General features: G+C 45.8%; 20 protein-coding genes across 20 annotated transcripts; 13 read left to right on the top strand and 7 right to left on the bottom strand.

Annotated features, from left to right (window-relative positions):
- Positions 1-17392: 17392 nt before the first annotated feature.
- On the top strand, positions 17393-17787 carry PtA15_4A221 (uncharacterized protein; the record flags this gene model as incomplete). Its single annotated transcript, XM_053168083.1, has 2 exons — positions 17393-17429; positions 17558-17787. 2 exons carry the CDS (start codon positions 17393-17395, stop codon positions 17785-17787), a joined length of 267 nt encoding a protein of 88 aa, XP_053019327.1.
- Positions 17788-45751: 27964 nt separating this feature from the next.
- PtA15_4A219 (uncharacterized protein) lies at positions 45752-47760 on the top strand (the record flags this gene model as incomplete). The annotated part of the gene is made up of 4 exons (XM_053168081.1): positions 45752-45911; positions 47233-47363; positions 47472-47497; positions 47577-47760. 4 exons carry the CDS (start codon positions 45752-45754, stop codon positions 47758-47760), a joined length of 501 nt encoding a protein of 166 aa, XP_053019326.1.
- Positions 47761-48623: 863 nt separating this feature from the next.
- Positions 48624-49719, top strand: PtA15_4A218 (uncharacterized protein; the record flags this gene model as incomplete). Its single annotated transcript, XM_053168080.1, has 2 exons — positions 48624-48905; positions 48988-49719. 2 exons carry the CDS (start codon positions 48624-48626, stop codon positions 49717-49719), a joined length of 1014 nt encoding a protein of 337 aa, XP_053019325.1.
- Positions 49720-50583: 864 nt separating this feature from the next.
- Positions 50584-55128, top strand: PtA15_4A217 (uncharacterized protein; the record flags this gene model as incomplete). The annotated part of the gene is made up of 8 exons (XM_053168079.1): positions 50584-50596; positions 50691-50788; positions 50859-51011; positions 51108-51214; positions 51284-53990; positions 54098-54234; positions 54338-54511; positions 54597-55128. 8 exons carry the CDS (start codon positions 50584-50586, stop codon positions 55126-55128), a joined length of 3921 nt encoding a protein of 1306 aa, XP_053019324.1.
- Positions 55129-59246: 4118 nt separating this feature from the next.
- Positions 59247-61488, top strand: PtA15_4A216 (uncharacterized protein; the record flags this gene model as incomplete). Its single annotated transcript, XM_053168078.1, has 8 exons — positions 59247-59631; positions 59712-59842; positions 59920-60051; positions 60180-60231; positions 60328-60699; positions 60790-60847; positions 60934-61024; positions 61120-61488. The coding sequence occupies 8 exons, from the start codon at positions 59247-59249 to the stop codon at positions 61486-61488; spliced, it is 1590 nt and encodes a 529-aa protein (XP_053019323.1).
- A 1044-nt stretch (positions 61489-62532) lies between these two features.
- On the bottom strand, positions 62533-64586 carry PtA15_4A215 (uncharacterized protein; the record flags this gene model as incomplete). Its single annotated transcript, XM_053168077.1, has 10 exons — positions 62533-62586; positions 62667-62773; positions 62878-63015; positions 63077-63158; positions 63249-63558; positions 63634-63831; positions 63897-64015; positions 64100-64132; positions 64245-64328; positions 64422-64586. 10 exons carry the CDS (start codon positions 64584-64586, stop codon positions 62533-62535), a joined length of 1290 nt encoding a protein of 429 aa, XP_053019322.1.
- A 3193-nt stretch (positions 64587-67779) lies between these two features.
- On the top strand, positions 67780-69066 carry PtA15_4A214 (uncharacterized protein; the record flags this gene model as incomplete). The annotated part of the gene is made up of 3 exons (XM_053168076.1): positions 67780-67832; positions 68168-68343; positions 68753-69066. The coding sequence occupies 3 exons, from the start codon at positions 67780-67782 to the stop codon at positions 69064-69066; spliced, it is 543 nt and encodes a 180-aa protein (XP_053019321.1).
- Positions 69067-75327: 6261 nt separating this feature from the next.
- Positions 75328-76278, bottom strand: PtA15_4A213 (uncharacterized protein; the record flags this gene model as incomplete). Its single annotated transcript, XM_053168075.1, has 3 exons — positions 75328-75651; positions 75741-76110; positions 76226-76278. 3 exons carry the CDS (start codon positions 76276-76278, stop codon positions 75328-75330), a joined length of 747 nt encoding a protein of 248 aa, XP_053019320.1.
- A 1634-nt stretch (positions 76279-77912) lies between these two features.
- Positions 77913-79463, bottom strand: PtA15_4A212 (uncharacterized protein; the record flags this gene model as incomplete). The annotated part of the gene is made up of 6 exons (XM_053168074.1): positions 77913-78042; positions 78134-78399; positions 78484-78770; positions 78842-78932; positions 79049-79172; positions 79429-79463. 6 exons carry the CDS (start codon positions 79461-79463, stop codon positions 77913-77915), a joined length of 933 nt encoding a protein of 310 aa, XP_053019319.1.
- A 287-nt stretch (positions 79464-79750) lies between these two features.
- Positions 79751-82976, top strand: PtA15_4A211 (uncharacterized protein; the record flags this gene model as incomplete). Its single annotated transcript, XM_053168073.1, has 19 exons — positions 79751-79870; positions 79934-80165; positions 80239-80333; positions 80415-80431; positions 80494-80593; positions 80680-80766; positions 80838-80868; positions 80943-81027; positions 81090-81199; positions 81262-81286; positions 81358-81368; positions 81452-81563; positions 81633-81708; positions 82018-82030; positions 82092-82165; positions 82228-82349; positions 82429-82599; positions 82660-82794; positions 82898-82976. The coding sequence occupies 19 exons, from the start codon at positions 79751-79753 to the stop codon at positions 82974-82976; spliced, it is 1695 nt and encodes a 564-aa protein (XP_053019318.1).
- Positions 82977-98769: 15793 nt separating this feature from the next.
- PtA15_4A210 (uncharacterized protein) lies at positions 98770-99698 on the top strand (the record flags this gene model as incomplete). Its single annotated transcript, XM_053168072.1, has 5 exons — positions 98770-98790; positions 98874-98997; positions 99092-99246; positions 99320-99334; positions 99654-99698. The coding sequence occupies 5 exons, from the start codon at positions 98770-98772 to the stop codon at positions 99696-99698; spliced, it is 360 nt and encodes a 119-aa protein (XP_053019317.1).
- A 641-nt stretch (positions 99699-100339) lies between these two features.
- Positions 100340-100738, bottom strand: PtA15_4A209 (uncharacterized protein; the record flags this gene model as incomplete). Its single annotated transcript, XM_053168070.1, has 1 exon — positions 100340-100738. The coding sequence occupies one exon, from the start codon at positions 100736-100738 to the stop codon at positions 100340-100342; it is 399 nt and encodes a 132-aa protein (XP_053019316.1).
- A 9800-nt stretch (positions 100739-110538) lies between these two features.
- PtA15_4A208 (uncharacterized protein) lies at positions 110539-111409 on the top strand (the record flags this gene model as incomplete). Its single annotated transcript, XM_053168069.1, has 3 exons — positions 110539-110558; positions 110645-110718; positions 111342-111409. 3 exons carry the CDS (start codon positions 110539-110541, stop codon positions 111407-111409), a joined length of 162 nt encoding a protein of 53 aa, XP_053019315.1.
- Positions 111410-111821: 412 nt separating this feature from the next.
- PtA15_4A207 (uncharacterized protein) lies at positions 111822-112836 on the top strand (the record flags this gene model as incomplete). The annotated part of the gene is made up of 6 exons (XM_053168068.1): positions 111822-111896; positions 112001-112070; positions 112149-112230; positions 112316-112360; positions 112429-112696; positions 112759-112836. 6 exons carry the CDS (start codon positions 111822-111824, stop codon positions 112834-112836), a joined length of 618 nt encoding a protein of 205 aa, XP_053019314.1.
- Positions 112837-114792: 1956 nt separating this feature from the next.
- Positions 114793-115674, top strand: PtA15_4A206 (uncharacterized protein; the record flags this gene model as incomplete). Its single annotated transcript, XM_053168067.1, has 1 exon — positions 114793-115674. One exon carries the CDS (start codon positions 114793-114795, stop codon positions 115672-115674), a length of 882 nt encoding a protein of 293 aa, XP_053019313.1.
- Positions 115675-116367: 693 nt separating this feature from the next.
- On the bottom strand, positions 116368-118296 carry PtA15_4A205 (uncharacterized protein; the record flags this gene model as incomplete). Its single annotated transcript, XM_053168066.1, has 4 exons — positions 116368-116516; positions 116598-116778; positions 116854-118119; positions 118204-118296. 4 exons carry the CDS (start codon positions 118294-118296, stop codon positions 116368-116370), a joined length of 1689 nt encoding a protein of 562 aa, XP_053019312.1.
- Positions 118297-119436: 1140 nt separating this feature from the next.
- On the bottom strand, positions 119437-121124 carry PtA15_4A204 (uncharacterized protein; the record flags this gene model as incomplete). Its single annotated transcript, XM_053168065.1, has 6 exons — positions 119437-120069; positions 120150-120175; positions 120277-120389; positions 120510-120674; positions 120777-120909; positions 120992-121124. The coding sequence occupies 6 exons, from the start codon at positions 121122-121124 to the stop codon at positions 119437-119439; spliced, it is 1203 nt and encodes a 400-aa protein (XP_053019311.1).
- A 1683-nt stretch (positions 121125-122807) lies between these two features.
- On the bottom strand, positions 122808-124110 carry PtA15_4A203 (uncharacterized protein; the record flags this gene model as incomplete). The annotated part of the gene is made up of 3 exons (XM_053168064.1): positions 122808-122887; positions 122966-123994; positions 124080-124110. The coding sequence occupies 3 exons, from the start codon at positions 124108-124110 to the stop codon at positions 122808-122810; spliced, it is 1140 nt and encodes a 379-aa protein (XP_053019310.1).
- A 1461-nt stretch (positions 124111-125571) lies between these two features.
- PtA15_4A202 (uncharacterized protein) lies at positions 125572-130033 on the top strand (the record flags this gene model as incomplete). Its single annotated transcript, XM_053168063.1, has 7 exons — positions 125572-126469; positions 126543-126746; positions 128734-128906; positions 128972-129115; positions 129193-129240; positions 129309-129624; positions 129690-130033. 7 exons carry the CDS (start codon positions 125572-125574, stop codon positions 130031-130033), a joined length of 2127 nt encoding a protein of 708 aa, XP_053019309.1.
- A 3107-nt stretch (positions 130034-133140) lies between these two features.
- PtA15_4A201 (uncharacterized protein) lies at positions 133141-133926 on the top strand (the record flags this gene model as incomplete). The annotated part of the gene is made up of 2 exons (XM_053168062.1): positions 133141-133422; positions 133531-133926. 2 exons carry the CDS (start codon positions 133141-133143, stop codon positions 133924-133926), a joined length of 678 nt encoding a protein of 225 aa, XP_053019308.1.
- Between the last annotated feature and the right edge of the window lie 7235 nt (positions 133927-141161).

Genomic DNA, 141161 nt, shown 5'->3' with positions numbered 1-141161 from the left:
AGGGTCCCGGATGAGTCGTATAATTGTTCTCGGATTTCTGCCAAGAACAAGCCGGGCTCCAATCGAACGAGTTCAACAATGAACTCACACTCGTCGTTGGTGAGTGTGCTCGGTCGGCCCCGGGCCTCGTACTCGTCCGGATCCTTTACGACGCAGCGACTTTCTTCGAATAGGTGTAGCCAGCGAGAGAACGACTGCCGAGAGACTGAAAGACTCAGCATCCGACAGATCTCCGCCAAACTGATACCCTGGAGAGCCATCCGGACCACGGCAATCTTGGTTGCCGGTGCATACGGTTGGAAAGCCATTGGATTGGTCGTGGAGGCTGCGTTGTTGAGTCGAAAACGTGAGGCGGAAGCCGGAACGGTAGGGGGGGGGGATCAGGCTGCTGACCATGGATATCACCATCCACACAGCTTAGTATTGATGACGTCACGATCCCCATGCTGTGGGTGGCACGGGCAGATTGCTTCAGCTTAAACTTGAGCTGTGCCCGATAACCACATAACTTTACCGCTGGAACTTCTTCACGAAGTCCAAGCAATAAGCAAAAGACAATATGTACAAGAAACTGGTTCCTGTGGTACACCAATTTAGGTGAACCTGTTTCTCAGAAGTCAAAAAAAAAAATAGCAAAGTGCTTTTTTGATTCGCGCGGGAATCCATTCCAAAAAAACCCGAAACGTATGGTACGCACCCTTATGATTCTTCTGGTCAGAGGGGTCAATTTCATATAAAACTAGCCGGCCATAATCAATGAGTGTGAATTTTGCTGGATCTAGAAGAACACTCTCTGCAGCTTGGAACTCGGCTCTAGTTGGATGAGTGGCTTGGATTGCTTTGGTACTATTATTAACAGCTGTTCTTATTGGATAAAAATTGTAAGGTTTGTAAGGCCTTTTCATGATCTTTGTGTCTGGATGAAGAGAAGAAGTGAAAGACTGGGCTTTTTTGGCATCTCAAAATTTCTGATGATCATAATTATCCTTTTGTTTCTTACTCTTCTTATATAACTCCCTCGCACTTTATTATTATTTAATTGAAGTAGTCATCACCCGGATGACAAGCAGCATTCAAACAATAATCCCATATTTGGGAAGTGGAGGGGAATAAATAGATGGCAATGATGTGTCCAATATGTAGGGATTGTATTAGAGGGATGAGTGAAATGAAAAGGGAAAAGAGAGCATAATTTTAGCTAATTTTATGCAAAAGAAATCCTCCTACTAATCTTACGTTGGGGGAGCCTTTTTATCCTTGGGAGTATCCATTATCAAACCAAAATTTTGTTCTGTTGAGTTCGGTTGAGGGAGCAGACCACAACGGTACACTAACAAGGTTATTACAACAACTACAAGGATCCTGGGAAGACAAAGAGGGGGTTAAAAATCATTCAGAGGGTCTTAGTTCAAGTAAGATTACAAACAGCAACTAGGGTTGATGATATTAATAATGAGGAGGGCAGGCGCTAGAGTTGGCAACAAGAGTAATGAAAAGATGTAGAGGCAAATAAAAGGGTCTGGGAGATTGACAGCTCTGTTTGTGAAGCTTAGGGCAAAAAACCCGTTAAAATAAGGGTTTATGGGCCCTAGCACTATAACTGTGCTGATATAAACACTGGTAATTTAAATTACCAAGCTTGTTACGTGGCAAATATGGCCACTACAAGGGTTTTTACACTCTGTAACAGAGGAGGAATTAATTATGTAATTAATAATATGTAATTATTAATTACAGGGAATTAATTTGGCGGAAAAGTAGGTGGTAAGCGCTTAAACTGATTGGCTGCTTGACAGAGGCGGTGGTCTTACGGCAACTACTTATAAGGATAAAGCTTTAAATATGCTAATAAGGGATTTTTGATGATTTAAAGGGTTTAATCCAGTGGATTTTACGTGCTGGGGATGGTTTATAAGGAAAAGTGGCTACTTCTGTAGCAGAGGAGAATATTCACGGCAACTTACAGTTTATGGGCGGTGAATCGTCTGGGGGATCTTTTCCTGAGGGCCAAATAGACCTCTATTTATAGAGGGGACTTCAGTGGGCGTAAACACTGAGTCCTTTTCTCCCTATGGGAGTATCCTGGGTTGTAGCCGTGAAAAGGGCTTGGCTGTGGGTATTTTAATTGTATTAAAATAGACTAATTTCCCTGACTCTGTCACATGACATATTTATAACCAATTGTCATGTGAAAGAGCTTCTGTAGAAGTCTACATAATACTTTCACAGGGTATTTTTACACGAGTAATATTACTCATTAATGTATAACAGTTTAATTTTATGTACACTGTTTGTTTACTAAGTTTATGTATGTAATACTAATTTTGGGCGCTTTCTGTGGCCAATTCTTATTTATACAATTAGTACATGAAGGAATAGGAATAAGGGGGTACTTTGAGTGGGTGACCCCCCTTAATTTATGATGAGGAATCTGAATCTGCAATAATAATTTAATAATTATTATTATTTATTAAGTTATTGCAGTCTTTTGGATACTTGTTGTATCTCTAAGGCTGACACTCGCCCCCTCTAAAAAAGGTTAAATTCTGAAATAATTTAATCTTTGTGTTTAGAGTTCTTGAATCTTCTTAGATATTTATCCGCATCTTTAATGTCATTTTCTGGTAGCCACTCATCTTCATGAATTGGGTTCCTGTATCTGACAAGGTATAACTTATCTTTCTCTCCTCTGATCTTTTTGTCTTTCAAGATCTTATGAATTTTCTTCTCCTCTGACTCTTCAAGTGGAGGTACTTCTGCTTCAGGTATTTCCTTGCTTAAGGGGAATAATTCAGCATCTGATTCATTATAGTGTTTTAGTAAGCTTACTGGGAATGTAGGATGTTTCTTTTCTAATTCTCCATATAGTTCTACTTCTACTGCATTTGGTCCGTGTAATGCTTTGACTACAAATGGTCCTACAAATGCATTCCTCAGTTTCTTAGGTCCTTTAATATTAGTAAAGTTTGTGGTTGATATTAATACTAAATCTCCTATTTTGAAACTGGGTACTTTATGCTTTTTGTCCCATTTTTCTTTGCTGTATTCAAATGCATTGTCCATGCTTTATTGAGCGTGTTTTCTGGCTTTGTCCAGCATATTTTTAAAGCTTGCTGCTGTGGGATGTACTTCTACCAAGTCCTTTTTCAGGCTGTCTTGTGGTAGTCTGGGGTTCCATCCTTTTTCTAGAATAGCTGGTGTTTTCCCTGTTGATGCATGGGTTGATGTCCTGTAGGCTAGTTCCAAGGCTGGTAATAGTGTGACCCAGTCATGGGTAAATCCGTCAGAGTCTTTAAACTCTAATCCATAGGCACAGAATCTCCTTAGCATGTCTTCTAAAGTCTGAATCATTCTTTCTGCTAGCCCATCTGTTTGTGGATGGTATGCTGTTGAGAAGGAGAGTTTAGTACCAAATAGGCGGTACAGTCCTCTCCATAGATCTGATGTGAACTTGGGGTCTCTGTCACTGATGATGTTTTTGAACAGTCCTGTCCATGAAATCACTTGCTGCCAAATCATTATGGCTGTGTCCATAGCTGTATCATCTTTGTGGCATGGTAGGAATATGGGTGTTTTACTAAATCTGTCTACAATAACTAGACATGCATTATAGTTTTTCTTTCCTCCAGGTGGTAATCCTGTGACCCAGTCCATGTTAACTGTTTCCCATGGTCTGGTGGGTTCTTCTATTTTTATCATGTGTCCAAACCTCTTGCCTGTTGCTTTGTTTGCTCTCTGGCATCTTTCACATGTAGTACAGTATGTTTCTACATCTTGTTGCCATGTTGGCCACCATGCTAGATTCCTTACCCTGTCTTCTGTTCTGTCTGAAGATAGGTGGCCTGATGATGTACTGTCATGGCATTCATGTAGTAGTGTATTGATCAATACTCTGTCCATTACAGTTAGTACACATGTATGTTTGGATCTGTGATAGATGATTCCGTCAAACATGTGGAATCTTCCCTCTTGGTATGATTTTTTCCATGCTGTGTCTAATGCTGCAATCAGGTCATCATCCTTTGAATCTGTTTTGGACAATATTTGTACTAGTAATGTACAGTTCTTGTCTTGTTTATAACTATTTCTGATTTCTTCAAAGAATTCATCTTCTAGTTCAGTGATGCTAATTCCCATGATTGGCAGTTCATCTGGGTCTTCAGGCGCCCAGGCTGGATTGTCTGGTGTGTTTGGTAGAGACCATCTAGAAAGTCCATCTGCATTTTTGTGCAATCTCCCTTCTTTGTGAATTATTGTCATGTTACCTCTGTACACTTGAATGGATATCTGCCATCTAAGCATATTCCTGTTAGAGGTTTTCATATTGATGAGTGATTTTAGTGCAATGCAGTCTGTAATTACATCAAACACACTTCCATCTAGATAGTAGTGGAGTTTCTCTAGTGCCCAAACTAGGCATAGGCATTCCAGTTGACTTGCTCCATAGCGTGCCTCAGTCTTCTTAAGTTGTCTGGATATGAAACAAATGGGACCCTCTACTGGTTTATCATTGATAATTTGTAGTTGGTGGAGGGCTGCTCCTAGTCCTTCCATTGAGGCATCCACATATAACACAAATGGTTTCTCAAAGTCTGGCATTAGTAATAGTGGTGCTCTGGTCAGATGTTCTCTTATTCTATTAAATGCCATGTGTCTTTCTGTGGTCATTTCAAAGGCTGTATCATTGGATGCTATTTCATACAAGCTTCTGGCCATAGCTGCATAGCCTTCTAGGTGTTGTCTGTAGTAGCTGGCAAACCCAAGAAAGCTTTGCATTTCTTTTTTATTTGTAGGTGCTGGTTTCTGTAACACTGCTGCTACTTTATTCTGGTCTATGCATAATGCTAGTCCTGAAACCACGTGTCCTAGTGCTTTAATTTCTGCAAATCCAAATGCACATTTCTTTAGGGAGATTTTCATATTTACATTAATTATCTTTGTCAGAACTAATTCTATCCTGCTCATATGGTCTCCCCAAGTCTCAGAGCATATGATTATGTCATCTATGTATATAATTAGCCATCCCAGTCCAAGTTCTTCACAGAAGATGGTATTCATCATTCTTTGGAAATGTGATGGGGCATTTTTGATTCCAAAAGGCATTCTAAGGTACTCATAAACTCCTTTATGTGTTATGATTCTCAGGTATTTTCTTGCACGTTCTGTCACTACATTCTGATGAAATCCTTTCAAAGCATCCATACTTGTAATGTATTTAGCTTTAGCTAGGTTAGTCAGAGTCTCCTGTATTCTTGGTATAGGATATCTTTCTGGGACTGTGTAGGTGTTCAGTGCACGGAAATCTCCTACCATGCGTGATTTACCATTATGGTAGGTTATAATTACTGGTGTGGTTATTTCCACTTCTTCATTATGCCCTACTTTCCTGAGTACATTGAGCCTTACTAGTTCATCCAGGTGTTTGGCAAGCTCTTCCCTTGCTCTGGGACTTGCTGGATAAGCTGGTCTTCTTAGTAAAGGTGGGTAGGGGCGCTCAATGTTTAATGTTATGTCCACTTCATGGCCTATGACTGCTCCTAGTGGTTCTTTATCTGATGCAAATGCAGTCTTGTTCCTGTACAGCATGTTGCGTAACTGTAGTAGTTGATCTACACTCAGTTTATCATTAAAATTAGCTTCTGCTAGTTGTTCTCTTCCAAATCTCTCCTTCTCTTCATCATGTATTTCTACTTGTTCTACAGGTAAAGGCTCTTTGGATTTAAATATGAATTTCTTCTTTTTATTGTCATTCCCAATAGTGAAGTATCTTTCTCTGCTATTGGTTATGTCAAAGCCATAGATATTTAAGTAATCATTTCCTAGGATGAAGTGTTTACTTACTGCATCCTCTATTACAATGAACTCCACTGTCATTCTGACTGATCCTGTTGGGTGAGGAATTATTATGGGGCATTCAAATACTCCTATTGGTTTCATGGTACTACTGGCACTGTTTATCTTTACTTTTCCTAGTGGTAGAAGAATGTCTTTGTATTCTGGGCATAATTTTCTCAAGTATGTCTCAGGTACTACTGAGCAATATGCACCACTGTCAAGTAACATTTCAGCTTCTCTACCATTAAACAGTATATGTGTAATGTTGGTTTTACCAGCTGTGTAGCCTTTTCCTCTTGTAGGTTTAGTTTTCATCAGTCTAGCTTCCTGTATATTTCCTATAGGTTGTCCAGGATGCCATGCTTGTGGTAAGTTGTACTCTGTTTCAGCTTCAGCCATTTCTATGTCTATGTTGATCATATTACAAGACCCTGATGAGACTGATGACCCATCATCATGTGTTTCTTCTGTGTCTGATTGAGTCTTCTCTTCAGCTGTTTCTTCTGCCTCTATTTCAACATTGTTAATGTTTTTCTTTGGTTGAGGGCAATTGGGTGAGGTGTGGCCCATTTTTCCACAGTTGTAGCACTTCTTATCCTTTTGATAACTCTGGTCTTTTGAAGTAGAAGTTTTCTTCTCTTCTGTTTTCTCAGTTTTATCTCCTTGATATTTAGGCTTGTACCTTCTGCCAATGCGTGTACGTGTAGTTATGTCTTCTAATGTGTTAACAATATCTTCTGTACTTGCATTGTAGGGTAGTCTGCTTTTAATGGCATGCTCTAGATCTCCTCCACATTTTTTGAGGATTCTCAGGTGGACTTCATTGTCTGTTAAATTGGGCCAAATGGCTTTCAATCTGTCTTTCTGAGAGATGACCCATTTAAGTGGATTGTCCTTTTCAATATCAAAGGTGCTCTCATCAAATTTATTTTCAATTTTGAAGCGCCATGCTGGGCTTCCCCATTTACTATTGATTTGGTCTTTCCACCATTCCCAAGATTGTTTGCCATGGGTTGAGCGTAAGTCTGTGAACCAGCGCTTGGCGCAACCTTTGAAGAGGCTGTTGAGTCTTCCAGTAATTGAGGAATCACTAAGCTCAAAATCTTCTTGGTACAAATCAATTGTTTTAATGAAGTCCAGGTGGTCATATTCTCCTTCACCTCTAAATGATGGCCAGTCTTTAATTCTGGGTACATCTTTAGAGTTATCCCTCATAGTTTGGATACTTGGATTATATGATTGTTCTTTAAAGAATGGTGTTGGTGGTACTGTGTACTCCTTTCTCAAGGGTGTTTCCTCTTCTGCCATTCTTCTGAAAGGATTACTGGGTTGATGTGGTGGTACATCTTTTATTCCTTGTTTGTATGGTGTCTGGATTTGGGGTTGCACTTGTATATTGTTGCCAATTTTCTGTGCTATGTTATCCATGCTGGCCATAAGCTTACTCTGCATTTCATCAAACTTATTGTTAATTTTGATGATTTCATCTGCCATACTGTCACTATTGTGTATAATAAGTTGTTCAAGTTTATCAACTTTGTCCATTATCTCAATTATGTTTTCATCTTGAGTTTCACGGTTTTCTGACTCATGCTCACTATCTATTTTTAATTGGTCCAATTTACTGGTAATATCCAATCTGTTAATATCAGTGTGTATTGCATTTAATTTGGCCATTACTGTAGTTTCTTTAGCATTTTTCTGAATTTCTGTTGTAACTTTTTGTAGTTTATTATTATAATCTACAAGTCCCAATTTAATATTGCTAATTTGTTGTATGATTCCTGTAGTTTTCTTGACCTCTGGTACAATATTTTTAATATCTTTAGCGCTTTCTACCGCATTTTCTGCTAAGTTTTTCATGTTAAAAGCGCTATCATGTACATTCTGGTGGATTGAATTGATTTTACTATCAATGTGCTCAATATTTTTAATCAAAATTTGATTAAAGAAATCTTCCACTCGTGCTAGAGGTTCATTAGGATCAATAAGCTCTTCTAGATTTTCTGTCTTATCTTTTTTGTTGATTTCTTTACTCTCTTTTGTACTAGTTTGTCCTTGCTTATTTAAGCGTTGGACTTCTTGGCGCACACTTTTTGTTTTTTGCTTAGGAGCATTGTTCATTTCTTGGGATATAGTATGAGATTCTTGATTACTAACATCGGTACTATATTTCTCACGAACATGTGGATAAGAATCAGTACGAGGTTCTTTAGTAGAAATTGGGACTGGTTCTTTAGCATTTGAAACATTTCGATCTTTAGTAGAAAACAATGTAGAGGATGAAGCGACGGGGTTGATAATGGAAATATTATGAGATTGATCGCGCATACTATCGGGTTTACTGTTCTCCGATTTGGAGGCTACCGCTATATGAGTATTAGGGAGTTCGTTACCTATTCCTCGATCGCGTCCTTGACTTCCATGAGGACTCGGGCCATGCGGAAGGTTTCCTTCCATTTGTTCTTGCCTTTCTTCGGCTTCCGTTCGTAAGGTTTTGGCTTTGATCCCAATGCTTCCGATTTGGATCGGTCGATTTTTGGAATCTTGTATGGTTTCTTCGGATCGCGCTCTTTGCTTTCCTTTGCCGGTTGCTTGTTCTTCTCGAGGACCTTGATATGTTTGCGCTCCGTGTACGGGTTCCAGCCGTCCGAGTGCTTCGTCAAGATTTCCTTCCACGGGAGGAACTTCTGAACCACTCGAAACAATGAGATCACCTGCTCGAGGTACGACTTGAGTAGGTCCATTTCGTCGTAATTCTTCGCGTTCAGATAAGCGGCCTTCGTCGCTTTGAAGATCGCTATCGCGTCCTCCTGCGCTTTGTTCAGGACTTGGGCCGAGCGATGTCAGTATAGATTCGTCGGCTTGTGTTTGTTTGGATGGTGTGTCTACTGACCTCGAGGGGGTTCCTCGGTGACTACCTCGAGCTCTTCCTCCTCGGCTTCCCCTTCCTCGACCTCTTTTGGTGGGGGGAGGGTTCGCTGCGTGGTCCTTTCCTGATCTGGTTCCAACCATGGTCAAGGATAGTTAGAAGTCTTGTTTTTTCGGTCGTTTGTCGGTATTTTGTGGTTTTACTAACCTTCTAGGAGCTTGAGTGCCGCGGCCTTCGGGTCAAACTGTCGTTCTATGATCCTTGCTGGTAGCGTAGCCGGGTGCGGTCGTTTCTTCTCTTGGTATGGGCTAAGGAAGAAGCCGGGCGGGAGGGACTCGGTGCACTTGGCTTGTTTCTTCTCGGCCGCGGTTTTCGGATCGGCGGATTTGGTAGTATCCGGGTAGTTGTCGACGAGTTTAGCGGCTGGCACGGGAGCAGACACTAAAGTCGAAATATAGGGATAAAACGGCAGAAATATGTTTTTTGATAGTTTAGTTTATGTACTTTTTATGTGTATTTTACTGGTTTTATCTCTATTGCGCAATAAGTCAAAAAACAAGGAAAAATTTGTACTTGTTTAGTGGATTTAATTAGTTTTTTATGTAAAAACTGGAGTTCTGACGGCAAAATTATGGGGATAATTGCTAAAAATAAGGAAAAAACTCAGCAAAAAGTCAGTTTTATCCTTGACAGGTACTCTGGGTAAAAAAACACGATGAGGCCCCCAAATGACAGCTCTGTTTATGAAGCTTAGGGCAAAAAACCCGTTAAAATAAGGGTTTATGGGCCCTAGCACTATAACTGTGCTGATATAAACACTGGTAATTTAAATTACCAAGCTTGTTACGTGGCAAATATGGCCACTACAAGGGTTTTTACACTCTGTAACAGAGGAGGAATTAATTATGTAATTAATAATATGTAATTATTAATTACAGGGAATTAATTTGGCGGAAAAGTAGGTGGTAAGCGCTTAAACTGATTGGCTGCTTGACAGAGGCGGTGGTCTTACGGCAACTACTTATAAGGATAAAGCTTTAAATATGCTAATAAGGGATTTTTGATGATTTAAAGGGTTTAATCCAGTGGATTTTACGTGCTGGGGATGGTTTATAAGGAAAAGTGGCTACTTCTGTAGCAGAGGAGAATATTCACGGCAACTTACAGTTTATGGGTGGTGAATCGTCTGGGGGATCTTTTCCTGAGGGCCAAATAGACCTCTATTTATAGAGGGGACTTCAGTGGGCGTAAACACTGAGTCCTTTTCTCCCTATGGGAGTATCCTGGGTTGTAGCCGTGAAAAGGGCTTGGCTGTGGGTATTTTAATTGTATTAAAATAGACTAATTTCCCTGACTCTGTCACATGACATATTTATAACCAATTGTCATGTGAAAGAGCTTCTGTAGAAGTCTACATAATACTTTCACAGGGTATTTTTACACGAGTAATATTACTCATTAATGTATAACAGTTTAATTTTATGTACACTGTTTGTTTACTAAGTTTATGTATGTAATACTAATTTTGGGCGCTTTCTGTGGCCAATTCTTATTTATACAATTAGTACATGAAGGAATAGGAATAAGGGGGTACTTTGAGTGGGTGACCCCCCTTAATTTATGATGAGGAATCTGAATCTGCAATAATAATTTAGGGTCTTGGAAAAACGACTCCCAAGTTTTGGGAAAACGACTCCCATACGTCCGCGCGACTATTTTTCGACCAGCGCTGGACGTCGACCTAGACCCTTTTTTTGGGTACGGCTTTTTTGGGAGTCGTCGACCCAAAAAAATTATTTTTTGGGAGTCGTCCCCACTAATTTTTCGTATTATTTTTTATTATTTTTAATATGTATAGCTTTTTTGTTCCAAGTACTAGAGCCATAAAAATTTGATAGCACAGAGAAACATACACAAAAAGACAATACTGAAAGTTTCAGCAGTATTGTCCCATCAGAAAATGAGATATAAGGGATGTGCGCCAAAATTAGTAGGAAAATAACTGCTGACTGTGTAACTTTTGTGTTACACACCCAAAATGTCCACAAATTTCAGGGATATCTTAAGACTGCATAAACTCTGTGATATAAAATTTCTGGCATTATTTTTCCATCAGAACATGACACATAAGGGGCGTGCCAAATGCTCAGTAGGAAATGACTGCTAACTGTTTAACTTTTGTGTTACACAACCAAACAGTCTAAAATTTTCAGGGATATTTCAAGACTGTAACTCCTCTGCGCTATAAGGTTTGTGGCATTAGTATGCCATCAGAACATGAGATATGAGGGGTGCAGCTCCACAATAGACATGCTCCCTACCAGCGCACAATTTGTACCTCATGTTTGATGACACAAACTCTCAGAGCTGCCAGAAATAATGAGGAAAAGAAAATATAAAAAGTGTTTATTCAAAAAATACTAGAGAGGAATAATAACAATATTTATTCAAAAAAGACTAGAACAACCACCAATACATGAAAACTACAAATGGAAATACTAGTAAAATTTACCACTCTTATCAGGAAAGAGGAGCTTTCTTCCACCTGTTTGAGCAAAACAATCAGAGTATCTTGCCTCCCAACCTCGTGCCTCTGGGTTGGCATTTAGCTTCCAGCTCTTTTGTAGGGAAGGGGCAGGGAAGACGTCAGGGGAGGATAGTTCTAGAGCCACAAAGTGATCAAGTCGCCGGATGAAAGCCAAGAAGATTGGGGGGTTTTGGTTAGGAGGGCAGAAGGAGGGAAGGAAAGTTTGAGACCACTCTTCAGTGAAATAAAAAACTGGCTGTTGGAAAGTGTTGGCCAGTGCTTCGCCGGAGGAGGGCATCGCCATCCAATGAGCCATACCGCAACCTTTGGTACCGGAAAAGTTTATTCTGGCCAGAGTCGACTTGATGTTGTGAAAATGTCCCAACTTCACGTACCACTCGCCTTGTTTGCTGATTTCGTCGGCTAGAGCTTCTCGGACTGCACTCCAAGCGCCCTGACCATTCCCCAAGCACCATGCCACCGCGCGGAATCCACAATGGCCATCTGACTTGACATCAAGTATCCGCTTGACCGAGGATCTGATGATGACTGGGAGTTGATTGAGCCAATTCGGTCGGTCAACTGGTTCTTCGGATGGGGGTGGGGGAACAGGTGCTGTTGGTGGTGGAGGGACTGGAGCTGTTGGCGGTGGAGGGACTCGCGTGGCTCGCGCGGCTCGCGGCGGAGGTACCCGGCTAGATTTTGGCGGAGGGGCGGGGGCAGACGAGGTTGATTGAGCAGGAGCGGAAGGTGGGGCTGGCTTCTTAGCGGTGGCGCGGGTCGGACGTTGCGGCGGAGGCGCGGGGGCAGAAGAGGTTGATTGCAAAGGAGGGGAAGGGGAAGGCGGAGCTCGCATCTTCCCAGCGGCGCAGGACGTACGTTGCTGCGGAGGGGCGGCGGCAGACGAGGCGGAGTTCACAGGAGGGGAAGGGGAAGCTGGCTTCTTAGGTGCGACGCGGACCGGTTTGAAGCGCTTTGTTGGGACTTGGGCTTTCGGCGGCGGAGGAGGAGGAAGCGCAGGTGAGGAGGGTGGTGGTGATGGAGACGGCGACGGAGAAGGAGTTGGAGAAGGAGACTGAGCGACTTTCTTGGCGGTCTTTGACTTTCGTGCCGGGAGTTTCCTCTTCTTGGGCGCTGGTTCGTTCTTCTTCTCTTCTTGCTTCTTCTTCTTCTCCTCTTCTTTCTTCCTTTTTTGTTGCTCCTTCTCTTCTTTCTTCATTTGTTTCATTTCTTCCTTCTCCGCTTTTCTGGTTTCCGCTAGCCTCTGTTTCTTGGACTTCATCATTGCTCCTTCTTCATTCTTCCTTTTATTTTCAACGTGTTCGAAGGCGGAGGGGTCCCTTTTCGTAGTTTTCGGTTTGTTTGGCGCGCCTTTTGGACGTCCACGGGTGGTCTGAGCTTGTGTTGGTTCCTGGATCGTCACGACGGTTCCAGAGCCTTCCAATAGGCTGTTGATAGCTTGTAACTGGGCCGCCATCTGTGCGGGATTCATCTGCAGGAGCCTTTCGCGGATCCGGTCGACTTGCTCGATTTGGGCGAGATCAGCGTTGGTGCCAAGAGCATGTAGATCCTGGGGGGAATGAAAAGACTCAAATTAGTAAGGGAATGGCGCAGGGGAGGTTAAAAATTGGAGGGAGGGGTGGCAGAGGGGCGGTGGCAATGGCCGGACGAATGGGAGTCGGCGGGAGTCGTTCTTCCAATCGAGGCTCCGCGGCTGGGGGATTTGGGAGTCGTTGGGAGTCGTTATCCCAATTGGCAAGCCGCACGGACGGAAAATGGGAGTCGTTCCTGTCCCTGGTGCGCGCAGGGGTAAAAGGGAGTCGTCCGCCGAGAAATGGGAGTCGTCCGCTGAGAAACGGGAGTCGTCACAGGAAAAATGGGAGTCGTCCACAAATCCCGGCCATCCAAGGCCCCCCCACATGACAAAAAGATAAAAAAAGACCCAGATCTTACCTTCATGTGCCACTGGACATGAAAATCCTTGGGAAGTATCTTCTCGCCATCCATTGCGCGCTGCCGGAGTGTATGCTTACAAGGAATTCCCATCCGGTTTTCGTAACACCCGTTGCACCTGTGCCAATTCTCCAGGTCAACACTTGCTCTGAGATTATCCTGCGCCTTCCGGAGAGCAAAGTGGGTGATCCGGCCGTGACAGAGCAAGAAAATCTTCCCTATTGATCGAAGGCTTCTAATCTTCTCCTTGTGATGCGCCGCGGAGATTTTGTGGGATTGAGCTTCAAGCGCATTCGTGATTAACTTGATGACGGCGGAAAAAGAATTGTTGGGGCCCAGGAGATAAGATTTGATAAAAGCATGCGATGATTCAATTCGAGATGTCGTCCGATGGTCGAAATGAGGTATATCCTTTGTCCAAGCGTTAGCATACTTTTCACACACCGGAAGCCATGTCTCAATCATATAATCTCCAAAAGCTTCGCCGTATTTTGCGCAAAACCGACTGAAGCTTGAACGGAAATCGCCAGGACTAGTCATCTTGATTAAGTTGCTCCAGTGTTGAAGCATTTCGAACTCCTTCGCCTTGTTCTTGATGTGTTTCGCGCCATTGGAGACCAAGTTCTTCTGTATGTGCCAAGTGCAAAGCATGTGGGTCGAATTGGGAAAATTGGACTGGAGAGAGGAGATGAGAGCTTCTTCTCGGTCGGTCAGAACAACAGCAGGAAGGGGAATCTTGTTTGAGGTGAAAACAGTCAGGAGGGATTCGAGCGCCCAGTCGTAATAATGTTGTGTCTCTTTGGCAAGAAAGCAGAATGCCAAACTGAAAGACTTGTTGGCTCCAGTGACACCGGTGATGTGGAGGAGAGGCAACCGATACTTATTTGTCTTGTACGTACAGTCGAGGAAAAGGATCGAATGGTACTGATGGAGAAGCTTCACAGAGAGGGAATGGCAGAAAAAAAGGCCCTTGAGCTCGCCAGATTCGTCTACCTTCGTCAGAGTCGTGAAATTGGTTCCAGCCAAAATTTCATTCAGGTGAATGATGGGACTGATTCCTTGCAACATCTCTTGCGCAGCCCGCTTTTGTGCTGAGTAAATCGTATCAATTGTGGCCAGGATAGTCTCGTCAGGGTGCAGCTTCTTGAGGCATTCAAGTATTTGTGCCGGTCGCAATCCGGCCTCGCCAAGTCTTTTCATTTCTTCGTAGAGAGTGTCGCTGAGCTTACGGTGAACAGTGTGGGCAACGGCGGCGGTGGGGCGGTGATTATGAGTCGAGTTGGAGACTGTGAATTTCCAGTGGCCCTTCTTCTTCTGGTTGTATATGGCAGCGGCGAACGGACAGCCAATCAATCGAGATGATATATTTTCACGAGTATCACCTTTACGTTTGTTTTTCGCAGGATCACCTCCTCTGTATCATTTCAATGTGGATTTAATGTCAGTCAATACTAACAGAAGAATGAAAAAGAAGTGGGAAATAACAGACCTGAAACATTTAAAATGGACACTCTTTCCAGGAACAGAGCGTTTGACCGATATCCCATAGCCATGCGCACAAGCAAATTCTTGGATGGCCTCCTTAACCGATTCAACGTCGTCATAATTTCCAGCTGGCGGCGCAGGAATGTTGCCGTAGATCGTCCTTTCTCCTTCTTCATTAACTGAGTCTTCATCATCCGGTTGATTCTTGTTCTCCAGCTCCATTTCTTTGAGCTCCTTCTCAGTTCTCTCTTCAGCAATTTTCTCGAGTATTTTCTCAATTTCTTCTGGGTTTTTTTCAGGTGGAACAGTCCCAGAGTTTGGATCATTGTTAGTAGTATTATCTTCATCTAATTCTAACATTACAATACAATCTTCAATAGTTTTCTCTTCTCTAGCTAGCTCTACATATTCCTCGAGTGTCTTCTTCTCTTCTGGATTATCTAAGCTATAATCTTCATCTTCTTCCTCAATTTCTTTGTGGATTTGATCTTCTAGTTTTTTTTTGGCGATTTCTTGAGTAAGTTGAAGGAGGAGGGGGTCTAGGGTGACGTCTTGAAGGGCTTCAGTGGTCTGAATGCAGGCTTCGACAGCGGCAATGGCCTGGGAGTCGGCGGCTGCGGTTTGGGAGTCGGCGGCGAAATGGGAGTCGGCGGCTCCCTTTTGGGAGTCGGCGGCTGCGGGAGGCTGAGAGTCGGCGGCTGCGGGACGTTGGGTGTCGACGTGGTCACGGGAGTCGGCAGCGTAGGCGGGCGCTAGACCTTGAGCACCGGCTGCGGTTTGGGAGTCGGCGGCTCCCTTTTGGGAGTCGGCGGCTGCGGGAGGCTGGGAGTTGGCGGCTGCGGGAAGTTGAGTGTCGACGGGGTCACGGGAGTCGGCAGCGTAGGCGGGCGCTAGACCTTGAGCCCCGCTGGCTAGGACGGCTCCTTGGCGCTCTAGAGTGGCCAGGGTGGCTGCGTGGTCCTGGGCCGCAAGGCCTTCGGCGGCGTCTTGATTCGCACCTGGATCAGGGGCAGGAACAGGGTGTTGGGGGCTCAATGCCTCCAGTTTGGATGGGAGGGAGTCGGCAGGGGAGAGGGGGCTTACCTGGCCCTGCGGCTTGGGTTTCCTCGGCGTGCTCCTCGTGCTCGCCAGCCACTGGGGGCTTGGTGTGCTCGCCAGGCAATGAGGCCTTCGCGTACTTGATGGCGGCGACAGGGGGCTCGGCGTGGTCGACGGCGGCCATTGGGGGCTCAGCGTGCTCCATGGCGGCGACAGGGGCCTGGGATTCCTGGTCGTGGTCGACGGCGGCCATTGGGGGCTCGGCGTGCTCCATGGCGGCAACAGGGGCCTGGGATTCCTGGTCCTGGACGGCGGCGGGGGCGGCAGGGTTAAACATCTTCTCTGTTCGTTTGATCGATCGGGCGGTTGGGGTGGACGGGTGGGGGTGATCGGGCGGTTGGTGTGGCGGTTGTGGTGTCTGACTTGTGTGATGGGTGGGGGGCTCGAAGGGGAGTCGTCACGACTCCCTGGGGGCTTCCGTGGCCCCCGCGGCCGACTCCCAAAATAACGCGGGGGGCACTCCTTTTGGGTGAACGACTCCCAAACCCCCCGGCAAGAAAATATTAAAAATATTCTGAAAAATTGGTGGGGACGACTCCCAAAAAATAATTTTTTTGGGACGACGACTCCCAAAACAGCCGTACCCAAAAAAAGGGTCTAGGTCGACGTCCAGCGCGGGTCGAAAAATAGTCGCGCGGACGTATGGGAGTCGTTTTCCCAAAACTTGGGAGTCGTTTTTCCAAGACCCATAATTTAATAATTATTATTATTTATTAAGTTATTGCAGTCTTTTGGATACTTGTTGTATCTCTAAGGCTGACAGAGATGCCAAGGGGCTAGAGACAAAGAGAATGAGCCTAAGGGAATCATCAGGTTGGGGGGATATAAAAACTTACTGGCTACACCATGAAAAAAATGATGTGAATAGGTGTCAGGTGACATTCAGTAAAATATGCTGGAATTCCAGTGGTACTCCAGCATTACTCCCCTTGAATAACAATGGCCCCTTTGTCATCATCAGGGGGTTCTACCACTTTTCCATAAGTGTATGGTTGGAGTTAAGGCTGGAGTTAGCTTCACGTCACCTACCACCTAGTCCCCTCAGGTCTTTCATGGTGCTAGCAATTGTTTTTACTGGGACCAGCGAATTGTGATTAGGTGTGATGAGGAGGGAAACTGGGTCTGGGCGATGCCAAGGGGCTAGAGACAAAGAGAATGAGCCTAAGGGAATCATCAGGTTGGGGGGATAAATCAACTTACATGGAAAGCGCTTGTTTTTGGTGTGACCAGCAAGTTGTGAGGAGGATAACTTTGGGATTGAACAAGAAGCTCGTTTGCAATTTCTCCTGTTTCTTGATGAAAAAAAACTGCGGGCCCGCAGCATGTGTTTCACATAATTTATGTACTACACATGAAACTTGTGTTTCAGCTGCAACTGAAACAAGAAACTAGCACCACCACCCACAACCGCACTCCTGCCACAATTCCTTGTTGTGAGAATTTGGGTGCGGGTCCCTTGCAACATGACATGTGCCTTGCCCAGCCAGCAACAAGCCTAGCCCTTGGCTCTTCTGTTGAAGACCATGAAACAGCCCTTAGCCTCACCATCAAGGCCAACCCTTCCCTTGGGCTTTGTCCTATGGAAGACTGCCAAGCTTTGGTCTCACCCGACCTGGCCTTCAATGGCACTTGCTCTGAACATCTTTGAGTCTGTCATTGGTGTGGCTACTCTTTCTGTCTCATGTGCAAGAAAACTTGTCAAGTCCTCCTATCTGTCATTTCCCATCTATTCGTCTTGGGGAGATGGTGATCATCAAACATTGGGATTGTGTGTTATGTATCAAAAGGGCATGGACCGACAAACCAATTCTTGATCTCGTATCTGGCTTGGATCATCAAAGAGTATCTGGGCGAAATCTTGCCGCCCAAGGTGCTTGAAATCGAGCGGCGGGTGGGAGGACAGGCCAAGCTACAGAAGCTTGTCAAGGAGCGTGCCAACCAAGAATGGAAGGCCAGTCATACAAACGCTTGTGTCACTTGTTTCATTCCTGTCAAGAAAATCGACAGCTGTAGTTGAGTACGTTCCTTTCATGTCTTGACTCTTCTTGCCATGCGCGAATGGAGAGAGAGGACCAGTAAATACCTTCTTCAGCTTTTTGTTGAGTGGGGGCATCTTCTGATGCTTTCTGAACATAAGGGTCTGCCTCCATAGTGTGAACTGATCTGGTTGACTGAATCTCAGAAACAGATGACTGTTTGTCTTAGCTTCTGGCTCAAAGCAAGCAAATCAAATAGATGTCTTGACTGGGGACAAACAGATACTCAGCTGGGGAAGATGTAGAGGGAAACAGTGTTTTGGTAAACAGTCAACGGGAGGGAGATGTGAGTTTTTGTGCAGCTTCAGAGAGAAGCAATTTTTCAATTGCAGAAGTGCTATCTACTGGGAGTCTCCCATCTCTTTGATTTATCCACTACCGATGGACTATCTTTTTCCAAAAACACTACATGGCCTCAGACTATCAACGGACTTGTCCCTGTGTTTCTTTTTGTGGGTGTTCCCAAGTATCTCAAGCAGTCTCTTGGCATGTGGTGGTAAGCTCTTGGTGGGCTTCAGGCTGAGACTGACAACATGACTGAAAATTAGATTTTGGCTTGGCTAAGACCAAGGGCACACAAACAAAAAAATGAGATATTTGATTATGGATAATGATGAGCAGAGAGAGAAATGATGAAGAATTTTTATGTAAATAAAGTTAACTTGTATAGCTTTTCAATCAGTTCATTCTCTAAGGATGAGGATCTATAGTTTCTATTTTCTGAATGAAATTCATCTGAGGAGTCTGTGGGTGGAACATAGTGGGCCTGAACAAGCGGGAGCATTTCACAGAAAATATCCCATACATTTCCTGTATCTATGTGGCTAAAATCAAAACCCATACTTGCCATGACCTCAGAGGCCACTTGATGGAAGTCGTGAGGTGTATGATTCATAAATTCTAGGTCTGGGTAATTGTTATGCAAAATTGAGTTGATTTCGACCAAAGGTATCTTGAGGAGTGGATTGGTGGTGTGAAAGAACTCGGGGGTGGTGTATGAGAACTCAGAGCTTAAACCAGTGGGAAGTGTAGTTTGGTTATCACACCGCTTTTGGTAATTGTTGTATGTATCGACCCAGCTGTTTACACTCTTTTGGAGTACCGGAACCCAGAGGAACAGAAACAAAAGCCTACAAAGAGCAGAGAATTTAGTGATGATAAAGATAAACAATAGAAGTGTATTACTCACTTTTGAACATAGTCATCAGGGCCGTAAGCACCACACTCCATATGATGTAGAATATCATGCTTGATTGATCTGTTATGTTGCTTCATCATTTGAGACCAAAGCGATTCAATTTTTTGATTGTGTGTTGACTTGGTGAAATGCATCCGTGCAATTGCTTCTTCTCCAGAGATGTGACCGTAATTATAGGACAGTTCCATCTGGTATGTGCCCATTTTGACAGTTCCGGTACCAGAGTCAGTTGTAAGCTTGAGTGGGATTCCACCAGCCTTAGATGCAAGTTGAAGGAAGTAAACAGCAATGTGTTGAGGGTCGTTATTAGTGATGTGGACAAACATTCCCAATATTTTTCTTGACCAGGCATCAACAAAACCATAAATCGTAAGTCCATAGGGCTTCAACTTATTGTGTCCATTGGCAGACCAGATGTGGTTAGGACCATGAGTTTGATATATCCAAAGTTTGCATACACCTCGTAGACGCCGTGCCATGCCTTCTGGATCAATTTCTCTGAGAACTTTGTAAGCTAGCCTCCTGTGATTGAAGAACAATCAGTCTTTGTTTCATTTGCGTACATATTTGATAATGATACTAACTGTGGTATTTGAATATCATACTCCCTCATGAGAATTATTCTCATTCTTCAATAACCAGCATCCTCTTGTAGCCTGCTATCTTGAGCATCCCAAACAGCCAAAAATACTTTGTCCATGGTAACTCTACCATCAGAAACGTCATTTCGGAGAATTTTCAGGTTGAGCTGTCGTAAGTAGCGCTTGATTGTACGGACAACTACATCAACACCGGTTTCATTAACTAGTCTAGCTCAAATCTTGACTAGATTCATTCCTTTTCAATGCAACGAAATTAGTGAAGCTTGGACTTTGGGTGGTAGTGGGGCTGGAGGTGGTTGCTGTTTAAGATCACAGAGCTGTAGTCCCCATTCTTTTTGCTTTTGAGTGAGATCTCGGGGTGACATTTTGATTCCATTTTTGTCAAGAAGAATATTCAAAATTTTCGGACCTCTGTGGACAGTCAATATCAGTTTCTCAATGAGTTCTCTTTGATGATTATTGATTGCAAAGGAAGGGTCTGTTTCAGATGAGTCGGAGTTGGTATCAGAGGGAGATGTGTACGATGGGTTGTCAGAACCAGAGGTTTCAGAATAATCAGAGGTCAAGATCTCATCTTTATTGGAAGCTGAGAATTCTTCATCAGAAGAAGAATCTGAAGTTGTTCTGTTGGAGGTATCTGATTCAGAGCTTTGATAAGTTTGCACATTAGAATCGTTTGGATCAATTAAGGACGCTCTTGAGTTGAGAGGATTGTGGCTACAACTATCATCATCAAAAGAGGTTTCATGATGAGAGTCGGAATTGGATTCTGAGGCATAGAAATCATGATCACTATCATTATCAGAAGAGGTTTTGTGATGAGAGTCAAAATTAGATTCTGAGTTGTAGGAATCTTGATCATTCTCAGTTCCAGAGGTGCTTGAGTTGTCACTCATCTTGCTAAGAAAATCAGGATCTAGGTGGTACGACTTCAGTATGTAAGAAAAAGTCGCTCAAAAAGTCTGGTGAAAGCGAAAGGGTCTCTCTTTTTGCAAACAGGAACCACATTTTGGAAAAGAGATACACATGCAGTCTTGACATGGGGAGGGAGTTTAATTGCAGCATCTACATATTGGGAGACACTGGAGTCAACTATGTACATGTGTGATCATTTGAAAAAAAAGAAACCTTGGACAAGAGGTCAAGGGGACCTTTTTGGAAGTATGTACATATAGAAGTTACTCATGGGTGTTATAATAGCATTTTAAGAAGTGAATTCATACTAAGTAAGCTGGGATATAGGGTTATCTTTGTGGAATTCTGAGATTGAATTTGTTCGGTGACCATCATTTACTTTGGTTGAGGTGTGGATTTGGTGGGATGGTGGTGTGATTGTATTTAGAGATGGCCAAACAGGTCCAGGTACCCGCAACGGGTGCGGGTACTTGCTGCAAATTTCTCCAGTTTTGGACACCCGGACCTGGACACGGCACCCGCCAACGGGTACCGGCGGTACTTGAGGCGGGTACCGCCACTGCATTTTGCAAGTGGCCTATTTAATGGGGTATGTACGCACCCCTCTTGATGGCTGATCATCAAGCAGAGTACACACCCCGCTCAGTGGCCGGCCATTGTGATCACCCCGTTCAATGCCCGATCATTGCATGGGATGTGGGGGTATGTAATCTGCTCAACAATGGCTGGTCATTGAGGGTGTGTACCCCTCTCGATGACCGTTCATTGAGGGTGTGCACCCCTCTCAATGACCGTTCATCGAGAGTGTGTACCCCTCTCAATGACCGTTCATCAAGGGTGTGTACCCCTCTTGATGACCGTTCATTGAGGGTGTGTACCCCTCTCGATGACCATTCATCAAGGGTGTGCACCCCTCTCAATGACCGTTCATCGAGGGTGTGTACCCCTCTTGATGACCGTTCATCGAGGGTGTGTACCCCTCTTGATGACCGTTCATTGAGGGTGTGTACCCCTCTTGATGACCGTTCATCGAGGGTGTGTACCCCTCTCGATGACCGTTCATCAAGGGTGTGTACCCCTCTTGATGACCGTTCATCGAGGGTGTGTACCCCTCTTGATGACCGTTCATCGAGGGTGTGTACCCCTCTCAATGACCGTTCATCTCATCAAGTGCACATCCCACTCAATGGCTGGTCATCGAGGGCACCGGCCATCGAGTGGGACGTGTATCCCGCTTGTTGTCCGGTCATCAAGCGGGGTGTGTACTCCGCTTGATTTCTGGTCATCAAGAAGGGTGTGTACTCTGCTTGATGTCCGGTCATCAAGCGGGGTGTGTACTCATCATCCCACTCGATGGCTGGCCATCGAGTGGGATGATGTTGATGGCCCAGGCCGGCCATCAAGCTCACTTGGAGTGCACAACTGCGGCTGACAACGACGGGTACCTGTTTGGTACCCGGGTACCCAGCGATTTTCCAGCCCAAATCGTATACCCGGACCCGTACCCGGCACCTGCGGACGGGTACTCAAAGGGCAGTGGCGGGTACCCGCCAACGGGTGCCGGGTACCGCCAAACAGGTACCCACTGGCGATCTCTAATTGTATTGAGGAGCATAAAATGGTGTTGCATGGAGGTGGTGGGAACTTGGTAGATGGGAGTTGAGTTTTTTTTGGGGGGGTGATGGGTCAATTGGCGCGATTTGGCGCTGGCGCAATTTGTGTCCCCTGTGAGCTTCTGTACCAAGCAGCTCCCTGAGTCAAAACTTGGAGTGTGATTTCATAGAAAGGCTGAAGGAAATCAGCAAGGTTGCCAGCTAAGTCCAGATTGTGCTTGCATATATGGAATTTATGTGCCGTTACGTGTTGCTTGTCTTTCTGCCAATCCAGACTTGAGCATACATGATGTTAGGAATTGAATGGAATTTTCCATGTTGAGTGTGACAAAAAAAACTCACATGGCTGCCAAACATTGGATGACACTTTTCAATTGCCCTGAAGTGGAGTTCCAGCAAGTCCTCACATCTCGCTCAATGTTATGCGGCTTTGCCCAATTGTGCTCTTCACAGTATTCCCTGAAAAGGGCCTTTGAGTTTGGTGATTTGGTTAACTTTTGAGCAATGGGTTGGAACTGTGGTTTTTCAGTAAGTGACAGTTGTATTTCAGTGGTAGGTTAGTAAAAAGAAGGGAGGATCAGCAGCTCACCTTGGCCAGTGCCTGTTTGGATGAATCAGAAGTGTATTGGTCCGATTCATCCTCATTGCTCAACTCGTTAACATCCTTGGCCTCCAATTCAATCTCATCACTATCAATCAGGTCTTTAGCCAGCATTCCCTCTTTGTCTTCACAATTGGACTCCCCAGACTATTGATGGAAAATATGGGAGAATGTCAGTCATTGGCCCATTTTAGTCCTATCAAGGGATGAGACCAAAAGACCTACCTTCCAATCTGCTGATCCAAGTCCAATTCCTTGCCATCAGATTCGGGTCCTTCCATGTTAGACAAGTTGTTAGTTCAATCTTTCTTGTGGCTTCCAAACGGTTGCAAGATAACCTGAGTGATGAGGTTCAGGATATGGGCAAGACAACAAATCCAATGTGCTGCTGTAAGAGTCCAACTGGACTCTTCACTAAAGGGCTCGAATGGGGCACAGAGGCTTGTCTCTAGAGTTCAGGGCCCAAGTATCTTGTATTTCTAAGAGAGGCAAACTAGCGTGGAGAGAATGATCTTGTTGAGTTGTCTGTTAGTCTGCTACCATGATGTATCATCACAGTATGGAGGGCTGTCGGATTGACCCATGAGCACTACCAACCAACCACCCAGCTGGCAGCCACAAGTGTCTGTAGCCTAGTTGGTAAAGGCAGCACTCTAGTATGTGTCTCAGCATAGCTGAGGTTGTGAGTTCGACTCTCACCAGACACATCTTCATTTTACAGTCTCTACAGATCTCTCTTAGTATCTACAACCTGTGGATGAAGAGAGAGAAGAAGGAGAAGAAGAAAGGAAGGAGACTTACCTAGCGTGGAGAGAATAATCTCTGCCAGGCTAGGTAGGAGGTGGAGGAGCCAGGACCATATGGGTCCCGCTCTGTGCCTTGTGACATTTGTGTGACACCCTAGCAGGGGGGCTCACAGCCGCGCCTTTGAATTTCTGAATCTCCTTGATCATTGTTTTGTTGTTTGAATCATTTTCAGTTACAATGTGTAAGAAAAGAATATCAGTTCAAGTTGCGGGCAAAAGATTGGAGGAGAAAACATGGGAAAATCACCCTGTCCTGAACACCAAACCTTTCCACCACACACCGGACTGTTTCAGCTAAATAAACCCCGGGGTGTTGTTCTTTTAAAACAATGAAATCAAGAGGCATCACCTCTAATTCAAAACCACCACTGTTTTCTTCAACCAAGCAATAGACAACTGTTCCTAAAACAAAAATCCCATTTGGCAACTGCCAAGCGTCAAGACCTGGTATAGAGCACCCTTGTTTTTCTAAAGTTCAAGCAATAGGGATTGTTAAGGTGATTGAGAAAACTGTTCAAAAAAAACAGTTTGATAACAAAAAGAAAACTCACTTGGAGTGATTGCTTGAGGGTTTCCAGCACTGCAGTGTACAACCTACCTATCTCACTGGAGACCATCTTTGAAGTGGGTAGGTTTTTGACCACCATTGGGTGCATTATCTCAAGGTGTGCAGGTTTGCCAAGAACCAAAACGGTTGGGCAGCTTTGGCACACCAAATAGAACAAAGCTGAGGAACCTATTGAATGGTCCAGGTCAGTCTTGGCTAGGGATGTAAAAGAGAGAGGAAACAATCACAGGTCTTACCTCTTGTGGATCAACATTGCTGGTTCCAGACACTCCCATTGAGCCTAGTTTTTAATTTTTCTTGGTGTCTTGCTGCTTTTTCAGGCATGCTGCCACATGCTTTGAACCATTTGAGGGAGAGGTATTGTACGTTGGGTGGTGTGGTAACCCTGTTCCTGTTCATACCATTACTTCCATATCTCATAAACCCTTCCAAAATATCCCTTTATCACTTCATATTCAGATTCTACACCCCATTTTACCCCTAGTCACCCACTCATTTCACCTAGGATTTTCAAATGGATCAGCAGTTGTTGGCATTCACAGTTTTGGCAGGTATTTTCTTCATACATATCCTTAGCATTATTAAATCCATCATTCATTAGTATCATAGCTACATAGGACTCCAGATTATACATAGTTTCATTACAAATTCTTCCCTTCATATGATATCAGCAGTACATTCCTTCATAGTTCCTGTAGCTATTACCAAATTCTCATCTTCATTATGTACAGTTCTTGGACCTCATATCTGTTACTTCTGTTCATCATTATTTCACGTTTCATATACACTCCTTGGTCATTGTACCTTCATCATTACTGCACATCTTCAGATACTGTTACTATGTGCTCATCATGTATTACCCTCTTGTAGTACTTCTCACATATGTAAACACCCCTCTAGATGTTGTATCCCCACGGAGATGCACTTTCACCCACTGCACTCTGTATGCACCTTTCCCCCCATACACTCTGTAGCACCTTTTCACATCACACTTAGCTAACTCTTTCACCCCCTGCTTTTCCCCCCATCTCACTTCTCATCTCTCACTCAGTAGGATTGATACAACTCAAACTCATAAGTGTTAAAGTCATCTAAGTCAAAGAAAATCATCAGCCACACCCTTTTTCTTTTTCTTAGTTTAACCCTCTCTCCATCAGCATTAGTCAAGAGGGAAGCCTCACCAGCACCTGTAGCCTCTTCTACATTATTAGTAGTGCAGTTGACTATTTCCCCTCACAGCTCTTTCCTGATCTTTTAGGAGTTCCACAGCGGCTAATGAGACTGTTAATGGAAGATTGAAAGAGGGAAAGACTCAATGAGTTTGTATTTCTGGATCCACAAACTCAGGCCATAGTGAAAGCAATATGCTACAAAACAGTTAAAAACAATATAAAGCTATTCTAATTTAGACTGATGGAAAAAACTGAGAGCTAGAATACATGAATACTAACACCCCCCCTAGCAAACTGTTTTTTAGAAAAGATACATATAGATATAAATTTAAGGCTTTGTTTGGAGCCAATATAAATATAGGTGATATAATCATTGGTTAATTCAATGAAAACTACAAAATTCAACATAAAGCCTCCAAATATTTTTTCTAGGCAACCTACAATACTGGTCTCTTCAATTATGAAGTCAGATTCAACTGATTCAGCCATATTCAGTACTGTAGTACCATTATATTGCTTTTGACCAAAACAAAGCAATATAATGGTATTATGGTGCTGAAGATGGCTGAATCAGTTAAATCTGACTTCATAGTTGATGAGACCAGTACTGTAGGTTTCCTACAAAAAAAAATGGAGGCTTTATGTTGAGTTTTGTATTTTTTATTGAATTTACAAATGATTATGTCACCTATATTTATATTGGCTCCAAACGGGGCCTAAGATATGAAGAGGTAGATAAATGTCTTCAATAATAATATGAAAGTCAACAATGCTGATAGTTTTGAGTTCAAGATGTGATATAGGGTTGTTTGAGTGGATGGATTCAGGAGATCCAGCTAAGTTGTTTCAGGAATGAAAGGGATCCAATGTAGCATGTCAGGAATTGCGTCCACATAGATGATATCAATTCTCCGCCAGATTGAGCTGAGCTGGGGAAAGGAATTTGAAACCAGGAGGCCATTGGAGAAAAAGATGAGGCTTGAAAGGCGGCGCAAGGGCTGTTCCAATGACAAGAGATTAAGATGATGAAACAGATCATGTACATGGAGGCCTTCAAAGGAGGCAAGGAGATGCAAGAATAATTCAAAAATGGTGATGGAGCCAATCTGGCAACAAGTAGGCACTTAGTGTGCTGTATCTTAACTGGAGGATGATCCAGGCAAGCATGTAGAAGTACCGGTGTGGTAGACGGAAAAGTGGAAAAATAAAAAGTTTTTTTCTATGCCACATAATTACTCATACTAGGCCTCAATATACCATCAAATGGACCCCAGAAATGGATTCTAAGGCTAATTTCACCCCTAGTCACCACTGGAAGTACCCCTGGACCCCCTCTAGTGTGGAAGTTACCCCTCATGGACACCTATCACACGGCCAGCCCCAGTAACCCAGCTGTCACCGGCCTCAACCCAAGTTTCACAGTAGTACACTTATACACATCACAGGATACAAACATACATCTCCCTGTCAGGCTACACTCATTACATATTAACTACATACACTCCTTTATATACATAGTATGACATCATTTACACTGTTTCTGCAGCCTCAGACTTTGTGTATACACTAATTCCCCCTGTATGACAGCTCATGCAGTCTACTGTCACCTCATGCATGCGTTAGAAGGTTCTTTTGTATATTCTGACACCATCCATGCACCCCTGAGGGGTTATGACATCATTTGTATCCACTCCCACAAGCTAAAATCCCTCACCCTGTTGTCTAGATTAGCTGAAACCCTAACCCAAAAGCCCCTTTGGGGCTCCACTTTTGTCTATAAAAGGAGCTCTCTCCACCCCCAGTGGCCTGCTCCCCAGTTTCTCACCCAGAACTCACAAGTCACCCAACACTCATCCACACTCAAATCCTAAAACCCTTATAACAATAAATCAACCCTTATAACAACAATTCAACCCTTATAACAAAGTAATTAAAACACTTACACGTTGCCGGTCAAACAGATTTCATCTGGAACAGACCAGACCTATCACTTAATAAAACTTGCCAAGCTGAGCTTGGTGGGTCTTGTTGACTGATAACAGAAGGGCAGAGCTTGCAACTCCATCATACCCTTCACCATTCAGCAAAAGGGTTTCATTACCACTTTTGAGTCTTACAAGGGAGTCCCCAACGTGATACGATAATCCTGTTTGATCAACCACGCGTAACAAACTTCAATTCAACTCAAAGTAATTGCCAAGGAATCTAAATCTTGCCGGTGACAAAAGGATCAAGCCATCAATAACTCTAGTACGGACAGTGGCATATTCATTTATTCCGTTGGACAACTAGTCAACTTTTTGAACCATCCCAGGAACCAATTTCAACTCAAACCAGAAGGACTTGTCAAAGGATCTGAGCTTCTAGCGGCAAAAAGAATCAAATTTATCAACAAATCTAGAACAATCAACGGCATATTCAGTTATTCTGTTGGACAACTAGTTGGCTATTAGGAACCATCTAAGGAACCAATTACAAACCTCTGAAAGGAACACTTAACTACCAAACCTGAAAGGAGTGTTTTGAAGGAAGCAGCTAATCATATACTGGAAGACAGTGTGTAGTACCCAAGGATCCGGATAATTAGATACTGTTAGAAGAAAACTCTGGAGCCCACTCGAAGGAAACAGCCAATTATATACTGAAAGACGGTGTGTAGTACCTAAGGATTCAGATAATTAGGATACTGTTTGAAGAACCCTCCCAGCACGGTAAAGTTATTTATATCAATATTAAACCCCCCCCCCCCCAATTTGCCCTGGTAAAGAGACCAGAGACCAGATTGTAGAGACTGTAAAATGAAGATGTGTCTGGTGAGAGTCGAACTCACGACCTCAGCTATGCTGAGACACATACTAGAGTGCTGCCTTTACCAACTAGGCTACAGACGCTTGTGGCTGCCAGCTGGGTGGTTGGTTGGTAGTGCTCATGGGTCGATCCGACAGCCCTCCATACTGTGGTGATACATCATGGTAGCAGACTAACAGACAACTCAACACAGATATTATTGTTTCTTTTTCAGAGCACAGTAACAGTTACCAAGGATTGAACGTATAATGAAACTACGGAATCAACAAGAATCATCATGAATTTATTGTTTGGCGTACCAGATTTTGAAGATACAATTCTTCCAGAAACCACTTCAAGGAAAAGGCCTTTTACGGGAACTCCAGCTATGATTAGGAATATGGAAAATACAATGTCAACTTGGCCAAGGAAAGACAAAGGGAAAGGACAAGAGAATCAATTCAGAGATCCTGCTGAAGAACACTTACGTGACTCAGATGAAACTCAACAAAACCAGAATATTCCACTCAGAGGCACTGTGTCACATCAACAATCATCTGCTTATGGAATCAACAAGAATGAAGCCATTCAAGAACCTACACATCAACACCAAATTCAACAAAGACAACATTCAGAACATCATCAATATCAACAAACAACATATTACCAACATCAACCAATACCTTATCAACAACCAAATCTATCATACCAAGAATCTGATTATCCACCAGGAATGATTGATGACAATGAATTATTCTACGATGGAAATTGATTCTTTGAATTCCTACGGAGATACGAAAGGGCAGCAGATTGGTTTGGTTCAACAAAATTCCAAAGAGCTCTTCAGATTGGACGATTCATACGGACTGAGGAACTGAAGTGCCAAATCGAGGATATGGACGGTTACGAAGAATGTGACTGGGATACCCTGCGTACAGAAATGATTGACACCTGGGGAGAATTTGATGCTTCAGTTTTGTACACCAAGAAGGATCTATTAAAGGTAGCAGAACAACAGGCCCAACAAGGAATCTTGAACTACCAGACTTACAGAAGATATCTTGGAAAATTCAACACAATACTTGATTACATGATGGAATCCTACCAGGTTTGGGAGAAAGAAGAAGCCAGTGTTTTATTCTTAAGTTCCTTTTCAAGAGAAAGTCAGGAAAACATCAAACAAACCTTATTCAATAACGGCCAGCTTCAAAAAGGGAAAAGTGGGAAATATGAAGTTACTGAATGGAATCACCTGGTTGCTGCTGCGGAAATGGAAGTTATACAGATAGAGGAATACTTCTTGAGAAAAATTGAAACTCTGCAGCAAGAACTTTTGGAACTCCAAAAACAAGCAAAGGCACTAGACTTACCTCCGGATTACAACCAGCAACTCAAATTCACAGAAGAACCAAGTGAACATGAACCGGCCATGGAAATCACACAACCTGTTATGGATGTTTTGGAACCAATAACAGATAATTCAGAACCTATTAAGGAAGCGGAAAATTACTCTCAGGATTTGGTTTTTGAACAAGCGGCCTCAACAATTCACCTACAGGATATGGTGGTAAACCAGAAAACAGTTTCAAACTTAATGGATACGCCAATGGAGCTTAAACACTTTGTTATTGACATACCAGAATTTGGCTCCAATGATGTGGATATGGCAATCAGCATGGATCAGGAAGGAATTTTGGATCAATCTATTCAACAAAACCAAACTGTGGATCCTCAGACACATCAACTTAACACCCATGACTCACAAATTGAAGATTCTATCCTTACAGAAACAACAGTTCAGGATCCTCAATTTTCTCACTTCCCGGCTATAGTTTTGATTGAAGATATCAACAAACCAGGAAGCAAGATTTTCAACAAGCACCTCTTTAAACCTCACTTGGATCAACAAGAAGAAATTTTCAACAAATTTAACCTTCAAGCCCCAGGGCCCACAGATACAGACCCTGGTGAAACTGAAGGCAAGACTATCAGTATATGCAACCCAAGTATTATTACTACTACAGATCTCAGCCCAACAGACTCACAAATTCCAATTGGTCCAAATCCAATCCGTACACCCTCTGAAGACATGTTTATCTTGCCGCCTGCACCGGTACCACCAGATATTAACTCAACAAAAACAAATTCAAGTGGCAAACTCAATGAAGACCATTCAGAACCTAAACAAGAGCTGGAAAGATCAATTAACAATTTATATCAACTTGGACAACAAAAGAATCAAATTATTTACTTATTTTACTCAATTAGAAAGCTCCTTTTTCAAGCATCACTAAAGATTCCGCCCGACCGCTTTGGACAACTTCAGACACACTTCAACCTCCCAAGGCTCCTTGTTGGAATTGGTTAAACATTTACCATTTTTCTATTTTCTGAATCATCAAAACAGATATCAGCTCTAAATTTGGAAACTATTGAGGCTTAAATCTTTCAATTTGGGGGAGGAACTCACATTCTTTCACAAATTCACTCTTTTATCACCGTCCTCCCACCATCAATCTCATCAGTACACAATTCAGAATATCTCAAAATTCTATGGAAACCTCCAACTAAATCTACCTCCTTAGCAAGAGTTTAAACTGCTTATCAACACTTGTTTTGAAGCACACTGCTTTGGAAATACCCGCAACCTCCTTAGCAAGAGGTTAAACTCCCTAAATCAACACGTTTTTTTTTAAAAAAACCATACTCTTTTTACTTTTTTTTTCTTTCTTACAAATAACTCACTTTCTTTGAGGTTGAGGAAAACCTTCTAAGTTGGGGGAGGGGGATTTCAACTTAATTCTGGGATTCCAAATTTTCAAGTTTCATGGTAAAAAGGATCAGCAAAAACAACGGGATCAACACTTTTGTTACATGGCTATTGTTACATTTAATGAGTCTTGGAAACAATGGGTGGCAGCTTCAGATATGACAGTGTTGCAGCCCTTCAATAGACAAGATAACCTCACAGACGTTTTCGAACGGTTGGAAGCAAACTCGCATCAGCTCTATGCTTTCTTGGCGTAAGCGAAAAGCTCACAGAAGGACAACTTGCCTTCTTCTGGGTTGATCCCAAGACATTACTTGGATCAAACGGCAGGCGAGGTTTGCAACAGTTCAATAGCTTAATATCAGGAAAAGCATGACGTTTGGACAAGCGGGGAAAGAAAACTTGTCAGGTCTACATCAAACAAAAGTGATCATCAAGGGCAAACTGACAACAAGCATTGTGATGGTGTGATTATCAGAATAACGAGCTATGTAACCTATACACAACAGTATTGTTCGGACGGTATGGTAGCAGAATAACTAGTCAAAATCAGGAGACCAATGTGGTAGGAGTGAGGAGGACAAGAGGTCGAGAACAAGGCGGACCTTTTATACCCTTGCAAAACCCTCGGTAGACAGACCGGGGGGAGGCACTTGAACCCGACCTCCTGAGGCGATGAAGTCGATGGAGGAGGGCTCGGCTCATGTCGAATACATATGCACATCTGCAGGGCGTAAGGAACCTTTGTTTGATCTCGTTTAACCAGCAGCAGTGATGCGCATCGGAAACTGTTGGAAGATTTAGATGAAAAAAGAGACAAACAGACGGTCGTCATTGTCGCCGTCTTAGCACCAGTTGAAAAGAAAAACAAATATCGCGAAATAGGCAACTCTGCAGCAGGTTTACATAGTATAAATACTCACCAGCAGGGTCAAGACAATACGAGGAGGTGGATGGTCTTGAGCAGCAATCGTTTGACTGTCCGCGACGGTGTTACGAGTCGGGCTGTTGAAAACAAGATCTGGCTGTCAGCTGTCAGATTTTGGATCCACAAATGAAGCTTTTGGTTTTTTTCCTTCTTCTTGACGGAAACCAAGAAGAACGGTCAGAATAAGAAAAGAGAAACACCCACCTCAAATGACGAAAGTGGTCCAAGGCTTAAGGAGCAGACTTGAGGAAACTGAGTCGGCCAGCGGCGCCAGTGACGTAGTCGAAGGAGCCGGAAGATTGGCGAAGTTGAATCGAGGTGGTTGCTGGTAGAGGCCGAGGTATAGAGGACATATTGATACCCCCCCCCCCCCCTATGGGGTAAGGTCAATATACATACACATACCCCGTGGCGGGGTAGGGAGCAAACACTTGAGACCAAATGAGAGCTTGGACGGGCGGGTACAATCAGCACTGTGTACCCGGGCCCCAAGCCCGACCAGTCAATCATCAGAGGCGGGGTCGAGTCCCCAATCACTACTCGTACACCGAGGCTTGCGGCTTCAATAGTGCGCACCCTAAGGCGCTAGAGCAACAGCTGCGGCCGCCACCACAGCACAAGCAGCACCACTGCGCAACTGCGGACTGCGGACTGCGCGCAGCACTTTGACCCCCAGAACCAACAAAAATTTCTTGTTAAGAAAAACCCCAAAATTGACAAAAATCAAAATTTTGGCCAATTTTCACCCTGCGCAGCCTCTCAAGCCACGTGGCCCAGAAGACGTCAAAATGGCCAATTCTCCAAGGATCCTGCAAATCACCACGTAAAATTCACCATGTCACAGGTTCAAAGCTGAAAAATAGCACTTTTCACGTCAAAATTGTCTGGGGACAGACAATAAGTTGGGGGAGGATGTGGTAGACAGAAAAGTGGAAAAATAAAAAGTTTTTTTCTATGCCACATAATTACTCATACTAGGCCTCAAGATACCATCAAATGGACCCCAGAAATGGATTCTACGGCTAATTTCACCCCTAGTCACCACTGGAAGTACCCCTGGACCCCCTCTAGTGTGGAAGTTACCCCTCATGGACACCTATCACACGGCCAGCCCCAGTAACCCAGCTGTCACCGGCCTCAACCCAAGTTTCACAGTAGTACACTTATACACATCACAGGATACAAACATACATCTCCCTGTCAGGCTACACTCATTACATATTAACTACATACACTCCTTTATATACATAGTATGACATCATTTACACTGTTTCTGCAGCCTCAGACTTTGTGTATACACTAATTCCCCCTGTATGACAGCTCATGCAGTCTACTGTCACCTCATGCATGCGTTAGAAGGTTCTTTTGTATATTCTGACACCATCCATGCACCCCTGAGGGGTTATGACATCATTTGTATCCACTCCCACAAGCTAAAATCCCTCACCCTGTTGTCTAGATTAGCTGAAACCCTAACCCACAAGCCCCTTTGGGGCTCCACTTTTGTCTATAAAAGGAGCTCTCTCCACCCCCAGTGGCCTGCTCCCCAGTTTCTCACCCAGAACTCACAAGTCACCCAACACTCATCCACACTCAAATCCTAAAACCCTTATAACAATAAATCAACCCTTATAACAACAATTCAACCCTTATAACAAAGTAATTAAAACACTTACACGTTGCCGGTCAAACAGATTTCATCTGGAACAGACCAGACCTATCACTTAATAAAACTTGCCAAGCTGAGCTTGGTGGGTCTTGTTGACTGATAACAGAAGGGCAGAGCTTGCAACTCCATCATACCCTTCACCATTCAGCAAAAGGGTTTCATTACCACTTTTGAGTCTTACACCGGCAATATAGTGGTTGAATCCAACAACAAAAGAAAGATAAAAACGATCAAGCCTGTACAGGTTGGTGGGCAAGTGAGTGAATTTGATTGTAGTTGTAAGAGGCTCAGCCCAGGTGATAAGACTGAAACCAGAGGTGATGTTTGAGAGAAATTTAAGAGATTGACATTGAATGCAGTAGAGTTGAGGAGGGCATGGTCATGGACCACAGACAACAAGTTCTCAAACCAAGCAGGTCAAGGTCAAGAGGAGATGACACAGTCCATTAAAACAAAGAGGCTCCACTTTGATGATGAAGAGTTCAATAATTTATTTCAATCCAACAACAACGAGTTCAATTCTTCAACAACAAGTCCAATCCAACAACAACAAGTCCAATACAACAACAACAAGTACAAATTTGGAAGGCCAACAAGGGGGTTGAGAGGTCAAGACAGGTGGCGATGAGGATGATTTTATCTTACACCCATAGAAAACCAAGAGGGTTGATAGAATGTTGGGGTTTGGGTGGGAGTTAAGGAGTAGGGTGGATGATCCAAGTCAGTGGATGTTCCAAATGAGGTGATGATTTGGTGGATGTTCCAAATGAGGTTAGAATGGTGGGATTTTCCAATAACGATGCAGTGTGCAATCAAGTGAAGAAGTTTGTGGTCAATATGTAGCCGTAATTATAAATGGTGGATGTTCTGCTTGAGGTTGCAAATAAGAAAATTGAATGATATAACCCATTGATATTGGTAAAGTAATCTAAATACTACACTGCCAGCATATTTGACTGGGATGAAGACATCCCAGTTTAGCTGGGATGCACTCAACCAATGTAAAATGGGTTGATCTCATCCAATCCCACTTTCTTAAATCCACAGAATTCTAGATCTGTAGATCTAAGTTTTGGGGTGTTTTTTTTCTCACAAAAAGGGGCAAAACTTGCCCCTTAATCTCACTTGGCATGTTGAATATCCCCAAAGACCCGAAGGCCCTATGGATGACCCTCCAGCTGTGCCGGAGCAACGAGCAAAAGTGGGCCAGTTGGTAAGCTGTCCAGGGAGGGCCTAACCAAGCAGCTAGGGGGCTCCCAGGGAGGGGGCGGTCAAAACTGAATCCCCTGCGGATCAATGGTCCCACTTCCCTCCCCTTATATACCCACCAGCACCACCGCACCACACCTCTCGCCAACCCGTAACTGCCACGGGGACGCTACTGATACCACGCCCGCCCATTGCCCTGGCAAAACACCACCCAAGACCGCCCCACGCCACACCTTGCTCGGTGCCCGGCGCGAGGGCCAAGCCCTACCTCCGCCCGGGCTCGTCCACTCCCTTCGCCGGACACACCTCGCGCGAGTTCTTCCGGCACAAGCCTGCCCAGTTTCCGGCAGGGGGGTATGAGCAGATCGACTGGTCTGCGGGAGGAGGGGCAGTCTCCCTGCAGAAATCAGCAGGCGCGTATGGCGGGGGGACGGTGCATGGCTCGGCGTATGGCGGGAGCGCGACGCTGGACTGCCAGCCGCTGGTCTATCCGCCCAGCCACTCGTCCTTCAACCCCTACCACAGCTTCGCCAGTCTGGTGGAACCGACCCCTGCGTACCCGCTGCTGGCCGAGCAGCAGCCCGCCCTGGGCGAGTTCCGGAGCTTCTCGATGCCGCCGGCCGAGCAGCAAGCCTACCAGCATGCGACCAACTTTGCGCCCTCCGCCGCGGGTGCCAGCCGAGCGGCCAGCCAGCAGCAGTACACCGAGACGGACGGCTATGGCCAGCCGGCCTGGCAGACCGGCCTCCACGCGTCCGCTTCCGAGCCCAGCGTGCTCTTCCCCGCTTCTTCCGACGCCGACGGCGCGGGCCCGCTCGGCTGGCCCAGCAGCACCAGATGGCAGCCCAGTTAGCAAACAAAGCGCTACTGCTTGCCCCCCGCCGAGCTCGCCCGGGAGCCCTCCGGCGTCCGTCGCCGCAAGTCCATGTGCAGGGTTGGCCAGGCCCGCCGCGCCGCCAAGCCCCAAGCAATCGTCTCAAATAATAACGCAGAAATACTCTAAGGCTGTATGGTCTTGCAAGACTTACTATTTTCCAAGTGATAAAGATACTTTGATATGGTCTCTGACATTTTGTGTTGATCTGTCTCTGAAGTTTTGTGTGGATTTCTGTAATCCAAAACATGAATTCAATTGGGATGAGAAGTGTGGTTTAAATTATCTTAAAAGAATCATACTTTGCAATTAATGAAAGTTCAGAAATCCAGTATTGTTGGCTGAGGCAACACTCTTGACATAAAAATTGAAAGTGTGATTTTGGAGGCTGAAATTGTTTGGGATGAATCCTTGAACTGAAGGCATGTAATTTTCTCAGGGTACCAGCCTTTTGTCGAGGAAACTGTTTGGGGTAGGTTTTCATGTGAAGTTGTTTCCCCTGCAGCGGCGTAGCCGCCTTGGCCTCTAGTGAAATATGAACCCAAGGGGGGTACCTTGGATTTGTATTTCATCAGTTGAGATCAACCAAGTTTAAATTGGTTGAGGTCATCCCAGTTTAACTGGGATAAAATCAACCTAGCCAATTATGCTGGCAGTGCTAATGACAACAATGAATGAGTCAATGAGTGAAGTAACTAGTGTGTTAAGCAATCATGAAGGTTTGTGGTCAAGCATGTAAGGGACCATAAGGAAGATATGAGGTAAAAAAAGGACCATGAACTATGTAAGAGGGTCAACAAAGGACCATTAACATATGAAGATGAATGTATGGTGTTGCAAGCCCGTCTGGGCACTCACCAAAGTTTGGCCAAAAAAAGGCCAAGCGCGCGTGGCCAACCCTAAAGCCTGCTTGGCCAATCCTCAAGCCCACCTGGCACACTCCCAACCCCCGCTTGGCATATCACAAAGTGGGTGGGGTTTGGCACAAAGCCCTGCTGGGCCAATTTCAAGCAAGGGTGCCACACATGCCAAACGCTGTGCCGGCCATCAAGAGAAGTTTCCCTCCTTGATGGTTGGTCTACAAACCAGTCATCAAGAAGGGAAGACTCCCTTCTTGATGATCAATACAAGTATCACCCACCGCAAAGGGAGTCTTTCCTCCCCAATGACCAGCCTACAGACTGGCCATTAAGAAGGAAAAGCTCCCTTGTCAATGTCCAATGTGTGATGTCAAGAAGGGAAAAAGTTTCCCCTCCTTGAGGGTCTGTTGTTCTTGCCTTTTGTGGCAGAGACCAGGGCCGGCGTCTGATGACCGGCATGTTGCATGCCAAGTCACAGATCCCATCAGCCTAGAGCTTGATCTTGGCCAAGCGGGACTTGGCTGTGTGCCAAGCTCTGCCCCCCGCGCAAGCTGCCCAATCAAGCCTGCTGGGCACATACCCAACTCCTGGAGACACTCGGCCAAGCAGGAGTTGGGTATGTGCCCAGACATGCTTGCAACATCATATGAGGTTGACAAAGGACGATGAACTATCTAAGAAGGATGATATGCGGCCAACAAAGGGCCTTCAGCTAAAATGAAGAAGAACGATATCCGGCCAACAAAGGACCATCATCTAAAAAATAGCTTCTGTTGGAGAAGCAAGACTGTAAATCTGTTGATGGAAGATTGAAAGAGGGAAAGACTCAATGAGTTTGTATTTCTGGATATAAATAGTGAAAACAATATGCTACAAAACTGGTAAAAACAATATGAAGCTATTCTAATCTAGACTGGTGAAAAAAACTGAGAGCTAGAATACATGAATAGTAACAGAGACCTCCACACCTGATAATCATTGGATCATTTGGCTCAATGGCTCAGACGTTCAGGAGTTTTGCGCTTTGAAGCACAGATCCGTGGACTTCTTTCTGCAAGCAGGCCGGCTCATGAAGCGCAGCATCCCTTTGCCGCACATTGTTGTAACCATCCAAGCAAAGCAAGACTTGATCCTGTGTAAGCTTCACAAGAATTTGGGCCACTGTGGTACCACAGAGACCTATTGACGCGTCTCTGAGCGCTTCTGTTGGCCGTCTCTCAAGCAATCCGTGGCGTGTTGGTGTCAGAGCTGCGAGGCCTGTAAAAAAAAGACCTCAGGTGCCCTCAAGAGCTGCGCTACCCAACTGGAGAATCAACGGTTTTTGGGTGTGTGTCAATGGACGCTGTGAGAATAAAGGCTGGTTGCACCATGGGAGTTTGCTCGGCACTTGCATGCAAGTGCCAATATTGCACAATATTGTTTAAGAACCCTGTTAGATATATCATGGAACTTGAGCCTCAATGTGTTCTGAGTTCATGATGAATTTATGTTTAACTTATGCTCAATTGAGCTGAAGGCACTTAAAGGAGTTGAATTCAATTGAAAACCAGCTCCAACTTGACTCTAGTTATTACTGGAACTATTTTAGAACACATTTTCAACTACCTTGCAAAGGTGCAGATGTACAGTCTGGGTCCAAATTCAGGCAGGTACCTGCGCACAAATCACCATTTTGCACAGCTCTGCTTGCCCCTAGTTACCATTGACGTGTACTAGGTACCTGTGGGTGGGTACCCATGGAAGTACGCAGGTAACAGCCAGCAGGTGCGGGTGTCCATTCTGGGTCAAAATTCAGGAAGGTACCTGGACCCGCTGCAGGTACCCGGGTGCAAAGTGCCAGCTCTATATATTTCATTCTATCATGTGTTTATCATAAATCCCAAAAAGCTTGAGATATTTTAGTGGTACACAAGAAGATACATGTGTAAGTTTGTGTGACACATTCTTTAGTTGCTGAATTTTTTCACAAAATATTGGAAGTTCTGGGCAAATTCCAGCAGAAAAAACCTCATATTAATCAGGAGTTGTGTATGACTTCAGAAAATATCCCCAAAATCATTTGTGTACATATGGCTGAATGTTATAAACAATCTTTGAAGGGTCCACCTAAGCCCCTGGCTCTGCATGAGCACTCAGGTTGGCATCACTTGGCTCAGTGATGAAAAATGTGACACACCAGCGCACATGTGTAAATTTGTGTGACACATTCTTCAGCTGCTAAATTTTGTCCCAAGGGAGTTAGCATTCTGGGACAAGTCCAGGGGAGCCTCAGATTACCCAGGGTTTGTGAATGAATTCAGAAAATCTCCTCAACAGGATTTCTGTACTGATGGATGGAAATCAGATACAATTATTGGGGGATTCAGGTAATTTGCCCCTGGGATTGTGGGGTACTCATCTTGGCATGATATGGCTGGGTGATGGTCTGCGTGTCACACAAACGCGCGCGCGTACGTTTGTGTGACACAATGTGTCACAGAAACCCACACAGGTTACATGGTTGTGAGACAGTTGGCCCCACAGATCCAAAGTCAAACCGTAGTAGCAAAATCAGACCTCCCACTAGAGCTGACACTTTGCACATGGTTACCCGCGGCGGGTGTGGTTACCTGCCTGAATTTTGACCCAGAATGGAAACCCGCACCCGCTGGCAGTTACCTGCGTACTTCCATGGGTACCCGTTCACAGGTAACTAGTACCCGCCAATGGGCACTAGGGGCAAGCAGAGCTATGCAGAATGGTGATTTGTCCGTGGGTACCTGCCTAAATTTGGACCCAGACTGGACACCCGCACCTGCACCCGGAAGATACCTGCGCACTTCCACGGGTACCCGCCTGTGTACCCACCAACGGGTACTAGGGAACAGCTCTACCTCCCACAGTATCACTACACTCCATCCAAAGTTTTAACCATGTGTAATAGAAACAACTTAAAAATAACTGGCAGCTTTTTTGTGTGTGCCCTGAAAATAAATAAATAAAACTGTTTCAGAGAACCTACTGGGTATGGGTTTCCAAAGAGGTCAAAAATTATGATAACTGAAATATGAGGAACTTTGGTCAAGCTTGAGGATCAAGTAAACCTTATCATTAAATTGGCCTGGTTTTCAGCATAGGTATGGCATAAATTTTACACAGACATTGCACAACACATTTGGTATGATTCCAGTTCTTATAAACTTACTTTGCGGCAGACATGAAATTGCCTTCCAACCAGCATCTAACTGAAATCCAACCAAATCTATGACTGGGTTCAGTGATGGCACTTGCACACAAGTGCCGAGGAAACTCCCATGGTGTTGGTGAGTATAAAAGTCCACTAACCGCCTTCTTCAAGAATATATGTGTCCGGGCTGAGTGATTATTGCTGTCTTGGCTCCGCACTGCTACTTTCCACTATCCTTCAGCGCTCCTCAACAAGCCTGATCTATAGTGTAATAATCCGCAAGTGAATAAAGCTCTGCACTCTGCAAGTGATCTCCGTAAGCAAAAGTTAAGGTCACGTAAAACTCTTCCAATACTCTCATACATCCGTAAGTGTAAGTACAATTATGAGTAGTAACTAAGATGATGGAAAAGAAAAGAGAAGAGAAACCGTGAACATCCACCCCCTTCCTTCCCTCCACACAATTCTCCGTTCCCACCCAATCCCGCAGATCCAACACTTGCCCGCACTAGTCCGTCAGCTCTGCCCGCTTTCCAGCACGTCATTGTCCCAGACTCTGCTCCTCTCCAACGCTTGACCTCCCACACCCTCTGTCTAGCCCCCGTCAGTCAGTCTCTCGCCACCGCCTCCGCCCCAGTTCCACCTGCTTTGGCTGCCTTGGCTCACCTGCTGACGCGCCGCTGCTACCAATCCACCAGTGTAGTCCACCGCAGTCCAGTATAAGACAAAAAGTCTTTGAGGATGATATGTGTGTTAGGACACAAGCAAGCAGCGGTGACAGAACAAGCAGATGGAGCAAACCTTTGAGGATGATATGCGCGTTAGGACACAAGCGAGCAGCAGTGACAGAACAAGCAGATGGAGCAAACCTAAAGACAAAAGAAGATGAGACAAGAAATTTTGAGAGACATGAAAAGCTGGGAAACGGACCTGAGAACAGTTGAGGTGATCATAGTTTGAAGTGAACAAGATTATTGTTAAGGAAACAGAGACTAGACAACTAGACGGCTACTTAACGACAAAACTTCGGTTACACTGAAAACTATGTGGACTGTGAAATGTAACTATCACTAAATACATGTAGCATAACTAAAAACCGTTCAATAGCCAGCCCTGTCTTTCTGTTCTGGTACAACAATCTGAAATCTGCAATCCGCAACCCGTGCATTCCATCCGCGTGTGACTTTCCATAAGCTTTCTTAGTGTGCTTTCTGACATCATCCTCAGTGCTTATGTCACCGGAATTCACTCTGCACTCAGCCGCTCTGTGCATTTCCGCCCGTGCTATCTCCAAGTGGACATTCTAACACGCCTGCCTATATGAATCACCACAACGCTGTTCATCTCAAGGCTAGCAGCACTAAGTATTTGATTTTGGCTTGCGACCACTTCTCATGATAAGTGAGACAAGAGCTGAAGACAGCAGACACAATGCGGGTGAGTGGATGATGGTGTGGAAGGATGGATTGCATACATCAGAAGATGAAAAGAAAGGAAAACAACAAGAAGAGAAAGGAAAGAGAATGACTAACCTGAAGACAGCAGATACAATGCGGGTGAGTGGATGATGGTGTGGAAGGATGAGGAAAGGGAAGTCATTCCAAGTCTGCTTCCTCCAGTACACTAGATGACAATGTGAAACTGTAGTGAAATGTGAGAAGTGGATGTGACATGTATGTAGCACACAACTAGAGATGAAACAGAAATAACAACAGCTCTATAACTCAACATCTCAGGGTGGTTTGAAGCAAAGATCCTGAACAATCTCACCTTGGAAGCATTTGCGGCTTTCCTTCAAGAAAATTGGACAATGCGCTACGCATTAGCGCAATCTTACTCAACAGATGGTAGATCAGAGTTTAGCGGCACATTTACTGAGATGTTACGCAAGCTCCCGGGCCAGCACTGTATCTCTACACCTTATTATCCTGAAGGGCAGGGAATGATTGAGCGTGGTCACGGACCCCTCAAGTCGGCCTTGGTAAAGCTAGCCGGAGAAATGAGTAACGGAATGGTTTATTTCATGAACATGAGATGAGAAGAAAATGAAATGAAATAACAATGAACCTTTGCAAAGACCAGCAAGGGAGTTAGCACACAACACAAGACTGAGTTGAGACAACAGCAAGCACACCTGATGTGCAAGTGAAAAAAGAGAAATAGGAAGTGGTACACAATTACTATTTAGACTAACATTCAAGTAGGTTTCATTTAGGTTTACAACTCTATTTATCACTACATGACCGGTTGACAAGTATGCTACTGCTGAGAACTCAATTCTTCTCTCTGACCAGATCTCCACCAAGAGGACAACAGGCTACTCCCCGTATGAGCTTGTTTTTGGCCAGCACGCAGTGCTTCCTCTGGATCTTGAAATCAAATCTTATCTTGGCGTTGACTGGGAAGCGGTGAAGGACATGTCTGACCTCCTCGTCGCGCACTCCCGGCAACTGGAGCGCAGCGAAGAGACTCGTAGTATTTCTTACAAGGAGCTGATGGATGCGCGGGGCGACGCTTGCGCTATTGGGAAGAAAATAATGCAGCACGGATTCGAGAGCCCCTCAAGCCTGGCAATCAATTTCTTGCCTTTACCGGTCCTTGGAGACGCAGTGGGGGCAGTTGTTTGCCCACCGATGGAACGGCCCCTACCGCGTTGTGTAGCAGGTTCCCGACGGCTCCTACGTGCTTGCAGAGCTCTACGGCACGGAGTTGAAGAGGCGTTTCGCCGCGGATCAGGTGAAAAGTTTTTACTCCCGCGAGGACTCTCCTAACCAGAAGATCCTTTCCCCCTTCTTTCCCTTTTCTTTTCTTTTCGTAGTGCACGGATGGAAGACAAGAAGTCTAGGGACAGACTGCAAGTGTGGTGGAGATGTGGTGATCATTTTTGTGGCGCCCGGGGCGAGAGGGATTTCTTCAAGTTTTTGTCATCAAGACATCAAGATCAATCAGCACGCGGTGCGCACGGCAGAATACTCAAGATGTATCAGGACTACTTTTACTTCTTTCTGTTTTATGTTGTGTTCCTTGTTCTCATTTTTTCTTTTTCTTCCAACTTTGTTGATTCTTTTTTGATTCTTTTCTTTATATGCGCATGTTGGAGAGGGTTTTGTTATGTGGAGGGTTGGTTTTGTTCCAATTCCGTCTCAGGTTGTTTTGTCTGTTTTGTTTCCTTTCTTTTCTTCTTGTTGTTGCGGGCGCAGAGATGCGCAGGCGTATGATGACCTGTCCCGCAGCTTGTCACAACCCCGGAGTCTGAGTTCAGTTTGAACTCAGATGATGGGGTGGCATGGGACTTTGTCTGAACCTTCTCAGATCATTCTCATCAGAATCTTAAGGCATATTGATCCTGATATTTCTCCACAGTCTTCTGAGTTTCAACTCACAGCCGCTTTGAGTCCCAATCTTCCAAATCCCCTTTTTTAGATCACATTCCCCAGTCTCTTTGCTGGAATTCTCTCTCAAATCCTCAACAACAAAATACCGCCAACGAGAATCCACATCTTGTTGTCTCTCAACAAATCCCCCCCTCCAACTTCCGCTACCACTTGATTCCCCAGACTCTTAAGCCTGTGAGCCATGGTTCACAAGGGGCGGATTACATCAGCCAACCCGCGAGGTTATAGTCTTTTCCCCAGACCCCGCCTAGTCCAGCAGAGAGAAGCTGACCTTCTCTCCTGGGCTAGGTAAGCTCATTTCTTTCTTTCCTCTCTTTTCATCTCAACCCTCAAGACCCCTTGTGAATACAGAGAGAAGCTGACCTTCTCTCCTGGGCTAGACTAAGGTGGTTCCTAGAACCTTTTGTTGAGGCTTTGTGCCTGTGCCACACGCCTCTCTAAGCTCAGTGAAGAGTCTCAAAGGAGACTCTTACAAAACCTCAGGACCACCGCGAAGGCAGCGCTAAGGTGCAATATCCCTTCCAGTAACTGCCGACGGCCCAGCACCGGTCGGAGTTCCACATTGTTGTCTTGGTGTTGTAACTAGGCAATGTTGGTCATGAGATAGGCCCGCCAGTGGATGAACATTGAATTGTGAGAATTGAACTTGTAGCTTCTCTTTGTTGACTTCTCCAAATGGTGCCCATTGGACACGGTTGCTTCCGTTCATAATGAAAAACACTTAGCGCTTGTTCTTGAAGTTTCTTCCCATCTCCCACGGGCGGCATCTTAGTAAAGAGACACTCATTGTGAGCTGTGGGCAAGAGAATTGCCCAGTTTTTTGACTGACAAATGGTCCCTGATTTGGGAGCATGCCCGCCGCCAACGGTGGACTCCACTTTGCCGGCATCAGATGAGAGAGATATAATCCGACTTCATGGCTGAAGGCAAGATTCATTTCCACGCCAAACACAAGCAGCCATTTGTTGTTTTTAGAAATTATCAATCACTGCTTTCTTGGCAAGAAAGTGAAAGGGCTATGCCTGACTTGTTCAGTCACTTGGAATGACAATGTCAAGTCCCCAAATTTTCATCTAAATAGTGCATTTGTGTAGAATTTGTAGTCCAACTCCACCAGAGGCTTTTGACATTGGATTTGGTTTTTTGCCATGGTGTTTCAAATTTGGTATGAATTCAAAACTGCCGGTTGAATTTCCCTAAAGGACTGAGCACAAGACTGTAGATTGGTATGGATTCCCCATGTCGGGCCCGGAGGAGACTGGCCACATCAGTACATCTTTTTCTGTTAGACAGGTTTGACTGTGACACATACCACAATGATTAAAGGCCTAGAATTGTGAGTTCATAGTTTTTTTGGGCAGCAGTTACCCAGAACCATTCAAACCAGAATAAACCCAACCAGATGACACTTGCTGGAGATAAGATAATTGCTTTAAAACCCAGTGATTTAAGTAATTTTGGTTAACTCCACTTTTAGATACAGCAATTGAGCTCTGGCTCAAGTGTGGACCCAATGAACAACTTGTAAAAAAATGTAGAAGTTTTTCTGATTTCCAAGGAGCACCCAAATGTAGATAGTTTTTTTTTTTTTTTAAAAAAAAAAAGTTGTGAATAAAGACCTTAAAAGAGGCTCTGAAGTTTTTCTAAACTTCTATTGTGATGAAATACTTCACAGAAAGGAGAATAAAAAGAAAATCACACATTTTGGATTAAAAAAGTGGCCTGATGAATGCATAAGACAGGAAAAGAGGCACCAATTCAATGTTCTATTTGCGTGAAGTTTTTTACAAGATTTTGCTTGTGCCAACAACTGTAGCCAAAACAAAAGTCTCAATATCAGTGCAGCAGTTTTAAATTGAGCAAATCAAGGGTTTTGTTGCCGGATATTTCTTATGAATGAAAATGCAAACAAGATAAAAACTAGAAATGAAGTGGGTTGTCTTGTGGAGAATTGAGTGGAAAACTTGCCCTTGGTATTGGTGACTGAGGATGATAGTTGATGAATTTGTTAGATTTCTAGTCTCTCTCAGCCTCTACTTTTATTTCACCACCAATCAAAAATGCTGTTATCATAAAATTATCATTATATTGAGACATGAAGTAGTTCTTAATTTTATTCATTCTAGACATGTAGTTCTAGAATTTATATCTTCTTTATTTTAGACCTGTAGATTCTGAAATAATTGTGTCCTGTAGAGTTGAGACTTCTAGTTCTCTTCTCAAGTTGTTGTATTCATCTGTCACAAGTGTGACCTTGAACTTGGTTTATAGTCTTCTCTAATATCATTGGTAATAAATCATTGAGTCGGAGTATTTATTTTATGAACCACCTCTTTTGGTTCAAAGTCCCCACATAAGAAATAGTTTCTATCAGCTCCTCGGTCAAAATCCTTCGGAAGGCAACAACGGGTCTAAAACTTTAACAGGATTTCCATGGAAAATTTAATGAAGTCCATTTTAGAACCAAGCAACCGAAGCAAGAATCTTGATCTCAGTCCGGTGAAACTACCTCATTAACCATTTAATCATTAGAGAGCATGTCTGGTGCGACTTGGCAACGGTTATACTCTGCATAGCGCGAAGAGCTCCCATTTTAATTTTTTGCCTTTGAGAGATGAAAAGTTGGCCCCGTTGGGGAGTAATCTTCTTTCTCTCCACCACAAAATAAAGCAAAACTATCACAGCATTTTTTGGACTATACCATCAGAATTGCATTTCAAAATATCATTGGAGGATTTTATTGCAAGCGTCAACCACATTGAGATACCAAGCTTGAACTATTTTAATGATCTCCTCTTACCCCCTTACCATCATGTTGCTAGCGACCTTCGTAATAATTGGCCTGCCTTCCGCAAACTCCCTAAGCAAAAGGAGGGACAACGGCAGCGGCACCGGCGGGCCTGGCGGGAACGACGGGGGCGGCGGGAGCGGTGGGAGCGGTGGGAGCGGAGGGGGAGGCAGGGGCGCACCTAGTAAGACAGTTGCAGTATAATATTTGGATATGTATTTTCAGAAGATAAGATAATTGATGTAATTCCCCAAAAATTTCAGGACGTCGCCCAGTATGTTATCGGAGGGGTTGCTGATATTATGACACCAGTTGCAAGATCAATTTTTGATTCAATTCAAAAGGAATTAGGAGGACTGCAAACATTTTATCAGGGATTTTATTCTTACACTAACTTCCTATATGAAGAATATATAACCAAAAGGTGCTCTAGTGTTCTAATGTTGGCTTTCATGAAAATCCAACCATTTTTTAATTCCAATTCAGGCAAAGATTTTTCAAGAATGATATCAGAGTCTTGGCTTGATTGAGTGTGGTACATTAGAATCAGCACATGTTGGGACAGAAAACTTTTAAAAGTGCTTTTTACGGGGTGCAAAGGCCCTTAGAGTGAGCTAATTTCAAGAAATTGTGCATTTGTGGGGGCTATTTCCCGCAAATTTTGCTATAGCTCCGTATAAATATCCACATATTTCCACTAAAGTTTTTGGATAATCAGGAAGCCCTACTTACTAGCTAACCTGTGATGCAATAAAATAACTGTAGGTCTTCCTTCCCGGTTCATTTAAACAGCTTGAAGATGGTTGATTACAACAGCCAACCTGAAGGACCCTAAATCAGTGTTTTTAGTGCCACTCCACACACTTTCCCCGAGGGAAAAACATTCTCAGACAGTTGATAAGCTGCAGGATGCTTGGGGGCACAGTCATTTGCGCTTTTTCACTCCAAATCCCAAGTGTGCAAGATAAAAAAACAGTGATGCACTGATTGTTTTGGCCAACATGGAGTTTTTTTTTTTTTTGGTTTGGGAAGGATTAAAAGACGCAAGAAAGTGGCAGGATTTTTTGGGTTTGGGAAGGAGTAAAAGACACAATAGGCAGGATACAATCAGACTTCTTATTGGTACAAGCTCAAATGCAAAGGAGGATCACACGAAGATGGCAGTCTACCGTGACCTTAGCATGAAATTGTAAGGAAAATTAGTAGCTCTTTTGAGAGAGAGAGAGTGATTTAAGTTGGTGCACTGCAGGTGCCTCGGGCTTCCTGTTCGGTACAGGACTTGGGTGTGTGACATCTGTCAGGGACAGGTGGTGTTACATGCTCGTCCCGGCGCAGGAGGGAAGCGGGACGACCATCCACTCGATCCAGGCTCCAGGCGCAGAACAACCAGGTCAGTCATACACAAGAAGAAAGCTGATTGAAAGGAAGGAAGCAGCTCACGTATCCCTCATTTATTCCGAAACCCTTTCATACAGTCGATCCCCCCCCCTAAAAAAAACATCAAGCCCGAAGCAGACCGCTCGTCGTATTTTCCGTTACCTCGGCTCAAGTCTTCGACTATACGGTCGGTAAAATGGGTGCCCCTAATGAGACGATCTATCGGGATCCCTGGGCGAAGAGGGAAGCCTGGCGTCGAGTTGAGTTGCACCGTTTTTTTTCATATCTTTGCGCCTGAGTCGCGGGAATGGTTTTCGATAATTGTTCTGATTGTTTGATTTTTTTTGCCGTTTGTTCGGTGACACAGCATCCAGTATTTTCAAGAAGAACCCAGTGGGCCAACTTGAACCATGATAAACTGACATACATGTTACTAACACCCTGGGTTGTTGTTGTTGTTCTTTTGTTGCAGGATCAAGAACATGTTCCCGGGATTCGGGCTAGCTCTGATCGCATTCTCGGGATACGTGGCATGGGACAACCTGTCCTCGCCGAACTCGAAGACGATCCAGGAGCTCCGGAAGCAGTCGGAGGAGCAGATCAAGCACAAGGACAGCTTGCTCGGCTGGGTCACTGGCCAGGGCGACAAGAAATAACCGAGCTGCCCACACACCCCATCCTTCACTCCCTGTTCGATCACCTTGTACGATTCTTTCCTTCTCCGTTTATCTCACTCTGAGGTCACTTGATCACATTCGAAAAGCCTATCTCTATTCGCTCTCAGCAGAGAAGTGCAGTTCGTTTTTTTTTGGGGGGGGATGCTTGATCTTGTGAGGTTGCGACAAGTCAGGCTGGTCTCGCCCATAGCTTGGCCTGGGATTGCAGCAGAGTGCAGGCCATCTGAGAAGCTGGGGGTTTTCCCAGTCGGGATGTGTAGGGCAGGATGAGATGGGATGAGTCTGGGAAGATGTGGCCTGGCTGGCTCGGCGCTCATCGGGCTAGTCACCGAGCATCCCTCCGCCCCAGCCGACGCTGATCGGTAGCCGGCTCGGCACGCGCGACCCGCGGAGCCGTCCAGGCGTCTCCACCGAGCATCCCTGCCTCGCGACCACTCGCCAGGCCATGGCGACGATGCTATAAAACCAGCACCGACTTGCTGGGCATCGGCTACCCCAGCAGAATACACATCTTCCGTCACCGCCCTCCGCCTTCTCTTGGCATCCAGCTACTTGTCACCATACCCGTCCGCTGCCCAGCCTGCGTGCTTCTTGTGCCCGTCTCCCTGTCTTATAAACAACGCGCCCTGTCAGCAACACCCGATCGAACTCTCACCCACAGTCTTGTCAGCTCAACAGGGAAAAGTGTCTCGAGATTGACGTAAACAAACAAATACATATACATACATATTCACATCTTCTCCATCCTCCACCTTCAGCAGCTCAGGCCTCACCGGAGAACAAGAACCTCCACTGGAACTTCCCAGAACCATCCCTCCAAAAGAGAAAGCCAGCACTCCACCATGCCCCACCCCATCGTCATTGCCGCCGGAATGGCCATCATCGTCGGCGCAGGATACGTGATCTACACCGAGCTGAATCGCAAGTCGGACGAGGAGGAGGCCTACCACACCTACTGCGCAACCATCCGCGCCGAAAAGGAATCGCGCATCCGGAGACTCCAGGGCTTGCGGGATGCTGAACTCCACTCGGCCCAGCACTCCAGCTCCGCCTCGACCTCCAAAAATATCCACCACACCAGCCTCAGACACCGCTCCACCAATCAATCCGCCCAGGGCCAGCTCGTAAGTCCCTCTCTTCTCCCAAATCGCCCCGCATCCCATTCGAGATCATACTAAAACTTCCATCCCTCTTGACCGTTCCAAGGACTACCCGCTTATCGATCTTGGCCAGCAGTTCTATCCGCCCATCCCACGTTCCCACCGCTCGAGCAGCCCGACGCCCTCGGCCAGCTCGTCGAAGTCGGACCTCAAGCGGCTGTGCGCGTTCAGCCCGATCCTGGACATCCCGATCCCCGACCCGGTGATCTTCATCGCGCCGAGTCTGGGGGAGTCTGTGGAGGCCGACGAGCGCTGCTCGCCCGCCCCGCAGCATGAGCTGTCCCCAGCGCGGGACGGCGAGCTGCAGTCGACGACGGACATCGCCGACGTGCAGCCGCTGATCGACTGGGAGCCCAGCCAGGCCGACAACGCCTTCGGAAGCCTGCTCGCCCTCCAGCTTGGCTCTCACTCACAGCCGTCCGACCCAGCCAGCCTGCACCGCGTCCAACAGGCCGAACACTTCGAGGCCTCCCCGCGCTCCGAAACCGAGCGCGATGAGGACGCCCAGGAGGAGGAGGAGGAGGAGGAGCAGGAGCAGGACGGCCGCCTCTCCGTCCCCGATGCCCATCATCCCCTGTCCACCGAACTCTCCGTCCCCGCATCGCCCAAGTCTCTCTCCGAGCTATCCCCCACATCGATCCCCGCAGACACGCCCCCGGAGAGCGACTCGGATGACTGGGCCGTCGCGGACGAGCCCGTGATCCCATCCTCTGCTCACTCGCCTTCTCTCGACGGGAACTGGTCGGACCTCGGCTCAGACTCCTTCGAACCCATCTGACGAGCCCCTCTTCCTCTGCCCTCCTCCCTCCATTGCTCCATAGACACTCTCCTCCGCCTCTTCAAAACATAACCCTTTCCACATCTCCCTCTTTTTATCCAACCTCCCCCCAAAAAAACACCCGATCATCATATATATCCCGATGTTCTGTGCTTCCACCCCTCTCCTTCTTCCTGGAAACCCTGCTGCTCACCTGTCGTTTTTCCCTTTTTTGCATTCTCCTTGATCTTGGCCCCCCAGCCGCATTTTCTGATTTGTCACATGTGTCGTTATTATCCCCTTTCTTGTGTGTTGATATTTTTTTCATTCCATTTTTCCACTCCCCCTTGATATATGTATATATATATGTAGATCCAACTGTATTTCTCTTGTTTGTGATTGATTGTCTTCCTCTTTTACTGTGACTTGGTGTGGTGTGGTGTAAATCTGCTGATCAAAATAATATCACTTATACCAATCGTATCTTTCCAACCCGTCTGTTTGCTGTTCCTTCGTTGTTGGGATTGTCTTGAAAGGGATCAATGTATCATCTGATTCATTTCTGTATGTGAGTTAAGCACGTCGGTATTGTATTTCTCTGTGAAATAGATCATGTTTACATAAATACATAGTGGTTTTGTGAATGGGGTTATGGCAAAGACAACAAACATCCTTTGCTATCCTTTGTTTGCGGTTGGAACGCATGTATCCGGGAATGGAGTGGTACTAAGTACACGAGCAAGAATCGGGTAGTTTGCCCTGGCAGGTCAACATGAGCGCGCCTGGACTTCTCCCAGCAATCACCTCCGACGGGGAGCTGTACATATTTACACTCACACTCTCCTCCAAATCAACTCGGGTTCTCCTCGTCAAGCGTAGGCCAGGATGGGTGTTCAGGGTATGTATGTAATACGATTCTCCTCTTAGTCCACCCTTCAGGATCCCAGTGAAGCTCACCGAAACCTTTGCTTGCTTGCTGTTCAACACTACAGGATTATGGACCCTCATTTCGCCCGTCGCCCGTCCAGTCAATCTCGAGACAATGGGCAGCAAGAGATTGGCCATAGATTCATCCATCTGGCTCTATCAGGTAACGTCTGAGAATCTGATCCTCAAGCTTTTACGCGGATCCATACTCAACGCGATTTCTGTCAACTCAGTTTCAAAAAGCGATGAGAGACCGTGAAGGAAAAGGAATCGTCAATGCTCACATCTTGGGTTTCCTCCGAAGGATTTCTAAATTGTTGTACTACGGTATCAAGCCTGTGTTCGTATTCGACGGTGGTGTCCCGATACTCAAAAAACAAACCATTGTGCGTGTTCAATCCTTCTTTTCAACGCACAACAAGAGCACTGTCATTTGGAGAGTCTTATTGTAATGATCTATCCAATCTCCTTTTTTCTCTCAGAACGAAAGAAAGAAACGGAAACGAGGCGTGCAGGACAATCTGGCAAAGACAGCTGAGAAACTACTCGCAGCTCAACTCAGACAAGCAGCTGTAATGGAAGCTCAAAAGTCAGTTAGTTTCCTTGGACTCTAAGCTGCATTCCCAATTTGATCCGGTTTTTGTCAACGTGATCTCAGGCGTTCCCAAGTCAAGCCAACGGGTGAGCTGATCACACCAGATACCGTATACTTCGATCATCCCATTGCCCAAGACTTCTCGGAGAAGAACAGTGTTCGGAGGAAACGCCAGTCGGATCCCACCGAACAAAACACCACCCCGATTCCGTCACCCACAAAGAAGTCAAGATTTGTCCCTAAGGATCAGTACCAGCTTCCGCCGATCGATAAGATTCCTTCGGTTACCCAGAACGATACGGATCACCGACTGGCTACTGAGATGGAATTAAAACAATTCATCCACGAGTTTACTCCCGAAGATCTAGACATTAACTCTCCTCATTTCCAGTCCCTATCGACTGAATTGAAGTACGAAATCATTGGCGATCTTCGGGTCAAGTCCCGTCAACCCAATAGGACGAGAGTAGAGGCGATGCGCAAGACGAATGATCATGAATTCAGTCAAACGCAGATCTTGAACCTTAAAAAGCGTAACGATCTCACCCAGAAGCTTCTAACTGTCACCGATATGGTCGCCAAGGCCAATCTCACGATCCCTGTCAAAATAGCTGCTCAACGAAACAAGGAATACGTTCTCGTAAAAGCCTCAGAGGGTTGGATCTTGGGAATCGAGAATGAAAGTCAGCAAGAGACTGGAAGCAGCAAGAATCCAGTCAAGGTCGACGTAGAATCTGATGAAGAGGATGTAGAGTTTGAGGAAGTCAAAATCGCCGAGCCCACAGGATCTTTGAGACAAAATAAGGACTTACCGGCGGACTCAGACGACGATCTGGAATTCGAGGAAGTCCCTCTGCCAGCACCCGTCAGCAAGCCCAAGCCAAACCGGCAACAGCAAGAGGATGACTGGAGGAATGCCATCCGGTTTCACTATGGGACGAAGGACCCTCATTCAGTAGTTGAGGTGGAGGAGACCTCCGCCTCCAAGCCCCAGGATGACGTTAACCTATTCCGAATTTCAGATGAAGAAGATGAAGTGATGAGAGACATCATATCTGAGCTAGCAGCGCATGATGCTTCCAACCAATCTGGCCCTAGTCGTGATTTAGGTGAAGGGACGAGCAAGGGAACTAGAACAACGGGTCCACAGAGTAAGCCGCACGAGGTAGCCAAACAACAGTTCAGCACGTCTGCTACTGCTACTTCTTCTACACAGTCCCCAGCACGCATCGCCTCCAAGGAAACGATCAATGATATCTTGGAATCAGTCGAATTGGAAGTAGACGACGAATTTCTGATACCGGCAACTGCCGCACCCATTCAAGAAACCCAAACAGCCATGAAGGCGAGCTCAATCCAAGGCATTCCATCCAACCCAGAAGAACCAGCGATCTCTGAAAACGAAAATTATGGTCGACAAAATAAGGAAATTGGCCTAGAAACGGTTCCCCAATCGAAGGCAACTGTGCCTGATAAGACGCCTCAAGTTAAAATAATTCCGAGTGTTTCAAAGTCAACACCAGATGGAGCGGAGCACATAGCTATTAATGATAAGCAGAGCAGGATGTCTTTCTTAGATTCAAACGAAAACCAAACCACATCTCCTGCTAGCACAGCTCCAGCAAATGAAAGTAATGATCAAGTAGAAAAACTCCCGGCATTGAATGAACCAATCAATCCATCAAATCTCCGCAATATTCCATCATCGTCATCGCCTGAAACACTCGTGCCCCCCTCGTCATCTATTGATCGTATTCCAATTACTCCCGCCAAGCTCTCTACTACTGAGAAAAATTCAAATCAGTTACTCACCTCGATTGATTCCGATTCCAAAGACCTACCGAGCCATGACCGAGCCGTGCAGTCTACTTCGAATATCAGCGAAATAACTAAGCCTTCTCCAGATAATGATTCACGTTTGCAAGACGCCGAGTCCCCTCGACAAGGTGGGGCGAGTGGGTTAGACTTAGGAAACAAAGACGCGCGCTCAGAGTCACCCGAAATCAGCATTCCTTGGTCTCGTACACCAACACCCGAGTTATCAATTGAGAAGGATGCTCAGAATATTGGCTCAGATGAAGAGGAATTTAATAGAGTGATCGAGGCCGAAGAGCAAGCGATTGACACCAATCTCGTCCTGGAGGCAAACGAATGGGAAAGCTTTTTGGCAGGCTTAGAGGACCAAGAAAAACTGGGAGGAATCCGACAAGAAGCCGACTCGGAGGTCCAACGATTGAAAGCACAAAAAGCAAAAGATAGACGAGATGCAGATGATGTCAACGTCCAAATGTCTCAAGATATCCAAGGCTTACTGAAGCTGTTCGGAATCCCCTTCGTTGTCTCTCCGATGGAAGCAGAGGCCCAATGTGCAGAACTCTTGAAGCTGGGATTGGTGGATGGAATCATCACCGATGATTCGGATGTCTTCCTGTTTGGTGGTCATCGGGTTTATAAGAACTTATTCAACCAGAACAAGTTTGTCGAATGTTATCTGATGAATGATTTGGACCAAGAGTTAGGCCTCGACCAACAGAAACTCATCCAGCTAGCCTTCTTACTAGGTTCGGATTACACCGACGGGTTAAATGGTGTCGGGCCAGTGACCGCCATGGAGATCTTGTCCGAATTCGATCCCGCCTTTTCGACTAATAAAGTCACCCATCAGAATCCTAATCTGTCCGGTCTGTTGAACTTCAAAAATTGGTGGGAGAAGGTTCAGGTGGGTAAGGATACCGAACTGGAGTCGGGGACATCCTTCAGGAAGAAATTTGTGAGTGAGCATATACTATATTTTTGATTTCAAGAATGACAAACAACAACTCCACCCTAATCTGATTAACTAAACTATCTTTTTGTAAAAAAAAACTGATTATATAGCGCAAGAAAAAGGATAAAATCTGGATAGATGATAATTGGCCGAACCCCGCTGTGGCCGAGGCTTATCTTCGCCCAACCGTTGATCATTCGACTGAGAAGTTCGTCTGGGGATTACCTGATCTGGATGGGATTCGAGAGTTTGTCATATTTTTACTCGGGAAGGCAGTTGAGAGGTCAAAAGAAAGAAAGAAAAAAAAATGGTCACTGAGATCCATTCTTTTGAATGTAATGTCTACATAGGTTTTTATATGATCATCTAAGCTGGTCCTCTATCAAAACCGACGAAGTGATCGTCCCTCTAATCAAAAGACAAACTCAAAGGTTGAATGGTACCGTTCAAACCCAGGGTGTTTTGGACGACTTCTTCGATTATTCTGTCCAGAGTAATAAGGTTAAGCGACTTGCTCCACCACGGTAAGCAGAATAATTTATAAGAGGGCTACACAAGAGAGCTGATGATCGGTCTTGTTTCATGATTTTGGGTGGATGGCGAATGCAGAATTGACAGCGGCATCTCAAGCCAAAGATTACAAAAGATTGTCCAAAACTGGAGGCAGAAGAAGAAGCAAGCCAATCAGAATGTTGCAGAAGAAGAGGGAACTGGAGACCAGCAGCAGCACCAAGGATCGTCGTCAGACGAGGTCGTAGTGCGTCCTCCTAAGGGCCGAAAACGCGCCAACCCGAAGCCCACTAAACCCCCGGCAAAAGCACGCAAAATCAAGCCGAAGGAGGCCGTGCAAGTCCAGCAAACCAGCGCACCATCCACGGGTACATCAGCCCCCAAATCGAAGGATGCAGCTACTCCGGCCATCAAAACACGGTCGAGTAAGAGGACCCAATCCTCCAATCTCTCAAAGACTGCCACAACCGGTAAAAGTTCTTACGCAGAAATCAGCGATCTTCTCGGGTCTTCTGGCCACGAAGGGTCGGACTCAGACTTGAGCTTCCACTCTTCCTCCTTCTCGGCCGCTGATCCGGACGAAGACGGAGACTTCGAGGTGGTCAAAAAGAACCCGAAGAAGAAGGCCTGACCATATCTTATTACTGTATCATCATCTTTCCCCTTGACTTTCACCAGTATCCATCAGAGCCATTCTGTTGCAGCCTAGACCTAACTGATAAATAGAACTCAAGACTTGGGGGCGCCTACGCCGCTGGCGCTCTTGGAACGCGTATCAACACCGTCCGCCAGGAGTGCACCTCGGGCTGCTTGTGTGCAACCGTGCCGCCAGCAGTCTCCTGTTGGGAGAGGCCAAAATACCTGCATGATGTTTATCAACTTCAAGTGTGCCTTTGTGTTGATTGGGCCAACAATGTACAGTGGGTTATCCCAAGTTTTTACCTCCACAATTTTCAGTACAGATGTTCAGGCCACAGACTTTAATTCATGGGAGTGGAAAAGAAGTTCCCAAGAATGATTATGAAATAAAAAAAGTAAAAAGTAAAAAAGTAAAAAGTGAAAATTATCTAGTTTCTGGCAAATTTCTCAGAATTATGGTGTTCAAAGTTGGTTTGCATAATTTTATGCATGCATAAATCATAAAATCATAAAAAAAATTCTTGCAGGGGATATGCCTGTCTGATTATGTAATACAAAATTTCCTCACCAAAATATTCTTATGATTTTATGATTTATGCATGGATAAAATTATGCAAACCAACTTTGAACACCATAAATGTTCATTACATACTGTTCAAACCAAGGAGGGAAAATTAGAGAGCACAGTATGGCATGCAACAGGAATGATAAAAAATGAAACAAAAAAAATGAAACCTTTGCCAATGATTTTTATTGGATCAAATAAATTGAGTCAAATTGGTGATGATTTGGGCTGCAGTCCTTGAATTTGATTTAAAATTGGTGGATAACCCATCCACCCAGAACATCATTGGCATTTTTTTTTTTCATTTTTTATCATTCCTGTTGCATGCCAATGCCACACTGTGCTCTCTAATTTTCCCTTTGCCAGATTCATAATCTAACATCCTCCTGGGATCTGGATGGCTAAGGCTCTCCTAGACCCACTGGTGGACTCACTCCTCTGCAGGTACGCTGGCTCATTGAGACTGAGACCAACACTGCAAGAGCTATGCTTCACTACAAAAAGTGGTGCTTTTGCATAGCAAAGAAAACCCCTGCTACTCTAGATCCAGAGTAGTGTTAGCACTATCAAAAAATCACTATTTAGAGCAGTAGCAAAGCACCAGCACTGCACTTCAAATTTGAACCGTGTGTAGCAAAGCCGTATTTTTTCAAATTTTGCTAAATTTTAGTGTAGTGGCCAAATTTGCGCTTTTTGGCGCTATGTAGAGCAAGAAGCGTAGCAAATGGGCTTGCTTTTGTGCCAAAAGTGTAGCGGGCAAGTCCGCTTTTCTGTGGAAAATGCCACAAATCTAATTAATCATCAACCCTCCATCACTTTATGATGTTGAGGATTGAAATTTGAATGACGCTACAGTAGCGCAGCAAGATTGCTAAAGTAGTGATTTTTCTGCTACTGTAGCAAGAAGAGTAGTGGAATGCTGCTACTTTGCATTGAAAATAGCTTGCTATTTTTCTGTGTTTTTTTCCCTTTAGAAAAGTAGCAAAATGTGTACCGCCTAGCCTGCTACTAAAAGTGTAGTGAAGCAAGGTCAAAATTGCTACACTTGCTGCTACACGCAGTGTAGCTCTTGCGGTGCTGCTGAGACTGTAAATCTGTCTTTTGGAATTCTGGTGCACTCTAAGCCCCTCAAATTCCTGCACGCTCCTTCTATTGACTTCTTTGCCTAATGATTTTCCACTCCAGTCCTTTACCTACTTGATGACATCATTCAGTCATTCAATGATTTTCAGCTGTAAATACCGGGATTCCCTTCTTTCCTTCTCCCCGCTCTTCCCTTCCTTTGTCATGAATCTACAATACTTCTCTCCAAAAACTCTATCAATCTCATAGACTTGAATGTCATCCTCAAGTCTGTGGTGCTAAACTTAATACATCATCTATCCTTCCAATCAAACATTGCTGTTGTCTCATCTCCAACAAGATTCCTCATTCAGTTGTCACTTTCTCTCCTGTTTGTATTTTCTTCTTCTCTAATCTTCCCAACATCACCAATCTCTGCTCTTCTCATTTTTTTCAACACCTTCTTATTCTCCTTCAAGTCAATAATTTCACTGCCAGCATAATTGGCTGGGCTGAGGTTATCCCAGTTAAACTGGGATGACTTTATCTTAGCCAAATATGCTGGTAGTGAGCTGGCACACTTCTCTTGTCAATTTATCAATAGTGTCTTGGAGTGGAGTCAGGTGGGAAAGGAGGCCAAAAATTGTCAAGGGGAGGAAGGTGGAGAGACAGGACAGTTTTCCCTTTCTCTTCTTCTCATCATCTAACTTAGGCTTTGGAAAATCAAAGCGTCATATTGTATATTTTTGGTGGGACATGGGAAATGACACTATCCCATGTAGAGTTTGCACTTTGCACCCAGGTACCCATGGCAGGCGCGGGTATCTGCCCAAATTTCAAGAAATTCAGACACCCACACCTGCACCCAGCACCCGCCTACACGCACCAGGTCTGCCAACCAGTACCAAGAGCCATCCCTACCCTGTAGGGACAGCACTTTGAACCCAGGTACCCGCTTCAAATCTCACTGAGATTGGACACCTGCACATGCACCTGGCACCCGCCAACAGGTATGTACCCAAGTGCCAACTCTAATCTAATGTCCATCCCACTGAGCGTCATAAACTTGATGACTTGAGTTGACACTCAATTATCTCCCCAGCCATTGGGGATATCTTGGTCCAACCTAAAATTTCCCCTTGATTTCTGAGTCCCACCTGCCTCAAACCACAGCTTCTGCACTAGATGATGGTGGCTGTGCCAAACAGCCCTGTAATCACCACCTCAAAAAGGATGGCAATTTGCACACATTGCCATGGTCAATATATTGCTATTACATAAGTCTTACCTGGTCTTACCGCCAAGCCTTGTGATACAATTATGGTGTTCAAAGTTGGTTTGCATAATTTTATGCATGCATAAATTATAAAATCATAAAAAAATTCTTGCAGGGGATATGACTGTTTGATTATGTAATACAAAATTTCCTCACCAAAATATTTTTACGATTTTATGATTTATGCTTAAACTTGTTGTTACTTGGTTAACTGATCCCATCCCTCCATACTCATTGCACATACATCCTGGAAGTGATTTTGGACAAATCACGCCAAACACGGCCTTACATGTTGTGTCCTTTGCTTGCAGAGTGCAGAGCTTACCACTTGTGGACTATTAGGGGGGTTCACGTTGCAAAAAAAGCAATGCTGATTCCGTCTGCTCATGCACCTGTGAGTAAGGTTTATGCCTTGCAGATTGCTTCCAAAGGGGAGCTGCCCAGCCAAACCTTTTTGCTTTCTCAGGATTTTCAAAAGCTGCATCTGCTGGTTTTGGTGGCTGATTTGCGAAATCAGCCTTACGTGAACCCCCCCCCTATTAGGGGGTTTCAAAGTAGATAACCCAGTTTTTCAGGGAGACTGCAAGTTGACGTTCAACATTTGAGTTGAACGCCGGCTTGCCTTGCCTTGCAAGTGGCATGCGTGGGTCTGCTTTGAATCCCGCTTACACCACAGATCAGGTTTGTTGCGGAGCTCAAGATTAGCGGGGCATAAAGGTACGGAGCAGACTTCATTGCTGACAACTCAGCCCGGTATACCCTTGAAGAAAGGCGGACTTGGTCATCTTTTACCAGGACCATCCTTTATTTCTACACCGGATGGAGAGTGCCCAATGAATGATGGGTTTTTTGATGTCCAAATGACGGTTTTGAGCATGGACACTTCCGAAAGTGTCGGAGTGATGTTCAGCACACCTATGTAGCATCCGCTGGATGGTCCCTGGGCATCCTGTGGACGCTTTTCAGTTCAAAGCGTCCCCGGGATGCAGCCCGATGCCGGAAGCTTCTCGGATTAAGCCAATACAGTTCGTCACAATCTGCTTGTAGAAATGACACCCTCTTATTGGGGCCATCATGGGGGCAATTGGCGGTTGTAGTGCCGAGTTCGTGGTTGTTTGGATTTGTTGAGGAGGGGCACTTCCGGGTGGCTGAGCTTGTCGATGATGGCAAGGAAGTCGAGCAGAACAACCTCGTCTTTACCAGCCCGATGACTCAGCCAGCAAGCTCAGTCCCAGAGTCAGCCCCACACGAATCGAGCCATCTACTCGAACGAGAACAGGAGAACGACGATGATGAAATCAGCAACCTGGAAGCCCAGAGGCCGGCAGCCGTCCGATTCTTCACGCCCAGCCAGCCACACTCGACCATCACCAGCTTCATCCTCAACTACTCGCACTCCCCCGTCGGACTGCTGTCGTCAGTGGCCCTCAACGAGAACGACCTCTCCGTCGACCCCGTCGGACTAGACATCGACCTCCAATCCTCCGCCTCAACTCCCGCCCTTTCCTCCTCATCCTCTCAGCCGGCGCGGTTCAGGAAGGCTAGATTCTTGGTCACGCTCGATATCTTCAAGGCTATCGTCCTGTCCCTGCGTAATTAACACATTATATCTTCTGCTAGAGCGTTGTGCGTTTCAAACTGACATTTCATTCATCCACTCACACCAAAACAGAAACCATCTACACGGCCAATCAGTTCATAGGCCCCTTCTCCACTTCCAATCAACCGTTTACTCCCTACTGGCACAAACATGTAGTCTTCCCATTAAGCCATCCCTCGCAGTACAAAATTCACCTGTTGACTGTTGAGTAATCTCACATCCTTTTCTTCCCAAAGACTTTGAGAGAGCAATGATAATAATGTTCTTTCGGACCCCACAGTTAACTTGTTCGCCGGCATTACATTTCGTGTTGGGTTGTTCGGCCGTACTTGCGATTCATACAAGGAAATGTTTGGGCTGGAGATCCCATGAAATCTTCTTCAGGTCCTTAAAGCTTGGCTTCAGTTTATTGGTCCGTCTACGTTTATTGATGTAAAATATCAAGGATTGCAAAGTCGCATTATTTCGCATCGTATGTACTATTGCTCATCTATGTGTGTCTTTTACCTCTTTATATGAGGTCCAATTATTTTCTTCTAGGTGTTGAATCAGCTGTTGATGTCTCAAACAATCTTCCAAACCCGTGGCAAAGGTGCGTCACATGCCTCATAAATACCCGATTTGAACTCGACATGAGTACCCAAGCCCATTGCCAGAAACACGCGCTTTCGCTGTCTGTATTTTTCAGTGATTTTGACAACCTTGCCGATATGGTCACTGGGATGGAACTTGATATTCATCACGACGATCCTGATTGGCCTCTTTCTAATCGAACGAGCCATTCTAAATTACTTGTACACGAAGACGACTGGGTGTATACTGGAGACGACTGGTCTGGCGGGCGAGGAGACGGCGGAGGATGTGCAGGAAACGGCGTGGATGAGACGGTGTGCGGACCGGATCAGGATGGCTATCGACGCCTTCCTGCTCATCGGCACGGCGCTTTTACCCTTGCTGATCGGATACATGTTGCCCGGTGATCGGGAAGATCCGGACCCTGACTGGTGGATCGAGTCTTCACAAACTCGCTCGTATTGGTTTTGGTTCTTCTTCGCGCCTAGTATGTCCTTGCCCCTCTCTTGGAAACTTTTCTTTTGATGCGGTTAATTGATCCTTCATATCATTTCGTTTGCCTTGTTTCTTCTTCAAGCTCCTGAAATGTCGACCTACCCGAGGTTCGGAATGGTGTCTAACTTTGCTCCGATTGGGTGAGTCTCGGGACCCTTCATTCCCTCGATCATTGCTTTAATAGCCCTCAATAAGGTAACTAATCAAAAATTTTCTCTGCGGTTAGGTGGCTTCCTTTTGTGTTACTCGGAGCTTTTTACGGTCGGCATTTGATTCGTGAACCACGAGAAAAAATCCAGACCTTTCACCGACACATAGTTCGTATTTAAAACCTACTTGCATCTTCAGAAGAAGAAAACACTCCCGCGGTATGCCAGGACACTTGACTTAGAGAGAATGATTCCATGCATAGAAACTAGCGATCCTGTCGATTTTAATTTTCAGCCTGACCCGAATCTTAGACGTAGGAAACCTAGCGGTTCCATTTGTGTCTGACGACGGCCCAGCGCGAGCGGTGAGGGGACATGTATTTCGATGGCTCAGCAGCTCGTGGGAGATGGCCTTCTATACGACCACCTACCCTCCCGATCTGGGACACATCTCTCTCTCCAGCACATCCATCTTTCTTCTCCTCGCCGTGCTCGACTTGTTGCCCCATGCCCTACTCAACTTCAACCCTTTGTTACTCTTCGGCAGGGCACCGATCTTCTTCTACTCCATCCAAGTTGAGTCTCCCCAATCCCATCTCATCTCTGCTTTTCTATTTATTCATTTTTACTGAAGAGGCCTCTTCCCCCATACCTGTAGTTACTGTCGTTCCATTACTTGTTGCCTTCCGTCTTGGTCATCCTGGACTGGCCAAGAAACTTGAACCTCTTCTGGATCTCTGTTGTTTCTCTCAGCAGCTTGCCCGTGCTCTGGTTGGCGTGTGAAGCCTGGGTGATCTTTAAAGATTGCAAATCCCCCCAATCTGTTGAGCCTCTTCTTCCTCACGTTTTTTCTTTTCTTTTTCTTTCTCCTTTTTTTTCTAGTCCGAGAAAAAGAACTGCTTTCCTTGACTAACCCATTCTTTCTCCCCCATAAATTCTTGAAACAGCTTTGGAGATTTTTTTGATGTATACATAGAGTGTAACATTGTAAACTATGCAATCATCTGCAAAATAAATGACAATAACAAATCAACTGGTATGGGGAGGGAAAGCCAGTACCCAACAGATCAACTCCGGATTGTGTACTACTATGAAAGTATTGCGTAGGCTCAAGTGGTAAGCTCGAGGCTGACAATATGGCACCATCAAACACTCTACATAGCAAGATTTGTTCAAAATTATTTTTTTGCCGCATAGGTCCCTCCCCTCCACCTTGGGACTTGTGTATGTAGTTAAGCTCAGGAGAAAATGTGGTTTTAAGTTTTAAAATTTCTCATGTTTGATACCCCCTGATGTATATGTTTTTTGGCTGTTCTTCCAGACACACACAACAACTAAAATCAGTTTGGACCAAAGATACTTGGGCTCTTAATGTGGATTGATTATTTGATGCCAGGATCAAAACAACAGATTCGTGGCTCTGGTTTTCAAAAAACGATGCTATTTGAGAGGATGAAATACAATACTTGCTTGAGGATTGCTAGTGTTCATACAAAATACAAGGCCAATGTGTAGCTATACAATTACAAGATTGGCTTAAACGAGGTTGTACAGATCAAAATCAACTGTGGGCTTCCCGTGAGTACACGAGGATAACGGTGAGAGATGTCATGTGCGATTGGTGGTGATAACCTTCGGGGTTTCGCAAACGTTGATGGGGCGGCGATATAAACGCGCTAGGTGTCTTCATTGTATTCTTCATTGAATGAGCGGCCAATCAGCATTCGACGCTACCAAAGAAAATCACGCGAATAATCGGTCAGATGACTTCATGAAGAAAGAAAGCGGAGGTAAAGACGGTGCTTATTACAATTTCCTGTGTTCCCGCACCGACTCGGTACAGTTGCGCGTCCCGAAAAATTCGACCAGTGGGGTAATCGTTGATGTAGCCATTTCCACCTAGCATCTGCATTGCATCTAATAACGAGACAAAAGAAAGAAGGGGTTATTTGCGCGCGCAAAGAAACATGATATCAGAGGGCTTGTGTAAACTGGATGGCTGTTACAGCAGACATACTTACCCGTGGCAACTTCCAAAGCGCGATCTGAGGAATACAAGATAGCTCCTGCACAATCTCGTCGGCTGACTTTGCCGAGATCACAGGCTCTACCAACTGCGTAAACATACGATCTTGAAGCATTTAATTTGGTGTACATGTCTATTGAAAGCTACCGAGTCAGCATTTAGTGGGGTCAGGGTGATCGAGCAAGCATGCGTACCAGCAATTTTTCCTTGTAGTAATTGAAAGGTCCCAACAGGCTTTCCAAACTGCTTTCTTTCATGAACGTAAGGAACAGCGATCTATTTAGGGAATCAAATCGAAACAAGGTCAGCTGACGATTTTGTGTACTGCCTCGGTATTATATATAATTTTTCGATGAAGTACTCAACATCAAATGCTGCCTGCATCAAACCCAACGGCCCACCGCTAAGCACGAGTCGTTCCAAGTCGAGTCCACTCATCAAAACCTGAACACCTTTGTCAACTTCTCCAAGAACATTTTCTTCAGGGACCTCACAGTTCTCGAAGACTAGCTCGCATGTATTAGATCCTCTCATCCCTAGTTTATCCAGCTTCTGGTGAGTAGAGAAACCAGGAAAACTGGACTCAATCAAGAATGCAGTTATCCCACGATGAGCCTTTTCAGGCGAAGTTTTAGCATAAACTACAAGGGTAGATGCATCAGGGCCATTGGTGATCCTGGTAACAGGGTTTTTGAATTGTCAGCACCGATCTCCAGGTTAGAAGGTTGTTTTTTGCGGAAGAAAATCGCACCAAAACTTGGTTCCGTTGAGCACATATCTTCCCTCTTTCTTGACTGCCGTCAATCTCATAGAAACAACGTCCGAGCCTGAGCCAGCCTCACTCATGGCTAAGGACCCAACCTTCTTACCACTGATCAGATCAGGAAGGTATTTGTTCTTTTGAGCCTGGGTACCATGACGGTTGATTTGATTGATGCAAAGATTCGAGCTGAGTGAAAATAGCTGAAATGAGTGAGGCAGGTAATGTACTTGGTTGCGAAGTAAGATTCTCACTGAGCTCCATAGGACAAGCCTATCGATCCTGAGCCACGCGATATCTCTTCCATCACTAGAGTATGTTCAAGGTAAGATCGGTCCAAGCCTCCATACTTCTCGGGCACAGTAATTCCTAGCTTTTTTCGAACGGTAAAGGGACATACTAATTCAGTACGATGAGGCATGAGTCAGAAGCACAACCGTATAGCAATGGGCTTAACTATCCCCATTTCGCCAAATTTGGTCCAGAGGTGCTGTGAGGTCCGGTAAGGATGGGCGTCCGTGAGTAGAATTTTTGGTCAGCGTGAAAATCGTGGCTCTTGTCTTGTAGATTGTGAAAGATGAAATGTGGGAGGAAAGACATACACTTGGGAACTCATTTTCTTGGTCGACCTTCTGTGCAATTGGTGTTATTTCCCGGCGTGTGAAGCTACGAACAGCATCCTGAAGCTACTATACCACAACCCAAAAATAACCAATCAGATTTCTCATCATGTCGGACAACACCCAAGGAAAGCAAAATTGATTAGTATATAAACGTACTTCGAGTTGCTGCTCATTTAACCCAGCCAAATCGATGGACTCGTTGTAAGATTGAGTCGCAAAGCTCCGGCCGGTGCGTGGCGTGAGGTGAAAAGCTAGCAAACGAGCCGCCTTGGTTTGTGTCCGAATCGCTGGTATCTGGGAGAGAATCCTGGAGGTCGTCATGATGGTAAAAAGATGATTCTGGTGATGTATTTACCACAGTACACCACAGCATCGCCCGGCAACCGCACCCCCGTCCCTCTATCCGAGCTGCCGGGCTTGTCCACACAATCCGTCCGCGCAAATCCGCCCATAAGAAGATCGGATTCAAGCCGGACAAAGTCAAAATTTCTTTGGTTTTTCTTCGATCTTCAAATGTTTTATGATAACATAGTTACATACAGTGACGAGCTGTGCAGTATAGCCTTAGGGCAGTCACTCCCTACCTGGCTGAAAGATGTTCAACGACTAATGAAGCAGAAGACTGCCCTTTGAGTCTGCAGGGGGCTAGAGAGTCGAGCTGCAGCCTCTAGTACTAGATTTCCCTGCAAAACTCTGCATAACAGGCTGCAGATCTAGCTCTGTAGGGGCTACAGAACCAAAGGAAAGTGAACCAAAGGAACATCTTCCGGTGGGCTTCAAAATTGAAATCATAAGAGGATCTCCACCGTGGTCTGTACTTTGGTTCTCTATGCCAAATTTGGCAACATGATTGCATAAAAAACTCCCCACCACAGTTGCTATCTGGGTCCTCATTTTTGCAACATCTGACATATCTGTTGGATTTCTGATATTCTCTCTTACTTATCCCTCAAAAAGCTCTGTTATCTAAGAGTTGGTTTAGAAAAATTCTCTAGCATCATTAGTCCTTGATAACAATTGTGGTGTTCAAAATTGATTTTCAAACCACTTTCTACATAAAATCATAAGATCTACGTGTCCAAACTTTTAATGGGGTGAAAGTTGAGGGTTCTCTTCACTTCAAGCACCTCTCAAAATTTTGATAAATCTTATGATTTTATGTAAATTGATATTCAAAAATCAATTTTGAACACCCTAAATTAAACCCTTCATCTTTGAACAGATCCTTATCACTAGAGAAGACTGCCAAGCTTAACTTGGTGGTATTGTTGTCTGATACCTAGAAAAGCAGAGCTTGCACCTCATCCATCCCTTTTGCCAACAAGGGTCTCACAAAACCTTTTGAGGCTTACACTGGGGGTTGCTTGTCATAAATTCACCCATTTATGACATATGACGGTGTGCCCAATCAGGACCAAGTTTGAAGACTACTAATCACTTGATTGTCCTTGCATCAAAACAGCCATCAAGAAAACTCAAGCATCATTATATTTACACAATTACCAACCATTGCTGTTGCTACAACCTTTCTTGATTCTCAGAAGCATGATTTCCAAAATTAGAGATGTTCAACAATGCAATATGAGCGTAGGGACCACAAGAAGCACTAAAATACAAAACTTCATTTTAAGGCCTTTATGAACAATGTTTTAGAAATTTGTTAAGCTGTTTGCATTTGGGTGTTCCTTGGAAATCAGAATAACTTCTAAATTTTCTAAAATTTTGTTCACAAAGGCCTTGAAATGAGCTCTAAAGTTTTATTAAAATCCTATTGCGAACCCCCCTAATATGTGTGGCCTTGGTTAAAAATGGAAGCTTGTTTGGAGCATCCCACATGTCAGCTGTGAGCAGTTAGCTGAGTTTTTTTTTTAACACAGCAGCAGATCAAGTAATTTGAGTACATCAATAGACACAGTATTTGAGTTCTATGCATTGGAGTTGGGTTTGATCATATTCCTTTCAGGATATATACACAGCTCATATACTGCTGGTTTCCAAAATTGGTAATCAAACCATGTAAAATTCACTAGGCTTACCAATGTCTTGCAAAACTTTATGGTTTGTGGAGCAGCTCTCCTTGACTGGAAATTGTGCATTGGCCTGCATGGGGCTATGAATAGTGTTTGGCTGGAACATTGGCTGCCCTGTCTGATGTAGAATAATATATCACGCCATGAGCTGCTGGAATTAAAAGCTAGTATTGGGATACTCTAGCTTAACACAAGTCCCCCTGGTGGGAGGCTTGCACTTGCATATTATCCCGGGCAGAAAGTACCAAATGGCTGTAAGGTTTTTTAAATTTTTAATAGCTCCGCCCGCAGCACCTCAAAAGGTCAGAGCCCCAGCTTTCTGACCCTTTGACATCTCTTCTACAATTCTGTCTCCTCAGAATTTTTGTATCACCATATCAATATATTTTTAATAAATTTTTGAAAAGTGATTTCTCAAGAAATGGATCTGCATAAGGATTCACAAGGCTGTATTGCATGTATATCCTGTGCATCAACAACTCTGCAGGCTTTCTAGTTTGTATGTAAATTGACACAATGTATGTACATGAGCTAAGATCACCACTGTGCTTCCCTCTGGCCAAATGCAGATCCACACATGGATCTTCCAAACTTAAGACATGGTTTGAAATTTTGTTCTGCTGCCTTGTCCTAGATTCATGGACACTTTTGCCACTAGGGATTGCAGTCTTTAGATTGAGAGGCTGGAACAGGTGTCAAAATTTGTGCATTTATCAGGGCTACAAGACTGTCTATTCAGTTTTCTGTTGCTGCTTTTATCACACTTTATAGGGCTGTATTTTCATTTTTTGCACTGCATATCCCTTCTGCTCCTGCCAAAATTGAGGGATAGCAAGTAAGCCTCCCCTACGCAGAGCGCTCCGTGCCGGTCCCCCGGACCTCCGTTTGAGAGGCTTTGTTAAGATAGGGGATACTTGTTCAATCAATGAACACCAGAAAGTCTTCTGGCCTCAAGGTTCTGATAGCAAGCACTGCCAGCATAATTGGCTGGGTTGAGGTTATCCCAGTTAAACTGGGATGAACTCAACCAATTTAAACTTAGTTGATCTCAACTGATGAAATATAAATCCAAGGTACCCCCCTTGATTTTATATTTCATTGGATGAGATCAACCCATTTTAAATTGGCTGAGTGCATCCCAGTTAAACTGGGATGACATCATCCCAGCCAAACATGCTGGCAGTGAAGATTATCATAGTATGTATTCTCAAACTGTCTGCCCACATCCGTGTGGATTGATACACTAAGGGTTCTCAAAGTGAAGTGAAATCACAACAAGATATAATGTCATGGAAACATCAAACCTTCTTTGCATGGAGACTGCCCAATTATGTAATCTGCATGTTAGCCAGCCAAGAAGGTTTTTGTGGCAGTATGGCTCCATAAGAGATAAGTTTGCATGCTTTGAGTATTGAGGATTGTTGTTTTTTTTTTTTTTTTTTTTTTTTTTTGATAAATCCATGACTTTGGTTTGTGAGGATTCCATGTTGTTGGAGCATATCTGGCTTGGAAACGCCGTGTTATGTTTCAGCTGGGAGTATGTGTAATTTGATGTGAGTTTATGTAAATGTGTTTCTTGCCGAGGCGAGCTTGAGCTTGAGCTTGAGCTTGAGCTTGCGCTTGAGCCTGGGCTTACATAACCGCGATCTCGAATCCTGTATCTGCACTCTCGCTTCACAGCCAACCCTCCGCCGGCCGCCCGTCGCCAGTTCATGTCCACCCACCAGCACCCAGCACACCCACCACCCCCCCAGCCAAGCCCAGCATGCACCCCAGCCAGGCCAGCACCAGCACCAGCACCACCACCCCCAAGCACCTCCGCCCCAAGACCACCACCACCACCACCACCCCCAGCCCACCCCTCCAGCCCAGGCCGAGCGTGACGAACTTCGACCTCGGCTCGCTGATCGAGCAGAACAATCTCTCGGAGGACAGCTGTCTGCTCGTCGTCGACAACAAGGTCTACGACCTCACCCTCTGTCTCCAGGACCATCTCTCCTGCAATCTCCAGCACGCCCCCCTGGCGGACGACAACGAGCCCGCCGACAGTCCACGCACATCCCCCCGCTCCTCCGACCCGCCCTCCCCCCCGCCCTCCCCGCTCCTCCAACGCTCCATCCCACCCGCCGCCGCCGCATCGCCCAGCCAGCCCGAGCCCCAGCCGCCGAACCGGTTCGACGAGCTGCTCCAGACCGCCAAGCGCGACCCCGTCCAGGCCGGCCACCTCCTCCGCTCGATCTACGACGACCAGCCCTTCCGGGCCGACGGCAGCCCGCTCCACGACTGGCTCTCCGACTTCCGCATCGGCGACTTCAACCTCCCCTCGGCCTCTACCCCGACCACCTATCTCAACCACAGCTGGCTCGACCAGGGGCCCTCCCGATCACTAGCCCCCTCGGCAAGTCTCTTCTTCTCTCTCTCTCTCTTTTTGTCTCAAACAACGACCACCATCCTAAGCCCTTCTCTCCTTAATGATCCCCCCAAAAAAACAGATCTCATCATCCCGATCGACCAACACCGCTGGCCCCCCTATCCATCGGCCAACCCCGGCCGCACAGCCCTCCCACCTCGACCGGGCCAACGAGCTCGTCCGGCTCTCCAAGCAGCGCGTCATCGACGCCCAGCGCGGCGTAGGCGTCGCCAACCTCTCCCTCGCAGACGCCTTTGCACAGCTCGTCGAGGCCGAGAAAGTCAAGGACCATCTCGTCCTGCAGGCCTCCGAAGGCTACAGACCCATCTGGCCCGCCTGGCTCAACGAAAACAACCAATGAATCACCCCCCATCATCCCTAGTATATACATCTACCGCTTTCCCTCTTTTTTTTATTTTATTTTTTATTTTTTAGGCAGCTTATCCCAGTCGGTCTGGTCGACTGGTTGGGTAGCGAGACAGTTCCAAGCTCATGTACTGATAACCGTAATCACACACACACACACACATTATATATACACACACATTTGTGCTCATCTCACATAGGTACATACATCCTCTTCACCCGTCCTCATATCCACTGTCCCCACTCCTCCCACATCCCTCAGCTCCCTTCCCTCTGTCTCCCTCGCTTTCACGGCTCCTGCTTTGAGTCGGCTGTCGAACCAGCCCCGATATCTCTTCCCTCTTCTTCTCCGTCTTGGTCTTTTCTGCTCGGTTTGTTTATCTGTGCTTGCGTGGCTTTGTCTTTGACGTCCGACACACCCACACACAAAAGAGAACGGTGTTGTTTCTTATGATATAACTTCCAAGAAAACAAAAACAAAACAAAACAAAACAAAAAATCAACTCATGGCCCATACTCCCATGCCCCCCTTCACATATATCGAGTCTTCTTAGTTTGTGTGTGTATTTTTTGTTTTCTAGTTTTGTTTTTGTTTGGCTTGGGTTTGCTATGCTTTGTCTTTTTTGCTTAAGATCAGATATGCTTCAGGTTCAGTTGGTTTGCTTGTTTGTTTGATAAGTTTAATGAATTTGGAAGACTCGTGTTTAGGATTATCGAAGGCTGTAATTTCTCGGAGTGTATATAGATCGGGGGTAGGTATCAAATAGGGGGGTTCACGTAAGGCTGATTTCGCAAATCAGCAACCAAAACCAGCAGACGCAGCTTTTGAAAATCGTGAGAAAGCGAAAAGGTTTGGCTGGGCAGCTCCCCTTTGGAAGCAATCTGCAAGGCATAAACCTTACTCACAGGTGCATGAGCAGACAAAACCAGCATTGCTTTTTTTGCAACTTGAACCCCCCTAATGTGGGTCTAGTGCATACCTGGTTCTTGCCAAGTTAAAGCACCCCAGGCCCAACTTGTGTGTCAGTACATATCAGTTGCTATATCTTGAGTTAAACATTTATGTGGGGTTCTCAAAGTCAAGGCCCTGTTTGGCAGCAGTGACATCATGTGATAACCACTGCGTTTGTGTGGTCCCTCATAGAAGCCCAATACAATATCTCATATATGTTTGGGGGACTTGGGAAGTTGCCAAGGCCATCTCTCCTTATATTATAATCACTGCTATTTCCCAAATAGTACACCTAGGAGGTATATTACTATATATTTGGAGTCATGTAAGTACCTTAACCCTTACACAACACACTCCCACCACTTGAAATAAGGCATTCACATTGGTTGGGCTAAATTGCCAGGCTGAGGTGAGTTGACCCAACCAAACCTGATTGGGGTCCTGCATTGGCTCAGCAAACCACTAGAAGTTGGAGTTCAGGTTAGACATTGCTAACCTGAAATCAAACCTCTGGTAAGCAAGGTTTGACTTGAAACAAGTCCCCAACTTTGTCAACACCCCGCAATACCATGTCTCATACAAAACATACGCGTGCAAGTAACTTCACCCCCGTCAAGGTCCCAAGGATGAACAACTGGCCCATAGCTGTATTTATATTTTTGAAGACGTCCAGGAACTCACAGACCATTACATCATTCTGGGAACAAGCGCAAGCCAAATTTAAACAAATATCATGCAAGACGGAGATAAAAGCTTTATCAAATCCGTGTGTTTGTCAATGATCACCTCCTGGACATGTCCCTCAAAATGACCTCATGCCATACTTTTTCTAGGTCGGATGCAATCCAAAAATCAATCACAAAGTTTGCAGCCCATTACAACAAGGTTAAAGACCATGCTCCCTCTGGAGACACCCCTGCTGATTATTTCAAGATAGATAGTAAGTCCTACTATAATTAAAAACAAAAAGTCTTTCAGCATGTCACAGCTTGGACAATTCTCTACACACACACTGTAGAAATAAAAGTGCAACATCCCAGCAAAAGTGGCTGCTCCACTCTCTTTTAAGATTATAGCCGGGTCTTTAATGCAAATTGATTTCTCAACTTCTGCAACCTACACCAATCTTCAGCCCTCTACTGTGAGTCTTATCTGGGGTGTCTAGTCTACATAAGTCTCCAAATACGCACTCTGCAAGTCCATATAGGAAGGCAAAAATAAAGCTATTCAAGTTCAAACTTCAGGTCTAAACTCTCTTTTGTTCTGTAACACTTAGTAAGATACCAGTGAAGTGTGTGTATTACAATAGTCCATAATATAGGCTACCTTTTCTGTACCTCACTCTAGTGCATTTTGCACTATAACCGTAAGCTGAGGAACTTCCAAACATTCCAGGATGCACCACCCTGGGATTCATTTGTCTGAGCCTGATTTCAACCAGGAATGAACTTAAGTATGAATATGATTGTCAACTGTCACATGCACAAATGTTGTTTTGGGTGGGTGCAGGGGCTTTTGCTGATTTGTTTGGGTTTGTGGCTGGTGGCACTGGAGGATGCTACCCCAACCATCACACCAGGGTGGCAGCCCCTTTGGTATTCTGGCTGATGCTTTGACTGGAAGCCGCCACTGTGGTGCACACACTGACACCTCCTCTGCTCAGGTGGACTGCGGTGTATCATGGTGACACCACCATGACTCCTGGCTAAGCTGGTGTCCTGTATTGTGTAGCTGGTGCATGTACAACTGGTGGGCGCAGCCTCAGGGGCTTTTTCCAATTTGCCCAGATGTGAAGCTTGTAGGCCTTAGTTGTAGTTGCAGGAAAAATATGACCATCATGCAAGGACAACCAGACCTGGGGTCTTGAGATCAAAATATTTATATCAGGAATTGGACCCAAGATCTAAATATTTGGTTTTTGTTTCCAGGAAAACCCCCCAAAAAAATACAAATCATATTGGGACCATCTTGGAAAAAAACCCAAATTGGATAAATATCTGGCAATTTACATCAGTAGCATCTTGAAGCAAATTTTCCCCTGAATATGTGCTACATAAGGCCACTTGGTAGGGGCTCTCAGGGGTCCTGTTTTATATGACTTTGTTGTTCCAGAAGTGGTCCAGCTCTTTGGCTTCCGCTCTTTGGAACCATCTGAGAAACATTTTGACCAGTTTTAACTTCAGAATGATGATTAAAATGAGTAGAAAAAAATACAATCCTTTGTCAAAATAATTTCTGTGTGGCCAGATCATAGTTCAAAAACCCACTTTAATAAACACATATTTTTTCTTAAAAAAAGTTGTTGGCCCAGCAACCATCATCAATAAATTTCAAGCCGTACAGATACCACAGTAGCTACTCTGAGAGCTTTATATTGATGGCACCAAATGCTGTTGGTTTTATTTTTCTACTACTACTACTAGGTTGTCTATTCTTATTAAGCTCTCTGGTAAATGCCATGGATGACACAGAAAAAAATGTGATGTTAGCCTCAACTGAGTCTCCTCAAATAAAACCAATAGTAAGGGAAGACTATCACAATGGTGTATCCAAAGGGCATTTTTTCTTGTGATCTGCAAGCTTTTCAGCTCTGCATCTGATTTTTGAGCAAAATTCTCATATTTTCAACACTAATTTGATGAAGAGTGATTGAGGAAAATCATGAGCAGTCCAGATATCTGGACATTGGATCATCAGGTGAGCCTCAGCGTGTAGCTGAGAAAGAAAGACAGGTACAACTTACAAGTGTAAGTTCTTTCATTTCTGATCAGCAATATGGTTTTTTGTTGTGAATTATAAGATCTGCCCTCACCATGGGGCCTGATCAACATTTGTTTTGTGTGATTCCAATGAAAACAGAAGCATTTATTGGCCCAAATATTCAAATCAAGATCTAGGAGGGCATGATTATGATGATGCAGATGATTCCATTCACAAGTTACAAAAGATTATTTCAAAAAACATTTTTTCAAAAGAGGTTATTGATGAGCAGAAGGTATACCTTATAACTCAGGAAAGTCTGAGCTGGCTGAAAACTTGGCCCTATGAAGATGGAAAAAATTGCAATATTTCATCACATCTCCCAACATTGGGGTTGGAAAATTACTTGACCAGAAGGATGATGTTTACTTTGTTAAGCTGGGACATCAAACTGCTGAATGGGTCAAACCAAGAGACATAGGAATGAAAGTATGTCTGTCACTGCAGTCATCATAAAACCTCATTTTAGAAAGTTATCAGGGCTGTTGGGAATGGAGTCCTGAGATGAAAGCATTATAATAGATTATATGAGCGGAGCTCCTATAGACAAGATTCTCAAAAGGAATACAGAACTCGTGGTACGGCCCATCAGCTCCAAGTCACAGTTCACCATTTCCAACAAACCTTGGCTACCAAAGGCTCTCTGTGAAACTCCATAAAATATTATGTGACCTATGCGAGTTGAACCCATGTCTCTTATATCCATGTCAAGCTTACTAACCACTGTACTAAGGACACACTACGGGCAAATAGGTGTTGTTGCGGCCTGCAGTGTCACCTGACATTGCATTTGGGGTCGCGGCCGCAGTGACTGCGCCTACTTGCGCAGTCACACGGGCTTGCAACGACAGGGTGACGCTGCATCCTGCAGCAACAGCTACATGCCTGTAGTGACACTTGGATATGAATGGCTGCAGGTGGGTGAATGAACATCCACTGGTGTCACATGAAGATCCCTAATTGAGGGTAAGACCTGTAAATGACAGGTCATGAATGAGTGACACCAGCAGGTATGATAAAGCTAAGAGTAGCAGCTACTTTTTTTGAAATATAATTGAGACTGAAGGCTGTATTTCCTGTAGCTGTCAATAAAGTTGAATGGTCCTGGAAGGAATCAAGGCCAGACAGCTGAAAAGATAAAATACATCCTATTAAAACTGGCGAATGACTATATAGGACATGTTGACAGCTGTAATTAGTCCCTTGTTGCTCTGATAATTGCGCTGTTCTAACAAGAATGTACCATTAAGCCTTTCAGCCCAAAGAGCAAAAACTGAATTCATGGATATTCTCAACCAGCATGAGGAAAGTAGGAGAAAGATTGGGCAGTAAATAGCATTACCACTCATAAAGCGCCAAGGCAAATTGACATGTTTTTTTGGGGCTGGGATCAACCAACAATGTGTGTTTTAAATCACCAGATCAAAGATTGTATAAACGGGGTTCACAAATGAAATTCGAGATAAAACTTAGCCCATTTTCAGATGAAGATGTTCCCTGACAATTTTTTCAGAAAGCATGACGTGCTGATTGCTTAATAAGATACGTGCAACTTCCCAAACTTCGAAAAAAAGAATGATAGAGGCCTCGGAATTGGCTCTTGTAAAGTTTTGCAATATTCAATTGCGAACCCTGCTGGATCCTCAGCTTAGTAATATATACTCCCAGAATCATTTGTATTATTAATTTCCACACTTGATGGTGGGATTTGGTGGAGCCTACCATACTGTGGATGGCTAACCAGTGTTGATGCGACGTTTCGCACGAACCATCCAAGTGATGAATGGACTGTGCCATCCTGTGGGTTGTGCAGTCAAGATGTTTACATCCAAAAGACATCACAGTCTAATTGCTCCAACAACTGCATATTTCGTGTTGCTGCGTGTCTGGGCAAACAGATAACCAGCATACTGCCCGGGTAGAAAATGAATATGCTGGTTATCTGTTTGCCCAGACACGCAGCAATACGAACTATGCAGTTGTTGGAGCAATTAGATCAAATGAGGCGGATGTGCGAAGAGCAAATGTGTGTATCTAAATGTTTTGCCTAGAGCAGAAACTAGAGCAGAAAAAGAGAAGCAAGAGATGCGTAACAATTTTTGGTGATTGCTGATCATCTAAACAGCGCACACATAAACGAGAATAAGTTTACAAAGATACAAAGGTACATCAAGACATGCACGCCATTCATAGCTTTATTGGGTTCCCTTGAATTGGGGTTTGGGTATTTACAAGTTCAAGTAATAATAAACAACAAGTCGAAGAAAAAATAAAGAAAAGAGTTTCGATGATGGTAGTTCACCCTGATCACTTTCAACGAAGCAGAAAAAGGAGTCCAAAATAAGTTAACATCTAACTGACCAAGTCCGTAGTAGCAATACGTATCAGCCACTAAAAAGGTAAAGGAAAGTGGGGAAAAAGGGGACGATAAAATGAAGAATGGGATGGTGTTTCTAAATTATGTTTGGGCGGGTGCGATTGTGGGGTGAAGAAGTGCAAGATTTGAGGGTAGGATGACTGAAGTTGATTGACTGGGTAAGGATGTCACAGGGCGATCCCTTTCTCGTCGATTGAAGGGGGCAGTGTGGAAGCACGGCGAGTCTCGTCGTCGTCATCTGCGTTTGAGTAAACCGTAGCGGTGGAATGCCTGAGATTGCTCATGGGAGTAAGCGAGCCGTTATACTCGAAGCCGCCCTTCTCGGCCTTGTCGGCCGCCGCCGAGCCGACAGCGGGTTTGTCCCAGACGTTGAAAGCCGCGTAGTCATCTTCGCCCCCGCCATTGAAGTCGAAGCCTGAGACAACTCGCAAGCCACGGATAGGTCGGCGCGTGTTACGCTTGTGATAAATGTGGTACGCCAGACCAAGAGCCTGTGGGTAAGTTTACCGAATATTTTAGCTATTGGTATGACTATTGAATGGCGTTGCAGATGAGAATTCAAGGAGCGGAATGAGCTTACAATACATAAGAATCCGAGAGCTGAGCACGCCACTCCAATGATGATGCCCGGCTGCTGCCACATAGCGGCGTTGAGCTGAACGTGACCCATGACGCTTGGGTTCATCGGCTCGGGAATAGCTGAGGAAGATGGTAAGGGGCTGGGAGGAAGTTCAGAGGTCATGTTTGATGGCGATGCTGTGGTGGTGAGAGGTGTAGCGGAAATCGCTGTTGTGTTCGAAGGCAGCCCGGATGGGTCGGGCACTAAGGAAGAGGTTGTTGAAGAGCCGATGTTAGAAGTCCAGGCCGTACCAGAGGTGTTGTCCCCATCAATGCTAGGGGTTGTCGGTGTGGGGGAACTTCCATCAGAAATATCACCGTTCCACTGCCCACTAAAGCAGAAGATGTAGGAGAATATAAAATGAAGTGTTTCTGCTTCAGTATCTGGTTCTCTGATTAATTGGGGCTGTGCTTGTACATGTGTTGGTGCTGTAGCCCTGTGCTGACCTTTGATTTTCTGGCAAATTCACCATCGCAGTCTGATTTGTTGGGTTATCCATTAAGAGCCGGTTGTTACGTGAGTATTATTTTGGATGTTGATTGTCACCTGGTTACGATTGAATTGAGGAAACAGTAAAGCGTGTGGATAGCGACAAAGGATCAACGAGAACAGTGAATCAGATTAGCTGTCAGGAAAAAGGAGTGTTGCTTTGGCGAAGCAGTTGATCAGCGTTGAGCTAAAAAGCAGCGATAATGATGGAAGTACCGGGAGCGATTAGGGAGGCTGGGCGGTGAGTTTTCCAAAGGAATGTTGAAAATGTGACGAAAGTGTGAGCGTTGTCCTGGGAAGCGGAGGGAAAGTTGATTTATATATCCGGTGCCTCTAAAGTGACAGTGGACGCAATGGAAGCCGGAGTGTGGCCAGGCTTGCTAGTGTGAGTTATTCTTGAATGACTGCTTAATCGACTGGGAATCCGTATAAACTATCTCGCCAGTTGAAACCGGCAGGCCGTTTGATATTAATGATAAGATTTGATAAGAAGAGACACTAGACGGGCAAGGGAAAGATGTATCATCTGGCCCGGCAGCCCCAGCTTGGTGGGACCGTCTATGTATTGTATCCATTGTGCCATGCGGAAATTCTGAACCGAGTTGGAATCCACCGGCAGTTGCAGAGGACAGTTCCCCATTGAGAGCCCGTTTAATCGCTAGTTGTGGCCAAGAGATTCTGTTTGTAGACTGGGACAAGAAAAAAATTCTTCAGAGAATAGCCCGAGTTTGGCTGGATTAGGGCTGGATGTGCTCGATTCGCGAATCTGATGGACGTGACTTTTCCTTCCGGAAGGACCCTGGGAATCAGTGCCGATTCGCTGACAGGACGCCACACAGGCTGCTCAGGTCATTCTCACTTGGAGAAGTCTCTCCTGCCATCACCACCAAACGCGTCAATTATTCGCTTGAAGGACCTTCACCGACTAGTGTCAAGATAAAATGCTCACAGGAAGCTCTGAACCAGCCAAATCTGGATCTTAAATATGCACCCATCCAATCAAAGCGACCAGCCAGTCTCAGGTCTGGGGGGCTCTCACTACTTGATAGGACGCCTTTTGGTGATCCAAAGTCCTCAGACAGGTTGAGTTTTCTGTAACCAGTTCCTCCAATTGACAGACCCTCTAGATCTCGAACGAAGAGCGTCTTTCATGTTCCGCGTGTGGCGCTCCCATGAAGTGAAGTTGTTGGAGTGGGTCACGAATTAAGAGCTCGCGTCATTTCAAGCCAGCCCTACTATGTGTGAAATTTGATGCATTGAGTAGGATGATAGTGATGCTTTCTGATGCTTTGCAGGCGAACGAAGACCCAGACAAGTCAAAAGAAGAGAAGTCTTGCCCACGGGAGCATAAGGCTGTGTTCAAACTGGAAGATTGCAAGAAAAGAGCAGATCAAGGGTTCATACAAGTTGATCCAAAGCATGTTGTGCATTAGACTTTGATTCATAAGCGTAGATATATGGAATGTGTAGCCAGCTCTCTTTCGCAGATCAAAAGATTGCAACTACATATTTGTATCAATGCAGATAGTTTGAGTATTGTTATTATTTTTTGGTGGCATTTTACGTGTAGACAAGAATCCGTCAAGCTCAAGACAGAGAGAAAAACGAAGATGTCGATCTTCGAGTGTGTATATAAGTCAGGGATTATAGAAAGTAGCTCAGACTGGCTGTTTTTGCCGGGACGCCTCTTGGATCCTGGGGAGCTGCTTCAAATACTTGATAGACCGAGTGAAGATGTTCGTCCAGTTGAAGAATCGAGGCTACGTTACCACAACTGTTGTTTAGGGGGGTAAAGGTTGAATGAGAAAGGGTCAAAGAAATTTATTTATTTTCTTTCTTTCCGGCTAAACAGGATAAGTGCTGACCGATAACAATAGTTGGGTGCACTCCAGACGGTGACGATCGAATCATCGAACATCAGTTTGTATCCCTCCATCACGAGCTGATGGGCACGTGCGATCAGATCTAGATCGTTTTCATGACTGAAGGCTTTCGCAATATCTCCTCCGAATAGATAACCTGCCCCCCTTGGACTCAATCCCCACCCTTCGATGTCATCTGGATCTGACCAAAGAAGATCACACATTGGACCGTCGTGGGGAACTTCCTGTTTTCGATCGATCAATTTAATCTTTTTTGTTTGTTTGTTTGAAGGATAAGAAAATCTCAGCCTGGTGATTGTGACGTGGATACACCTTTAAGACTTGAACCTAACTGAATCTATGCGATGAACGTTCGGACTCAAACCACCATGAACACAAAATACTCTCCCATCGACCAATGCGGCCAAGCTAAGATAATCGAAGACCTCACAGCAATACCTCCAGACAGAGGTCGAGCCGTACTTCCGCATACATTCATCGTAGAACCCATAGACCTGTGTGATCTGTCTTGATTCATGGTTTCCTCGGATCAGTGTGATTCGGTCCGGATATCGCACTTTGAAGGCTAGCAAGAGTAGAAACGTTTCAACTGAATAAAATCCCCGGTCCACAAAATCACCTGTGCGAAATTTGAAATTTTGATAAGCGGTAGCCTCCCCAATAATAAAAAAAAAAAAAAGAGGAACGTACCCATAAAGAGATAGTTTGTATCGGGACACCAGCCACCGACCCGAAAAAGTTCTTTGAGATCCATGAACTGGCCATGAATATCGCCACATATCTAGGGCGAAGAATGAGCGACTGAATAAGTTTCAGTGTTAAACTGTCAAAGTGATCGACGAGCGTGGCGGGACTGGCGGAGTGGAGAGCGTATTAGAAGGAAGCAGTCAGACGCACTGTGACGGGTGAGTCGATCCATTGTACGTTCGATTCTTCGACCAAGATCTCCCGTGCTTTCAGACAGAGTTCCTTCACTTGTGCCTCACTAATGATTTCACACCGTTTTAGTTTCTCGATCTGTCTGATCGATCATTCATGATCGAAGGCGTCACCGGTGTTTTTTCGTTTTTTTTTTTGTTGTTGTTGTTGAGCGCACGCATATTGGGGTTTTGAGTGCACGTTTTGAAGATGACCGGCAAGGATTTTGAAGGAATTTTTTTTGGCAGACATAAGAAAGAAAGTAAGGTTCTGAGTCAATTTCATTCTATCGCATACATCCACCCTCCTCCAGAAAAGAAAAAAATGAGTGAATGATAGATTCAACATCATGAACTGACTGGTCTAAATCGGATCCGCCTGATTCGTGATTCATCAGAAATCCTTGAGAAGATACAACCTTGACTGAGATGCGTGTTTGAGGTGCTGCTTCAAGTGGTGGATGTATGCGTTTGAGAAAACGTCGACTTGTCCTTGTCCTTGTTTGATTTTGATTTCGTTGTGCTGGAGACCCTGCGGGGCTCTCCAGAGAGGCTGTGTGGAGCTCGGGCAGCGGGCACAGGCTCATAGGACACCCGGAGCAACCCCCGGGGGACTGGCACATCCCTTGCCAGTGCTCTCTCGCAGGATTATCCAGGACAGAACAAGACAACTCAAGCCACGATGGATTTAGAGAAACTGCCGGTCTACCAAGTCATCCCACCAACCGAATTTCCGGATCAAGACTATCCCTCCCCTGTCGCCACAAGGAACACTGACCGACCCGCCAGAGGGACATCTCAAGTAAGCCTTCTAATCAATCATCATCAATCCATTAACGCTCAATACTAACCCTATCCACCCCAGTTCCGTAAAACCATCCGCGATGTCGCCCTCGGATTCCTGATTGCCACCGCGTTCTGGACAATCCCCCACGCTACTCGCGTCTCTTGGCCATCAGCTCGCCGATGTGTCGGTCGATTCTTCGGGCATCGTCACCACCACAAACACCATAACCATCACGGACACCATCACGGACATCATCACGAGAACCTGTTCCCATCTGGAAAGAAAATTGGGTACCAGGGCCCCACTGAAAGTAAGAGATCTTCTGGGTTCTTCTCGCCAATCTCTAGACTCATTCTTTTTTCTACTTGGTATTCTACCAACAGCTGGTATCGAACCTTTCGTTGCTGTCACTGCAGACGCTCCACCTGAGCAGCAAAGCTATTATCCACTGGTTTCGCCGGCACACTCGTCCCATGATGTAAGTCAGTTCTTACTGATAGCACTTAATTAACCAATTCTTGGGTTCATCTTACTAATTCCTGCCATGGCTCCAACGTAGGCATTCGACCCCGTCAGGTGAACCCCCAGCCATCAAAAATTCAAACTATTTCAATTGATTAACTACATATCTTCTGTAGATCTTGGGGATATCTCTCACCGTTTCATTCGCTTCCCTCCAACGCTTTCGGACTTGAAGGAAGCTCGGGGAAAGTTCCAGACCAATGCAAGCTCACACAGGTTGGCCTAAGCCGCAGTCTAGCTCTTCTTCTTTAGAATTGCGCGTGGGTCACCTGGTTGATTTGTAAATCTCTTTGTTTTTCAAGGTTCACCTTCTTCATCGACACGGAGCCCGCTACCCAACTAGCTCCAAAGAGCCCTCTGGATTTGCTGCTCGATTGAAAGCCGCTGGCGTAAGTTTCCCATGTTCGCGATTCCCGATCATTCATTAAGCTTAACAATATAATTGTTGTCGTGCTTATAGAACTACAAAGCTAGCGGTAACTTGAAATTTCGTAGGTCCTCTAGCTGCTTGATTGATCCAGTTCCTTGAGCGGAGAAGCCTTTTTGACTCACATTTGATAAACAGTAAACACATGGAGCTACGGATTAGGCAAAGAAGTTTTGACTCCATTCGGCCGCAGTCAGCTCTTCAATTTGGGTGTAGGCTTCCGGTCAGCAGCATTTTATTTTCTGAGCTTGCAATTTGATTGTTTCTGAACCGGCTCCATGATAGTCAAAAGTATGGACATCTGTTGGACAAGATCGCCAATCCGAAACAGAAATTGGTTTTCCGAACTACTAGCCAACACAGAATGTTACACAGCGCTCTGAATTTTGCGGCTGGTAAGCTATTATAATTTTTGGTATTATTTGCGCAAGTGTCGATTAACACCAGTACTCTGCAGGTTTTTTCGGGCTGCCTTTCAAATCGTGAGTGAACATCCCAGTCAAAGTGCATGGAATAAACTGACAATATCTTGTCTTTAAATGACATGGCATAGGCAATATCATCGTGAGCCAAATGACCCGCTCCTTCAGGGTTTTTTTAAAAAAAAAATGGAAATTGACGCCTTTTGCTTTTGACCCCCATCCCAGAATCCATTGTGATCGAAGCGCCAGGATTCAATAACACTTTAGCTCCTTACTTTACTTGCAACAACAGCGAACACGCCAGCAAAACATATGTCAAGAGTATCATGTCGGATTGGTAAGTGCCTGCCTACTTCCGTTCGCCGTGGATCAGGAATTTGATCATACTGATGCTGCGTGCCTGCAGGTCTGAAATTTATCTTGCAGGGGCCCTCCCGCGCCTACAAGCTAACCTGACCGGCTACCAATTAACATTCGAGGACGTGAGTATATCTCTTTTTTGCTTTTCTTTATTTGAATCACTTGATATCCAAGATCTGAATTCGATCGTATCTCGACAGGTTGTATCAATGCAAAAGGTCAATAACTTTTTCTTGGAGTTTTTTGTGAGTTCGATATTGATCAGGAAAGTGTACTTCACAGCTTTGCGCATATGAAACAGTCAGTCTGGGGTGGTCATCGTTCTGTCACTTATTTACTCCAGCAGAGTTTAAAGGGTTTGCTGTGAGCTCAGTCTTGCCAATTTTGATGTGATTGGTAATCTTCAATGAGCTGACATGAGTTTCTTTCAGTACTACTCCGATCGTTAGTATTTCGGAGCTTATTGGTAACGAGATAACTTGATGGTGATTTTCCGTCTTTCTAGTGATGTTTTGGTACGCGTACTCGTTTGGTTCGCCAACTGCGGCAGCCATTGGAAAAGGATGGGTTGAGGAACTAGTGCGCAACATTCTTTTTCTGGAGACGAGAATCCAATTGACTAATAATTTCATCCTTCGTAGGTTTCTCGCTTGACTCAGGAGCCTATCAAAAACTATGACAGCTCGACCAACTCAACCCTGGATTCCAATCCAATCACCTTCCCCTTGGATCAACCGATTTATGTCGACGCAACCCACGACACGTGAGGCCTTTCACGACAAAGTATGAGTATGATCTCATGATTGACAAATCTGATGAATTGTTTGGTTCGTTTTGGGTAGGGTGATTTCGTGTATCGTTGTTGCGTTGAACCTGACCTCGTTGGCCTCTGAGGGTCCGCTCCCAACCCGCTTCATTCCAAAGAAGCAATCCTTCGTGTCTTCGCACATCTCTCCATTTGCTGGAAACTTACATGCTCAAGTTGTGGAATGTGAAGATGGCAAAAAAATCAGGTCTGTCATCTGGATATTCTTCAGTACATAGGTGATCTGCTAACTGTCAATGTTTTTTAGATTCCTATTGAATGATGCTCCTGTTCCTTTGACCGGTCTTCGTGGCTGCCCTGAAGACGCGGAAGGGTTCTGTCCCCTATCTATCGCTGTCAAAGCTCTCCAAACTCGTATCAAGGAAATCGATTACCAGAACGAGTAGGCTTCCTTTTCACTAATACCCTTTTCCCCATGAGGCATAACAGCCATCCCCGTACTACTTCGGAGCACCTGACTGATTATCGTCTTTGTCTGGTATCAGTTGTAATGTTAAGAATGGCTATACTCCACCATCTGGTGGAGGCGGGATCGTCAATGGGAGACCCCCTTCTTCCGGTTGAAAAGCAGTCTCGCGTTTTATCTGCTTAGCAAAAGGATTGAGTTTAGTCTGTAGGGAATGAACTTCTTTAACTATGTGAAACAAATTTGCTTGTTGGTTTATGATTCATCCTCATCGCTTCATTTTTCTCCTCTTACCTTCAAGTTTGTTTGACTTTTTTGATCAACAGACATGCTTTTGACTGACACTCTTTCTCTGTAGTTATTCCTTTTCCTCTTCTTTTTTTTCTCATCTACATGTGCATACACCCTTTCTGTTTGCAGTACATCCTTGATTTTAATTTTCAGTGTGAATACAACCCATGAAAGTGTGGCTTATTGCTCCTGTAGTCCTCTAGAATTTGAAGCTAGAGGTTCCGGAAAAGCTACCACAGGATTTTGTGACAGCCAAGTGTTCATAGTGGCATTGCTTTTTGATCCTTTGGTGTCAGCTCTTCCTATCATTCCAAAGCAGAATTAGGTAAGTGTTAGATTGTTCACCCACTAATAGGTGACATGAGCTGGGTTTAGACAACAACAGGTAGGTATGGTATGGTACAGGTTTCTTTTGGCAGTCTATTTTTTATTCTGTTACAGTACTGCATAACTTTGAAATTACTAAGTTATGTTACTAGGGATTGGAGTTTTTTTGTGTTACTAGTAACAAGCAAAAGGCTATATGAATCCCTTTTTATCAGATGGGACTGCAGCTAAAAAAACTGCCAGCTTTGGCAAATGAACCAGTCAGAGAGACCTCCTTCCAAAACCACATGAGGCTCCTGACACAGGGGGACCTTGTTGAAGGAAGTAAGCAGCTGCGGTTACTGCTACATACATCAGCAGCGGTGGAGAATAGTCTCTCCACTGCACATGAGGAGCCTACAGATCCTAAATATGCTTGTGCCATGACAGCCAAAGTCGGATAGGCCTGTTGGTTGAACTGTGGGAACAAGAGGGCTTTAGAAAAGGGAATCAAGAGGGGGAATTTCAAAAAGAGCTGAACAATGCTGTACCTTCCCCCATTCTAAAGTGGTTTCATGAAGGTTTATTGCTGTTATGAGCCGTAATGTGGACTCCACAGTGCAGGCTTGCATGTACATATTTGTGGACAGCACTCTCAAAGTTTTTGTGAGTCTGATGATCCAAACTGCTTCCTCATCCTGCAATCTACTAACAAGGATCCAGAACCCCAAGAACTCCAATCTCCAGATCTCATCTTCCTCTCCATAGACTTGACCATAACATATTGCAAGATCTACATCATGGAGACAAAGATATTGAATCAAACAGAACACCAGAAACTGGATCACTCTGCCCCCAAAAACTTGAAATTCCCAGAAAATTTGAATATCCTCACTCTTCATATCCCCTCATCCCTCCAACTCTAACACAGACCCCAGAGACCAGAAAATTGAACCAAACCTCTCTAAAACCCAGAAACCAATAGAAAGAACTGCATTGAATCCCTCCAAAAGCTTGTACACCCCCACTCCACCCCTACAACCCAACCCTCCAACACCCTCACACTCACGATGAACGCCAAAGAAGTGGCCCAGATTGGCCACCAATTGGCAGAAATAATGCGGATGCTGGAGGCAGAGGAGACCTGACCTGACAAGTGGCAGCTGAAGCCCAATTGGTGGCAACAGGGAACAAACCAAACCTGCCAGCCCCAGTCCACCCTCCAAATATTGCCCAACCCGTTCCCTCTGTGCACAAAGTAAATCCATAAAAAGAATACAGAAAATTAGTATGGAAAAAGCCCAAAAACAATATGTTTTTGAAGAACAACTCCCAAAAAAGGGGCTAGTTCAACATCTAGAGCTGGTCAAAAAATGGTCCTGGCAATGTAAAACCAAATTTGGAAGTCATTTTCCCAATTTTTTGGAGTTGTTTTTCCAAGCCTCCATAAGAATTGATTGTTGGATAATTTTTTAAAAAAATACAGGAGCTACTAGGGGGGATGGAGAGGGAGCTGGGAAGGATGATGGGGAATGAAAAACTGGAAAATTATACATTATTCTTTTTTTATCTCTACAGCTCTTCAGAAAGCTATCATTGCCTCAATATTTGTTGGTATGATTGGGAGCTTTGATCTAAAGGTGCTTGGGGCTGCCCAAGCTTCCATACTCATAGTATTTTTTCAGAGGTTTTTTTTGAGGTGGATTGGTATTTTTGGTGTTGATCCTTGATCAAAGATGGGAGGTAGACGGGTGACAGGTGATATTTATCCCAGGTGAAAGTCTAACTTATCAAATTCACCCCCTCCGTTTGGGGGAGTTTGGATGGGAACAAGTTTTGGTGGGAATAGTGTTTGGCTGGTGACAAAGCCACCCCTCACGGACAGAGATACATGAGAGAGACTTATGCCTAATGTCACCTTTTGGATGGGAGAGCACCCACCATGGAAATTTGATTTTTGAATTTTCCAGCATGTAATCTCAAATATATCCCTCCCATTATTGTTAAATATCAAACTGAATTAATTGCAGTTATCACTAGGAGAGCCTTCGAGCATCCAGATTTCAGGAGGATGTTAGATTATGAATCTGGCAACTCAGGATTTGTAGCTTGGTGGTAAAGCAGACCCCTAGAGTTAGCCCAGCCCGGCAACTTTGTAACAGCTGCACTGCTTTTAGTGCAGTGGTTTTTTGTGTTACTGCGCTAAACGCTGCGCGCAGCAGCCAGACCGCTGCACCAACCGCTTTACGTTTTCCTGGGAAAAAAAAGATAATTTCAGCACACTAAAAAAAGTGGTCACATAGTGCTGAACCGCTGCGCTTCAGAAGTAGTGTAGCGGTTTGAAAAAGAGGAAAGAAAATGGTTTGACACCATGGGAGTTTGTGTGGCACTTGTTTGCAAGTGCCATTGCACAATATTATCTAAGAAACCTGTTAGATATATCCTGGAACTTGAGCCTCAATGTATGCTAAATTCATGATGAATTTATGTTGAAATTATGCTCAATTGAGCTGAAGGCACTTTGGAAAGGAGTTGAATTCAATTGAAAACCAGCTCCAACTTGAATCTAGTATTTACTGGAACTATTTTAGAACACATTTTCAACTACATTGCAAAGCAATATCTAACGATTGGCAGAAACAAGGTATGTACCACGGGAATCATATATTTCTAGAGCTGGCCCCTATCATCCGTTGGCAGGTACATGGCACCCGCGGGCAGATACCTGTGGCAGTACGCAGTTATCCTCTGGCTGGTGCGGTGTAAGACTCAAAAGTGGTAATGAAACCCTTTTGCTGAATGGTGAAGGGTATGATGGAGTTGCAAGCTCTGCCCTTCTGTTATCAGTCAACAAGACCCACCAAGCTCAGCTTGGCAAGTTTTATTAAGTGATAGGTCTGGTCTGTTCCAGATGAAATCTGTTTGACTGGCAACGTGTAAGTGTTTCAATTACTTTGTTATAAGGGTTGAATTGTTGTATAAGGGTTGATTCATTGTTATAAGGGTTTTAGGATTTGAGTGTGGATGAGTGTTGGGTGACTTGTGAGTTCTGGGTGAGGAACTGGGGAGCAGACCACTGGGGGTGGAGAGAGCTCCTTTTATAGACAAAAGGGGAGCCCCAAAGGGGCTTGTGGGTTAGGGTTTCAGCTAATCTAGACAACAGGTTGAGGGATTTTAGCTGGTGAGAGTAGACACCAATGATTTCATAACCCCTCAGGGGCGCATGAGTGGTGTCAGAATATGTGAGAATACAACCTCAGGTGAATGGCGCAGCGCTCATAAATTGAGAGAGCGGCCAGGAGCTACATCAGCTGCGGAACTTGGTAAGCAAAGCGAACCATTTTCACAGTCCAAAAACGCAGCGCAGAGTCGTAAAACTGAAACTCCAAACTTGGTTTATGCAGGTCCGACTCCAGCGAGCAGAAAAATAAGACTCGTGGAAAATCCCAATCGTCAATCACTTGTAGACAGAATATCCGAAGCTAGCGCCATAGGTAAGCGGCCGAATAAGATTCTCATGAGTTGATCTAGATGTTGTGCTAACGCCGCATCCCAATACTGTCGCAGCTATAACCGAACAGGAAAATAACGCCCGAACTGATTCCAAGCAAAGAGCTGGAGAGCAAATCAGTAAGTGGTCTCATCAGAACGCAACAGAAGCAAAAGAGAAACAAAAAAGACTAAAGAGCAAAACTACTCGTTAAAATAAATACAGACGAAGTGGAAGCACTCATACATCGTTTCGCGCACTCCCAGCAAGCTGGAAAAAAGAGCCTCACCGAGTAACTCAAGTAAGGATATAACCTTAGAAAAGAAAGAGACAAAGCGAGCTAATGAAGCGATCACCGCCACAGCACGAACATCTCCTCAACCTCAGAGAAAGAGAACCTTTTCTTCTTTCTCTCGAATACCCATCCTGCTTTATTTTCTTTATTGCAGAAAACAGCGGCCAACTCGCCTGCTTTTAGGTAAAAAACAAATTAGACTTTACTTCACATTCTGATGTACATACAATAGTCTAGAGCTCTAACAAGAAATAAATCTTTTAGTCCTCTGAAATCTTTCAGAATATACAACAGAACATTCTAAACATGCCAGGGGTGCATACATGATTTCAGAATATACAAAAGAACATTCTAACACATGCATGAGGTGACAGTAGACTGCATGAGCTGTCATACAGGGGTAATTAGTGTATACACAAAGTCTGAGGCTGCAGAAACAGTGTAAAAGATGTCATACTATATACATAAAGGAGTGTATTCAGTTAATATGTAATGAGTGTAGCCTGAAAGGGAGATGTATGTTTGTATCCTGTGATGTGTATAAGTGTGCTACTGTGAAACTTGGGTTGGGGCAGGTGACAGCTGGGTTACTTGGCCGTGTGATAGGTGTCCATGATGTGTAACTTCCACACTAGAGTGGGTCCAGGGGTGCTTCCAGTGGTGACTTGAGGTGAATTTGGCCGTAGAATCCATTTCTGGGGTCCATTTGATGTTATCTTTAGGCATAGTATGAGTAATTATGTGGCATAGAAAAAACTTTTCATTTTTCCACTTTTCCGTCTACCACAGCGGGTTTCACTAGTAGGTGGAACTGGGGAAGAGGCGGTGGTGAGAGACTGACTGGCAGGGGCTAGACAGAGGATGGTGGGAGGTCAAGCGTTGGAGAGGAGAGGAGTCTGGGACAATGACGTGCAGAAAGCGGGCGGAGCTGAAGGACTAGTGCGGGAAAGTGTTGGATCTGCAGGATTGGGTGGGAGTGGCAATGCGCGTTGAGGGAAGGATGGGGGTGGAGGATCACGGTTTCTCTTCTCTTTTCCTTTCCTATGATCCTATTATCCTATCATCTGAGGGATTACTCATTATTGTACTTACACTTACGGACGTACTAGAGTATTAGGAGAGTTTTATGGGACCTTATCTTTACTTACGGGATTACTTGCGGAGTGCGGAGCTTTATTCACTAGCTGATTATTACGCTATAGATCTGGCTCAGAGAGGAGCGCTGAAGGCTAGTGGATAGTAGCTGTGTGGAGCCGAGACACCAATAATCACACAGCCTGGACACATATATTCTTGAAGAGGGCGGTTAGCGGACATTTCTACCAAACAACCAGCCTTTATTCTCACAGCATACTTAGTACACACTACAGGCAGACAGCTGTTGCTCCGGCGTGCAGCATCACCTGATTTTGGTGGCCAAAGTAGCTGCCCAGGTGACGCTGCATGCGGGAACGTCACCTGTTTGCCTGTGGTGACAGTGGTTAGTACACTTGACGTGGATATAAGAGACATGGGTTCAACTCCCATAGGACACATAATATTTTATGGAGTTTCACAGAAAGATGCTCTATTTGCCAACAATGGGTAGTTACGTTACTGATAACGGTAACATAACAATTTTCCTGCCGTTACAGTTACTGTTACGCGTAACGGCGGTGAGTTATGTTATCAGATTGATGTAACAGCATTTTTTCAATGCTAGTTACGTTATTGGAGCGCCCAGAGCGCCGGATAACAGTTGAATTTCAGGCTAAAAGTAGCCAACTTTTGCCCATTATTGCGTTATCCAGGGGATAACGCAATAATGGCCTCAAAATATGAGGCCCGTTACATTATGCGTGAGGCCCAAAAAAACAACATTACTAATAACGTAACACGCTGCAGCGCGTCACGAGGAAAGTTATGTTACCCAAATCACGTGGATAACGTAAAGTAACATAACTAGCCATTGTTGTATAATTTGCCACAACCCCCACTTAGTCCAAGTCCCTCCCTGCGGTTGGCAGCACTTTTTTCACCACTCAGCCCCGCAAAAGCTTAGCAAAGCCCATGGAACCACCAAGCCATAGGTGCAAGCGGGGCTTAGGACTAACAACACAATTCTTGTGTGAGAGAATCTCAAAAATACTCATAGCATTTCTTTTTCCTCACCTATAAAATACGGACCTACTTTGCGCAGCAGCAAAAAACTCTTCGCGCACAGAATTGACCGTCCCCCGACGTCGATCCCGCTGTGTGCGCAAGCGGAGAAATACTTCGCGCACAGCGACTTCCCCCGAAAGAAGGAGGGGATTTTTCCCAATTTTTTTTTGATGGATCAAAAGAGGGGGTCTTAACTGCCCTCTCCAAAAAATATTAGATTTTTTGGAGGTGTCCTTGTCATGTAAAAAAAAAATCATAATATTAATCCAAAAAAAGGCACCCGCTACCCCGATAGCCCACCCCGGGGACTTTTCACCGCTAAGACTTCAGCGGTCGGGTACCCAGCCCCTTGAAAAGAAAGTTCGAGGGGCAGCAACTCCGGGCCCGGCTATCCCCCAGCCGCCGTGCCGATGGCCGGCACAGGCCATCAAGCGGAGTTACACACTCCCCGATGACCGGCCAGCACCTGTGTGCATGTGGCACAAATTGCCGGTCATCGAGGGGGTGTTCACTCGGACCCGGTCATCGAGGGAAGTATGTACTCCTCTCGATGACCGGCACGGACCCGGTCATCGAGAGGAGTGAACACCCCCTCGATGACCGGAACGGACCCGGTCATTGAGAGGAGTACATACTTCCCTTGGTGACCGGGTCCGTTCCGGCTCACCTCGATCGAGAGGAGTGGACACCCCCTCAATGACCGGGCCCGTTCCGGTCATCGAGGGGAGTGTTCACTCCTCTCGACAACCGGAGCAACCAGGTCACCAAGAGGAGTACGTACTCCTCCAAGAATGCCCGGGACGTTCCGGTCATCGAGAGGAGTACACCCTTGATGACCCGATTGCTCCGGTCGTCGAGAGGAGTGAACATTCCCCTCGATGACCGGAACGGGCCCTGTCATTGAGAGGATTACATACTCCCCTCGATGACCCGATTGCTCCGGTCATTGAGAGGAGTGAACACTTCCCTCGATGACCGGAACGGACCCAGTCATCGAGGGAAGTATGTACTCTTCTCGATGACCGGCACGGACCCAGTCATCGAGAGGAGTGAACACCCCCCTCGATGAGCGGAACGGACTTGGTCATCAAGGGAAGGATTTATTCCTCTCGATGACCGGAATGTTCCGGTCATCGAGAGAGGAGTATGTATGTACGTACTCCCCTTGACGGCCCAGTTGCTCCGGTTGTCGAGAGGAGTGAACACTCCCCTCGTGACCGGAACGTCATCGAGGGAAGTTTGTACTCCTGTCAATGACCGAAACAGAGTGGCCATTGAGAGGAGTACATGATCCCCTCAATGACCGGCAGTCTGTGCTGGCCGGTCATCGGGGAGCGTGTAACTCCGCTCGATGGCCTGTGCCGGCCATTGGCACGGCACGGCGGCTGGGTGTTAGCCGGAGCTGCTGCCCCTCGAACTTTCTTTTCGAGGGGCTGCATACCCGACCGCTTGAGTTTTGGCAGGTCAAAATTCCCCGGGGTGGGTTATCGGGGCAGGGGGAGCTTATTTTTTGGATTCATATTATAGAAAAATTTACATGATGGAGGACACCTCCAAAAAATCCAAGATTTTTTGAAGGGGGCAAGCAAGACCCCCTCTTTTGATCCATCAAAAAAAAATCCAGAAAACCTCCCTCCTTCTTTCGGGGGAAGTCGCTGTGCGCAAAGTATTTTTTGGCTTGCGCGCACAGCGGGCTTGACGTCGGGGGACGGTCCATTCTGTGCGCGAAGAGTTTTTCACTGCTGCGCGAAGTAGGTCCAATAAAATATTCAAACCACTTTCTGTGGTCCCTATTTTATTCTGAGCGCTGGCATCTTAGCTCCAATCCTACATAGGTAGCTTCCCCCCAATGTTTCTCTTTCTTTTTTTTTTTTTAAAAAATAGTGAATTCTTGAAGACTTGTCCAACTTTTAAATATTGATCTCACACCTAAATGAAATCTCAATTCTAAACACACCTCCTTTTCCTGTAAGCGGCCAAGCATCTGAAACTTAGGTATTTTGTTGGGGTGCAAGAGTTGTTGTAGCCCAAGGGGCTACGCATGCTCAACCTCGCCGCAGTAGCGGTATATTCAGCATCCGGGATCAGATCCCGGATGCTGAGCTTGGATTCACAACCATTATGGTCACTCGAGCCTGCCACGTCACAACAGGTTATGAGCCCTTGACGCTCTCTTCTTTCCGACACCCGACCACCATCGATTGCCAAGCTTAATCAGCTTGCTTATCCGACTGACTAATCATCAGGAAGAAGATTGATAATCCTATCAACTGCTGAGTCAAGTCTAAACTTAATCCGTTTGGTTAATCCGGGCATCCCAACAACATCCCGGAATCGACTCCAAAAGCGTAATAGAAGTGATAGTTTGTTTTCAAAAATTTTCATAGGCTAGGGGGACTAGCCACATCCTTCCAAAAACAAGACTGTGGCACGGTTTTGACTGCTGGTGATCATTGGAGGAAACAGACTTGATCCTATATCTCGCCCGACACGTGGATTGACTCAACTCAATCTTCTACATTTGTTTATCACTTTCTTTTTCATTACTCTATATATCCGACTATCATCCCATCAACTCACACCCTCTATATCCATAACTCAATATTCAACTCTTTCTCCTTCCGTTTTTCCATATCCGACAAATCTGAATATCCTTCCTATTTTTTTTTCCGTCTCTTCTCATCAATAACCCCGTTTTTTTTTTCCTTTTTCTCCACCACTCCCATTATATACATCATCCAATTTTTTTTTTCCGTTTTCAACCTGCTTACAACAATCACTTGACTCCCAAACACCTACACAGCCGAACTGATGGACCCAGCAAAGGATTGACAATCGACGTCAAGATCGGCCACCACGTCAAATTGGAACATCAACGACTTGTCTCACAGAGCTAGACTGGAGGAAGATATCACCATCCTTCAATCCAACCTCGAAAGGCTGCCGCCGAGCCCTGACACGACAGTCGGCCAGGGACGTCAAAAAGGCAAAGCCCCGCAAAACAAGCCGAGAGACCCTGCTCCAGCCGATGAACGTGGACCTCCGCCCCACATGGATCCCAGATTGCCCCGCATCTCACAAATACCACCTTTGAATGTGACTGACGATGCTCCGCCCGTGCAACGTAGACCAGCCCGCTACGATGAGAGGGACGAGTTGCTGGCCAAGGAGATCAGGGATTTCGAAGAAGCAGAGTTTCACCTTTGACAAAGCAAACTCGTGGGCAATGCGATCCAGACGGCGAAGGCACAATTTTGATCTGTCAACACTCTGAAGGCGGACGGGTCAAATTTTGGCAACTGGTACTGCAACATGGCGGAGGTGGCAAGGTTGAATCTGAAGGATGCCCGTTTCTTTTTTGAGGTGTGCAACAACTCGACGTACAAAAAGATCGGCCGTGCTATCCTCATTGCCAGCATTGATCAGTCGTTGGTGGCGGAGATGCAAGCACTACCGACTTGCTTCGCGATGTACTCGAACCTATTGGCCAAATTCAAGACATCTTTGAGGGCCGCACAAATGAACATCTTCAACAAATTCAGAAGATTCAAGATCGACCCCGAGAGACATAACGCCGGCATAGCGTCCGATCTGAAAGATCTTTATGCCGAATGGGCCTCAATCAATGTAGCAATCGGAGTGGACTCGTTTCTTGGTTTTGTGCTGCAAGCGGCGGTGATGGACTCAAACGCGGAATACAAGAAAGCATTTGAGTTAAGAGTAGAGCAACTGGTCCAAGATGACAAGAAAGGCCGCTGCCCATCTTTTGAGTCCATCATGTTGGCCCTGGACATCTGCAAGGACCAACACAAACATGCGACTGAGTTGGACGGCGATCACAACCCATCCTTCACCTCTCCCAACCCTCCAGCAGCTCTGATCATGTCGACAAGCAACCCGGCGGACTTCAACGTCTCGGCTTTCTTAGCTGAAGTGAGTGAAGACGAGTGGGTCGATGCACTGGACTTCTATGCAGTAACAGCCCACAAATGTTGGCAATGCGGCGGCGAAAATCACTACGCGAAGAGCTGCCCAGATCGCCCTCAAGCAGGGCAACCAAGCCGAGGGAATGGGCAAGCAATCGGCACAATCGTCGGCACGATCTACGGACATCTTCCCAGTGGCACAGCGATGGACTCTGGCCGCTTCCCAAAGACCAATTTCCGGCGAATGTTTCACCCCCCCACCCGAAACCAAGAACATGCCTGGCACCTAGCGGACTACTACCAACCACGGTATCAGCCCAACCAACGGTCAGCCAGCCAGGCTCTTTCGCAACAAGGGTCGGCTACTTCGAATCCAACAAAAGGGGGGGTGACTGCTCACATTATGGAAGTCAACGGTCTTCCAGACGACCTGGACAACCTGGACTTCCATTCGATGGCGCTCGGGGAAGATTTAGTGAGTGAGACTGCCATTTTTGACACTTGGGCGTCCCACGGGTTCACCGGTTCTAAATCATTACTCCATGATTTCCGCCTACTCCCAAAACCTATCGGTGTTTCTGTAGCTACCAGTGGAGCAGGGTCAGCAATCACTGGCATGGGGGCCCTAAAGTTCCTGGCCCCTGATGGATCTGTCATTGTGATCAGACAAGTACTGTATTGTGAGCAGGCAAAGACCACGCTCATATCGATGGCAGCCCTGCAAAAAGCTAACGCACTTGTTGCCTATGACAACGCCACAGATACGTTTCACATCTCGCGCTCAACAGGAGAGCATCTCTTTGACTGTGTTTTTGAAACCGCGAAAAATAGGTGGTGCTTGCCCTATCCGATGATCAGATCGGATAGTCAGCGGGGAACTCAGTTAGGCGATTGCCATATGCTATTCTCAAACACCTCAACGCCAAGGCCGCAAATGTCCAATTCAAAATCCTCTCCCCCTGCCTCTTCCCTTGCTTCCTCTCCCAAATCCCTTTCTCTCTCTTCTACATCCTTGTCTCTTCCTTCCAATCATACTTCTGTTTCGTCTCTTAAGCCTGCCCCTGATGACAATAACATATCAATTCTTGCATCTAAAGCTAAAGTGCCACTGTCTGATGAAGTGTTCAGGGAACCAGTGGCGAAAGCGACTGAATTTTGCTGGAAGTCAGAAGACCTTACAAAAGATGAGAAGAAACTACTCTACTATCACAGAGTGTTTGGTCATGCTAGCCTCCGACACATTAGGAGCATTGTGAAACGGAAGTTGGGAAATGGACTACCTGATGAGATCCCGAGTGGCAAAATACATTGCCCTGTGTGTGCAATAAGCAAGAGTACTCAAATTAACCCTTTAGCTTCTTCACTTAGGACAGTCAAACGCTTAGATGTTTTGGCGGCGGATTTGATGGGTCCTTTTCAGGTAGATTCGATTGACGGCGGACGGTATCTACTCACAATGAGAGATGTAGCGACGGGCTATGCGTTTGTGAAGGTGCTGAAACAGAAGTCGGAAGCAAATCAACACATCATTGACACCATCAATCGCTTAGAACAAGCAGTAGGGAAGAGAGTCCAAACACTCAGGAGCGACAACGGAGGGGAGTTTGCCAACAAGAAGCTAGCGGATTTCCTTGCGGAGAAGGGCATTCAAGCGGAAAAGGCGCTCCCTTACCATCACTATCAGAACGGGGTGATAGAGAGATTCAACAGGACAGTCGCGGATACCGGGAGAACAGTTCTTATTGACAGTCCCCTACCAAAAGAATTCTGGAGTTATGCTTTTGTCTGGGCGACATACATGCTCAATCGGCTGCCCAACAAAGCCAGTAAAGAACTGACTCCGTATGAATGAATGTTTGGCAGAAAACCTCAATATGAAAACTTTCAAGTGTTCGGCAGCACTGGCTACGTTCATATTCCCCACGAAAAGCGAAAGAAACTGGACAAACGGGCGGTTAAAGGTCTTGTCATCGCACACTTAGAACAGAGCAAGGGGTGGTTATTCTGGATTCCAGATCAAAAGCGCTTTGTGTCTTTGGCGATGGTCCGTTTTCCCGATGAAGAACCAACACGCGTGATCCCAGTCGAGACAAACCCGATATCAGATGGTCAGCAATCGACACCGGAGGGCCCTTCGCAAAAGCTCTCAGTTGACTACATCATGAACCTGCTCCAACTGGGTGATTTCTCTCAAGAAATAGAGTTCACAAATCAGGAGTTAATTGTAGATAAAATTTTGGACTTGTGCCAGTTCTACGCCATCTCAGTACCAAAAGCTTTCCGCCAAGCAATGAATTCACCGGAGAAAGAAGCGTGGTCAAAAGCCATCGCCACCGAATTGTCCAATCTCGAGGAAATGAGGTTTTGGATTCTGAAGCTGAAACCAGAAGACAAAAAAGCTCTAGGAGGGAGATGGGTCTTTGCTACAAAACCGGACACGGATGGCAATGGTCTACGTTTCAAGGCGCGCTACGTAGCAAAAGGGTTCACGCAGGTCGAGGGAGAAGACTTCACCGCGACTTTCGCGCCGACAGCAACCTTTGTTTCCTTACGTCTTTTACTGGTGGTTGCTGCGGCATACGGTTGGCCGGTTCAGAGTTTTGACTTCGTGGCTGCATATCTCAATTTCCCAATCGACAAGGAAGTGTGGGTGAAGCCTCCAGAAGGGATGAAAACGCCGCCGGGACATGCGCTACTTCTCAAGAAAGCTCTTTATGGCACGCGTCAGGCCGCTAGATGTTGGTGGCTACACTTGAAAGCGGTTCTGGACAAGTTTGGTTACTCGCCGTCCCAGTACGACAACAGTCTGTACATCCTCTGCCACCCGGAAGAAGCAGGTGTTGTGTGGCTGCATGTTGACGATGGGGTGGTCACGGCGTCAAGCCCCGCCCTTCTACGACGCCTGGAGCAAGACCTAAAGGATATTCTCAAGATTAAGTGGTCTATGGGTCTAGATTCGATAGTTGGACTGAACGTGAAAAGGTCCGATCAAGGTTTTGAACTATTCCAACGAGAGCTCGTAGCTGGGATCCTGCAAGAACACTGGGATGGGACGACAATAGCGAAGACACCTTTGCCGGCTGGTTTCAATGCGACGACAGATGAAGAAGGAGTTGAAGCCGATTCAGGCCGCTATCTATCGGTAATTGGATCATTCAGCTATCTAGCGGTAGGGACGCGGCCAGACATCTGTTTTGCAGTCAATTACCTGGCCCGTTTTGCGGCAAAACCTGGAGTAACCCACTGGAAAGGGGTTAAACACTTGGTAAACTTTCTGGCAGGCAGCAAAGATGTTAGGCTATGCCTTTTCCCTTCCACTGACAATAAACCGCTTAAGACATTTGCAGATGCGTTGTGGGGAGGAGAATTCTCCCGATCTTCATACGGCGTCTTGATCACATTCCTGAACTGTCCGGTCCTCTGGGTATCGCGACGCCAACAATCGGTGGCGTCGTCGACATGCCACGCAGAGTACATGGCTCTGGGGGTGGCAACAAGGCAAACACTGTGGGTTAGACATCTGCTTCGCAATGTACTTAAGAAAGATTTCGTAGGTTTTCTATTTTGTGATAATCAATCTGCAATAAAGGTTTCCACTGATGACGCGTCCAATAAACGGACAAGGCACACTGACCGGGATTTTTACATCACTAATGAGGCACTGTTTCAAAAGAAGACAGTATTAGAATGGATAAGCACAAAGAATCAGCTGGCCAACATCTTTACCAAGTGTATGCCACAGGGCAATTTTGCAACATTGAGAGAAAGGATCATGGCAGGTTGACTTGTTTCTTGTTAATAGTTGTTGTTATTTTTTCTTCTTCTTTTATTGGTTAATCTTTTTCTACTCAGCTCAAGTTCCTTTTATCTCTATTGTTTTCCGTTTTCTTTTCTGGTTGTAGGTAGTACCGCTTCTACGGCGAGAGGGGGGGTGTTGTAGCCCAAGGGGCTACACATGCTCAACCTCGCCGCAGTAGCGGTATATTCAGCATCCGGGATCAGATCCCGGATGCTGAGCTTGGATTCACAACCATTAGAGTCACTCGAGCCTGCCATGTCACAACAAGAGTAATGGATTCCCAAAATTCTGAATAGACAGTTTGGATCAGAAAAATGCAAGCTCCAACCCATCAGGACAAAGAAAACTAGTCAAAAATTGAGTTCTGCAGGTGGTGATGACATTGGCCACCACCCAAAGTTGCAGATTATCTCAGGCCGAAATGTGCTTTTTAGTCCTAAGTCCACTTCCTGTGGGAGAGATCCCAATGCTATGCATCTTGACCAGGGAAAATGGGGGTGCCCCCCGGTCACAGCATGGACAATGACTTAGATAAGTTTGAGCCACACAGAGGAGGAACTTTGTTCATTTAGCTTCCAACAGTGTCTTGCCTGCCTCACTCTGGAACAAGGGGCTTGTATTAAGCTAACTATGTAGGTGTGCACCTTGGAAAAGTGAGAGCTTAACAAAGCCTCTCAGAGGGGGCACAAAGCGTCTCCAAAGGAGAGGCTTACCTCTCATGACACATCATTGGCCCTACAGACTCAAGTTTTTCTTTTAAAAAACAGTATATTTCTTTTGAAAATGATTTAAGAACTGTAGTTTATGGTTTAAAAAAAACTGAGTAGACAGACTTGTAGCCTGGTATCTCATTTTTCATTCCTTGTTTTTTCAGCTTACTGCCCCTCATAATTACTAGCCCAATCCACCTACTGTGGACTGGTTCTGAAGGGGTCTTGAAATTCCCTGAGCTCACATGGGCTCAAAGGGGGCAGATTGGTTACAGAAATTCACCATGTAACAACATTTACAGGATGTTTCTTGCCAGAGGGTAGGGATAAAGAGGAGTTTGAATTGAGTGGAATTTAGCTGAGATCCTGGTGATTCTAATGGAGCCAAAGGCACGGTGAGAATCAGAATTCCAGAGGGAGGTATTGGGGAAAATAGGGCAGGGTGAGATCTCCCCTGCCATTTGTCTCAATCACGTAGGGCCAGACATGCCACTTTAGAGCATCCTTACCGGTCGAGCTATGTTGGCGCGAGTTTTGACTTGCAGCTGTTGCAAACTAACTTAGCGACAGCAATTCAGCCGTATCGGTTCGGCTTGCGCGGGGTGGAGCTGAGTGGTGGGCGCGGGAAATGGCAGTTAGCTTCGAGCTAACCGTCACTAAATGTAGTGACGGTTAGCTGAAATTCAAGCTTCCCACTAATTTAGCTTGGGCTTAGCTACACCCGGTGTGGTTGAGATTGGTGGCTAAACTAGCTAATTTCGAGCTAAACTAGTCACCGGTAAGGATGCTCTTAGAGGCAAGTCTCTCCTTCGGAGGTCGCTACGCTCCCCCGACTCCGAGGAGGGCACGCTTGTGCTAAGCTCGGGAAAAGCCGGCTGTGACATGTATGGAGTGTTGCCCTGTGACATCCGTTCGCAGGCCGCGGAAACCATCCAGCCAAATGACTCGAGGTGTCAAGATGGGCGAGGCCAACTTGAGAAATCCTATCAGAGATGTATTCTCCAGCAACCAGGGTAAGCAAAATCAATTATTCGCTCACGAAAATCAGAACTCCAAGCAAATTTCGACCTGTTGACCATGGCTCCTCATGTCAAAGACTGGTATAGGATTCGTTCGGCTATGGAGGCACGTTGATGCCAAGGATCAAGTCTTGGGTCGTCTGGCCTCATTGATAGCCCACAATTTGATGGGCAAACACAAGCCGATTTTCGACCCTCGAAGTGTGTTTATTTCTTCTTTCATTTTTCTCATTGATCCAGTTAGTTGGCTAGAAATTTGATCAGATATTTGCTTTCTTCAACTGAAATTCGGTAGTCGATGTTGGTGACTATGTTGTAGTGACCAATGCGAGACATGTTCAAGTGACTGGGAAAAAAGAGGACCAGAAAGTCTACTACTCTCACAGTCAATATCCGGGTGCCTTGAAAGCGACCCCTTACAAACAACTGATGGACCAAAACCCCACAATGGTCAGTCCAGCTTCCTCGAAGCAACTTTCTTATTGAGCCCCACTCACACAAACATTACTGATATCCAATTTAGATTCTGAGGAAGGCAGTTAGTGGCATGCTACCCAAGAACAAGCTACGTGATCGTCGATTAGAAAGACTGCATATCTTCTCGGACGAAGAGCATCCTTACCAGGCTAACCTGTATAAGGACTACACCCGCATCCCTGCCCCACAAGATCAACCTCAACCACAACCTCCCACCGAATCCTCACAAACAAATCAGTCATAAAATGATCTTGTTGATCAGTTGTACATAGCCCAGCCATGATTGATTTCCAGCTCATCTACAATCAACAACCAAACAAATTTCCAGCTTTTTTTGCCCTAACTGTACTGCGATCTTTTTGGGAATCGTAATGCTAAAGCTTGCCTTCGATGCAAAGTCGATGGAATGGACTTGGAACAAATGATGGGACTTTTGTATGATTGTCCCCAATGAAAAATGTGACGTGCATTGGGACTGATCGAGCACTTCTTCACGTGACGCGGACTCCAAACCATCGGGGCAGTTGATGCTGTTTTCTTGCTGTAATCCGCAATCTTTTGCTTATGACTTAGCTTCGCCTGACCCAAAAAGCTTATGGGATGAATGAATTAATGAAGGAGAAGGTTTAGTTCATCATGTAAGATGAGTAAAAAGAAGCACAGTGATAGGAAAAGGATTGAGATAACATCTAGCGAGTCTGAGGTTTTGGGGGCCTTCAGTGAAGAACGGGTGCTGTATGATAATTGCTCGATAAATTTCGTCCCACATCTCTTCTGGCAATGTTGAGTAATCGTACATGTCGTTTTTCGAAAATAACCCATGTGTTTACAAGAAAGCCTCGCACTTTGGTTGTGTAGCTTCATAAGCTCTGCGACTCTTTTCCTTGTGTTTTCATGAGTCTCGTCTTTGCTTCGTGCTCTGGCGTTGTTTTACCAGAAAATTGTGGAACGGTTGAGGGGACGAACCGATACTAGTCAGTGATCATGATTTAAGTTGGTAGTGAAGTCCAGCAAAATGAAGGGAAAAAAAGCGAGTGAAATGAACTAACCGCTCAAAACTTTTTAATTAATTTCGTTCGAGAACGTTTCGTATGAGCCGATAACCACGATCGTCGTCGACCAACTTGCGACTGCTTTGTTTCCCCATGTTGACTTCTTCCTCAGTAACGTTCTCGACTTTCAAGAGTTCCTTCACACTAAGGATGAGACCAGCAGCGTCGGGAGAATGGCGATGATAAGAGACGTCCATGCGTCTACGAAGGCCGAGGGAGACCAGCGAGTCGTGTCTGCGCTTCGGCAGTCCGATTGGCGAGCGAAACAATGTCACCCGATAATGAGTCGTCTTCGGGCTTCCGTTTGTCTCGCAGTGTTCCGCCGCAACCTCGGTCGAGTAATCGCAGCAATGTGCCGCTCGAAGCGTTCTTGTCGTTCCTCGACTCGCATGTCGTGTCAAAACGGAAAACATCGCTGATATCCAGTCTCGAGGCGGGTTCCGGTGGGCGAGTGTTCGAAGGCGGATCTTGCGTGGTTCGTCTTCAGCTGAAACTGGAACGAAACTTGTGGATTGTTTTGCATGTAAATATTTAGGCCCCGTTTGGCTGCCGCGTTATACATCACTAGGGTTTAAGGGCGGCTCCGCCGCCCCGTGACCATTACTGCCATGTCAACTGCACACGTTATGTAAAAAGTTGCGACGGAATCGCATATCATTACGGGAACAGTTCTACAAAAGTTGAAGCAAGTCGCGGGTTCATGACTCTTGGTGAAGCCTAGTCCACTACTAAGTAATACCACACTAAAAAGGTTGATGGTACCTCAATTCCAAATTCCCAGCATACAATTGAGAGAAAAATTGAATATTCCACAATAAAGATCTAATTTAAGACATATCTATTAAGGGCCTGTACCATAGGGCATGAAAATTGAAATTTTTCATTTTCATTTCTCCCAAAACTTCTTAGAAATAAAACTGACCTTGGCCAAAATTTAGTCCTGAGCCCAAATGTGAAGAATTTCAACAATTGGACCCTCCCCTAGTTTTCACTTTTTCTGTAGAGGGTAACATAAGTAAGAATTTGTCCAAATTGAAGCCCATGGTACAGGCCCTAACTACATTGAGGAGATCTTTTGATGTTCCAATTTGGAAAATAGCCAACTTCTCTGGAGAAGTCACTCGTGACAAGGCTACATACAATTGACCATGAGCAAAAACCTGAGACTTCAATAAAAGTACTACATTATTCAATGTTTGGCCCCGGCTCTTATTAATAGTCATTGAGAAACATGCTACTACGGGGAACTGATTGCAGTAGACAGAGATCTTAGCCTGGGCCTCCCCCTCGTATCGCAGTGTTATCTTTGTTGATGTAACTTCTTTACCTCTGTGAGACCCCGTCAAAATCATTGCGCCCATTGTCCACTTTGTTAAGCGCGTCACCATCATTCGAGTGCCATTGCACAAGCCTTGCGGAATATTCAAGTTCCGTAACAACATTACAGGCATTCCAATTGCTAAGGATAAGCGGTGTTCAGGAAAGCCAGGGAAATCCAGTTTATTCAGACTTTCTTCTGGCAAGGAGTCCAAGGCTTAGAAATATCTCACAACAATGTGTATGGAGCGTCCGATTTCCCCAGCGATATATCCATAAAAAAAGACCACATTCCTAATGAGTAGGCCACTCTTAATGCCGGCATTGACACGGGGCCCAAAGTCACTGCCAGCATATTTGGCTGGGTTGAAGTCATCCCAGTTTAACTGGGATACACTCAACCAATTTAAACTTGGTTGATCTCAACCAATTTAATATAAAGCCAAGGGGGGTACCTTGGATTTATATTTCATCAGTTGAGATCACCCAAGTTTAAATTGGTTGAGTGCATCCCAGTTTAACTGGGATAACCTCAACCCAGCCAGTTATATTGCTGGCAGTGAGTGTAATATGAAGCAAGGGCCATGCTGCATCGTGGAAAGAGTATCAGCAAAGAAGATTACGCCTGTAGGTAATTATTTTGTTGTCTCACAGGGCCAGTAGCCGGCGAAAAAGCTCGGATCTTGTTTCCTATATTGTCAATGCACAAGCAACCAGCAATTCTTGGGCGGACATAGGTTGAGTAGAGGGCATCGGGAGTAATAGCCCAGCAATCAACCTCCGCAATTATTTCAACAAAAATCGAAGTTTTGGTAATAGATGTTAGGTTGAGGGTGCCATTGAAAGAAAGCCAGGAGCTCCCAAAAATAGGATTCTTGGTGGATCGGCAAAGGAGAATTTTGTAGAGAGGATCACATATGTGTGAAGACGGCGTTGAAGATATAGGTCCTGCTGGGGAATAGAGATAGGTAATGAATTCATCTTGGGTAGGGATGTGTTGTAGTTGGGAAAGCGGTATGGAAGCACTGACTGTTGGGAAAGCCATCTGGTCAGCGTGGATGAAGAGAATACGTTGTGGCATGAGTATCGGGCGTTTTATGGATGTTTGAGAAATAATATTTGGCCGTGGGGAGTGGTTTGCTGTGGGCAATGAATAGCTCAACAGTCCCATAAAAGACAAAGTCAATGTGGGCCACTGGCGAAAGGGGGAAAAGGAAAAAATGTAGGGAGTAGATTATTACACTCCTCATGATTAAGGGACCACGCACACAGTCTCATCTTCCCAGGTTTCGCAACCGTCCTCAAAATGGCGATACACAAAGGAACTTGATATCCCGGGACCCGGTCTCAGTATCCCGGAATTGGTGATATATGAGGGAATTAGTGATTTGCAGCAAACAGCGATACGGCCGAGAGCGGCATATGATTACACAAGGTGCCAAAGTTGGCATAACAACGAATGAAGCAAGGACCAATAGCAGTGAGAGGAAGAGATCAGGCCGAGGGTCTGACCTTAAGCGGAAGGCAAGGAGCGACTTCCTGATCCGGAGGCTTCACAACCGGAAATAGGAGGGAAAAATAAAAAAAGCGTTGATGAGATGGGGATTTGGGCCACAGTATAAAAGAGCACGGCTTGTAGACAATTTAAGGTCATTGCTTGGCTCCTGCTCGGCGCCAATTGCTTAAGGAGCCAAGCGATCCAGGACAATTGTGACCTGTAGTTTATTGCAAAGTGGGGGGGGGGCGGAATGCTGCCATTTTTTTTTTGGTGTGAGCGTTGGTCCGCTTAATGTTAAACCATTAATAAATGGTTGTATTTATGACACCGCAACCCAAAGTTTGCCCCCCATTGCCACCAAAACTTTGAACTTAACAAAGTCCCTCGATGCTGCGGGCGTGGGACTCGCGAAGCGAGCCTCCGACAGCCCCCGGCAGGAGGGACTTATACCGTACCTCCCCATCCTGGCGCACGGGGAATGGGATTTTCACCCCTCTTTTTACTTTCCCCTTTGTGCATCTCTCATACCACAACCTTTTTTTGTTTTTTTTTGCTCCAGGTCTGCCCAACATGCTACCGCTGAGACCTATATTTTTTCCCCTTTATGTACTGATACCAGTATGTCCTGAAAAATTAAACAAGACAAAAAAACCTCAAGCCTGTTACCGAGTCTGCAACCCAGAATTGCAGAAATTAATCACAGAACGAGAGCACGGACTCTCTGTTTAATACATAGCGTGTTTCACACGCAGCTAGCTTGAGGATGACCGGAATCAACCGGTCATCAAGGGGACTCGACCCTCTCAATGACCAGTATGTTCCGGTCATCGAGAGGATAAAGCCCTCTCGATGAACGGCACAGTACCGGTCATCGAGAGGGTTGAGTCCTTCCGATGACCGGTCAATCCCGGTCATCGGGTGTGTCAAGTCCCCTCGATGACCGGCACAGACCGGTCATTGAGAGGGTTGTATACTCTCGATGGCCGATCTGTACTGGCCATTGAGAGGTTCTACATATCCATTTGATGACTGGTCTGTACCGGTCATCCAGGGCGTTGTATATATCCCTCTCGATGACCGGTCTTTACCGGTCATCCAGAGGGCTATGCGGTCTCGATGGCGGGTCTGTGCCGGCGATCGAGGGCTCAGAGACTTGACTGTAAGTCGAAAAAAAAACTATATGTCCAAGTCATTGAGCACGGACCTCTTCTGCTACTTGGCTTCAGTAAAATCAAAGTTTTTATTTACTTTGATAATTTATTTCTCTTTGAAGGAGTTGTGTGGCGTAACTCAGATTGTATCTGATGACGCGCAAGAAGCAAGGCTTTGTGCCAAGCAAATATTTAAGGTTTTAAGTTTAGAGGGCCAGGAACTGTGATGGTTTGAAAAAACCACCCAGCCAAACTCAAATTCTAGGCTCTGCAAAAGGGGGTGATAGCGCGCAAGTCCCTCCTGCCAAGGGCTATCAGAGGCTTGCTTCGCAAGACCAGACGCCCGCAGCAGCGAGGGACTTGGGTTAAGTTCGCCAAAACTTTGAAACCCCCGGGGGTTGCGCGTCACAAATTTGACAATTTATGACGTATAACGCGGCAGCCAAACGGGGCCTTATATTTTTTTGTAGCAACACAGCAATTCAAAGTACGAAAATCTCCACATCAAAAAGACAATAACCATTCTACAACAACGCACGTGCAATAACATATGGGGGTTCACAATATGAATGATAAAATTTTAGAGTCAATCTCAAGGCCTTTATCAAAAATTGTTTGAAAACATTAGGGGGGTTCACCATTGAATTTTACTAAACTTTGGAGCCAAATTTAAGGCCTTTATGAACAAAGTTTTAAAATTTTGGGAAAATTAAGGTGTTCAAAGTTGAAATCATAAAATTTTCAATACATAAAATCATAAAATCATAAAACTTTCAAGTGATGATTTCTATGGAGGCGCTGGCCCGACATGTTGGACAGCTTTTTGTTTTTTGCAGTGTCTTGAATTTTTTTGCATTGGCATCTTTTTTTTATACAAATTCATCCTCCAAGATGGCCAGAAGCTATCGGATTATTGGTTTTGACTGTGCCACAACCACATATACAGACCAATATGTATATAAATATGTACATAAGGGCTATTGTGGCAACTCTACATACTTTCTGCACCGCATGGGTACAAAAGCAATGCCTTTAACCATACACAAAGGCCATCTGAGGATGTCCTACGAGTCTTACAGCTTGCTGGATGTCCTTGCAGAGGTTAACGGCTTGTCGAGTGGACTTGTGTCCCTGCGGGACAAGGCCTGTTGACTCAGTTAAGTTAGAGTGATTTGTGGAGGCTCCCTTTGCAAGGGGTACTTTGCATCAGCTAGGCTGCACCAGGCCCTCCGAAGAGAGTCTGGTGTAAGTTGGCAAATCACTTGACAACCATTTTTCTTCTGATCCAGTCAATAATGATTTTTTTGCTGGAATAAAAGGAAGAGGTGGTCTCAATTCATCAGCTTATATGCTCTGAAATGCTGTTCTGACTCTCCTGGGCACCTAACCGACCCCCAATCAAGTCAGAGAGGAGCATGATAGAGAGAGCACAAAAGGCAGCATGTAAACAGCTTGACCAACTCTTCAGGTCACCTAACCGACCCCCTGTTGAGTGATAAAGAAGTTGCCCAGAATGATGGGGGGGTTGGAGCCGGTGAAAACAGAAGAGTTATATATAGGAACCAGGCTGCTCTCCTGCCTGGTGAGGTACTTGTACTATTACAGGATTTATAACCAATCCTGACACTGACACGTGTTTGAGTACTGCTACCATTGTATACATACACTGATACTGATCCCACATGTTTGGTGGATGCTCAAAGCGGAAGCAAGGAAGGATGGCTAGATTAGAAACATGAAACGTGATTGACCAGAATTTCTGGTCCAGAGCCATTTTTTTCTAGGAGTGTTGGCTCAGGCACCATTTTTGGCTAGGAATGTCAGCTCAGAGCCATGGTGGCTGTTTTGTCGCGCCAGAGGCGCCGTCAGACCAACACCAAAGTGGCCGGATTGTTGCTCTGAAAGCATAACAATGGCCGCTTTGTCGGTTCATTTGTCCATTTTGTCGTGGATTCACCGGCATTTCACAAAAAAAACATGAATTTGGCCGTTTTTGTCGGTCCAGCGCCTCCATAGATTTCATATGTAACATTCTAGAAATTTTGCTGTAATTTGAGTGTTTGTATGGAGGCGCTGGACCGACAAAAACGGCTAAATTTGTGTTTTTTTGTGAAATGCCGGTGAATCCACAACAAAATGGACAAATGAACCGACAAAGCGGCCATTGTTATGCTTTCAGAGCGACAATCCGGCCAATTTGGTGTTGGTCTGACGGCGCCTCTGGCGCGACAAAACAGCCCCCATGGCTCTGAGCCGACATTCCTAGCCAAACATGGTGCCTGAGCCAACACTCCTAGAAAAAAATGGCTCTGGACCAGAAATTCTGGTCAATCACGTTTCATGTTTCTAATCTAGCCATCCTTCCTTGCTTCCGCTTTGAGCATCCACCAAACATGTGGGATCAGTATCAGTGTATGTATACAATGGTAGCAGTACTCAAACACGTGTCAGTGTCAGGATTGGTTATAAATCCTGTAATAGTACAAGTACCTCACCAGGCAGGAGAGCAGCCTGGTTCCTATATATAACTCTTCTGTTTTCACCGGCTCCAACCCCCCCATCATTCTGGGCAACTTCTTTATCACTCAACAGGGGGTCGGTTAGGTGACCTGAAGAGTTGGTCAAGCTGTTTACATGCTGCCTTTTGTGCTCTCTCTATCATGCTCCTCTCTGACTTGATTGGGGGTCGGTTAGGTGCCCAGGAGAGTCAGAACAGCATTTCAGAGCATATAAGCTGATGAATTGAGACCACCTCTTCCTTTTATTCCAGCAAAAAAATCATTATTGACTGGATCAGAAGAAAAATGGTTGTCAAGTGATTTGCCAACTTACACCAGACTCTCTTCGGAGGGCCTGGTGCAGCCTAGCTGATGCAAAGTACCCCTTGCAAAGGGAGCCTCCACAAATCACTCTAACTTAACTGAGTCAACAGGCCTTGTCCCGCAGGGACACAAGTCCACTCGACAAGCCGTTAACCTCTGCAAGGACATCCAGCAAGCTGTAAGACTCGTAGGACATCCTCAGATGGCCTTTGTGTATGGTTAAAGGCATTGCTTTTGTACCCATGCGGTGCAGAAAGTATGTAGAGTTGCCACAATAGCCCTTATGTACATATTTATATACATATTGGTCTGTATATGTGGTTGTGGCACAGTCAAAACCAATAATCCGATAGCTTCTGGCCATCTTGGAGGATGAATTTGTATAAAAAAAAGATGCCAATGCAAAAAAATTCAAGACACTGCAAAAAACAAAAAGCTGTCCAACATGTCGGGCCAGCGCCTCCATATGTTTGGGTGGTACATATTTTTTTCAGTTTAGAATTTTATGATTTTATGCAAGTCAACTTTGAACACCCTTAATACACAGCAGCAGGTGATACGGATCAATTAGTGCAATTTATCAATTTTTTTAAAAAATGTTCATAACCACCTTAAAATGTGTCCCGAATTTTTGTAAATTTCAATTGTGAACCCCCCTATTGGCTCTAAAGTTTATTTTTAACCTACTTGAATCCCTATCAAAAAAAATTAAATTAAAATTGACCAACAGCCTGAAGGTTTAGATCATGACCTCACTTTATCTAATCCATTCATCATGCATGAAATGCCCACAGCCATGCGGACCCCTTCATTTACACATTATCATCCATGTTCCAGGGGCCAAAAATCTCAGCTTCATACATATTTAAATATTTATTTTGAATGAGATCAGGTAAAACCTTGTGCCATGGTGTAATTAACGCAACACATTCCAGCGGCAGCAGGCCTGTGTTATTTGGGTGGAGTTACTTTACTTGCTTTAGGATGACATTTTAGCAGTTTTTTTTGCACTTCAGTCACAGTAACCTGGCAAAGAACTATGGTTTTGTTGCCTTAAGGTGGTCTGATATACATGCCTACTTTATAGTACTTTATTCAGTGGGAATTGATCCATGGTACTAGTTTCAATTTCAATCACTTTCTATTATATTCTTTAAGAGTCTTGGTAGGTAAGTATATGGTCCTTTCTTCTTTCACAAGCTAGACCCCTCTCAGAGGACTTGTGGAAACTGAAACAAAAGTGTGAGTTGTTTGGTCAGGCAGGTGAGAAATAAGGGTGAATTATCAGTGATCACACTTCCAGCATAATTGGCTGGGTGGAGGAGTGTGATGCACTCAAGCAAACTTATGTTGGTCAAACTGATTAAGTACTTCTCATATCATACTGCTGTATTTCTTCCAGATACTCTCAGGAAAACTGATCATGACTCATCCTTTACTTCATACTGTGAACTGTCTCAATTTGCCATGTTGGGATTTCCAGCAAACGCTTTCAGTCCCACTCAGCTTGAAAGTTGATTTCTGGTTGGCTGATCCCAGTAGGGTTGATCACAGTTGAAATTTGCAAGAATGAAGAGTCCATTTGGTTTGCCAAGAGCCTGTTCAAGGATGGATCAGCAGCACTGAGGGCCCAGAAACATCCAATTATGTGCAGCTTGCCCAGTTTCTAAGTTTTTATTGATAAATGCCAGAAACGTTGCTCTAACATTTATGGTGTTCAAATTTGGTTTGCAGAATTTTACACATGCATAAATCATAAAATCATAAAAATGTTTTGGTGAGGAAATTTTGTATTACATAATCAGACAGTCATATCCCCTGCAAAAAAGATTTTATGATTTTATGATTTATGCATGCATAAAATTATGCAAACCAACTTTGAACACCATAATTATGCAAAATTCAATCATGTACCCAAAAAGATCTGTTATGAATCAGATTTTACCAAGAAATGTCAAAAGGCAAATTGGAAAAAATCATGTATCAAAAAAGAGAAAGACAGATCAGGAAAAGACAAAAAGAGGAGGGTAGGAAGGTCTTCAAAAAAAAAGACTGACCCATTTCAAGAGCCCTGAACCTGCCTAGGTGAAGAGTAAACCCGGATGAAAGAAAATAAATATGGAATTGAGGAGATTTGAGATTTCCAACCACAACTCAAACTTCAGCCAGACAAACAAACAAAAAACAGGCATGCTGCTGAGAGCTGAGAAAGACCAGGGATTTAGAATAATCTGGTTGAGTCTCCAGTACAGTGTGACCAATAAGAACCTGCCAAAAATTTTGCAAATTCAAAATGACAATATTTATGAGGAGATCATGGTCTCCAGGCAATGAAGTAGCTATTTGGGAGAAGAAATGACGGAAAACAAGGTTGGATGATGTTGAGACAGCTCAACTTGCAAGCTGGAACTTCAAGGTTTGACTTTTACCTTCCTGCGACTGCAAAGCTGAAATCCTGAATTCAGAGTTGTGGAGGCAAAGGAGGACCCTGGAAACCCCCTATAAATGGGGGCAATGAAAATGTATGGATTTTTTGGCAAAAGCCCAAAATGGTATGAATGGGCTTTTTTGGCCTCAATGGTAAGCACTTCAAGTGTATGAAAATTTTCCTGGGTAAGGGAGGGTAGTAACTAAGATGTATGAAATTCCTGAGAGTGCACCAGAAAAGCCCCCCCCCCCCCCCCTCAGCAGCACACCTTGTCTGGGCATCAAAATTCAATTTTCCCAATTTCATCTCCCTCAATACTTCTTAGAAATCAAGTTGAAACTTACTGGAAGGTATTCTTGAGCCCAAAAGTGAAGAATTTCAACAATTGAACCCTCCTATTGTTTTCAATTTTTGTGTAGAGGACAAGAAAAGGGGGAATTTTGCAAAATTAAAGCACAGGCCCTTACTTTTGGTACCCCACCTTGCATGAAACACGTTTGAGTTGACTCAGAAAATGTATGAATTTTGGCAAAATTCCGGATTTAGCATTACCCCCGTTTATAGGGGGTTTCCAGGGTCCTGGCAAAGGGAAACCTGACTCGCGCATGTGCAAGCTTTCTCGTGCGGGTTCTACCAAATGATTTGTGTCAGAAAGAATATTGAAAATAGATAAAAAAAACCTAAAAACCCTTTGTTATTGGTCAATATCTCTGTCTCCAGAGGACTCTAATGGGTAATGAATAATGTGATGCTGGTCACCATGTGAAAAAAAGATAAGAGAGACCGGATCGATGTTTCCCTTTGCTGGCGCAGTGAGCACTGCTTGAAGTCTGGCTGGCAGTGGAGATTCAAGGTACATAATGGGGGAGCTGGATGCGGGGTTAGTACTGGGAAGAGGGGGCAGCAACGTGTTGCAACAGGATACAAACCTTTTTCATTATGGAAAGTTGACTCGGATGGACTCTTTTGGCTGGTGGCATGGTATCCCGTGGAGGGAATGTCCTTGTCGTTTGACCAGTAGCCGTAATATCACACCGCCTGTTGTTGGTGTACGGCAATTATGTCGCTGGGCCACTCAACCTGCTACTGTTCGACCATCATAGCAACAAGCTCGTTGAAGACTCTAAGGCAGGACTGAGAGAGAGCACTTCGGACCAGAGATCGTCGATATGCGCGCGTGGGTTCGATGATAAAGGGCTCATTGACGACTGAGATGGGATTCCTACGCTGATACCTCAACGACTGCCCTTGCCCTTTCTCTCCTTCGAACGTCATTTCTTGGGCCGGCTCCTTTGTATCCTTGTTTCGCCGCTGGTCGGTCGTGTATCGGCCCGTAGGAGCGACTCCGTCCACCCTCAAACTCACCTACTCATAACAGCTCCCATCAGCGTAATTTGTGGAGAGTCAAGAGGTGGTTGTTGCCACGGCAACTTACTGCCTGCAGGGGAGCTTTCCTTCTGTAATTCTTCGTGTCCCCTTATCCTCAGTCCCCCACTCAAAACGTCTCCTTACTGACATCGATGCGCTCGCGCGTGACTTCGGAAGATTCCCTGCAAATACTCTCATCTGACGATTTGCTGCCTCCGCCGTGTGACGGCCAGTTTATACTCTTTTAGCTCTTGAAGACTGCATCAAGCCAAGACCACCCCCGGCGAAAAGTTTCTTGCATCTTCCCACGCCGGACACGCTGTTATACATGCAACCTCCTGATTGCAGCTCGTGTTGAAGCCTCACACTCCAACAACTCTCTTTTGAATTACCCCGCCCACGCCTGACCAGCTGATTTCGTTCGGCCTTCAGGCGATCGCAACGCCCACGATCCCACCTCAAGACCACCCTCATCAACCAGTCGATACGGAGCACTCTAGCTCATCTGGATCCGTAACGAGTCACATAGCCGATTCGACAGATTCACGTCCTGAGCTCCGGCCAAAATTCATCATCTCATCCGACTGACCATCACTCCAGCTTTTTTTCCTCGCCCGTTGCTCTTCCGTTCACAGTCCCAAGCCAAGATTCACCAGCCCATCACAATCCTTTCGGACCTCGCTCTTCCTATATCACCCTCTTTTTTTCAGCGCTGAGCTTCATGCGGCTGGATGCTCTCCTTGAATTGACACTCCCGACTTCATAGTTACCCACCTTAGGCTTTACCTACTGATTCTGACATACATACACAACCAATTCGTCACATATGCGCATCTATCCCGTCGGCCTGGTCGGTTTTCGAAATCAAATCAAATTGGGCTTATAAGCTCTTCTTCCGGCCGGTTTCTCAAGATGGGTGACATCCGCGACTTTTACAAACAAGAAAGGACTTGTTGCCTTTCCATCCAACTCTTCACAGCCGGAATCGTAAGTCTTCTGCCACATTTCTCATTCAGTTTAATTCCTAGCTCCAACTTGTCCCGAGATTCAGGTATAACTAATTAGTAAACTCCTCTTCGATGTTCCCTCAGATGATCATACTCTACTTCAACACATTTCTAGCCATATTTTGTGCATGTATGTCATTCTTCGGTCCCAAAAGTAAGTCATATCGATCCGTCACAAGATACAGTGGAGAGAACCCTCTAGACAGCTTAATTTCTCAATGATTTCGGACAGTTCTAGCACTCGTACAACCTGCTATAGTATCCTACATCTTTGGCATACTATATCTGACAGTTGCAGGTCTTCACATCTTTGGGTATGTTGACCTCATTGCCGGAAGGAAATCCTAGGAACCCGTTGTCAGAATCTGATACCAATTTTGATGCTCGCTCAATAATTAGCATAATATGTGTTGAAAGGAATTTCGTTTCTCGTTTCCGGATATTGTGAGTCTAACCTTAGATGGTTAAACGGGGGTCCAGGCTACTGACACTGATTCATTTTCCATCCATAGCAAAAATCTTACTCTATACGCCGTAGGGTCCATCTTGCTACTGGGTCTGGTCTTCATCATTAGGACCGCAGCCCAACACACAACCTCGGTCGCTCAGTGCATGGAAGTCTACCACTTCCCCGTTGACGCCACATACAGCAAGACAAAACCCAAGGATAGAGCTGGCTCGAGCTCCGCCGTTAATGCGGCTATGACAGTCTGTGACATATTTTCTTGGGTACAAGTTGTTGTGATGGGTCTCGTTTGGCTCGCTCTTACTGGAACTCAGGTCAGTCTCCCACGTTACTTTCTGTCTTATCTATTCCCCTGCTGACATCAAACAATCATTAGCTATATTTTGGAGCAAAACACCGGATTTTTTTTGAATTGAAACACAAAGATTATCTGGAAGACACGGCCCAGGCGTGACCAATCAGCCTGAACTCAATCAAACCGTTTCTTCCATCACATCGATCATCATCCCCGACCCTCTCATCTATACCGAACCTCCCGAGCTCACGGAATGCTGCACTGCTGAAAGAGGTTTCCAGATCCCCACTCAAGCTGCTGAATTACCCACCTCGCCCCGAGCAAACCGTGCAACAATAAAAACTACGGACTTTAAGCAACAAGCAAAACACAAAAAACTAACGCTATCCTTGCGAAACTGAACTTACGAAACGTCGATGCGGACCGGATCGGCCCAGACTTCTGAGATTCGGACGTGATTATCGAAGCGATGTGAACAGATGAGCTAGTCGGAGGCTACCAACGCCTGACCAGTCAAGAATTTTGTAGATACTTGCTCAACGTAAATAGAACCGGCCATGGACCTCACGCTTGCTTCTTCAATCAAACCCAGGTCCCCTCTCGACAGCTTCCACTGCACAATTGGATCGATTTTCTTGAATTTTCCCGCAGCTGCCCCGGCGGTCTTTTGCTCATGTAGTATATCCTCGATCGACATTCTTCGTCATTTTTTCTACTTGATTGAATTTCTTTTTCTTTTTACAACCACATAGAATGACTTCCTTCCTTCTCACCTCAGAGTCTTTTCTCGCCGTCGGGGATCAAGTCTTCAATATCCAATCATTCTATTTCTACTTTTGACTAGTATGGTTGTGCTTATTTGCAGCCGAGCTCGGGTGTGTTTTTTTCGTTTTTTTTTCTTTCCTGACTACACACGTGGTTGCTTGAAAGAAGTACTTCCGTTTCCGCTCGCTTTCCAATTGTTTTCACATGGTATCATTGATCTGATTTTAATGATTCGTCTGAGGGTTGTTGTGTTATGTCACGTGTTCATTTTTAATATTATTATTCACGTTGTATTTATCAACGAACAAAACGGTTTTCTTTTCTTGCTTTTGGTCAAAATGCAGACTTATCATGGTGGGTTGAAAATAACCTAAATAAGTACACAATTCCGGATTCGGATAATCCATGGGAGTCAGGAGGTTCACCCTCAGCCATCCGACTTTCCAATCGGGTGCCTGGCCAACCAAGCTGGTAGAAACACTATTGCACCTACTGGGCGGCGATGAATTTTCCGACCGCCCCCCGTAGGCATCTGTGCCTCAGCAAACTATTTTGTACCCACTCGGCAAAGATAGATTATTTTCCGCTCGCGCTTCCTCTTGGGCGTACATCATCTTTCTTTGGGTGGGGTTCGATCAGCGACTGTGATTTGTTGCATAGATCTCAAGAAAAAGAAAAACTAGTTACACCCTCCCTTCTTAAGCTCGGCCAGGGCAGCATCGGACATCATGAGCAGGTGGCGGTGTTCGATGCCTTGAACTCGCAGCGGCACATCCACCTCGTCGGCCTACCCTTGGAGGTAGAACTTGGTTGGCAAGGCGAGCCGCTGACCAGCTCTCCTCGTCGGCCTGCCCTTGAAGGCAAATCTTGGTCGGCGAGGTGAGCCGCTTGCCTTGAATGACGAGCAGGTCGAGCCAACTCTGCTGATCACCTCCTGTGGGCACTGTTGGCTTGACCTGCTGGTGAGCCAAAGTTGTGCCATGGTCGGGCGGACCAAGGTTTGCCGTTGGCTTGCCCCTCTCGTCGGATCCACTGTCCAGGGCAAGCAGGTCACGCCCAACCCGTGCCAACCCAATTTTCACCCCGCCGTGGGGCTGACGCCAAAAGCACAATTTTTCGCGCCGTGGTGTAACCAGGCAAATGTCAGGGTTTGACCGATTGGGAGCACTCGAGCAAGGTGGCAGCAACATAGTCATGACCTGACGTCAAGGCCAAGGGCCCGAAATAATCTTATAAAGTGCCCTGCCTTGACAAGCCCCATATCCACCTCTTCCTGAAAAGTTGTTTCACCCTTTTTGCTTGGCAAGAGTCCTCAGTTTCTGTTTTTTTTTTTTTTCCTTTCAAGACAACATGTTTTTCAACTCGTATGCCGATTCAGCTGGTCTGCCTCCCATGAATTCTCCATCTCTATCATCTTTCTATCAGCACCCCAATCTCAACCAGTACCATGATCTTAATGGCTATCCGGAACCGACCTTCAGTACTTCAACCGATGTATTCTCTTTTGCCGAAACCTTCCCCCTCCGGTTCCAGTCCCTGCTCAGTACCCCACCCCGCTACTGCCAATCTTCATCAATTTCACCGCGGCTATCAAACGGTTCGATTGAATCGATGGAATTTGCCCTTCCATTTTCCCAAATGGCCTTGCCGGATTCCTCTGGAAGTGACATTCCGGCTGCGTTTCTCCCCTCAATTGGCGCTGGAGGAGTACAGTTCACTCAAATCGGCAACGAAATGTCGTATTTGGAACCGGAAAACTCGATGCCCATGCTGCACTTAGAAACACCCCCCAGTTATTTTTTCTCAGATAACACCGAAATGACGTTCCTCCAGATTCCACAAGCGTGGCCAACCCAGCAAGCTATCACCCCAGAGCCGAAAAGCAAGGGCAAAGTAACCACCCCAAAGAAAGTCACACCACTTTCCACATCTTCTGCTGGTAAAACATATTCTATCGCCGGTAGTCCCAGTAGCAAGTCTGGACAAACACCTCGAGCTAAAAAAAACGGGAGGAGCTCACATGTGATCTTAAGCGACTCTTCTACGAGTGTGACTCAAGGAGGATATGCCCGGAAGTATGCCTGTACATGGGAAGGATGTGGGAAGGCTTTCACGACCAGTGGCCATCTCGTACGACATAAGCGGATCCATACAGGCGAAAAGCGTTACAAGTGCGCAATGGAAGATTGTACTAGTCGATTTAGTCGGCAGGATAACATGTTACAACAGTAAGCTTTAATCATAGACTTAAAACAAATGTGCGATAGAAATTTGCAGTATGGAAATTGGAAGTGCTAATCAACTAATTATTATTCAGTTATCGAACCCATTTCTCTTCAAAGTCCAGAAAAATTCCTGCAGTCTCTAGAATAAAAACTTCCAATTCGAGCCAGCCCCCCGACTCATCCGCAACAATCAACACAGCTGTTGTTGTCCCTCAACTCAGTGACTTTGGACAATTTTTTGTTGGTCAGAGCTCTTTCTGATTACAATCTCTTCAGGATTTTTATTCCCGTCCGACTACCGGTAGTTGTTGCCATCTTGGTTGTATCATGCCTCTTGTATATTAAAATCTCTGCATCTCTGCAATGGCTTTGTTTTGGTCTTGCTTCCCTTTCTGCTCTATTTACTTGTACGGGCTCTCAGTGGTTCATCTCGGGCTAAACTTTTGCGTTTAATTGTTGCCTTGTTATATATGTCCATTCAAATCACGAGCAGCGCTTCTGTGTTCGTGTATACCTCAGTATTTCTTTTCGCAATTGAGTACAGCAATTGATGATCTGACATTCCTATTTTGGCAGCAAATCAATCTTAGACCTCGCGTAGAATTACATGCGTAGAAACAGCGTTTAACTAGGGCACTAATCTCTTGTTGAGAGCTCGAGAGCTGAATGACTTGCAAGTACTGATGATAACATTAGTTTGTCAATCGTACCCAGAAAGTATCATCTCCAGTTGTCCATTAACGGAAAATAGAGTGGAATGTAACTTCAGTTCGTCAGAAATTCGAAAAGATATTGCCGAAAGCAGCGCGTCAATAGTTTGTGACTTGCCCAACACAGCGTGGTAAAGATCTGAATGTTATCAGATTATGAAAACAAATATACAATCAGTTGAATGAGGATTGGATATTTGGAAGGGATTGATAAACGTACTGATGATACAGTTCAGCACATCTGAGGCGATGTTAAACCAACGCGGATCGGTTATGTGTCTCGAAATGAGCCGCAGAATTGGGGCCAAGCTGACTTCATCCCGACCCGATAGTGCTTGGTGAAGCCCATCCCGATGCATCAGTTCACGTATCAGTGAGAATGTCGTATTTGGGGGAACTGTCTTGCGGAGTTAATCGCAATGATGTCAGGATAAATTTGCGTCTAATAATCTGATTAGGGGTTTCAATTAACTTACTGAGGAGAGGACCGAGTCTAGGGCATCGCCGTAACGGAAAGCTTTCAACATCTTGTCCCAAGTTTGTAAGCGCTGTTTCTTTTTCCGCTGAATCGTACTCGTTTTCGGGGTGGTGGTCATGGCTTCAGCTGTTAGAAGTCCGGTTGCCCTCGCATCAGGGAATCCATGAGCAGTCTCCTCATCGACAGTATCCATCCCAGCTCCAGCCATTTCCTCAATTAGATTGGCGTCTTGCTTACCCCATACGACTTCGGCTTCGTTGGCTGTGGGATCAGTTCCTTTGTTTGCGGTAGACAAGGATTTGTGTGCCTTGGTGGCCTTGTTGGCGGCGATCTCATTTGAAGACTTGGGTCGTTTTCTCATACTCAGACTTCCGTCAGTGCAGCCGACGACCAACAAGCTATCATCAGGCGAAACCGCCATGGACAAAATGGGTGAGCTGTACTTGATGGTATGTCGAACTTTGTACGAGCCAGTTGAAATATCGTAAACTTTGACTAAGCCGTCAAGTCCGCCAGAAAGGAGACGTCTTGTTGATTGACTTCCTTCATCAACGTCCCCGCATGGGCCTCGCGCCCAGCATAAGGAGGTGATGGTCTTTTGATGGTTCGAGAGCGATACGAGAGACTGTTTATTTCCACCACCTCCAAGGATGTCCCATACGTTCGCAACCGGGCCACCCGCAGAGATTGCAAGAGTTGAAGTCGGATGGATCAAGATCTTTTCAATTGGGTGGTCGTGATTCAAGGACCAAGCCAACCCGCCATTTTCCTCCATCCGGTCATCCCAAAGCTTCAGTTGACCATCGTAACTTCCTGACAGTACTAGGTTCGGTCCAGTGAAATCCCCGGCACGGACGTAATCCGTATGGCCCATAAATGTCCGGATTGTTTTGGAAGTAGCTAGGTCATAGAGACGCACGGTCGAGTCATCCGAACATGTGAGTACATTTGTTGAGGTCGGCGAAAATTTAACGACATGAACGGGTTGTTTGATTTCCCTGAAGGTACGCAGGATGGCTCGAGAATTGAGGTCGAACACTTGGATGAGTCCTGAATCATCGGAAGAGACGACTAGCTTGCCATCTGATTTGATATCTGAACATCGAGCGGGCAGTTGAAATCGCGAGATCGTCTTGACCACCCTCAACGTCTTAGGAGAGTAGATTTGGATTTTTGTTCCCGAACTGACGCAATATCGGTGAGGCACTTTGGAAGAGAAGGTGATATGAGAGATGGGGGCGTATGATTTGACAAATACTGGGTTCTAGGAAACGTGCGACACGACGAAAAACCCATCTAGTCAAAATCTGGACTCGGTCTCCTGCAAATATTGAAAAGGGCACCTTACTTTGAACTCTCTCCAGTATCGGCCCTCTGATCTTTCAGCATTCGACCTGGTCAGACGGGGGTGCTGGAGTATTGGAAGTTTGACGAAATCCATTGTGTGCTAAAGTGATTGATCTATCTGCGAGGTTTCTGGCTGAAGTCGGTGGGCAAGTTTTTTGGTTTATGTATGCATAATCACCCTTCTCTAAATGCAATATCCTCCACAGGGGGCCTCCCCCAAGCGGCCGCAGCCACAGGCCCCACACACCTGTGCCTCAATCAAGTCTGAAGATTGTAATTTGCAATTTCCCGTGCAATCTGGCACCCCAGAAGATGTTGGTTGAGACCCGAACGTCTAGATTCTTACAGGAAATCTAGCTTTTTGGGCTCTAGATCACTTTTGTCTAGATCACTTTTGGGAGGCCCGCAGATCTCTACGGGCGGGGAAGTCATCGATTCAAACACATTTCATTTCTTGAAATGTACCACGTTGAACGTTGACACATATTGAAAATTCCAAAGTAAATTTGAATAAGAGGGTAAATGGTACAGATCTGGTTCACCCATCTTCCTTGATCAACCATCTGGTTCGAAATGGAGCATGATTGGGGATTTCTTTGAAACTCAACAAACACAGAGACGATGGACCTAATTTACTATTCAGCTTAGCCTTGTGATTTTTTTTTCCAAACCAAATCCGGCGGGATTCTGGGTGATTTTAAAATTGATGTTTAACAGGTACACAAGGGTCTCAAGACTGATGGGATTTGTCTGCCTTGATTTACCTTTTGCCGGCCTCAAACCATCAATGCCTTGAATGTGATTCATTCATGAGAGAAGAACACAATATATCTCCAATTCGCACTCAATTTGACTGTGGTATCCCTCAGAGGTGCTATTTAGTTTAATCCAATGCTAATACTTACTGTATGAAAATTAGCGGCGGGCGTTGGACGCTTACGGATTGTGTTTCCTTCCGGTACGATCAGTCTCATAACAAACATTTATCTGACGTCACAAAAAATGTCCTTTGAACTATGCAATACAATTGAATTCAAAAACTACATCTTATTATTATTCTTTTTTTATCATTTGCTGGTTATGGATGTATGAGATATTTGGAGTCAGGTTTTGATCAAGTTGAAGTGGGAATCCAGGATTAAGTTATGTCTACAATTGTGACTCAGAGCTACTAGAATTCAATTAAATTCGGCTAGAAACGCCCCAAAGGTTTACAATAGATAGAGCTGAGTCATTAGACTACTCTGAACAAAGCAACTGCTGCTGCCTCGAATGGGACCGATGCGACCTCGGCTAGAGCGCCTGAAGTGACGTTTCGTCTATGGACGGTGACCAAATTGCTTTCCCCGTTGGTCACGACCATAAAGCTTGCGGCCTTGTCAGGGCTGAAAGCACAATGGCGAGGGCCCTTTCCTCCCGCAGGTGAGAACCCGATGGGCGTTAGTAGATCGGTGTTTTCGTTTCGAGCAAAGATCGCAAACGTATTGTCGTCGACTCGTCCGGCCGGATCTTTCTGTCGGTTGGTCGCATATATGAACCTGCCATCAGGTGAGAGGAGTATCTCGGCTGCATTGAAGGTTTTCGGGTTGGCTCCCTGTGGAAGGGTGGTGACGTTTTGTATCCGGGCCGCTGTTTTCGCTCTAGCATCCGGTAATTCGATCAGAAAGATCTCATTGCTGAGTTCACAAATCAGATAAAACCTCAGTGGACCGCCCTTTCTTTGAGGTGCAAATGTTAGATGTCGCGGCCCACATCCTTCTTTAACTGCAATATCAGAATTTCTTTTAAGATTTCCAACTCGATCAAGAGAGAATGAGCGGATCCTGTCCGAGCCCAAGTCTGGGACCAGAAGAAGTGTCCCGGATGGCTGAAAAAAGGGTAGGCGGTCACGAGAGATTGATTTATGATAAAAAGGTACGCGCAGAAAGTATGAATCCAAGGGCTTACATCGAACTTCACTTGATGGGCCGAGGCTGATTGGAGAGAAATGAACCCAAAAGTTTATCCATCAGTCTCTTGCTGAGAATTTCGCTCCTATCGAAAGAACTATGGATGGATGTTCGAGATCACCAACCAGCGGCTTGCCGTGACTTGATAGGGCCAGAACCAGTGAAAGCAAAAGTTTGTACGGGCAGGGAAAGTTTGCCATCAGCGGCCAGCCTATATGAGGTCAAGCTGGCACCATTGCTTTTGGCCACCCAAAGAACGTGTACGCAAAGCAGACAGGTAATGTGAGCTAATCACCTTCTCGCGCATTCAAATAAACCCTAAAGCGTTTCATTTTTCACTTTCTTTCTCATAACTTACAAAGAGGCCACCATCACAAGTTTTCCATCAGGGCTTACTTCTAGAGAGACTGGAGCTTCAGGTGAAGGGACTGCATTGACGTGCTGAAGAGTACCATCAGCGGCGACCGCAGCGGAAAAGATGCCACCGGTTTTCTCTTTTTTATCGAAATTGGCGGCCGAGGTACTAAAAACAAATTGTCACCAAGACAATAGAAAGACACATAACACTCTTTTAAAGACAGTTCAGGATGAAAGAATACACATGAAAAAGTTTGACATGTCACACCTGAGGATAAATTTGTTAGATCGATCAAAATCCAGCCAAAGTGCGTTGGACCCCAGGGAATCCGTGGCCTTTTGCATGGTGAACGTGCTTTGAACAGTATCAAATGCGAAAAGCTTCACTTCCTTGGATTCCCCTGATGATGATAAAGAACCGGTTAGGTTTAGAGGAGAAGCTAGTAAAAAAGAAAACAAAATGAAGAGTCAATGGAGACACACCACCAATGTAGAGCTGCAGACTCGCAGGTAGGGTATCCAGGAGATTTGGGGCAGCGGATGAGATCTGACACCAAATGGCAAACCAGGCCAAGGTGGATATGGAGATAGTCTTGTGAATGGCCATACTGATCATTACCAGAAGATTAAACTAGGAGAAGGATAAGGATAGACGAAGATTTCAAGATAAAAAATAAAAAGAGAATTAAAGAGGCATCAATGTCGGGAAAACTAAGCTTTCAGCGAAAAGCGTTATAATGAGTCGGTTCTTGACTGTGAGAAGGGCTGGTAAGAAGTTACGCTGAGGAGAGGAACGTCCCCTTTTGAACTCTCGCCAATGTACACTAAAATGCTGCTGGCGAATTCCATGCAAGTACAAGGCAACGTTATCATAAAAGAATTTCACAGCGACCAGGTGAAAAAACTAATTGAAAAACCAGCGGAAACACAAGTCACTCAAGAAACCATATATTGATAATAGTACCAACAGTCAGCATAACACTCGATATCTATTGCTGAGGAGGAGGGCAATTGGAAGCTATAGTGAGGACTAGGTTCTTCGAAACCGGTTGACCGGCTGAATACATCCCCGGTAGTCTTCCATAAGTGCACCCACTCACCGCTGTCGAGGAAGCTCCCTCGGTCAAGAGATTAATTGGGTCTGGATAGAATCGCTTTGAGCTGGAATATAAGTCCTTTTTTGTCTCTCTCTTCAGGCCTTGCTAGACGACCAATTGCACAATAATATATGGAGCTTCATTTATCGCGATTGAGACGATGAATGCATGGAGCTTCATTTATCGCGATTGAGACGATGAATGCTCGGTCTGTAACTCTCCACCGAGCCTTTGTATTCCTCGAACTCGGTTTCACTGGGAACGGGCACCGAACTGGGCGCGAAACACTGGGGAGAAGCCCCTTCGGAGACACTTGGCGCCTCCTCGGAGAAGCTATGTGCATGTTGAGCTCGGAGACGTCCTTTTCATCGGCTTCCCTCCGATGGCGTGACCTCAACTGACTTCGACCCCGGCCACATCATCGCAAACGCCAGACTTGTAATATTCACCTTCACAAATTTATATGGAGTGCTTCAAGGGATGAATGTGAAAGTCTAGCTAAGCAAGTCCACTCGTTGATCACCCTTGTCGAACAGCCGATGCGCTTCGAACTTGAGGCAAAGTTTCTACAAGCCCTCACAAGTGCAGAGGGGGTTAGCTGATATAGTGATACTTTGCTGCGCCATACCTTCGGCAGTCCTCATTCTGACTGATATCAGATGCCCAGGCTTCTGGGCCTGCATAATCCAAGATCCAGCAACGTTTAGCTCAGTTTTGCGAAGTGTGCAAATTCATGATCATGCAAACTATCCAAACAATTGAATCAAACTTGTGTAAAAACCCCGGGGAAGGAAGAAAAGGTACCACCCGACTACACAATCGTAGCGGGCATCAACTCTCCCCCGGAGAGGCATAACACCAGGCCATAACAACTTGGAGTACATAAACTCTGAGTAGCAGTTGAGACATCTCGCTACCAGTTGTGATGCATTGGATGACTTCCCGTCGAGTCTGAGAGCCTCCCAGATCTCAATTTACACACCCAAATTCTTAATTTTTGACAAAAAGAGAAGTGTTTTCCCAACCCTACAATTTATTGATTTCATGTGCACTGGTTGATTTTTTGATAGGTGTTTTAATTTAGGATTTAGAGGGGCATCTAGAGCTCTCTAAATGACGACGGGAAGTCATCCATTGGACGCTACTGCTATGTGATCATGTATGATTTCGATGAGCATTTGGGGAAAAACTTTCAAGCTTATTTAGTTGGATAAAGCTTGAATAGTTGCTTCCGCCATGCAGACGGCATCTATGAGCGTGTGCACAGCCAGACCAACATGGTCTATCAATACAGAAAACAAAGATTCAAGGGAATTTTCGGATGAACAATCATCAAGCAGAGGAGTAGTAGGGATTACACAAATTTTCAACCAAGAAAATGTGCGATGAAATTCGTCGCAAATCACCTGGCTTAACTGCTTATAATGTGTCAAATCGCGAGGAAGATCTCCACGGCGGTCGTGTCTTTCGTACATCCATATCAAATCAAACGTGAAGTCCTCCAGGGAAAAACGAAGTTCGGTGATTCTGAATTCCAATCGGTCAAATTCATCCGAATTTATGCTTGGGTCGATTGTGAATGGTGGCTTGTTGGTTGGGTTTCTGGCGAATTTGTTGAAAAAGATCCGTATTAACTTGACGATTGACAACACCGAGTTGACAAGTTCGGCCGTGAGTGATCGGAGTGAGATGGATTGAGATGAGCTCTCCGTCCGAGCCGAACAGAGCTTATCAATACATTCTGTGAGATTCTCAACACACTCTTGACAATGGTCTTGAAGAAAATTGAAATCAGATCGCTTGGATGAAAGAATGGTGGTATTGATGAACTCAATTGATTCAGCCAGTGCCTCAATCATTCTCTCCTTGCAACAATCTAGCCTCTGTCCATCCTCCCAACCAAATCGAACGAACTCGGATAGGATCAAAAACTTTATCGAACTGATAAAAAGGTATCTGGCATGGTCTTGTAGTAACTGGTCTATATGGCTGACAAGATGCTTTGCTTTGAATTGTTTTAAATCTTCTAGATGACCGTCGTTTTCTTCCATTTCGGGTGAATCATGAGCAATCCGAGCGATGGAGTGGACGAAGGTACTGATTTCATCCAAGATCGGACTAAGCCTTGAGAGGATCTCTAGGGTATCAAGAAGGTTCGGAGCTGAGTTACTTTTTTCCGAATCGGTCACGCCTAGTGATGCCAGCAGGTCGCATAATTGTTGGCGAAATGAGGGTAGAACTCGCGTTTGAATATCGTTTAGCTGATTGCTTAGTGCGTATATCTCGAAGATCGTCAGCTCTGGCTGGTTGAACTCCATCGAGACATCGTAGTCAACAATTATCGGCTGATATCGTGTGGACAGGGATTCTAACTGTTGGATGACAAGACCTGTGATCCGCAATTGAGGGAGGCAGTCAGCTCAAGATCTTTGGACCTTAATTAGGAAATTTGACGGGGACAACTTTGTACTTGCCGATGGTTGTTTGGTCAGATTGAGGATTCATTCTCAACTCGTCTGAGTCAGTCTGAGTGATTTCCAGCGAGTCCTAGGTGAATCCCAGCGAGTCCTAGGTGAATCCCAGCGAGTCCTAGGTGAATCCCAGCGAGTCCTAGGTGAATCCCAGCGAGAGTGCGAATGAGTCCGGGATGGGTCCAACTGAGTCCGGCTGATTGTTCTGGAACTTGAAGCCGAGCGCAGGGAGCGTAGCGCGAAGTGGGCTATTTAAAGAGGACCAGGGCCGGCTTGGAGTCGTGAAGGGGCTCTTCCAGAGTGCAGGGGACACAGCAGGAGGGTGAGTTTGAAGATGAAGTGTCAGCAAGGGCAATTGGCGCGAGTTCTAATCGAGGAAAGCATGAGATGAGACACAGGCTGAGAAGAGTGATTTCATGTTTATATAGAAGGTTATTCTGATTGTATCCGTCCAGAGACTGTCAATCAAAGGAAGAAGCAGTACATGGCTGTGATGGATAGGCAAAGAGAGGCAATCATAAGGAGAAAGGGATTAGACAAAGGCAGCTGTTGAAAGCTGAAGAGTTCAGACTAGCGCGAGTCCTTAGCGTTCGAGTTGATCTAGGGTCACGACAGAGTTTTCTCCATTGACGAACATGTATGAAGGGAAAAGGCAGGTTCTTCGCGCTCCCGCCCGGTCCAGCAGGGCCGGCATGCGGACTCGTGCATTCGCCCGCCTCGCGCCCGGGGCGGACTCGAGTCTCATGCGGGGCGCGCCCTCCGGCTTCGGAACATTTGTCTTGCATCCCAAAACCTCCAGACCGGTGAATCCGGACAACAAGGAAAAGATTGTATGTATTACTTCTGGACAAAGGGAGGCGCAGATATTTCCTTGGGGGTCTCGGTCTACTTTCATAGGTCATGAGCCATGAGCTTTGTCCTGATGGTTAATCTTCTATGGAAATATGAAAACGATCCCCGATGTCTTCTTCCGGTCGAAGAGCTGACAATATGGAACTCGATCGAAGGTTTTCCGGGCAAACCCCCACGCACAGAAAGGAGAGCGTGGTTTTGGTTCGCCACAAGGTGATCGAGTGGTCGATCCATCAGGTCTTGCGTGTCTGGCCACATTCATTTCAAAGGACGCCGAAGTTTTGACTTTGATCGTCACAGAGGGACCAGTCGAGGCCCTACACACCTGCTAGCGTCAAGAGCAGAGCGACGGGGCCGATGAGGGAAGCTGGGAGACACCTTGCGAGCCAAGAATAAACGAGGCTTTAATCGGCACTCAGCACAGGTTGGGCATTCGATTGGGCCACCAACTCGGTCTTCCTCGTCTGGAGACATCCATCCTGGCAAATGGCCTGGTGGCGTCTTTCTCTGCCTCCAACACGATTAATCAAGTCCGACCAGAGCATAGCGTTCCTCCTCTCCCTGATAGCAGCCAGCACTCTTTCCAAGTATCCCCCCACTTTGGCCAGCTGCCGTGGATTCTTGAAAGGGTTTTGCAAAAAAGATGCCTGCAATCGGATCCTTCTTCCAGCTCTTCTCCTCCTCCGACAAGACGGCTCGTGGCAACCAGGCTCCAGGCCCATCAAATAGCCAAAGCCAGCGGAAGGATCCCAATAATAATAGCAGCAACAATGAAGACCTGCTGCTCATCAAGCTCAGAGACCAGCATGCCACCCTGCCATCACCGCCATCTGACGGCGGCCATCCGGCTCAGGCCAGCCAGCAGCAACGCGCCCGGCTGAGGTCGATCCTCTCCTCGCTCTCCTCCTCCAGCCCTCGGACCAACTCGATCCTCGTACACCCGGATCCAATCAGAATCGCACTCCAGCCGAGCCACAAAGACAACCATCACCAGACGGCCCACGAAGACTCAGCTGTCACCCAAGCCAACCCCTCACTCCAACCGTCATCAGACATCTCCAGCGCCCTGTCCAGAGCCCTCTCCACCACGCTCTCCAGATCATTCAGCCGGACGCCTGCGGCGAGCTCAGCCAACCCTCTCAAGAAATGGCTGGGCTCGAAGCATCCGCCCGGTCCGTCGACCGCTGCCGCCCAGAACAGTCATCCTCCTCCGCCGGCGGCTGCCCAGCGTCACCAGTCGATCCTCCTCAAGAAGAAGAAGTCGACCCCGACCGGCCAGCCCGAGCTGCTCGGGATCGGCTCGGCCGACCACCACCAGCCGATGAAAAAACACCCCACATCCACCTCCTTCCTCAACCTGATCACCAAGAAACAGCAGCAGACCTGCAAAGCCGTCGATCCTAATGAGATCCGCCCGGTCGATCATCTGCCCCATCTCGCGAATAGCCTCGTCATGAAATCCAGAAGCCATTCGATCGTCCAGGCCGACCGCGCCCACCTCCGGGCCGTCCCCAAGATTTTGACTGCCGCTGCCAGGAATAGTGAGCACCGGGCGGACTGAGAATGACTCATCATCCTCCAAAGCTGAAAACCGCTCTCCTCTGACTCCCCCAGACGAGCAGCAGCCGCAGCTGTCCCAGGAACGGGCCCCCCATCATCTCCTCCTGCTACCAGACCCGGCCACCCACCAGGCGCCTCCTCCACTGCCTCACCCATCTCCGCCTCCTCAACCTCAACCTCTGCGTGCCCAGTCTTCCTTCTACTTCAACCATCACCTGCCTGACAACCGCGATCCTGCTCAGATCAACCTGCCCGAAAGTCAGTCTTCCTTCTTTTCCACTAACTGCCCCCTCCCTCCTTCCGTATCCCTCTCCCTCACATCCCAGCCCTTCTCTCTCTTCATTATTTTCTTTGCATCATCCATACACCGAAAAACCAATCCACCGTCATGATATCGAAGTTCATGAGGATATCAGTTATACGTCTCTTTTTTTTTTCAAATCTTTGACTCCACCAGAGTGGTTCCTGAGTGCCACCTTTCAGGGGAAATATCCATTCAGGGTTTGCCGAAAACCGGCATCGCTGTGGACCTAACATTGGGCGATGATTTGCCTTTTCACAACCGTATTCATCATTTCCTGGCTGCTTTTGAGTACTATTGGTGTGTGAGTATTCATTCAAGTTGATGGGGTGTGCCCACGTCAGGTTCCCTGTTTGAGGAGAGGGGGAGCCCCTTGTTTCCTCGAAATGCTGTGTCATTCCTTGCGATTGATGCGAGATGGGCGAGCAGAGAAGTGTAGTTGGGTTCCGCTGCGCGCACCCAGGTTTCATCTTCGATCGGCACATCTATATGACGTCGCGGAGCAATGTTTATTGTCTCCGGTTTCTTGGTTCCTGTTTATGAACACCACTCCTTGAGAGATGAAATCCTTGGAAGCTCAACGGCGTGTGCTAGAATGGTCTCAGGAGGACGGAGTTGTTGATGTATGTATTTACTTAATATATGAGTTTTAGATGAGCTAAAGGATGCAGAGCCCTCCAGATGAGAATTGTTGTTGCAGGGCTTGACAGTCCAGCGGGGTTTCTTTTGTTGGCCAAATCCGAACCACACCCTCTTCCCTCGGAAGTGCTCCATGGTTTTCTTCCATCCATCCCTCAGCTCGTATCCAACATTTTTACCCAAGACTCCTGTCGCTACACCCTGCTTGCTATCGATCGTCTCCATCGGAAGTTCTGGTGAACAGCCTTTTGGGCGTGTTCGGGCAAGACCTTGGATTCGGCGCTGTTGCTACTTTTTTTCTTAATCTCTCGAAGCTTATATTATTACGCCCTGGAAACTGCCTGATCGCTCGCTAGCCGTCCAGCCACCCATACCAGCGCGCTGGTAGCACATTCATCCACACTACGCCGGTGGTTTGGAAATCCAGCCTATCGTATCTTAGCCTTGCCTGTATTCGTCCTCGTCTCCTTTTCTGCCCTCGTTCAATCGTCGTCGTTCATTACGACCGGGGGAAGTTCGCAGATAACCATTGGTAACGAGTGTCGGAGTAGCTGGCTGGGATTTGAACAGCTCTGAAACCGGGAGCCCAAACCCACTCCGTCTCGTCCTAGCTACGAATAAAACCACCACCTACCTCCCAAGAATATCATTTATAACAATCTCCCACTCTCTCAAGCCATATCACACACCATATAACACAGTACAGCGCCCACCCAGCCCAGATATAAATCGAGTACTGCTCCCAGCGAACAGGCCGCTTTCCTTCCCCGGCGCTGCTTCCCACTTCCCCTCCTCCCGCGATCCTCGTCCCCGCTCCCTCCTCCCCTCAACCACCCCCAGCAAAGATGTCGGCCTTCGACCCCTTGACCGTCAACCAAGCCGACCTGTCCTTCAACCATCCTCCACCCCCCAAGTATGCGCCTCCTGCTGCTGCTGACCTGCCCACTCTTGTCTCCCCCATCGTCCAACCTCCGCTCCCGCTCCCGCCGGCCACCCACCTGGCTCACCCGTCAACCGCAACCACCCCCCCCGCCGCCGCCCATCAACTCCATCCGAACCAACAACTCCTGCACCACCACCACCAACAACACCAACATTCCCAACTCCTCCAACAACAACAACTCCAACAATACCAACAACACCAACACCAACAACACGAACTGCTCAAACAACAACAACAACAACTCCAACAACAACAACAACAAATCAAACAACAACAACACGAACTCCTCCTGCAACAACAACAACATCAAACCAACCCACATTTCCCCACATCCTCCCCAATACCTGTTTCGTCCGCCCTAGAATCCAACCCCAGCACCGAATCTCAAGCCTCCGACCCGACCAAAAATGCTCGCAAGACCAGCTCGCGCTATGCTCTCGCCGACTTCGATCTCATACGGACGCTTGGAACCGGATCCTTCGGCCGAGTCCACCTTTCGAAATCTCGCCATAACGGCAGAGGCTACGCGATCAAGGTAAGCTTGCTTTCAAGCCACTCCTTCCTCACTGGGTCATCGTACCAACACTTCTCCTCCCACAGGTCTTGAATAAAAAGCGCGTCGTCGGTCTCAAACAAGTCGAACATACAAACTCCGAGCGGCAGATGTTGGCCGCCGTCCGGCATCCTTTTCTCGTCAATCTCTGGGGGACCTTTGCGGATTCCTACAACCTCTACATGGTTATGGTACGCTTGCTACATCCCTCCACCACGCCTCCCCTTATTTTAGCCTTCGAAACTTATGCTCGGATTGTATTTTACAGGACTTTGTATCTGGTGGCGAATTGTTCAATCTCTTGCGTAAGAGTCAGGTACATATCATGAACTTATCGCGGGATGCAGGCAGACGTAGCTAACGCTGATTTTGATCGACCTGCAGAGATTTCCGGACCCGGTCGCCAAGTTCTTTGGAGCCGAGGTAGCGCTGGCACTGGACTACTTGCACTGTCTGGATATAGTCTATCGGGACTTGAAGCCGGAGAACATCTTACTAGGCTCGGACGGACACATCAAGATCACTGATTTCGGCTTCGCTAAACTGGTGCCCGATATCACCTGGACGCTCTGCGGGACGCCCGATTACCTCGCCCCTGAAATCGTGCAATCGAAGGGATACAACAAGAGTGTGGATTGGTATGCCCTAGGGGTCTTGATCTTCGAAATGCTTGCCGGCTACCCGCCCTTCTACTGCGAAGGTACGTCATTTCGATCTTCAACTCTAACGAGTCGATCAGGGACTGATCAGTTGTTGATCACACAGAGGAGAGTCCGATGAGGCTGTACGAGAAGATCATTGCCGGAAAAGTCCGATACCCGTCATACTTCAATCCGTCTGCCAAAGACCTCCTGAAGTCGCTCTTGACCTCCGATCTCTCGAAGCGCTTCGGGAACCTGGCCAACGGCTCCCGGGACATCTTCCACCATGCCTGGTTTGCTGAAGTCGACTGGGAACGGCTCTACCGCAAGCAGATCCCGGCCCCGTATGTCCCCCGGGTCAGCTCCGAATGGGACGCTTCCAACTTCGACCATTATGATGAGGCCTCCTTGGAGGAGTACGGCAAGGTCGGAGAAGACCCCTATGGTCATCTCTTCCCTGGCTTTTGAAAACAAAAAACAAAACCCTCCTTTTTTGTTTTTATTCTCTCTTTTTTCGTGATCGTTCATTTTTAGCAACACATTCCACTCTCTCCCCCTCTTTACACACTTCCTTCACCTAATCTTGAAAAAATAGATTTTCCCCCATAACTCACAAAGGCAACTTTTTTCCCTTCAATTCATCTTCGCTTGTTATGTACTAAAGAACCCCCCCCCCCCCCCCCCCCCCCCCCCCCCCCCCCCCCCGATGACTGGTTTGGTATACATACAATAAATATGTCGGATTGGATCTTTCTCTTCGTATTCACCTTGTCCCCCCTCTCTGCTCACCCTCACCCTTTCCCTTTTTTTTTGGCCCACACATGGAGACGGGTTTTTTGTTTTGGATCGTTCCTATACTTTTCTTTTTGCTTCTTTCGTTACTCAACAGATTAAAGAAGAATATCCTTCTTTTATGGCTTTATCGTATGTGAATACATTGTTATGAAATTTCCAGCAGTGATAGTATTACACGTGTGTCACCAGGAAAAAAAAGTAGTCACTTGATGGCAAGTGACATGACACAGCTTTGTTTTCAGCTCCAACACTGCTCCAATGCTGCTCCTCTCCACCAGCACATCTCAGGCTCACATTACAGGTGTCAGGATCAAAGCACTCAATGTGACAAAACCAGATGATGCTCAGCTTTGGCCCTGGCCCAGCTGATGTTCAGCTTTTACCCTGGCTCAGCTGATGCTCAGTTGTTTCCCTGGCCCAGCTGATGCTCAGCTTTAGCACCGGCCACCTGATGATCATCTTTGGACCTGGCACAGCTGATGCTCAGCCTTGGCTGTGGCTCAGCTGATGCTCAGCTTTGGCCCTAGCCTAGCTGATTTTCAGCTCTGGTTCTGTCCAAGCTGATTACCATCTTTTTTTCTGGCCTGGCTCAGCTGATACTCAGAAAGCTGAGAATCAGCTGGCCAGCTGGCCCAGTACTTGGTCAAAGATGAGCATCAGCTGGGACAGGAATAGGAAAAGGCTGAGCAAGGACTGCTACAAAGCTGAGCGTCAGCTGCGCCAGGACTAGTACAACGCTGAGCATCACCTGAGTCAAAAGGCTTTATTCCAATTCTGAGAGTGAGCTGCCTGAAAAAGCTGAGTATGAGCTGGGCAAAAAAGCTGAGTATGAGCTGGGTACCAAAGGACAGAACTGAGGATCAGTTGGGCTCATCAAAAACTGAACAGGACCTCCTTGGTAAATTTTGGAAGTTGAGGAGATGGCTGGGAAATTGGGGTAGATAGTGGATAGATATTGGATAGATGGTGGGTAGCTGGCTGGAGCTGGTGTGATGTCACTTGTCATCAACTGAATATTTTATTTTCCTGGTGTGTGCATGTGTCTACACCACGGGTGCAAAAAGATATTCCGAAGCCGGATGGAATCCGGCTTGGAAATATTTTCCAGTTCATTCAGAACGGACGTCGCCAGGAACGAGTCACAGCATCCGCGTTTGTGATATTTTGAGAATATCTCAGAAACCACTCTGAGTGGTTTCTGGAATATTTTGCATAAATTTAGGAAATATTTTCCGGGATATTTCCCCCCAAATATATTGAAAATATCTCAGAAACCACTCAGGGCCCAATTATAAACACTTATTGGAATTTTATTGAAAAAAAATCCAAATTCATTCGAATTTTTTTTTGTCTTATTTTTTTTTATGTACAGATTCCAAAATAGCCCAAATGACCTCGAGGAGGTCATTTGGGATCAAAAAAATTCAAATTTTTGTTATCGAAACGACTTACAGGCATACAGTACATGTATGCAAGACTGTACCGCACTAATCCAACGGTAGAACTTTAGTTGTACCGTTGGTCAGCAATACACAGCCGCAGGCAGTTGAGATTTGGCAACAGCCCCGCCGCCGGATGCATTTCCAACCAGGATCCATCCCGCCATACCTACCCGATCCAATCTCAGGGATCCCGAAAATAACACAACGGCAATGAACGCTTCAAACGGCCTACCCTTTGGCCACCAACCATCTTCCCCAGGGTTATTACCCGCCGACAAACCTTGGGGGTCTCAATCAACTCATACCCAGCCTTGCAACCGACTTGGCCGCGAGTCTCCCTAACCCGCAGGCCCCACTTCCTGCCCTAGCAACACCAGCAGCACCTCCAGCAACTGTGCCAGCTGCGCTTGGCGCCGGACCCAAGAAGGCGGGCGCGTGAAGGCGGTCCGGCCTGCGCGTACATAGATTTGTTCTGGGATTTTCTGGAGTCGCTGCCATTGCCACATGGCAGGTATCCGGTTGTCATTCCAAGGCTCCCAGCGATTGGGCCTCTTGAAGGCGGTCCGGCCAGCGTGTACGTAGATTTCTTCTGGGATTTGCTGGAGTCTCTGCCATTGCCACATGGCATACATATGAATAGGAGTGGCGTCAAGGGGAGGAGGGATCATTTGCAGCAATTTGGTCAGGTGAGGCCGTGCGGTTGTGGTTATGGCACTGGTTGGGCGGGGGGGGCGGAACAGGCGGTGTCAGCCAGGAATTTGGAATTCCTGCTATGTGGCCGCAGGTTTATAATTGTACATAATTATTGAGGCTTTATTGAAACATTTTTGGGCCTGTATTTGCCACAAAAAGTTAAGGGTTTTTTTTTTGAATCAAGTTTGGAATAATTTACAATAAAACTTCAATAACCGTTTATAATTGGGCCCTCAGAGTGGTTTTTACAATTTTTTTGAAGATATTCTTGATGAGAAAACCAAAATTTTTGGGAAAATATCTCGAATCCCACCACATATCCAGGAAAATATTTTGTTAACCAAGTTTTATCTCACAAAATATTCTATTAAACCATTTTTATAATGCAAAATATTCCGATATCCACATTTTGTTGGACAAAATATTCATGAGAACCAAATTTATTGCTCACAATATTTTGCTGCCTCAATTTTATCGAGTGAAATATTTTCAAAACTGCCCTGGATTTCATAATATTTTCAAAAATATTACACATATCAATCCGGCATCATCCCAACGGGAAGCCCGGATTATTTTCATTGCAAGCAAGAAAATAGAAAGAACAACAGAAAAGATATATACTAGAATAAAAGGGGAGATCGGGACATGTACGGTATCATGATTTCAGCATCACTAAGGCTTGGAAAGCATGACTTGGCACATGGATACTTGCGCGAAATGCAGTCGTCAGGTATCCGGCCAAACCTGGTGATCTACTCGATGCTGACAACCACATACGCCGCATATGCATCCTCGAGCACCCAAATTCAAGGCCGAGCTGAAGGCGAAGAGGATGAGGAAGAGAGGCAGGAGGATGGGGTGCGTGTGGCCTACGAAATGGCGGACCGGTTCAAACGCAAGCTTTTGGGTAATGAGGTGGATGGCGAAGTCAGCCAGAAGCCGCCTACCGAAAGAGCCACCTGGGGAGAGCGGCCGCTGATGCGGAAGAAACTCTTACATTGACTACTGGGCCCAATCATTCAATCCTATGCCAAGTCTGCCCGACCGGCCAAAGCACTTGAGATGTTTCGCGAGTTGGTGTCTTCTCTTGGCGCCGAGTCCGGTATTGTCTCTAGTGACGGTAAACCGATCGATTTGGATATCTTCACCATGTTGATGGATGGCTACCGTCGAGCACAAGATCCGGTGGGTGTGATGGAAGTCTGGAGGGAGATCTTCCGATTGGCCACTGAGAATAATCAATCGCAAGATGCGAGCGAGCAATTGATTGGCAAAGTTATCAGTCTGACCAAGAATGATGGACTTCCAGCTGGCGGTACCGGCAACAATAATACCTTGGAGCCACCCAGGAGATCGACTGCTGAACAGCGCCACAGACGAAAAGCTAACAAACTTGGTTCCAACATGCCAGCGCCCCGCCGACTGAGCTAAGATCTTATCGGCAGCGCGCAATTTTTTGCCGTCAGCCTTACCGTGTAACACTCAAATATGCTTCTCGGCTAGTCGGGCAAAGCCCATCATGGAACCCCAGTTGGTACATCAGCAAACAGCGACTGCATTCACAGAAGAAAGAAGAAAAGTAACAGACCCGAGTGATGGATGAGTTGTGGGGAGTGTTTCGCAGGGGAGCAACTTGAGATGGGGAGGATAAAGCAGAGGACTTGGAGGGATGTGCGATGAAGCAGCCTGCCTGACAGAAGTTGAGTGATGTCTTCTCCGGTCGGTCGCAACTTTGTAAGGGCTGCACCAGCACCCTGCACAAACCACCTGCAGTGTGTCAACTGTCAGGTTCTGTGGGATCTTGCCACACCACCATGAACAGTACAAATTTCTCAAAATATTTCTTTTGACTTTTGAGAGTCAAGGAAAATATTTCTGAGGACTTATGAGGTAAGAGGAAATATTTCCTCCAACTTTTACCAGAAACAAAATATTTTCTCCAACGTTTTAGATAAGTTTGAGGAAATATCTTGTTTCCAGTAAAAGTTGGAGGAAATATTCTATTTCCAATAAATTTGTGAAGAAATATTTTCAAAGAGGCTTGTGAAATATTTTTCCAAACAATCCCACAAAGTTTACCAAAATATTTCCAAAAACCAGTAGATTATTTTCGGACCACATCTGAAAACTTTTAGTGCACCCGTGGTGTACATAGTGTGATAAGAGAAAAAGAAATGCGAGATGGCTAGGACGTAAGCTGTTACGTGAGGGCCTCCCAGAAGTGATCTGAAGCTCTGGTCAGTGCAATGCAAAAAGCGTTTTACCAATCTTTGGGTAAGGGAAGTACTTATTCAGGTTAGCCACAGCACAGTGGTTAGACAAAAATTGCCACTACTTTTTTTTCTCTTTGCGTTGAGAAATCATCTTCAAGTTTTATGATACCTCTTTGCATCCCAAAAAATGCTGGTAGTGGAAAATTCTGTCTACCCAATGTAAACACATACCAAAAATATGCTATTATGATCTCACAATTATTTTTAACTTCTGCATGCGTGGGCAATATAATTGAGTGGGTATAACTCTACTACAAGGCTGTTGTTGCACACAATTGTTAATGTAAATAATCTACTGTTACTAATAAGCTGTTAAACTCAAATTTGTTGTTGAGTTCTGGTTTGTTCTACCTGATGCACTAATACCACTACTCTGCTTCTACACTACTTAGACTAACCGCTGCTACCACTAATGACCGCAATACTAACTAAACTACCATATGTGACCAAACCTCCAAAGGCTGATGGGGAAAAAGATCTCAGGAAGGGGGGGAAAACGCCTCCTCATATATTGAAGAATGAGTGATTTTTGCTCCAGGGGAGCTCCTTGTGAGGGATTATTGCTGCAGGGAATCTCAACTGCACAGCACTTTCATGCATGTACTGCGCTGCATGTACAAACAATGAGGGATTTATGCTTCAGCACTGCCACAGGAGACGCTCCCTGTACATCTTATCTACCTTCATATGCTGTGCTAACTGTACAAACAATGAAGGATTTATGCTGCAGCAGACATTCCTTGTACATCTTATCTACCTGCATATGCTGCACCAAACATACAAACAATGAGGGATTTATGCTACCAGCAACACTCAGCTACACAGAATTTGCATGCATGATGACATGTGTTGCTATGCAACCAAGCCACCTTACCTCCTCTTCCACGCACCCTGCACACAGCTGCCTGATCTGTTGCTAACTCCTTCCATCCCAGATGTTGGGGGTCAAAGCCTCTCCTCACATCTTCCTTCCTCCCTCCTACATAATTACTCTTACGTCACCCCCCATGTAATACTACCCTTGCTACCTGAAATACCGTTCTGTACACTATACACATCCTCCTCTTGTAATGACTTTAGTTTGTATGTAAGTGGAAAATACCAACACTGCTGCACTAATGCTTTTGGCATAGGCACAGGCCCCACACACCACACCACACCTGCACCAAACTTAACATAAGTGTACACTCTTTGGGGAAGCGTAGCAACCTCCAAAGGAGGGACTTGCCTTTAAAGTCGCATGTCTTTCCCTACAGGAACAAGTTAAATGGCAGGGGAGATGTCACCCTGCCCTATTTTCCCTCCCTCTAGAATTCTGATTCTCACTGTGCCTTTTGCACCATTAAAATCACCAGGTTCTTAGCTTATTTTCACCCATTTCAAACTCCTCAAATTCCATACCCCCTGGCAAGAAACATCCTGTAAATGTTTTTACATGGTGGATTTCTGTAACCAATCCCCCCTTTGAGCCCGCACAAGCTCAGGGAATTTCAAATTTTGAGCTCATAAAATTCCTGGAAGACCCCTTTGGAACCAGTCCACAGTAGGTGGATTGGGCTATTAACTATGAGGGACAGTAAGCTAAAAAAACAAGAGATTAAAGCTGAGATAGCAGGCTACAAGTCTGTCTACTCAGTTTTTTTCAATTGCAGGGGATCGAGCGGGAACCAGCGAGTTCCCCCCTGTCCATGCAAGCCTAGAGTAGGGGAAAGCGCACAAGATATCAGGACCGGGTCACGGAGTCATGCGCGGAACCTTCTAGCGCGGTATATAGCACCAACACCCGGAGACTTGGAATAGCCTCTCGCTATCCAACTCTTCCCCCCTGATCCTTGAGCTTTTCGAGCTTTCCCCATCTCCGGAAAAAACTAAGAATTTTTAGTCACCTCCCTCCCACCCATACGTACGAGTTTCCGTAGGGCGTTGGCTTTCACCTGAATACCCTACTCCATCTGTAAAGACATCTAGATCCACAAGATTTTTTCCTCTGGTCGAGACTGAGCAGGGAACCACCACCCTGCCAACCTCTCTTCCCACACTCGTCGCGAGAAGCCAGGCGTGCTGTAAGGCGTCTTGCGACGAGTACCAGCGGAGAAACTCAGGCTGGAATGGAACCACAAACCACACTTTTTAAATTATTTTAAAAAAGAAATATACTGGTTTTTACAAGAAAACTTGAGTCTTTAGGGCCAATGATGTGACATTAGTGGTAAGCCTCTCCTTTGGAGACACAAGCTTGCACCTGCACCTGCACCTGCTAAAGTAGGTCAAAGCAGGTAACCAGGTACATACCTGGGTGCAGGTAGCGGGTACCTGTGGGTGTCCAAACTGTTGAAGTGTCAATCTAGCACTGCTTAACACATTGTTGCTTACACATCCAATCACAATTGGAGGCAACACCACACATCATCATAAGCACACACCTACTGTATTCAACTGCAACATAGCAACATGTACTTAGCTCAATGGTTAGAGCATCACTCATGAATGCTGAGTATGTGAGTTTGACTCTCACAGTACACAAGGTTGTAGGTTCAACACCCACTTCACTCGGACCTTTCTTTTCACTTGTTCAATACAAACAAACTTTGATCCCCGGACCTGGCTCTGGCAAATCCATTGCGGGTACCCGCCAGCGGGTGTGGGTGTGAGCTTAACAAAGCCTCTCCAAGGAGGCGCAAAGCGTCTCTGAAGGAGAGGCTTACCTCTAAAGTCACACCATTGGCCCTACATACTCAAGAATTTCTGGCAAAAAAACACATATTTTCTTTTCAAAATGTTTTTAAAAATGTAGTTTTTAGGTTGAAAAACATCTGAGTAGACAGACTTGTAGCCTGTAATCTTAGGTTCCATTTCACAGTTTTTTACCTAGCTGACACACAAAATTACCAGCCCACTCCACCTACTGTGAAGTGGTTCTGGAGTGGTGATCCAGCAGTTTTTGGGCTTAAAATTTGAAATTCCCTGAGCCCGCGCGGGCTTGAAGGGGGGGATTGGGTACAGAAATCCACGATGTAACAACATTTACAGGATGTTTCTTACCAGGGGAGATGGATACGGGGGAGTTTGAAGTGGGGGAAAATAAGATAAGAAGCTGGTGATTGTAATAGTGCCAAAGGCAAGGAGAGAATTGGAAGTCCAGAGGGTGATATTGGGGAAAATGGGGGAGCGTGGCATCCTCCCTGCCGTTTGTCTTGATCCTGTAGCCTTAGGGCCAGACATGCAACTTTAGAGGCAAGTCCCTCCTTCAGAGGTCGCTATATTGCTCCCCCGAGGAGGGTACGCTTGTGTTAAGTTTGGTGCGGGTGCGGATGCGGATGCCTGAGATTCCGGGAAAAAGCCGGCGGGTACCGCCCGCACCCGCCCACCGCTTCGACCGGAAGGCCTGAGGCTGATCCCTTCCGGTTGCCAAGGTTCTACAGCCTTGGCAGCCAGAAAAACCCACCTGGTCGCCAAGGACACATAAGCTCATCAACCAGGAGGGATTCCTTCCGGTCGCCCGGGCTGTATCTCGGCGACCAGAAGGAAAAAATCCTCCCGGTCACAGAGGTTAAACAACCTCGGCGACCAGAAGGAGATTGTCCTGGTCACGAAGGTTAGAAAACCTCGGCGACCAAGATGAAATCATCCTGGCCGCAGAGGTTAAATAACTTCAGCGCGCGACCAGCAGGTAACCTCCAGGTCGCAGAGGTTACCTCGGCAGGTTATTTCGGCGACCAGAAAGCAACCTCCTGGTCGCCGAAGTAACCTCGGCGACCAGAAGAAAATCTCGTGGTCTCTGAAGCTCCCTCGGCGATCAGAAGGAAACCTCCTGGTCGCCGAAGTTACCTTGGCAAACAGAAGGAAACCTCCTGGTAGCAGAGGTCAGGCCCTTCTGGTTGCATGCCGAGGTCATGCCTCTTCGACCAAAAGGGGTCCCTTCAGGTTGCCAAGGTGAGTTCCAAGGGGTGGGTATCCGCGGGTACCCGCCCAGGCCAGCGGGTACCCGCCAACAAGTGCGGATGTCAGGATTCAGTCGAAACAGGCTGCGGGTACCCGGGTGCGACGGAGCCATCTCTATGCCTGATCTGTGCCGGACATTGAGGGGAGCCCCGGTCATCAAGGGGAGTATGTACTCTTCTCTCAATAACCAGAACAGAGTGGCCATCAAGAGGAGTACATTATCCCCTCAATGACCGGTAATTGGTGCTGGCCGGTTGTTGGGGGAGTGTGTAACTTGGCTCAATGGCCTGAGCCGGCCATTGGCACGGCGGCTGGGGGTAATACATAGCTGGAGCTGCTGCCCCTTGAACTTTCTTTTTGAGGAGTTTGAGAGGCAGGCTGTGTACCCACCTGCTTAAGGCTTGGCAGGTGAGAAGTCCCTGGGGTGAGCTATTGGGGTAGCGGGAGCTTATTTTTTGGCTTAATATTACATTTGTTTTACGGATGTACTTTGCGCACTGCAAAAAACTTGTTGAACACTGCAGACATTGTACACTTGACGTCCCAGCCACAGTGCGCTGTGGTGTTAAATTGGGTTTGGGGACCCAAATTGACCGCATGGTTTTGCACATTCCACAAGGCTGGTGTGGTGGATGTCTACAAGGCAGGTACACAGTGCGGCGGCGGCAGAGCTGGACTTGACTTACGCAGGCAGGCGCGGACTGGCTAGTATAGGCTGTGACCGGGGGAAGCCGCGGCAGCCAAAGCGGGCTATGTCAGCGGCATAGCTGGGGTGGAGGCAGCATTTGGGATCCATTGAAGGCTAGACAGAGGCAAGAGGAGTCCAACAGTGGTCAATGAAGTGGGGCAAATTTGACAGAAGATCCGTGTGAGAACGGAATGGAAGGATGATGTGCGTGGTTGTGGGAGTGTGGCTTGGCGGATGGCCTGTGTGAGAGGCGGGCGGAGGAGGATGGTTTTTCTTTCTCTCATGTTTTTCCTTTTCTACGGAGGGGGGAGGGAGTTTTCCCCCATCATCAGATTATTATTACTTTTACGGATTTCTTACTTCATTCTTGTTACTCTGGTATGGATTCTTTACAGCAGAGATGATGCTTAATTACTTGTGGCGGAGTTGTTTGGCTTGCAGAGCTTGTCTTTTGTGTGCTTCATGACTGATTTACTATGTTCTTACTGCGGCTTTCTACATGTTTGGACATTACCTTACTTGCTTTTACAACTATTGCACCACCTTTGCTACCCTTTGCAGAGCGGAGTGGAGTTTCTCCAGATGACCGGACTTTACCCGGGTATCATCATGGAGCAGCGGGGTCCTGCAATTTCTATGCAGGGACCACTTTTGTTCACCACAGCGTGGTAGTGTAAAACACTTTGCGCACTGCAGAAGGAAAATATTATTTTTCAATTTTTCTTGCTGTCAGTCAGTAGAGGGGATTTTTATCCCCCCTCCTTTAATTTCCTGGAATTTTAACAACCCTCAGTTTGAGGCAAAACTAAGGGTTAATAATAAAGACCAAAAATGATAAAAGAAGCTCCAGCTACACACCCGGCCATTGTGCGGCACGGGCCGGTCATCAAGCGCATTATGCCAACTCCCCCAATGACTGGCACAGACCTGTCATCAAGCGGAGTATGCATACCCCTCAGAGTCAATGACCAGGTCTGTTCTGGTGTAAGACTCAAAAGTGATTGTGAAACCCTTTTGCTGAATGGAGAAGGGGATGATGGAGGTGCAAACTCTGCCCTTCTATACTATCAGATAACAAGACCCACCAAGCTAAGCTTGGCAAGTTTTAATCAAGTGATAGGTCTGGTCTGGTTCCAGATGAAGTTGTTCAATGACAGGTATGTGAAAGATGTGAGAGTTTATGATGAGTGAAAAGGGTGAAAGTTGACTTGATGATTCCGGTGGGGATTGCCTCAAGAGGGTAATATAGAAAGTTGAGAAGAGTGCCTAGGCTGAGAAGGGTATATGTCTCAGTTGACAGTTGGGACAACGGTGGGCCAGCTATGCTAACCGTAGCGTAGCGGAATTCCGCTAAATTTTAGCGTAGCGTTAGCGGAATTGCGCCTTCTCTGCGCTAACGCTACGCGCAAAGGGTGCGCAGATAATTTAGCTGTTAGCGTAGCGTTAGCGCAGATGCGCGCAATTGCGCTAACGCTACACACGCAGGGCGCAGAAGAACGCGCGCTACGGTGCGCCACAGTGCTTTTAGCTGAAAAAAAGGCCTTTTTTCCGCTAAAAGCGCTGTAGCGCAGCGTAGTGACTGTAGCGGCGCGCTAAAACTAGCAAACAATTGGCGCGCTGTTAGCGCCGCTGAAACGTAGCGGCTCTAACAGCGCGCTAACGCTACTCAAAATGGGCGGGCGCTTTTTGCCGCTACGCTAACGCTAAGTGGCCCTGTAGCGTAGTGTAGCGTAGCGGCCCACCATTGGTTGGGAGTTGAACCA

This window comes from Puccinia triticina, chromosome 4A, assembly GCF_026914185.1.
Source record: "Puccinia triticina chromosome 4A, complete sequence".
Classification (NCBI taxonomy): domain Eukaryota; kingdom Fungi; phylum Basidiomycota; class Pucciniomycetes; order Pucciniales; family Pucciniaceae; genus Puccinia; species Puccinia triticina.
The sequence above is the reverse complement of the archived record's forward strand: the minus strand, read 5'-3'. Positions and strand labels throughout refer to the sequence as shown.